The following is a 113039-nucleotide window of genomic DNA, read 5'->3' as shown; positions in this document are numbered from 1 at the left end:
AGAGCTGCGACAATGATGGGAGACAAGAAAAGAGGGAGATTGGGGCTGGGCAGGTGGGGGTGCTGTCTTTTCAGACTGTTAAAAAAAAGGCCAGATATTGTTTAAGTAAGCTTGAGGAGCAGTGCCACAACAAAGGGGGTCCCAACTTGATCTGAAAAAAGGAGCCTTGATACAATCACAGAATGGTTTGGGTTGGAAGGGACGTTAGAGATCAGATAGTTCCAACCCCCCGCCACGGGCAGGGACACCGTCCACTAGACCACGTTGCAACAGAGAAAACGAGCAGACATTTATTAACTGAATAAATCCTTTCCAGTTATAAAGGTAGGGAGCAACTGCTCGATCATGCATTCGGTTTAGCTTTTCTGTGGTGGGAGGGGGTTTATTATTCCAGCCTCTGCCCTTAAAGCTAACCTGTAAGTAGAAACATACCTACCACAAACCAGTGCCAAAAACCAAAAATGCAGATGGGCTGTGAAAGCCACCTTGGATACAGACTCAGAAACACAGAGTCCTAAGCCTGGAAAGGCCTTTTTGCATTTTTTAACTTTATGACTGCAGATGAAAGCTTGATCCCTTTAACTCTGCTGCCCTGCAGCAAAGGCACATGCCAAGCAAACAAGCTGTAATAAGGCCAGTGGAGTGGAGTTCCCTTTTTTTGCCCACCTCTACAGGCAGGTGCTAATTGCAAGGACCAGTGTTGTTCCCTGCAGTCTCTGGGCCCCGGAGACAGGCAGAAATGTCCACACACATGTGCCTGTGACAGCCTTGGGAGCCATTGGTCAGGCTGCCTGCGCTCCTGAGCCTGCATCCAGGCTTGCAAAATAGTTGTGAGGGCAGGCAAAGGCGAGTTCACTTGTCTGAAGGGGGAATTTAAGAGAGATTTGCTTTGACTTACCTTCTCAGCTCCCCAAATTTAGTCATAGCAGAGTCTCAGGATTGACTTTCCCCTTGCATCATAAAAAATTATCTGTTTAAAAAGTATGTGGTGTAAAGAAAACCTTACCCAGCTGATTGGGAACTGGGACCCCACCTGATGGACAGGGGTCATGCATCCCAGGGTATCCAAGTCCAGTGAGATGGGCCAGAGCAATCCAAAGCAGCCAGTGAACATACAAAGATGAGAAAATGCCATGGAAAAAAGTATTTTAGTTCTGGGAATACTTTTTTCAGATTGCCTCCAATCTGTTTTCGAATTGCTAATTACACAGAACAGCATTAAAAATATTTCCTATGCTTTGCAGGAAAAAAACACTGATAATGCTGAATATTCCTATGCCTGCTTTAAGCCTATCAAATAAGTTTAATTTTTAAACTCCAAGTCTACATAATCCACACAAGATGATACTGCACTTCCTTTTAAAACAGTGCAATCACTGCAAAACTCTTATTCAGAACAGCAAATGTCAACACTCATCCATGCACTCACACCAACACATGTTCCCATGTGATCTGGGATTTCCATCTTCCAACGCTGATGTGAAGGTACCTCCCATGCATTCACCTGGCAGAGCATTGCCCACCGCCTTCCTCCACTGGCAAGCCCCTTGTGCTGCGGCACTGGGGAGGCTGCCAGCGCCAGTGACCAGGACAGGATTGGCTGCCAGCAGGACAGGGGGCTGCTGGCCCATGGGGCTGTCAGCATTCATCACCTCTTAGTGCTTCCAGTATAAATCAGCTTATACCAGGTGGGAAAAAATCACCTCTGGTCACTGACCCTAAACATTGCTATTTTTATCAAACATCTACACCCCAACGTCTTCTGAGTTGTTTTCTGTTATACAGAAGCACTATAGCCAGGCTTGACACTTTTTAAACAGGTGTGGAGGCTGGTAAAGCAGGAAAGAGACAACGAAGAGGAGGGCTGTGGTTTCATGCCATGACAATGTGGTCATAGTGCTTTACCCTGCTGGTGGAGAGGTTCCACTAGCAGGGAAATAAAATAGTTGGAGAAAAAGAGCAAACTAACAACTTGGTTTGTGTCTTCACATGCAGTTGCTGCACAACACTGTAACTGCTAACTGGAACTAAAATAGGTGTACATACTTTAAATGAGGACTAGGGGGGGAGAAAGTGGGTGCTGTGGCATCTGGAATTTGCCACCAGTCTCAAAATAAGTTTTACTTTGGGTGCCACAACACTACTGTCAAGAAGTCTCTCCTGCCACTTTCTAAGATTTATGAAAAACACAAACTCTCTTTCTACAGCTTCCATCAATAAGGGCAATTCTAAACCTCTGGGGGTGAGTGGTGACAGCAACTGGATTCCTATTCTTGGACACCTCCAAAGGGGGTTGGTCAAATTATGGTATCATCATTCTATCAGCTTGATGTCATGCATGACCAGCAAGAATTTCTTAATAAAAGGGTGTCCAGGCAGCAAGCTGAGATCAGCACTGCCTGCCTGTGAGTTTCCTGGTAGGCTTTGGGAGGTTGGCACAGACCTATGAATTTAATGAATAATGATACAGCCCATAGTATCACACAAAGTAATTTCCTAAAATAAACAACAGCTCAGTGGGGCTGAGGCCTAAGGCAGGGATTTACCTCTGGAGTAGCTCATACAAAAACTACAGAAAAAGTTTATTATGCTTATGCCCCACAAGTCACAGTAACTCACAACAGTGCACAGCACTGCCCAGGGCGCAACTTACTCATCCATAGCCCCATTTAAAAATCTCAGCTTGGTTGTCTTGGAGTGCTGTGAGGGTGAATTTCAGTGAGCAGTGGCTGAGATGCTCTGATGTCCAGCTCCACTGGCAGAACTGTACATTAGCAAAACTTCATGGCTTAAAATATAGAAATACATGTAGTTCAACTTTAAGCTGGAGCAACTGTGTTACTAAATAGAAATATGACCTTATTAAAAAATAAAACTGAAATTTGAAACCTTCTTTGCAACAGTAAGAAATGCAAAAGGTTTGGTCAATATAAAAATTTTGCAGCCAAGGCACTTCGGAGTGCATTTGTTAGCATCAAGTCTATCCTCAAGTGCTATGGTCTCCCTGTAGGGTCATGAAATATCCCCAATACCCATCCTAGCAGCTTACCTCTGTGAGCAGAGTGTGCCAGAGGAGGCACAAGCAGGTAGCATCTCTACTGCAGCCTGGGGCAGAATTCAGCAGATCAATAAATCTGTATGTACATTTCTAAGAAAGATACTAAGTAGATATTGTGTTCACAGTCTAGAGCTGCTGAGAAATGAATCTATGTCCAAAGCAAACAAGAGCATGTAGTGAGAAGAGGGAATGGCTTCAAACTGAGAGTAGGTTTAGATTGGGTATCAGAAAGAAATTCTTCCCTGTGAGAGCAGTGAGACTCTGGATCAGGCTGCCCAGAGAAGTTGTGGCTGCCCCATCCCTGGCAGTGTTCAAGGACAGATTCGATGGAGCTTTGAGCAACCTGGTCTAGTGGAAAGCATCCCTGTTCGTGGCAGGGGGGTTGGAACAAGATATGATGATCTTTAAGGGTCCTTCCAACCCAAGCTGTTCTATGATTCTATGAAATTCAGGAAAGGAAAATCACAGCAAAGACGCAGAAAATGTGTGTCATTTTTCCTTGTGTAGCAATCCTGCCAAAGGTGCAGGGCCCATGTGTGCAAGCACATTTGTATTTTGCATACCATGAACTCCACTGGCACTGTAGGGAACAGGCTGTGTTAGGCTGTAGCTCTAGGTGACATTATAATAAAAGTCACCTTTCTCCTTTCAGTTTGCATATTCTGCCAGACACTTGAGATCAGTGACCTGTGACAGTCTTCAGAGAAGGTACAAGTTCACCCTATGCACGGGGGGGCTTCCCATTGTCTTCCCAGTTCAAGCTGCCCAGTGGGCTGTTGTTTATAAACCAGGGACTGTGGTTTATGGTCTATTCCTGCCCATTCCAACTGAAAAAAGATGCAAGTGTGACCATATCTATTCAGGCTGTTCCTAAGAATAAAACCAGCTGAGATAAAAATACTCCTCTAGAACAGGTTTTTGTTTTCCTGAACCTTTCTTTAGCAATCTCAGGGTTACATATGATTTAATTTGCTTATATACACTGCTTTAGAAAAACAAACACAAAACCACAAACCAAAAACAACCTAGCAACTCACCGAAAACAAAACCCTAAAATACTTCTTACATGGCTCTTACTGAAACCATAAAATCATTGACTTACAGAGTCATAAAAATGGGATTTATTGTACATTTCCTGATCCAGCCAGGGTCTTATTTCAGCTCCCTCAGGTACACAAAACACAAGGGATTATGCCGTATTTTAATAATCTTTCAAGCTTCTCCATGGATGACTGGGAAGTAGCAAGGATGAAGAAAAGGTTCTTTTAATGCAGTCTTTCAGACTGCAATTTTTGAGGCTGTTTTTATTCGACAGCTCATTATTAACTATCCCTTGCCCTTAAGGTCTGCATACTTCCTAAAATAAATTTTTTCATATTAATATTGCTCACATTACCTGTCTTCTGGAAGTCCCAGAAAACCCCCTCTGTATTTGTCCAGTGTTTTGCATCCATGTCATGGGTAAAATTAATAATATGGATAGGAAAATATGCTGCTTTATCTTTAAATATCAAGAAGCATAACTAACATGCATTTCGAAGACAAAATTATGCCAATTGTTTAATATTGTGTATTACAGGCTTTCAGTCTATCCACACAGACACACACACACATACCTCTCCCACAGCAGTCTCATTTTGCAGGCTGATTGTGTTTGCTGCTTGGGATTTTTCCCAGATTTTTGTGGCCATGTCAGCGTTTACAACTTCTTGATACTTAAGTTTGCTACCTGGAATGCTGATTTTCCACCTGGACATTGGAACTTGGATTAGTGTTCCTGCAGATTTATTGAAAGTGGTATGTGCTTCTCAGAGCACTCAGCCATTCTGAAGGGATCTAGAGCAGAAGACAGAAAGCTGAACCTCTTGAACCTCTTTGCAACCTTCCCTGAATCCTTCCAGCTCATTTTCAGTGCAATATATTGTGCAAATCTCAGCCAAGAGATTCCAATGGAAGAGAAGTGCTGCTGTTCCTTGTTTAGCTGGAATTATGATGCCCACAGCTTTTCTGACTCCTTGGTTTGGCATGCATCAAATGTGCAGTCAATTAAAGCAAAGGATGAAACTCCCATCTTTTCCTTTGGGACAGCACATCTTAAATTAGGAGGCAATAAAAGCACAGGTAGCTGGGCAGTTCCCACGCTCATAGACATGGGACTGGGAAAGTATTTATCCATGTGTCAGAGCAAAGTAGCTCCATTTTAACTTAATTCCACTGTTCTTCTCTGTTAATATACCTATTCCCTAGGGCAAAGATAAGAACCATATACAGTCATTTAACTGTACTGACTGAGATGTAATGAAGGCAGTTCCTGCTCAGGTGGGGGGACCTGCTGCTGCATGGGAGACACTGGGGAGGATGCTCAACTGCTTTGCTTTCCAGCATACAGTTTTTGCCTTTTTCTTTGTTTAAGCTCTTGCTCAAGTGTTTTTGACACTTGAGATAGCCTCTCGTTATGTTATGTACAGATGTTCAATTTCCATATGCATTCAATTCATTATTCTAATGTGACAAATTGCTATACCCTATTAGGATGACCATGCAGATAATGAAAAATACATCCTTCCCTCCCACTGTGAGCCATGCTAGAGACACAACAGCATCCACATCCATCTCCAAGTTACAATTGCCTCCAGATTGAGTGTTTAAAACAAAAAAACTCTGAAAAGCTCTATAATACCCTATAGATTATAAAGCATTTCTAATCTGGCCACTGCAGAAATAATGTGAGAGGCTTAAAGGCCATAACCACTCAGAATTTAATTTTGTTAAGCCATAAATTTACTATTTCACATTTACAGCCTCTCCAGTTGCGTGGGCTGAGCCTACCTCTGCTGCTGCTTACCCAGATTTATTAGCAGTGTCCAGCAGTATTAAGTACCAAATCACACCTGTGCCTAAAAATAAGCCCTGCACAAACAGATGAGTTTTGCGGTACCAGCCTAATATTGCCAGGTGCTGAAACTCAGACTCAACACTAATTTCAGTGGGACCTCATTGGGTTTGATGTGTCCTAGGACACCATATTACCTGTAAATAGGCAAACCAGTTTGTGTGTATTTTTGTCATGTTTTTAGCAGTTAACAGCAGAACACAAAGGGCTCTGTATGGAAACCTTTCCAAGTTTAAGAGAAGAAACACTGCCTTTCCTGACAGCTTTTACTAATGCACCTGCAGAGCCATGCAAACAGCAGATGGTCTAGAAAGTTGAAAACTATGAAATTTAACCCTAGAGAAACAATTTCATGTTAAGAAGCCAACCCAGATGCACAGAAGTTTTTAACTCTTCAAGGTTAAGGTTCCCAGTTGCCTCACATGTACACCTTGATCATCCCTCACTCCGTCAGACCCTTCCAGAGGAAATGCTCTTCTCCACAGGAGGAGCTCCTGGGTCCTTACTTTTAACTTCAGAACTCACCTTCTCATCTCATTTCAGATTTGCTGAAAAGATTTAAAATTGGGCAGAGTTGCTCATGCTGCAGTTGCTGCTGTGACTTTCAGGGTGTTCCATGTTTTGCCACTTTATTTTTACTTCTGTGAGAGAGATCAATAAGGGTAGAAAAAATAGGTATAGAAAGATACCCAAAAATTAAGAAAGAGCTGGTGGTCTGTAAATCCACATATTAGTTGTGAACCCATTAGACATTAACATAATTCACAGCCTAAAGTACTCAGTCTCTTAGTAGATCTTGTTCTTTCAGCCCTTTGCAGCAGTACACAGCACTCAGGATGTTCAGTGATTTACAGTCCCTTCAATGTATGCACCAGGCCATGCTATAGCTCTTCCTTCCCCCATAAAAAAGTGATTTGGGGCATATTCTGGGAACATGGGGACTTTCAGATTATAGTTCTTCATCCCACATAGCTTTTTACTTGTGGCAGAACAAAAAACATGCCCAGGAAGTGATTAACATGCTTATCTTTCTCCAATTATATTCTCGTAAGTACTTAACTAAGAACAAATAAAAAAAGAAAGAAAAAAGAACAGGGTGACAGTGTTGAGAACTAAATGTCTCAAAGTTGCTTTCCTTCTCTACTCAACAACCTTCCATAGCTCAACTAATACCAAGTGAAACGGGAAAGAGCTAGTGGCATTTTCCCAGGAAGTATTTATAGCTTTTAAGTGTGGCCATTTTGCTGCCCCTCCCCTAGCATTGCTTTCACAAGATCCATAAAACTTATCTCCCAGCAAGCTTTTCTCAGGTTAGGGCATGTTGTTTGGGTTTTTTTCCCCACGTTTATAGACTGTTCCTACAACAATGCTGCTTTTTTCCCCCTCCCTGAAGCCACAGGCTTGCTTACTAAAATTGGAAACACATCCTTTTTTAGCAATGTAGCTCACAAGCATACACACAAATATTTGCCAGTTTAACTGGGCAGGAATAAACTTGATCAAGGTTTTGCAACTTAGAAAAGCTTGTGTATTTTTCCCTGCTCACCAAGGACTAATGAATACCTGATGAGCCCATCTGCTGTTGCAGGGCTGTCAGTCACCACACTGGAACCATTAGAATAGCAGTTTAGAAAAAGTTATTTTCTAGTACCATGGGATTTTTTTTCACTGGGAGCTTTTCCTAGGGAGAAGGCAGCAAGGGTTTTGCCTGCTTTGTATCTCAGCTCCCAGGCAGTTAAATGCCTCTCTGACATCCATTCCCGTCAGATCTCGGAAGCTAAGCAGGGTCAGCCTCGGATTAGTACTTGGATGGGAGACCTCCTGGGAAATGCCGGGTGCTGTAGGTTCTAGTCCTGAGGACTTCACTGGCACTGTCCAAGCTCGCTCAGCTGTAGCAGATGAACCTCAAGACTTAAACGGTGGGGCCAGTTCTGTGCACGCTGAGCCTCACCTAAAATCCACTGCGCAGGCTGGAAGGGCACACCTTCCCAAATCTTTGCTCGCGAAGCCGAGCCACACACACACATCTCAGCTCCCATGCTTTTGCAAACTACTTGTGCTCTCACAGCCCCATTCCACTTGATTCAAGGTTTTAAAATGGCCCTCAGTGGTTATTACTGCCTGTAATTTCACTCTCCCCTGCACAAGGTCACCGAGTCCTTACCAGCACATACACCCAGAGGCTGGAGTCCAGGTACCTCAGTGTTATACCAGAGGCTGTGTCCTTACTTGCAGTTCTCTGTCCACATCTCCTACCTGCAAAATTACAATACTGACACAAAACTTCTCTTTTTTACTGCTTGAAATTTGGAGAAGCTGTGATGTTGGTTTAAAATGCTCTAGGATCCTCCTTGGGAGGCATCTGATACCTATGGCAACTGTGCTAAGTGTCAGCTCTGCCAACAAAATCCACTTCTACCAGCTGAAGAGACATTTAAAGCAAAGGAACTTTTACTCCACACACCCCTTAGCAAAGGGCTGTGACCACTTTCAACCAGTGGCTGTGGCACCATGGATTAGCCAGCAAACAATTATATGATAAAATTTAAATGCATTTTAACTGTCTTGTTGCTCGTTTCCCTCTGAACTTTAAGTAGATAAAAGTTTGAGTATTTTCTTAGCACTCAAACAAACATTGGTATGGAAATAGTGGTGCAATTAATCCCTTAATAAAATTATCTCTGAAGCAAGTACCACAGGCTCTGCCAAAAATTTTCTCAACCCTTTGAAGTGATTTGTTATCCAAAATAAGAAACTGCTGAGATGAACACTTTCACCAAACTGATCTCACTGTAACACTCACCATCATTCCTGACATCTTCCACTTTGGACATACATGGAACTAAATCTAAACATCACACACCATCTTTAGTGTTTCACTGTAACAGCCCTGAGAGAGTTGGTCTTATCCAGTTCTGTTGACTCCGTCTTGGCAAACATGCTCATAGTGAGATGCCTCCAAGTTTTACAGTTGCAAGGATCCTTTATTTACAAATCATCCTAAAGCTGGATAAGTTTGCTTCACATACAGCCTGGAATAAGGAGAATACTTCAGCTGAAATTTTTAAATGCAATTCTAAAGTCTGTGAGAGACAATTCACAGATCCAATTTAATCCACAAAGCGTCAAATAACTTTAGAGTCACTTCAGAGCAATGTCTTTCCCATATTCTCTGAGCACTCTGTGATGAGCACTTTCCTCCCTTTCCTCTTAGTCCTCTTCTGTATCACCATAATTAGCATAATTTACAGTGCATTTGTTGCTTTCCTTTGTGTGACTATGCAAGGAGTGACTTCATTGCTGCTGAGTTTGTGTCTTTGCTATTGTTAAAAACATAACTGAATTTGTATTAAGAAATAATCCTGCTCTTGCCAAACACAAGGCTTCTGTTCTTTGCACTGGCTGCCCATTGAGGTTCCCTCAAATTTAGCCAGACTTAAAGGCTATTGACAAGAGCAGGGAGCACAAGAAGAGTTTGCAGGTAACCTGCATAAAGCCTTTCCCATGTTCCAGTTGCAGACAGAAATGAGTCCTGACAAAATATGTGGACAATGAACTGGATTTACAAGCATCAGGGTTTAAAACACTCAGCTGTAATAGCTTTGCAGCTCACATCTGCACTCACACAGATGCCAGTATAATTTTTTATTATTTACCTTCATTTTTGTGAAAGGCATTTTGTAAGATTACTATGATCATGAACAGGGCAACAGCCTGAAAGCCTACACAAGACGCGATTCAAATACTGTTACTTCACATGAAGTTCAACATACGCTTTTCATTCTGCAGTTTCTCTTCCTGAATTGTGTAAGACACACTGACACTATATCCAGTGAACAGGTCATTTTGACCCAGTAGTGCTAGAAAAAGCATGACTAATAGCAAATGAGTATGTTTTTGGATACAGGTCAGGGGGACATTCTGATTTTGTTATGAGTTAGTACAAATAACATTTGTGACATGACAAATAGCAAAAGTACACAAGGAGTGGTCAATTGAAGTAAAAAATGTTTTGTTATTTCAGAGGAAGATTTACCTTTACATAAAGATGACTCAAAAATTCTACTTAGAGAAAAATATAGGAAGAACTTTACTATCTTTGAAAACTGGTTATTTGACAACACTGAAAAGAGTGGTTCTCATCCATGAAATCCAATCAAATGTCTGTAGCTGCCATTTAAATTACCTTACTTAGCACTGCCAGCCATGTCTACGTTTCAGGATTGAAACAGCCACAAGGATTGAAATGGCAGCAGTTTTCCTGTATTCTTTCAGTCCTTAATTTATTGGCCCAATTTAGTAGTGAATACAACTGCAATAAAGTACTTCCATAGTATTCAAAATGCATTACAGCATTAAAAGATGCTTGCATTAGATTATGAGAACAATTTAAAGCCTATGTCTAAAAAAGCCTTTTAGTGATTCAACAGGATTATTTGCTACACCTAAAAACCTACTTTTGAGTTTGATTCAGCTTGAGGAAGCAAGTCACCAATAAAAAGTTACAGCATTAGTTCAGACATACCTGAATTTGTAGAATTTCTAAGTTACTGGTAAGTAACAAAAGGTTCCCTCTTCAGTATGAATCAAAATGCTGAATCCCAGGACCAGGGAAACTTGTGGCAAAAATACAGTTTGGAGACAAGGCTTATAGTCCAGAATACTTGAATCTGGAATGAATAAGCTTTGAAGTCACACAAGGACATGATAGAGAAGGTTCATATATTTCCTCAAATCACCAGTCTTGTTTCAGAATTTTCTGGGGAGAAAGAATGCCATTTTCCAGTGCATCAAAATTAGTATAGTTCAAGTGTCAAGTTTGGTTATGAATTCCTTTTCCTATATAGAAAACAAATTGCTAGAGGAAAAAAAGGTTTTAAAGTGACCCTTATTTTCAATAGCAATCTTTTGTCCTGACAGACATGTCGTTTTAAACTACAAAAATAGTTTTCTAGGCAGCAACAGGACCTTCTTCTTCCACACTCTCACATGAAGCAGAGCCCTCCCCCACGGATTAGACATTTGATCCAAACTGACTCCATATGGGACTAGCTCAGCCCAGCTGTCTGTGCTTCATGCTCCAGGAATTACAAACACATCTGGAAATGCACAAAAAGGCCACCTGAGATGGCATACAGTGACATACAATAGCAACAGTTGAACTTACTAAACTGTGGACATGGTGTTGCAGGATGCAGTGGAATTCCTTCTTTGCCTTCTTCCCCAACAAACTTGGTTCACCAGGCTTCTGACAGTTTGTGCAGTGCATGGATGCAGGTTGCCTTGAGAAGTGTTGCTTGATGTGCTCTGCCTTTCACAAGCAGGCTGAACCCTAAATAGCACTGCACCACCTCAGCTGAAACCAGAAACAACAGAAATACAAGACCAAAGCAAGGACACCCTCCCCTCTGCACCCAAACTCAACCAATACATGGATGAGTCCACATGATTCTCCTCCAGCTTCCCCATTCTTTGTTTTGGTTCTGAGCTTGCCCATGCTCTTGCAGGAAGAGTAGTTAAAAAGGCATCACCTCAGAGATTTGTGTGCCAGACACCACATGATGTAAAGGCTCCCACATAAACTACCAAGTGTAAAAGGTTCATGACTAAATCTAATCCAAAACAGCTGGAGAGCAGCCAGGCAGAAAAGGACCTTGGAGTACTAATTGACAGGAAGCTCAACATGAGTCATCAGTGTGCCCAGGTGGCCAAGAAGGCCAATGGGATCCTGTCCTGTATCAAAAATAGCGTGGCCAGCAGGACCAGGGAAGTGATCCTTCCCCTGTACTCTGCATTGGTGAGGCCACACCTTGAGTACTGTGTTCAGTTCTGGGCCCCTCAGTTCAGAAAGGATATTGAGATGCTGGAGCGGGTCCAGAGAAGAGCAACAAGGCTGGTGAAGGGACTGGAGCACAAGTCCTATGGGGAGAGGCTGAGGGAGCTGGGGTTGTTTAGCCTGGAGAAGAGGAGGCTCAGAGGTGACCTCATCACTGTCTATAACTACCTGAAGGGAAGTTATAGCCAGGTGGGGGCTGGTCTCTTCTCCCAGGCACTCAGCAATAGAACAAGGGGGCATGGGCTTAAGCTCTGCCAGGGGAAATTTAAGTTGGATATCAGAAAAAAATTTTTTACAGAGAGAGTAATCAGGCATTGGAATGGGCTGCCCGGAGAGGTGGTGGATTCACCATCCCTAGAGATCTTTAAATGCAGATTGGACGTGGCGCTGGGTGCCATGATCTAGTAAATGAGCTAGAGTTGGACCAAGGGTTGGACTCGAAGATCTTGGAGGTCTTTTCCAACCCAATCGATTCTATGATTCTATGATTCTTGCAGAGTTACTGTACTCGCTGCCTATTTGTCAGTAATTACCTAACTGCAAGTCTTGGTTTAGTAACACCTCAGACAGTGGAAAGCCAGCAGGGATCTGAGGTAAATGGACACATACAATCACTTTGTACTTAACAAGATTAAAGATACAAAATAGGTTATTTCTTAAACTTGAGTTTTTCAAGAATCCATCCTGAAAAACAAGCATTGTTTTTCCAAAAAAGGCTACATTACAACCAAAATCTTAATTGAAATCAGGAAATTTGAATATATTAGATCATAAATATTACAGAATTCCTAAGTCTTGCATTCAACCTAATTTCTTTATCAACAAGCTTATTCATTATGGTGCTAAATTATCAATTTAAAAACAGTTCTATGGTTATAACATAAAATGCATAATTAGGAAAAATATAGATGTACTGTCTTACTTCCTCAGGACAATTTTATTCCAGTGCTTTTTTCCTCTGGACAGAGGAAGCTATTGTATCTGAGCACACAACAGCTCTTTCATAATAGAAAAAGTTACCAGCATGCACAGAAGTTGCACCAAGAACAGGGGCTCTATACAATGTCCAGAGCCTGTTGAGGAACACACAGCTTTTATATGCTGGGGATTACAGAGCACAACCATCTGGTCAGCTTTCAGGCTAAATGAGCCCATGCTATCCTGGAGGCCAATTTGCACGACTGATAAAAAAAGGGCTATTATACATCTGTCTCAGTCATGCCTGATGTTACGGTTTTAGCAACACTCGCCTCTTCTAGGATTATTTCAAGTTTTATACTTTAACAATACACTTACTTCTATGGGTACAACTGGCATTGCTATGTACTATATAAATGCTTCTCTTGCTTCATTATGTAAAAGTAAGATTTAAAGGATAATGGCACTAAACTGACACTTTTTACATTGTTTTTAATTCCTTCTTCCAATTTTTTACAAGATTCATTATCACAGAAGTCAAAAGGTGAAGGATTAAAAGAAGTCTTCACATAAAAGCACTAAGGATTGATATTTAATGAACTGTGAGATGTAAATCAATGCACAACAGCACAGTTTAAGCTTGAAATACTAGGATAACATTTATATTAAAAATAATTCACCTACAGATAATACAGTCTAGTGTTTATTGTATGTTATGGAAGGTACACTTGAATTTCAAAAATTTAAAACATATAAAAAGTGGTTAAGGGCTAACATGTTATCGACATGTGATAAATGTGTAAGAATGTTTAATATACAGCAGGGTACAATGGTAGTGTTAATGCCAACAGGGCACCACAGAAGTTAGTTTAAAAAAAATTTCCACTATGCTTTATACAAACACCACCACTTGCTGTTGTTTAAAAGTATCTGGAGAGGGATCGCTGTCTGTAGGATAAGCAGTCCTGTAACATTTTCAATGTTAGATAGTGTCAGAGGACGTAGATCGGTGAACATTTCAAAATAAAACTAGAAATGCTGTAATTACTTCACAGAAATGCACATCCAATATTTGTTTTTCAATAAGAACAATAGGTACAAGATTATAACTCTCCCTATATGAAATAATTTACACACAGATGAAAGCTACACTATCTAAAATAATCACTAAATACATTTTTCTTCTGGGAAATAAACAAGCGATTTTTGTTTTGCATGATCAATATCAAAAAACATATAGCATAAGTAGTATTTTTAAAACATAACTGATGCTCTACAGTTAAAAAAAAAAAGAAAAAAATGGAAGAAATGAGAAAAAAGATTTTCCATGAATGTGCAACCTAAAATCAACCAAGCTTATATTGTAGTACAACCATATTAAGAAACCACTGATCAGGAATACAACTTTATGGAAAAAGTTTATAATTCACAAAACTGTTCATCAGGCCATAAAGTAAAATAGCTCCACAGTTTACAGATAAAACTGAGGCCACATAGATGCGTGCTATGTCTTATCTCCAGTAAGTAGATACTCAGGCAGAGGATGTGACACTTTGTTTGTAGACAGCATGGTATGCGTTTCTCAGCAAGACGTAAGGGAAACAAGACTCCAAGAGATCCATTGTCAGGAATGGAGACTCCTGCACAATCTGAAAAATACCAAAACCACAAGATTTTGCAGAACACCTTCTACTGCCTGCTGCTGATAACCTATTTTGAAGTAGATACTTCTGGCCTGCCCTACACCATCCACATATTTCAAGGCAAAAATAAATAGCACAAAGTTTAAACGTAGGGGAGAAACACTGCTATAAACTCACTGCTTGTCAAAGCATGTATTTTCCTTTCCTATACATGCAGTCTTCTTCCAAAAGATACAGAATACTGAAATGTCTGAGCAGAGAGGATTTTCTCCCACATACTCTGAACACTGCTTCTTTAATGTGAAATTTAATTTGGTATATATTAAGTGAACAATGAAAATGATCTGAACAACATGATAAAATGTTCTGGGCAACAAAGGACAATGCAAAAATGTGTGCATGTGTTTGGAGGAATGAAATAAAAATAAATCCTGAACATTGAAAAGCCAGGAAGAAGGACATTCAAAGTTATTTCCACTGGTTTGTGAGCTGCAACACCCAAGGTGACACCCGAAATCCCCTGGCTGAATGAAGCAACATGAAGCCTCTTCCTAAAGTTAGTAGCACAAGCAAAACACACAAATGCTCTCACCATGTCTAGAAGTAGATAAACAGATTCTCTGTTTCTTGTAGTAGTTTTGTCTGTCTCCTGGCCAATCTTCAGCAGACTGGATGATGCAAGCTATGTAAAACAAGTATTTCAGAGTAATAAATAAAACAATTCATTGATGGGCCTCTGCTATCTTGTTACACACAGCCAAGGCCCTCTAAGTTATACTAATACAAAAAAGTAGCATTATTAAAGTAATCCTGAGCACCTGAACCAGTGGGCTTTAGTCTCAGTGAGCCCTATTTGTTTATTCCTAGTTGTGTTTAATAAGTGATATGTGCTATTTCAATACAAAAAGGAAATAAATTTATTGCAGAGAAATTTTAATTGTAATCACTGGCTGACAATTATAAAGTCTACTGAAATAAATGACAGAACTCCTATGGGATCAAGACCTCACCTCTCTGTCCTTTTCAATACACTTATCAAATTACTTCATTTTTCTAAGATTTCAAGTGATTGAAGCTTTTATTGCTTGAAATTATACTCACTTTGCAATAGAAGGAAATGTTACATTTTACTGCCTAAGCATTAAAGAAATGTAATCCTAACTGCTAATGAATAGTATTTCATCAAACCACAAGCAACCTATTTTCATGGTTTTAGAAGATATCCTAGAAACTTCTAACATGCACTTAGGTATTTACAAGCTCAGGATCACAGACAACAGTAAAATACTTAATTTACAGATGCCTTGATACTCCATGTTTTCATGTCTTACAGATATTTGAGAAAAACCCCTTCCAACTTTCAGATATACAATCATCATTTATGGTCACACCAAGCACTGGCAATGTGCCTAAACCACATGTTTACCAGAAATGGATTTTAAATTAAAACACCAAGTTCAAAAATCTAAACCAATATTCCTCTTGAACAAACTCTGTCATTAATCAATTTGTAATATGAAGTCATATACACACTTCAAAAGATTCTTAGTGCATACTCATCGGCATTAAATAACCTCCTAAGTTTCTTCCATATTTAATTAACTTGGATAGGAAAGCAGATCACCTTCAGAAATACATTTTTTCTCAAGAGAAATGTTTTTCTTTCAGACTAACAGTAAGTGATACGTACAAGGTGCTAGAGAAGAAAGGTTACCAAAATATCCAACCTTCAAGTCTGTGCAGCAAAAGCTGTGGTCTGAAAGCAGCCCATGAACACTGAAAAAATGCAAACCTCATACCAAAAGTGGTTTTATCACATGAAACTATACTGGTTTCCTTCACTTGTCAAATGTATGCAACTTGATACAACCATTTCTCTTTCATCTTTTTCAGTTAGTAGTTGCATTAGACAAGGTCAATGGCCATCGGGTTTTTTTCCTGTTTTACAAAATGCAATAAATTTCCAGAAGTGAAAGAGTCTTTTAAGGAAAAAAAAAGTTTCTATGAACTTCTACTTACAGAGCTATCTCAAATAAGGAGGGAAGGGATATTTTTTTCCTATTTCAGTGCCAAACAAAAAAATCAAGAACCACTCAAAACCAGTAGCAATTTAAAAAAAATAATGTGAAGCTGCTGTTTTAGCCTCTAGTTTCCTTCAAGCACTGGCTAATTAAGAGCCACTTTAAAAATTCTATTTCTACTCAAGCAACACATCAAAATATATTTAAAACACATCACCATCACCTAAAGGCTTTTGATTTTTTTCTGCGTATCACTAAGGATTTCAGCAGCTTTGATCTTCAACCTACACTGAAGCATAAAAATGTCCTTTTCCCAGCTAGCTCTGTAACGTGCTGCTGCCCAGCAGTTCACGTTTAGGAAGGGCAGGCACGTCAAGAGGTACAGTACAAGAGTCATTCTGGAGTTCATTTTACTTTTTCAAAGAAGGTAACTGAAGTGTTCAACTTTATGGGGAAAAGTCTGCTAGACAGAATCTTGATTTTATGTGCATTGCACATTTCTTTTTCCAGTCATGGCCCACACAATGTGAGATGGTACGTGCTAAAATACTAAAGACTGTACTGAAAAAAAAATTATGACACTTGTACTGATTTGCTCCTGTTGTTTTCCAGCATCACACAAAGCTGACTGTAAAGAACTACTGCTACATTTAATCTGTGTATAGACATGTACTAACAATATACTTCTCTCTCGTGCACTGAAAGTACATTTTAACAATTAGAAATAAAGTTATACATACAGCCAAAAACTCCTTAAGCCGATCTTCAATGCTTCCCTTGTGGATGGTAAACAAAGCTGCAGCAATCTGGTTGATAGCTTTTGCCAAGCAATGAATGTTGTTGCAATGCCCTAAACAAAAACATAAACAAACCGTATTTGAAAATGACAGTATTCTTCAGAAAACATCATCAAAGACTAAAGAGACTTGTCACAATGAAAGAACTTTTAGCGTCTTGCACAATGGGAGCAAAGCACTCTTGCACATTTGCTATCAGGAAAGCCACCAGAAGTACTGATCTCCCTTCCAAATCCTATAATGGTGACAACAACCAGACAAAGGTACCCCGGGCTTTTAGAAATAAGGCAAAGGAATATATTGTAAGTTTATTTGGTTTGTACAAAACTTACCAGTATTAACACTTGACTAGGCTAAAAGACAGGTGCAGGAAGGACTTTTTCAAGCTCATTGACCATTTCTTTCCCCCTCTGTGTAAATCAAGAAGTCCTCATGCCCAGACAGCAAGACCAAGAGACCCAAAGGCACTCAAGAACGTTACTGTTGAATTGCTAATTGCCATACATAACATCTTGCCTAAAGTCTGCCCAGGCCTCAGAGCCCCGTTTCCAAAGAGAGCAGATGAACTGCTCCTCAGTAAGCCTGGAATCTCTTCTAGGCAAATTAAGTCAAGTCTACCACTTTACAACAAAATTAACACACACTTAAGCAAGTATAGTGGGGAAATACTAGCATGTGAAAAGGAGTGGTCTTCGAAGGGGTTAACAAGCTCTCAAGCATGCTGACTCTTACCAATTCTTTTTGACCACTGTTGAGCACTGGGCTAATTTTTTCATTCAGTCATTTATCTTAACTCCAATTTTCATGATTGAATAGCGAGGTCAGCTGGACTCCATCACTCCACATGAGAAAAATCTGTTTTTCCCCATGCATGTCACTATTGTTACTTCAAATTAATTATATCTGTCATTTCATTGCCCAATTTACTCAGTATCACAATATGTCTCTGCAGCTTTTCACTCCTTTAATATCTTCAGTAACTTTACATGATATGAAATTTTCTCATCTCACTCTTCAGGCTATATCTAAGTGCTATATGAATATGCCGACCAGTGAAGATCCTTGTGGGTCTCCACCAGTAGGCCACAAGAATTGATACTCCTACTCTGTCTCTTATTTTTATGTGACTATCAGTCAACAACATCTGCTCTGCTTAATTCAGATTTAAATTTGTATTTGTTTTTGAAGAGACTTGTTTGTTGCTTGTGTTTTTTGTGGTTTTTTTTTAAGTCACTTCATTTTTATGTCTCTGGCTGTAGAAGAAGCATCAGCCAGGGAATTCAGCAGAGGAACTGTTGTTTCCAACCTGCAAAGTTTTAAGTATTTAGAAAAGGCTAGTGTTCTACTCCAGCCTCCAGCTGACAAATTAGCTCTCTAGCCTGGTATTTGACTAGCAGTTCAGATTCCTGACTGTGAACAAAAGTAAAGATCTGTTAGTGTTTGAGCCCAGAACTAGTGGAAAAAGCAGACTTGATCTTGAAGAAGGCAGAGGGAATGCAGACAGTGCTACAGCTGTCCATGCACTGCCTGTATTTGGCAGATATTTCTTGCCAGATTAGAAAGCTGAAACTCCTTCAAATCTGTGAGTTGTTCATGGATAAATTCAGGATTTGTCCTGGGAATTTACTTCATCAAAAGCAGCATTTATTAATTTCACATTCTGGAAATAGCATTTATATTGTTTCAAGCCAGATGTTCTACAATAGGGTAGAACACAAGAAAAAGTAGTATTATGCAAGGAAGGCAGGAATGACAAGGTCTATTCTGTTTGTTCAGTTATTTTTGTAGAGTGAACATTCTTTATATATTCCTTTTGCCAGACTGTTTTGCTCTCAATAAAAGAACCCACTCAGTAAAGAATTATGCAACACAGAGGCCACGTCTCACAAAATCAGTACCAACTCCTAATACAGTTTTATTTGAGTTCTAGATGTAACTTCTCTCCAGTCACAGTTTCATGCCACCTTATTAACTGCACTTACTTTAAGAACTCACTTTGAAACAAGGCTTTGTCAGACTTCATCTTAAGAGTTATTTAATGTAAATAAGATCACAAACTGGAATATTTAAGCTACATGATACAAAACAAGCAGAAGATAAGAACTGTCCGTTGTTTCAGCCTGCTAAGAACCTGAGGACTAAAAGGGCCTTGGGAAGAGAAGGAGGCTGAAGAAGGCAAACCTGCATGAACTCTACCCTGCTGGAGAACCTGTAGGTAGCCTGACTCATGTTCTTAGAAATAAATTTGCAGAAGGGTAAATGTGAAAACATAATCACCAGTAAAACCTTTTAAGTCACCAGTAAAATTGCCCCCCTGACAAGCCATACAGACTCTACATTAGGTAAGAAACTGGTAGCACGAAGTCCTTCCAGAGAATTTCTTTCACAAAACTATAACCAATGAATATATAAGAGATGTGGTCTTACACACACATAAGCAAGTTCATTTTGACTGAGTAGAGACAGCCAATCTGATTGTCCTTCAATGAGCAAGATTCTTTCCATGCCCTCCACCAATTACATTAAATATTCCCTGCTCTTGACTATATTATGAGATTTCCACTCAGGCATTGTGGCTTGGAAAAAGCTTGCAAAGATCAGTAGAAACAGTATGAGTGCAGATAACATGAAACAACTTTGCAGGTTACAGATTGTTCTCCCCATTCCTCAGGAAAAGCTGTTAACTTGAAAATTTGTAACATTTCAAATCAATTTTCGAGAATTACTCATTGCATCAGATTTATCCAGTTTTTCACAACTGGAAAAGGCTACACAGTCTTTATAAAATGAAACTAGAGTTAACAGATCCCTAATCTCTCAAAAGTGAACAAAAGGCTGATTAACTCCAATTAAAATAACAACCTTGGGTCTCTCAAAAAAATGTGATTTGCATATCACACTGACACAGAAAGCTTTCAGAATTTTGGTATTTTCCTGGTACTTTACATTTTCAGAAGTCAGTCTACACTTTGTGAGTTACAATTTTGAGTGAATTAAAAATAGTGCAACTTGAAAAAATAACTGGAGAAAACATGCTGTACCCAGTAAATGGATGCAGAATAAACATGGTCTTTTGTGTGAGTCATGCTACACATCACAAAGGAAATAGCTTGGACAGCTGAAAGGTGACTTTTATATGTGTTGGAACAGTTTGTCAGTGTTTTTTAAACTTAATTTTGTCAGAAAGAGAACTTTTTTTGTGAATTATATGCAAGGAATTTCCTTGAGGCAAAGATTATTTTTTTCAATAAGAAAGTGGAACTGCTGTGTAGGAAATAATTCTGTTCACAGCTTGCACCCTCCAGATTCTGTTTTCAAAACTTTATGCTTGGTCATATGAACAGCATATTAAATATAGAAAAGATACATCATATGACTGACCCAAAGCCAATGTAAAGATGACTAAAACATTATGCCTATTAGACTACAGAGACTACATTATTACATAATAAGTCTCACCCTAATTAATGCAGAATGTGTGCACCAGCAATTCCACACGTTAAGACAAGATTGCCCCCTACAGTATCTGAACTGTTCTGAAAATTTCAAGCACAAAATTGCTTTTTCATGGAAGTTATCTTGAAAAACAGTCAAGTAAATGCTTTTAAAGTACTTTCAGAAGAATCTGCCTGGATTAGGGCTAAGTGATCCTTACATTTTGCTTACTATAAAATGTGATTACATATTTAAAGCAAATGTATTCAAGGTACTCCCAGGGCTATTGTGAAGACAGAAGCATTCACAGCAAATATTAGATGACTCTACATTACCTTCGATGGCAGGGCTATACTGAGACATCACATTACTAGCCAAAGTCGGCAGGGAGACAGCCACGAAGACCATGAGAAGGCAAGCAATTTTATATTCTTCCTCTGGACTAATGTTTTCTAAAAACAAAAACAGTTAAGTTCTTTCATTAAAGAAGTTATCTTAAAATGTTTGCTTTCAACTGCAGGTAGATTAGAATGTAAAATGTTTACCAAAACTGAAATTTAAACCCCAAACCAAAAAAGTCAATGTTTGTATTGTGAAAGGATGAATATTATGTCAGTCTTGCCAAAAGGCACAGGGTGGAGCTGCAAAATGTCCAGTCTGATATCTACCAGAACAAAGGGAAGCTGATGCCACCCTCTCACTTTTAACCATTCAGTTACCAAGACTTTATTATGCTGAGCAGAATAGTAATCTTTTCATGCTGGTGTAAATCCAGTTACTGCTCTGAGGTGAGGCAAATGAGCAGAGGGTGATGGTTAACTTACCTCAATTCTCACAAAACTTTGTGCTTTCAAAAACAGCATCATCATCACACATTACAGAAGATTAATTTTAAAAAGTCAATTGGTGACATACAGAACTTATTTCAATGAAAGCTGCATTACTAAAAGCAAAGTATTTCAAAATGTAAAAGATGCTTATCAAAATATGAGATAACAGTTATGAGAATATACAGAAATTCTCTCTCTTATTCACCCAGCTTAAACATTTCATAGCTGTACCACAATGGAAATAATCCATTTAAAATGCCATTTTAGATAGTAGGTATCTTACAAAGACATACTTCTGTATATGCATTATATATTGTCCATATACATATAACAACACTTTGGGTTGGTTTTTTTTTTTAGGTGCACAAAGAAATTATGCTTCACACTTCAGTTCAAATATTGAAATGCCCCTTGGAATGACCTTTATTTTCCCCTCCTGAAAGAACTACTGTTAAAGCAAGAAAAAACAACTTCACATTTAAAATATTTATGATTGGGGTTAAAACAGTAATTACCCACGACACACACAGGAAAAAAAGGAATTAAATACTCAGTAAGGAAGAAAGAGAAAAAAGCTGAAGACTGTCAAAAAAGCATTTAGGAGTCTTAATTCGTGTCTTTGAACCTGCCAGAGTAAACAAAACTGAAAATCTTGGACAGCAGTGTCTTAAAGCAAATAAGAGGAAGCACTATACATGTTAGAGCATTAATATGTGTATTTTACCATGTTTTCCCTTGCAAGCTCCATGTTACCATTTGTATAACACACCGGTAAGTGTTGTGAAATTCATGACTTGTATTCAGCTGACATTTCAGCTCCTAACATTTACTTAGGTGACAGATTTGTTACAGATTTATGCAACAGAACTGATCAGGTCAGCAGTTGTTCACAAGAGAGTCCTGATGTCATTGTCCTTAAATTACAGGAGTTTTCACCATTAAATTCCTTCAACACCTACCTGTTATTTTCTTCTAGAGCAACAAGTCAATTCATGTGTATTTGAAAAGATTCTCAAGCTAACAATCAGCGGGCACAAATAATTCATGCTCTTATGCCATTTATGAAGCTCATTGAAGGAATACAAAGGACTCGAGATATACAAGTTTCCTTCTGGCACTTTAAACACTTCTATGCCTGGGTACATTTCCTTTTTTTGCTCCTCCTAGTTGTTGGGGTTTTTTAACATTTGTATTCTTTAAATTGGACCTTCTTACCTGATTTTTGGGAAGACAGTGCTACAACCAAGGCAGGATCAATCTCACAAGGCAATCCAGCAGCTGATGACAGTTCATATACATTCATTGCCACCTGAGAACCAGAACAAAGACAGCACTGAATGCTTTTGTGTAAAGATGATGAAGCACAGTGTTGCTGCCATGTTTAAAATGTTCATATTGAAATTTGAGGCACTAAGGAATTTCAGAGATTTGGCAAAAATAAGATAGAGACTCTGGATTTGGTTTGTTTCTAACCTGCACTAAGCCAGCTAGGTCAGTACTTTGTGAACCAGATTGTAATTTCTGCATGTCAAGCCAAACAAAGTTCATATACTTTCCTACATTACCTCAAAAGCAAACACCCTGACTTCCAATTAGCTATTTCGCTATCTTTCTGTATTGTTCAAAAGAAAGTAACACATTTTCTTAACTAGATCTACAGTATCAGCTAACATTTACAAATACACCATTTTTAAACAAAAGCCCAAAGTCACAACTTGGTGAAACAGAGTAAGGCAGAAATCATACAACATTCAAATTTCATATAGATTCACTGTTCAGAGATTTCAAACACCATGATTTAGACTCCAAGCACCCCTAACATTTGGAGGAACTAAGAACATCTTGAAATGTATTGCATTTTCCAGCCCATCCCACGATGTATCTTTTGTTATTGCTAACAAGCAATTGTTTCTCTCTCCATTTACTATTTTGACAAAGTCTTTGAAACCAGAGTTCAGATGAATCTCTGCAAAAACAAGTTTACATCCAATAAAAAGAACTACGTGAAGCACTAGGAATGAATATTACTGCGTTGGTGAGGCCACACCTTGAGTACTGTGTTCAGTTCTGGGCCCCTCAGTTCAGAAAGGATATTGAGGTGCTGGAGCGAGTCCAGAGAAGAGCAACAAGGCTGGTGAAGGGACTGGAGCACAAGCCCTATGGGGAGAGGCTGAGGGAGCTGGAGTTGTTTAGCCTGGAGAAGAGGAGGCTCAGAGGTGACCTCATCACTGTCTATAACTACCTGAAGGGAAGTTCTAGCCAGGTGGGGACTGGTCTCTTCTCCCAGGCACTCAGCAATAGGACAAGGGGGCACGGGCTTAAGCTCTGACAGGGGAAATTTAAGTTGGATATCAGAAAAAAATTCTTTACAGAGAGAGTAATCAGGCATTGGAATGGGCTGCCCAGAGAGGGGGTGGATTCCCCATCCCTGGAGATTTTTAAACGCAGATTGGCCGTGGCGCTGAGTGCCATGATCTGGTAAATGGACTAGAGTTGGACCAAGAGTTGGACTCGATGATCTCGGAGGGCCTTTCCAACCCAATCAATTCTATGATTCTAATATCTGAGAAGTTTTACACTTTGCCCATAAATTCTCATGTATAGTTGAGCAGCTGCAGGTAGCAAACGTTGTGCAGACTATCCTTACTAGTCTGCTCCAGCCTGGCATCTGGACAAGGGCTGGTTCACAGCCAACAGGTTAAAAAGAATCAGAGAATTGCTGGAAGGACTTTAAAGATAACCTTGTTCCAAACTCCTGTAATGGGCAGGGACACCTTCCACTAGATCAAGTTGCTCCAAGTCCTGTCCAACCTCGCCTTGAACACTTCCAGGGATGGGGCAGCCACAGCTCCCCTGGGCAACATGGTGCCTCAACACCCTTAGGAATTTTTTCCTAATATCCAATCTAAACCTACTCTCTTTCCATTTGAAGCAATGCCCTCTTATCCTGAATAAACAGCCCAACAATTTAACATTAAAAATATTCAAGTAAAAGGAGAAGAGAATTTTGACAGTCATCCCAAATAGTAAATTTCAGGGACAGAAAAATAAAAATAACATTTCATAACAAGTATTCATTTCTTCAATAGCTTTAAAACTATTTAAGTTTTGCTTGGTAAATTCAGTACATAGGAAATTACTATGTTATTATGTTCTAAAAAAGGCCCAGTTGGGCAATTGTCTCAATCCACTGTATGATGCCTTGTTAATATCTGTCTGTTGACATGCCCTCATTTAAGGAAAAAAAAAGTTTGCCTTATTGTCCCAAAAGAAGGTTTTGTTGCCTGCAGTTGCACTGTTGTATGTGACAAGGCCAAGAGAAGCTCAGAGCTGGTGATTGTCCACAGGACTTAATTGTTAGCAGGCTCTCAGCACAGTCCTGGCCCTTCCAACAAGCTGTTTTCAAGACAAAGCTCTGGCAGAGTTCCAGGCGAGTACATGTCAGAGTTCCCAGTATTCCTGACAAGCACTATGGAAAAGATTACACTGGTTTGGCTCCTTCCCTAAGCAGAGTCCTCCAGCATTATCCAGGCAAGCTAATTGCTCTCCAACAAGCCCACACGGCATCGCACCGCACCACAGGACGTGGCATCATGCGAACACCAGCATGGTGCAGTGTTCCACAGCACTTGGAATTTATTTCAGACACTTCTAACTAGAAGAAAACCCACACCAACACACAAAATAGGTGTATTTGAGAATCAGAGAAGAGCTACAGCAGAGAAAACCAACAGCCAAATATTATGTGAAGCAGAAGCAAGTAGGTAGTGCTACATGGCAAGACCCAGACAGCAGCGCTCAGCAGAGCTTTATTTAACAGTGGAAAGCTTTATTTTTTTGCCATCCAGTGATGGATTTTTTTTGCCCATCCAATCATTCCAGTGACTGTAAATTATTCCACTGACTTCCAGAAAAGCAGCAGCAAGTACTGTGCTTTCTCGTATCTGCTGACACAAACAAGTTCAGCAACATTTTTGGAGATCCAGTGAAATGTTTAAAGTGATCCATTACCATCAGCTTAAAAATATCAGTTGCAAAATACTCTCTTCCATGATTACTGTTGCAGCCTTTATCCCACCCTATTTTCCAGCACTCCTTTGACACCAAGAGCGTGTAAGATGCTTTCTGAAAAGATCAACGTAAGCAGTGAACTTTCCTTCTCATCTCCTCCAGATGCTGATTATTCAAGTTTAATAATGGAACATCATGCTTCGGTGATCAGTAATTTTATCCGTAACACAGGTGGGAATTGTAGCACGGCTTTTACTGAGAAGTGCAAAAGCAACTTGCATCATTTTTATATTTATTAAGAACCTGTATACTTTAAGTTAATTTTACATGGCATTTCCACAGAATTCCTCTATCATGGTATGAATTTGCAATTTTTTCTTCAACATCAAATATTCATGCCTGGTTTATCACCATCAAAAGTTTCAAAGATTATTTTGGAATGAAATAGCACATGTGAAATTTCAGTAACTTGGTCCGAAAATGACTCTGAATATAACTGCTAAACTGTATCTCCTGAATCATGAGGCCCATGATAATGGACTCTGAACTTTTAAAAGGAGAAGGATGTTTCTCGTTTAGTGAATCTTCATTCATAAAGAACTTAGTTTCTTTCCTCAAGAGTTAACAGAGAAATGTAAATTTGAAGTTCAGGAATAACAACATATTCTGGCCTTCAAAATGGTGCTTTGCTAAAGAGCAGATTTCTAAAAGTTGTATCTGTACAAGTTAGAGAATTGTGCAATATATATCCTGCTACACATTTTCTGCAAATCAAACTGCTGAAACACCATTAAGCAGGAATCCTTCACAGACTCCAAGCTGCAATAAGAGATTAAAAACCAGCTAGGCTGCAGCTACTGTGCATAGATGTCCAAAGCCACATGGTGTGCCAACAAGGAGTTTTGGATGGGACCATAGTATCATTCAGAAGCAAAGTACCTTATTTAAGCGGCTGACTTCTTTTTTTTTTTTTTCAGACAGTGGCTTCACAAGAATTTTCACTTTAGGTCAAAGTCAGACTTACAGGTTTTATATGCAGAGCTCCAACCACATATACAGGGTCTCTGAAAGACTCAGTTTTACCAGTTATATTGCTCACACTACGAAGCAGCTCTGCATTCTTCCCTTTATTGCTTAGTCATGTTTTAACACTTGATAAATTTTGCTCTTCATTCTTTCTACGAAAATTCTCAAATGTGATCACAAGCAGATAGACTTGTGCCTATCCTTGCAGTTGGCTGGGATTTTTTTCTCCAGAACATTAGGAGGCTGCAGATCCACAACTACTAAGCTTGTTGGAAAAAAAAGGTGTTCTTTGTGGTTGGATTTTTGACACTAAGCATGACAGTCTTGCCCCTCAGGTATTTTCAGTAAGCTCCAAAATTACCCCATCACCCAGTCAGCCAAACATTTTACCTTCATGTCAGTCTCTCTTGGAATGTGATCTTTGAAGTCCTCAATGGAACTTACAAGGAAAGGAATGTGGTAGGATAAGACCTAAGAGACACAAACACAAAACAAGAACGATGACTTCCCATGTTAATGATCAGTTAGACACTGCCATTATTTTACTGGACCTGCTTTCTTTTTTGATGAGTTTTTATTTTATGCATTTGAATTTGTTTGTAGATGTAAGACATTAAAGCCTAATAAATGCAAAATCAAGCTGTTTGCAAACAAAGTGAAACAACAGCTTTCTAAACTTATTAAACACAGAGAACATTGAGAGGCAATGTTCTAAACTAAAACCTGTATGCTTTAATGTAACATTTCTCTGAACAATACTCAACTTGCAATTCAAAGTTATGGCTGAGTATTGCCATTTCACCTACATGCCAACCTTTTAAGAGATAGCAGCATTCCTAAACAGCGAAGCTTCAAATCTCCTATTATTCCATTAAATTGAATAGAATGAAAACAATTAGGAATATATTGTGCTGTTTCTTACATCTCTAAGTGCTTCCTGTGCCAATGACCGGAAAGACAAGATAACACCAATAATTGTCATTCTCTTCAAAACACTGTCGACAGCTGAAAAGAGATCAATCAAGTGTTGATGTTTAGAAACTCAGTTCTCCAAATAAAAGAAAGAAAATATTTAACAAAATACAGAAAACAGCAAGATACTGAAAAAATGGCATTCCTTAAAAGAGCCAAAATAAACAGTGCTAAAGAAGGCTTCTATAGCTGAATCCACAATGGGATTTTAAGGAGAAGACTATCATGTTAACCACATCATGGAATGAAACCTGGTACACACAGGTGTCAGTGCCAGATGCTAACACTGGCTCAGAGCTTTCTTGAGGCCAAAAATGTCTCTATAATAATCTTTTTTTTTTGCTATAGCTATGTGTTATTATCCCTGAAAAGATGCTCAAACCTCATCACTGCTATAATGTCCATACACTAACACTAAAATTTCACTTTTGTCTGTACGTGGGAACACTACAACAGTTTGAAGAGATCCATCAGTTTACATGAGCTCATGTACATTTTGCTGCTTCTGTATACTTAATACAGGTAAACTAATTTCTCTATTTTCTTTATAAAGACAAATATAAAACCCAACCCTGTATGTTTAGGAGGACACCACTACCTACATGATAATCTTTTAAAGAGCGCTGCCATCTGGTCTGGCTTGTCGAAGCTGGTCCTCATTTGTGTTAGAACTTCAACGTTCTCCACCACAAGTTTCTATAAAGAACCAAGGATTCAGGTCAGCTGTACATTTCAACATGATAAATGCCTGATTCAGAATATTTTGGTCTGGCAAAAAGGCAACTAACCCCATGTGATATAGATGTACTACTGTGTTCATAATGGGACTAAATTATCAGTATTATCATCAGGCAATACTCTACACAAAAGACAGCTCTGCATCAAAAAGGAGATGATTAGATACCCCTTGAACGTGATTTATACTGAGCAATGCGTACCACCTCTTAAACCAAAGGAACGAAACTCAGTAAAACCACAAAATAGCTCTTTTAATAAGAAAAGTATACATGTGTCAATAAAAATGCAAATTCACAAACTAATCCATTCTTTTGGGTTGCTCCTTTCACTAGTTATGCTGAAATTTAATGCTGGTAAAATTGAAAATGGGAATCAAGGATGTAAGAGTCAAATTGTTCAATCTTGGTGCAGTTTACTTGAAATTTTCTTCCATTATAATATAAAATAAAAACATTCATGCCAGTTCTAACATAGCCTGGAACAGTTAAACTCAAGTGCAGTAGTATTCATGTCAGTTTGACCAAATGAAAGGAATACACATGTCTGTTTCTAATTTCTAGTAGCTCTCATACATGCAACTTGTAGCATTAGGGTAAATGTAATAACTTTTCTGAAATAATTTTCCAAACATGTATGGATTTAATTTTAAATTACAGAGATTGTATAATCACATCTATAAAATGTCAGATCCAAAAAGGTTTCTTGCTAACAGAGGAACTTCTGTTGAGCCAAGCAGGATTTTGAAACCCTCTTCAAGCAAGAAATAGGTAGTTTATTCTTAAAAAAATATTTTGCAGTCTGAATGCATAGTACCCTACTTCAGAAATGGAAATATTATTATCTCTCCTTAGAAAGAGGACAGACAATCAATGGCTATGAAAATTTACATCTTTTGTGTGCTTCTCAACATTGAAGAAAGTGTTTTCTTTTGTTTTAAGATTTGAATTAGTGCTTTGTATAGTAAGTAATATCAAAGTGAAAAAGAACTGAAAGATGGAGAGAGAAACCAGGATAAGCTGGATTGGGGGTGGTCTTGCAAAGTGATTATTAATAGTTTTATTTTTCAAGTGGATGCATTCCAATCCATCAACTACCAGAGGAGGCAGCAGGAAAAATTAACATTCATTAAACATGTAGACCTATAAGCTATTCCCATAAACTCAAGGATATCCATAATCCATCCAGTGTCCCTACTTTCTTTCTTCCTATCTTTAGTGAGAAGCAAGGAAAGAAATAAGCTACACAAAATGCAGCAAACTAACCAACTACAAGAATCTTTAAGGTCCCTTCCAACCCAAACCATTTGATGCTGATGAACGTGTCCATATGTGCACACAAAAGACACAGGGGATGGACTTCTATGCTGAAAGCCAAAGTAAAACTGGTTTGCACTGAAATCAAGATGGGCAGTTTTAAACCATGTGATGTATCAGAACTTTGCAGATGTGTGGCATTTTAATTTAAATCCCTCAAAACTTGCCAGAATGTAATACTGAGGGCAATAGTCCATGCACAGTATTGCTGAGTCAAGCTTTCAGCTTCACAAAGAATAACCACTACATTAGTTTAAGATTTAAAAGGAACAGGCTAGAATATAGTTCAAATAGTCACTTAAATGCAGCAATCTTCCCCTCCTTGCTACAGGCTTAAATGTCAGATATAAAACCAACACCTGGTCCCCCAGCAGGAAGCAAAGCACGAATGTTGAACTCTACTCTTAATCAGGTCCCCATTCTATTCTCTTCTTGGTTTCTCCCTCCAAACAGAGATGCTTCTTAGCACTCTCTTGCTAAGCCAAAGAGATGAACATTTGATTACTTTATTTTTTCTTCCAAATATGTGGTCACGTGCATGTGGATCTACATTATGCTCTGCTTACCCTCAGCAGCATCAGAAAACAACAGATTTCAAACACAATTTAAAGTTGCTTTTAAAAAATACACAGCTCCAATATAAATAGTGTTGATTTTGAGGAAGCATAACTCCTCAGCAAGTGCACAATTAGAGCAGCAACAAACACCTGCCCAAGCGCTTTGTGCTTTACTTGAAATGTGGCACCCTGGAAAGCGTGAGCAACCCCTCTCCTTAAGCTTAAGTGAATAAAAGGCTTAAAACTTTTTGGGGCATCACACATTCCAGCCACTCAGCAGCACTGCAATTCACGTTTTAACAGTGCAAAAGAGATCTCTGAAACTGTAACATGTATTAAAAACACTTTTAAAGGCCTGGTCTGCTAATAATAATAAATTATGGAGGGAAAAAATGAAAATTCCTTAGATCTCTGAAGTATTCATATGCATTTTCAGAAACACAGCATGCAGGAATAGTTACAAAAAACTCCTTATTGTAATTAGGGTTAAATATACTGAAAATTAAGGTAATAACAACTTAGAACTAAATCTGGAAATTATACTAAAAGAACAAGTCATATGAATAGTAAATCTATGCCAATTAGTGACATTTTAATAGTCACTAATTGGCATAGATTTACTTTTCCCTCATTGGAGTTTTTTGTTTTTAATACATGTTATTGAATTTATTAAAACCTCTTTTCAGGAAGAGTTAATTACACAGGCACCACCAAGTGGGTCCCCATCACTGTCTGCTGTTTTGAATATACAAGAAATTAACTTCCTTGATATGCCCATATTTCCAATTTAATTGGAAAATAATAACTTTATTATTTGCTTGTGTTGCTGTAGATATGAGGTTTATTTATCAGAAAACAAACATTTGTAATAAATAGTTACTGTTGAGGCAAAGGGAAAGATACACCTGAAAATGAGGAAAGCTAATAAAGAAAAAAGGACCTGAAGTCTCCTAAACTAAACAATAGATGCCAACCCACAATGTAAAAAAATAAGTCCTTATAGGTAACTAAGATAGATTTGAGGTTTTCATGCTAAGTTTGGAGAGTCAACAGTCTTGGGCAAGTGTTTCACAAGCACCTGGAGATCTTAAAAAACATTTATCTTTTCACAGACAATAAAAAGAGACTTGACTCCTAACTTATGGTATCTAACACAGAAATCTAACATCACCTGCATTAAGTTGTGCCCATTCAGCTGTTGAAGAATGTGGGATATACAGGTACTACATGTGCAAACAAAGTACAAAAAAATGGGTAAAATTCACAGCTTTATCAGTTTGTTTGATGCAGTCATTTAAAAAATATGGCATGCAGAAGCATAGCTAAAAAAAACTACCTGCCTTTCCACCCACCAGTTTCCCAAGGTTACCTTAAGCTCAGCAACCTGTGAAGAGATGTGCCACATCAGACTTTCACTTAGGAACTTCATACCATATGGTCCCAGGAGTTCAGAAAGGGCTCTCATTTCTGAGAAATAAAAGAAACTTTTCTACTTCAAACATTCTTTCTTATTTGCAGCCCATCATGTATCTAGCAATGCTGCTTTAAATGCAAAAATCTTTTACCCTGAAGTAGAATTTTAGATACAAGAACTTGTATGGTAATAGAACTAAAGCAGTAGTCACCAATCCATCATACACCCATCTGTGCAGCTTACATGCAGTATGAATAAAAAGTACTTCAAATACTACTGAAAGTTAACAAATGTTAACTCTACGTCTTAACTGTTATTCCAGTAATAGTTGCTCTAAGAGTGGCTGTTATTCCAATTACTCGAGCAAAACAACAACTATCCCTCACAAACATTCAGTAGAAACATCAAAGTTTACCTGATATATCAGAGTACTCCTCAGCATTAAATGTCAACTCATTTTCCGTAGGCAAATTTACAAATGCCTTCATGGCTGGGAAATAGGCGATGTGACCATTGCTGACTTGCCGTAGCAAAGTTTCCAAATACCTTATCAAAAAGGGAACAGTTTTAGATAAAAAGACACATGTTCATGGCTACCCTATGCAGATAAAGCATAGTTGTGTGACAAGGGTCTAAGACTAAAGTTTTATTTTCCTAGTTCAAGTGATACCGATGCCTTAGGAAATTGACCTGTCAAGGTTTACCACAGAGTATAATCAAAGAGACCACCAGTTAATTGAATCCTTTAAGGCTAAAGTCAAAAAAAGGGAGATGGGCTGTTACACCCACAGGACAGATTGTAGTTCTGCCCCTAGTTCTTCGAGAGTTAGCACTGCAAGAGCATGAAGCTACTCGTTGGGGAATTAAAAATCTTTTGAAACATCCAAAGAAAATAGTAGTAGAGATAAAAATAACTGAAATTGTGCAGTCTGGAGCAAGCAAATGTGAAATCTGTTGCTGTAACAACCCAGATACAAGCAAGAGAATAGTGCTGGGGGTAGGTAAAACTGGAAACCTTCCTGGAGATTATTGGCAAATAGATTTTGCTGAGCTACCATGTGAAGAAGGATACAGGTACGTATTAGTATGAGTTGATACCTTCAGTAGATGGCCTGAAGCTTCCCCCTGTTGCACTAACACAGCAAAAGAAGTGGTAAAAATCTTGCTCAATCATATAATTCCAAGATTTGGAGTTCCTTTAGAAATGTCATCAAACAGATGACCACACTTTGTTGCAACAGTAGTAGGGAAGATTAGTTATATTCTGAAAAGTGTTTGGTATCTGCATACTCCCTACAGACCTCAGGAGAGCAGCGAAGTTGAACATATGAATAATACTCGCAAAACACAGATAAGCAAAATCTGTCAAGAGGCATCTATGTTGTAAGTTCAGGCCTTGCCTATAGCATTACTGAGAATCCACATACAACCAAGGCAGAGAAATAACATAAGTCCCTATAAAATACTATACGGCAGGTTGTATCAGATCCCTCATCTTCCAAAAGACATTCACATGAGAGATAATTGAGAGAATTGATTTACAGAAATATTTAATGTCTCCAAGTTATACTTTGCAGAAACTCCGGAAATTCATTGTGTTATCCAGACCTATACGATTACACACTTCCACTTATTGATTAAGTCTGTATTAAGCCTGGAGATTAAGTCTGTATTAAATGGTGGGACAGTGATCCTCTAAAAGCCAGACAGAAGGGATTGTTCCAGGTTCTGCTAACTACCCTCACTGCAGTTAAAGTTACAGGCAAGGAACCCTGGATTCACTATTCCAGAGCTCAGAAAGCCTCTGATCCTGGGAACAATTGCAAAAACAAACTGATACAGACAAAAATGACATAGTTTAGACTGTTCTTCATGTGTTTATTCCCTACACGGTTGGTAACCATGATTCAAGTTTGGAACCAAAATTTGCATGTAGCTCTAGTCCAAAATGTGTCCAATAGTCTTTGCAAAAACCACTGCTGGGTTTGTACTCAAATGCCAACAATTGATGAGGATAACAACTGGCCTCTAACTGGTGTCTTAATGAACGAGACAAACATTAGCAAAGCCCCAAGAGGCAATAACAGATGAAGTGGTTTAGAATCTGAAACTTGGACACAAGTCACAAAAACCTACTTGCCTATAGCTCTAGGCAGCCTAATTCCAAACCAAGAAAATTATGCAGTACCCTGCACAATTGTTTATGCCATTGGAAAGATCATTCTCCCTCTGTATGGTAATAAATTTGGCACATACACCCTGGAAAATTATTCGCCCGCAGGGTTCAAGATAGTATTGAATATGTAAAAATGAAGCATAGAAAATTTTGCTCCTTGATAAAGACTGGTCTTGTGCTCTTGTGGCTGTAATCCCAAACATAATGATATTTGATCAAATTAAAGAACAAAGTGGGTAGATAAGAACTTATGTGAAGAAGAAGTTCAAAAAAATCCAGCAACCCTCTCATGAAATATCCTTTGATTTTTCACAATATGGTTAAGGCTCTTATTCCTGCTTTAGGAGTAATTGAATTGGAAAAAGCAATCATTAATATTTCATCTGTTGTTGAACATATTAAAAATCATACTTTAGATGCAATTATAGCCTTGCAAGAAAAAGTTCATGGTTTGTTACGTGTGGTTTTAAAAAACAGAATGGCTCTTGATTTTCTGTTAGCCTCATAAAGGGGGCGTGTGTACCATTATGAACTCCAGTTGTTCTTATGTAGATCAGAGCAGAAGAATTTCAACTGATTTGGCTGAAATTTAAAAACAAACTCTACATCAAGTAACTCTTGGAGATGTCTCATTGGGCTTTGAAGATATCTACAATAAAATTAATTACATCATGGTTACCAAACTGGACCTGGATAAAAACCCTGTTTATATTACTCATATTTGTCATCAGTGTCTGCTTAATAGCTCGCTGTATGATTCCATGCTGTAGTTACTGCTTATCTTTATACTCTAACGTCAAGAAACTAAGCAAAAGTCTATCTTTTGTCAAGTCTCTAAAGGGGGAATGATGCCTTAGGACTTTATATATTTGTATATATATGTATATATTTTTATATATTTGTATATTTGCAGATTTTTTATATAGATGCGTAAGTTTCTTACATTTGATGTAGCAAATAGGAGTTTTTCCCTCTGTGCTGCACAGAAATTCCTGAATTTCTGTGTTAAGGGCAAGATAATGGCCAGAACACTTTGCTTGGGACTCAAGACTAGAATAATAAGATACTGTTTTAGTCCAAATGAGATAGGTGACCCAGGGACCTTGGAGAAGCTCCAATGAGGGATTATGACATGAAGATGATGATGGTAAAGAGGTAAAGGGTCGTGAGACCTGCGACTCAGTTCCAAAGAGCCATGCCAAGAAGCAGGTTCTGGGGGTGACAACAAGGTGGCACAAGAGTGGACGGTTTCGGGGCTGGATGTAACCTTTAATTATGATAATTCAGTAGTGTTATAAATTAGAAATCATCCCTATACTGGTGCACGTGTCTATAAACTCTGTAAACCTGAGAGGCTTTTCAGTAAAGAGCTATTCTCTACCTCACCCAGATAATATTGCCTCAAAAAGTTTTTTCTTGAATTTTAGGCAACAATACCTGTATCTTACACTACATCCTTTCCCTAAGGAAAGTGAATTTCACAGCAGGTATTGAGAGAAGGAAACTTGAGATGTTGGAAACTTAAGAAAATTTAAATAACTACACTTCTCCAATTCCAGATTTTTCATTCATGAAAACAACACCTCTAAAAATCTTCTAACAGCATTGATGTAATTACTTACCAATTTGTGTACAGACTGGTAATGGTTGGCTCACCATGACTATCTAAATGCTGGGTTTGCTGAAGCAGAACGTTGTTAAACACTCGTGTAATGTCGATCTGTACATAATTTTCTATTGACTGGAGGACTGTCATATAGGCTCTTACACTGGTCAACAGCTCTGAAGGCTTTGCAATCTCTTGTGTTGCTTGATTATACATAGTCATTCCAACAATTGACCTTTTAGGAAAAAAGAATCAGAAACAAATAAAATCATTTATTAGTAAAATTCAACAAGAATGCAACTACAAAGATGATTTTGTGTCCACAGCTTTCAATAGAAACCCCCCAAAAAAGCATCAGTGGATTACTACCTTTATCAGAGGTGAATATTCTGGAGGAGAACATCAGATTATTTAAAGTAACACCTTTGTTGATGTTTGAATATATGTAAATAAGTACTTTCAATAGTTTGCTTCTGAGGCAGTCTCTTATTTCAAAATAAATTCAAAATTGGTATAATAACAAGATTAAGTGGCATAATAATAAGCTCCAGTTCAATCATACATGAAACACAGCAGGTTAAAAGAGTAAACAAATCCTAACAGTGAAACACTACCCCTACGTTTAAAGGGAAATGATAAGCCTCTGAAATAAATACCACTTGAAGATCTGAAAAATAATCATAAATGGAACATTTATTTTGTTTGCCTAACAAGTCTTATTTCTTTCAGGAGGCAAGTAAAAGGAAAGCAGTTTCCAAAAGTCATCTCCCAGCCACGTCACTCCCAACGCACAAGTCAAACCTTCCCAAAATTAAATTAATAAGCACAAGTGACCGTGCTGGTTTAAGTTCATAAATCTGAAGATTTGAGCTGACTTTTATGAAATTATCTTTGCTTTTATGCCACCTGGTCTTATCTGAAAGACTGGAATGCTCCAGTGAACTAATACCATGTTAAAACTTAACTTTTATACCCTGCTTTAAATACGTAACTAGTTATCTTTAGCACAAAATACATCTAGGATAGAAGGGTGGTTTAAAACTCAGTCCTCTCCAGAAGTTGCCATTTGCCTATTTCTGTACAAAATGATGCAAAGAACAAAGTAAGAACAGACAGGAATACCAACTGCCAATACTTTTTATTTTAAAAAAAGTAATTAAAATATGTTCTTAGTTGGCTTTGTCAGGTCTTGAGTTCTGACTTTTAGATTTCCTTTCAGCAAGGCAGCAAAAGTGAACTCAAACACTTGAAACAATCCAGCACTGTGCAAAAGAATGAAAACAGGTGTCACCAACTCCCACAAAATATTAAAGATTAGGAATGCAGGATCTGTCTGTTAAATAGATGATTCGCATTTTAACATTTTAAGACAGGAACTGACAATTGTCTACACCTGCACATACAACTTAATAATCACTTAGTTGGAATTTTACGCATGGTTTTCTCAATCCACTTTTAAACACTAATTTAATATAAGTATACAGTATTTCCAACATAAATCAGCAAAGGCTTATCTTGTGTATCAATGCTTCTAACTCCACAATATTTCTTACTTGGTAAAGCGGATTTCCAGATGAGACGTTAAATATTCTCTTGGGGTAAACGTGTGCTCCCAAACCACCATGTTTGGTACATAATTGATTGAGAAGCAGAGCTCAGAAAGTGCAGTGTGCAGTTTGTCCAGGCTTAAAGAACAGACAAGGAGAAATTAAGGAAAATACTTCATGTAACATAAGCATTTATTATCATAAAAGCACACACTGAATAGATTACATCTCAATATCAGGTACAGGTCTAACTCTTCATTATCATCTTCTGCTTTGAGACACTTCTCTAGCATGTCTAAACAGTATTTCGCCTAAGAAAACATCCTACAATTGCATATTGATCTGCACCAAAGAGTGATATGAGATTAATTTTTTCAATATATATACACACACATACGTGTCTTTCCCCCCCTTCAAAAGAACAGACTGTTAAGGTGTTTTATCCCTAACTGAACTGAACAAGTAATATTTGCTATGAGCCAGTAGTAAAAACCAAAACATATTGGGGGAGAGAATCTTAAGCTACAAGTAAGCTCTTTCTCTCAACTTCTCTAATCTTTACAGTTCTCTGATATTTGGTTGTACCAACTGTAGCAAAATCACTTCCCCTTCAGCTGTGTGTGTGTGTTTAGGCACTCCCAGTCACAACACTAAACATTTATAGTTTCCTTTTTTTAGCTTCTTTCCTCTTCACGCTTCTATCCTGTCCCCTGAGCAACCCTAACACCTATCTTATACCCATTCCTACCCTCTCATCTCTTACACCCCAAACTGTATTTATTAACCTTTCCTCTTTTATCTTTCAGGTGAGTTTTTTGGTTTCGCTATTGATTTGCTGTTATTCTCAATTTTTCTACAGCCACTAAAGCCACAACTCCAATTCAGGAGCCAAAGGCAGCCAACGGCCTTAGGGCAGCAACAACTTCCTGCCCAGCCTGCACTTGACAGTGCTAAACCAGGGCAGAATAGAAGGTGCCATCCACACCTTGGGCTCACATTCCCAGAGCACATGGCTACCACAACAGCACAGGGATCCTTTCTGGTCAGGAAAGAAAACAGTCAAGGGGATAAATTCAAGAGATACACATTCCTATTGCTCCATGTAACAGAACTCAGTCTCTATACAAGTAACAGGAGCATCATACACTCACAAACTACAACAAAGCTGTTGTATTTACAGTCAATAAAACTTAAAAAAATTAAGCAAAAAGCAATCAATATGTAAAACACATGTTTTGACTTGGGACGCAAGGAACAGAAGAGGTGGCTTACTTTGTCACAACCAATCTGTTTTTCCTCATGCTTTCTACTCCTGGTTTCTCCCTTTCAGGTTCCCCTTTCTTTCCAGTCTGTTTCTTTGACTTCTTGTTCACTGCTTGACTGATAGTTTTGGCACAATGCTTTGGCAGCAACTAGTAAACAAAAAGAAATAGGCACTCCAAATTAAAATCCAATTTTTTAGCAGACTTCATCACAGAAGTAACACTTTCTTCCTTTGATTATGAACTACACAATTCTAGTATGAAAAATTCTTCTTCAACCTACCTTCAATTGTATAAACAGGAAACTCTCCAAAACAGAGAGAAAAAAGTGAACAGGAAGTAGAACCATAAAAATTCAGAAAGTTGAATGGAGAAAAATCCCAAAGGAGACACAACCACACTCACCTGGTCACTCAATGTACATTGTTCTGTGCAAATGTCTGTGATAAGATTTCGAGCTTGCTTAGCCATTTCGTCCAAGAACATGTTACACAAGGACAGACTACGGTCTCCAATATGATGGCGCTGCCAAAAGGGAAAAATGGAGCAGGATATTCAATTTCCCATTAGTCCTACAATATTCACAAAAGACACACTGTACAGAAGAGAACAGTGCACTAAATCATATAATCAGGATATGAGGAATAATAAACTAGTCCTCAATAATGCTGACACCAAGACATTATTTCTTTTTGGAAGCAATTTGAAACATGAAATTTTCAAAGTGACTGACATACTATAATTAAAAATATTTTCTGTAAAAAAAAGGCAAAAAAATATTTTTAACAAGTAGGTTTTCATATTTAATTTTGGATCAATTCTACTTTTACCTGCCCAATTATCAAGGTCTCATCATGGCAAAAAGAGCATGCAACTCAAGCTATAAGAGAAAGCAGTGCCCTTCAGACCACTGGAAAAAAGTCAATAATGAAGCTTTGCTGCATTAATTTCTGGATTCAGTTCCTTGTCACTGGATCTGCACAAGCATAGCTTCTGTCTCACAGAAATCCTCCTTTCACCACTAATGTTTTCTTTACAGACACACTACCACACATTGTACACAACACAGCCAAGATTATTTTTCAAAAATGATAATTGCTAAGTCATACAACTCAGACATTGAATTCCAAGTTCTGCTGGCTGTGACAAAATGTGCTTGCTGCAGCTGAATGCACAGCAACTGGTGTCCCATGGACTTTGGCTACTGATTCCTTGCTGTTACTATAATTGTTCTCAAAGACGTCTCTTGTCCTGAAGGGAAGCCTTCCTGGAAACTTTTTAGTGGCTGTCCACTATAAATAATGTTTGCCACTGTTTAAAGCATACAAGGGAAATAATTGTATAGACATATTATTGCATGAAGTTTAGCAGAAGAGAATTTAATGTTTAAATAATATATTACAATATTACAATAAATCTTATTCAATTAATTGTTTCAGATGAGCACTTTAAGACTGAAAGCACAGTTTCATGAGCAGTTTCATGGCCAAGTTAACCCTGGAGTAATTTCAAAGTCAATGCACGTACAGGAAATGTACAAAACGATCTATTTCATTACAACAGAAAGAATTTCCTCATAATCAAACTGCTTCTTTAAACAAAGGCTTCATATCTTCAAGCAACACTGTATCTTTTTATTTCTAACTCTAACTACTCCAACAACAAGAGCGTGCATTACCCAGTTCTTACCAAAGCAAATGCTTGCATTATACAGTGTATCACTTAGGATCACTTTGTTCTTACTGAAGAAATACTATTTATAACAGGCCATACAGAGTCCCCAACCTCCTATTTCCTTTTCCTAACTTTGAGTTTATACAGCATTTGAAAGGAGAACTGTTGCTTCTAAGTTTTAACAGGCATATGTGATTTATTAGCATCTAAGCCTGAATGATCTCGAAAAAGTCATCTAACATTTGTACCTCAGCTAACCTCTCTTTAAAGCAAAGATGATAATACTTTCTCACCTCACAAAATGATTTTGAGATCTCTAGGTGAAGAATAGCCTAACAATGTATTTGTTTTACTTCCATTTTTATCATTCTCCTCCCTCAAATTTTACACAGCCATAACAAACACCTTCTTGCAGTGTTCAGCTCTAGTTCACTCTACTTTGAATCAGAGATGAAAGTAACAAGACAATGTATTTAAAATTACCTCTTCAGGGCATAGTTCATGGGTACAGCTCATAAAGTGAGTACAAAGCAGTGGGAATGCAATTGAGTATCTTGACTGAGAGGGAAGCTCCAAACACTGCTGAAACATCTTCTCAAAAGCACGACTATAAAAGCTGATCAGAAATAACCAGTTATTAATCAGACACTTAAATGTAACACATAAACAATTTTACTGTAAATTTACTTCACAGAAATCAAACATGCTGTTAGCATCAGATTTGGAGTTACAGGAAAAATTGCCCTATGCTTTAATAATTTTCTCTGACATTTGTTTTCTGCATTCACTTCTTATGCATTTTATTTGTGCATCTTTATTATTATTATAATCATCATATTTTTATTCTGATATTTGCCACATAAGGACTGCAAAAACTTGCACTTTTTGCAGAAAAGTATTAAGGAAGAGTCTGCAAATGATCCCACATGAATTATGTTACTGCTTGAAGAATCTCTCTAACAGATGCTCAGAAATACCTTTTTCAAACTACTTCTGCTGGAAACCAGAAATCCCCATTTATTATCCCATTGGCCTATCTTCCTATGAAGTTTGCCATTTAAAAGTTATACTTGCAAGGACAAACCAGACAATAAGTATTAAAAAAACCTAGACAGTCAGTTTAGTAACATACCAAAATATAGAAAGATCTGAGGTTTCAACCAACATCTCCACCAAAGAATCCACCATCTTTGTGTGGAAAATGATTGTGTTCATCATTTTTCCTAGTTCTCTATGGTCTGCAAGACCAAGCGAAGCTTTAGAAACACTGGTGTAGGCCTGGAAAGACACAATGAAAATTTTATGTTATATATACAGTTGCTTTTCTGCAAATTCCATTGCTATTGCCCAGTACTGTTTGTGCTATGCACAAGACACCTGTATACTTACAGACCATGCATGGATTCTTTTATGTTTCCATTAAAGCTCCAAAAAAGCAAAGTGCCTTTCAAAGAAGCCTCCACACATCATTTGAATATGACAGCAATTCACAGATAAACTGGAGAACAAATGTATTGACAAAACACAAATGTGCACTTGTTGTAAGCCTTCCCTTAACAGTGTGGGCAGACTGAATCACACCCCACACAGCCGCCAAACTGCTCAGCCCCAACACATTCTATTTCTGAACTGTTATAAACTCCACAAAGGATGATTTGCAAAAATTATGCAAAGCAAAGTTTTATCAAAATGCAGAAAATAATCTGTTTAGATATTTGTTTGATTTTAAGAGGTTATTTTTAGTCAGCCTGTCACCCACTTGCAGTCTGAGAGTAATCTAGAAGAGGAGTAATTTATGAAACATTTTGATTTTAAGTTAGTCATGTGTCATGCATATTTACCCAATCTTACCTGCAATCTAAACCAATCTAATCTCATTCCTCTGAAGTCAAATACCTCTCCATCTTCAACTGCATCAGAGAACAATACAGAACAGAAAACCTTTAGGAAAACAACTACAAATTCAGATATACTCTATCCGATCTTCTCAAACCCCCCAAAGTACTAAAGAATTATTTGGGTAATGAAACTTGTGCTTTTACCCAAAAATTTCCATTCAGCACAATCATACTAATTGTAATTAAAATATTTACACGGAAAGATGTGTAATATGTTTGCTATATTAAAATATATAGAAATTACATTAAAATACACAAAATATTAAAATATATTACTACCCAATAGCATTCTTCAAAAACTCTATCTGTATGGAACTGCCCTTGAAAAGGGACAGACCACAAGAAGCAGATACAGGAACAAAAGAGAAACAAGGGAACAAATGCAGTTTACACAAATTATCTGCTTCTGCTTATTGCATGAAACAGAAAGTGATAAAACTTTCCAGAGGCTCTGCCAGTCTATTATCATTTCCCCAAGTTCATTTAAACTTACCTTGTTTCACACTTAGTGAAGTCATTGTGTTTACAAAAGAGGACATGATGATTGATTCATCCTCTGGGCACACTGAAAGATTCTAAAATAAATGTTTTTGGTATTATTATGTCGTTTACGAAACAATGTCAGCACCCATTCCCCATTTATCAGCTATGCTCTGACAAAAGTCTACACAGAGTAACTTAATCAATAGAATATTTCAAATACTGCTACTCAAGAGCTTTCACTTTTTAATTCATTAGTTGATGACAAATACCTAGGGAAGTTTTCTTTCAAAACAACATCTGCTGAAAACAGGAAAATCTGTCAGTAAACATAGCCATGCATTTTGTGTCCTATCTAAAAGAAAATCTGGCCAGAGTAGGATATAATGGAGCCCAGGTCAGCATCACTTTGCTTCCAAAAATACCCTCTCTCAAACACTTTTTTACTAATATTGACTTTGCCTGAAAGATGGGCTATCAGGTTTTCAAATTTTACAAGACACAACATAAACCTTTTCAGTTTCAGCAACTAACAGGATTGTATATCTATTAAATAATACAATACAGAAGTTTCTCTTAATTCCAGCAATGACTGACATTTTAACCTAAAGCTGAAAAAAGCCAAATTAGCAGTCAATCACTTGTGTAGTCTTGTGCCTGATACCTGTTATGAATTAATGACAACTAAAATACAAAGTAATTTTTCGTCCTTGTTTCAGTGTGGGCTCCATCTAGTGGGGTCACTAGGGAATGAAATCAAAGCAATTCAGAAAGTTTATCTTTTCTTGGTTGGGCTAAATATGAAAAAGTTTCTACAACCCTCTTTCAGTGACAGTACTTGTTTCACTGTTTCCAAACATAATCATGCTTGAAAATACTAAAGTATTGAACTATGAATACTTAAATATATAAATTCACATCATTCATAATGGTATGAAGCTGTGTCAGGGGAGGCTTAGGCTGGGTATTAGGAAAAGGTTTTTCACCCAGAGGGTGGTTGGGCACTGAACAGCATCCCCAGGGAAGTGGTCACAGCCCCAAGCCTGACAGAGTTCAAGAAGTCCTCTCGGGCACACAGTGTGACTCTTGGGGATGGTCCTGTGCAGGGCCAGGAGTTGGACTTTGATGATCCTTGTGGGTCCCTTCCAACTCAGAATATTCTATGATTCTATGTAGAAATTAAAAGTACAACTCTATATCCTAGAATTAAACAGTAATGTAATTTACTTTATTCCATAGTGTTCATCAAAGTCCACAAACCAGGACGTGCTTCATGAAGTCACTTTGGACAAAAACCGTTTTCAAAATTTGCATTTGAGAACCCAGAACCACAGTGTCATCATACCTGCACAAGTTCATTTAAGACCACAGCATCAAAGCCAGAGAGATACTGTACATAGTATCTCTGCATCACTGGTCCGTATTTCCGCACATGTGCTCTGAGCTCCTCCATGTAGAATATTAGCTCAGCTATGTGCCTAGACAAGAAGACAAAGGAAACCTTACAAATACCAAACACTCAACATACTAAAACCAATTTCTACCAGTATTTCCTCCTATACCTTGTTTTTACAACAATCATCAATGGGTAATTTCTGTACGAAAAGCATTTGATCGCATTGTAAAAGGAGCTCACTCAGGTCATTTTCTTGGTGAGGTAAATCCACTCAACAGGAGATAAGTCAGCACAATACCACCACAGTAATCCTCAAAGGTTTGCATAACTATTCATCACTTTTTCGATTAAGATGCCCTTCTATAATGCTCAATTTGAAGAAAATATTTTTCTCAAAAAGTGGTTAGACCTGAAAAATGCAACTGTAATAACTGCTTTTCTGTATTTTTTTTTGCCAAGCCATGATGTTGATCAGTACTTGCACAGGTTGTTTCAGAGAGGTTCTGGAACCTTCATCCTTCCTTAGCACCTGAATCTAGTGAAGCTATAAATAGCCTTGTCATTGTCACTCATTTAAAATCCTTAAGTCCTACAATTCAACATTGTATTCAGTAATCTTGAGAATAAAGTTTCCTGCCTATCCACATCTGTAAGATCTTGTAATCACTTTCCTCATTTTTACCATGTTTATGGTGACACTGATGCAGTCATAAATAAATTACATAAAACTTAGCTCATTTGAAAGACATTTTGCTACAAGAGTTGTTCTGCAAATCCACAAATTAAGCTTTTTGACAGTTTTATTGCCTCCTCCACTGATTCGATCAATGCAAAAATCAGCAACACTGAAGACACATGATAAAGCTTTATTTTGCTTATCCAAAGTAAACAAAAAAGGCGTAAAAATTTTATAAGATACTTTTATTTTATAAATTAATTTTTACTGATGTGCTCAAGTTCTAAAGTCAGCACTTGTAGTTTTCTATTTTGATGGGAAGCTTAATACTCCCAGGTAAAAATTTTCTGAAGTTTCAACTCTTCCATATAGTCATCTCCTTTGCTGAGATTCCCTTGCCTTCAAATGTATTTTGTCTGGGAAATTCTAATATTTAAGGTATAACACTAAAACTGTACATACTTATCTATGAAATCATCTGCACTCTTCTTTGGCATATTATCTGCATGACGAAGCAGCCAAATAATTTCATCACGAGCAAAGGATAATGCCATAAATACAAAAAGTGCCTGAAAAAAAAATTGTTCCCAAGTTTATAGATATACACAACAGTTGGACAGTTTGTGCACACTAAGAGGCAACTAGTCTCTAAAAACAAAGTAGGTTTTTTCAGAGTGAAGAGTGGAATTTTTTTACCCCCAAACAAACCAAATGTGGTATTGCCACTGAGAAACACACTGTAGGACTGTACAAATGCAAGGGGTAAGAGGCATCATTACCTTGGGACCCAACAGGCCTGGCTGATCAGACAGGACAGTGGCCAGCTCTTTGAGTGCAGAACGTAAAAACTTGCGTCTCTCTCTATGCATTGAGCCGCTGCATCAAGAGAACAATCCGAGACATCATCCACTGTGCAGCCACAGAACATCTGATTTTCCAAAACATTTAAACCCCAGCACAGGCACATTACATTCTACCAACTTCAAAAGTTGAGTTTTGAAGAATGTGGATCAACTTAAACTGGCATCCCCACCACCAACACTGTATATTCCCTAAGTACCATTAAATCTGAAACCCAAGCTCTTTGCTCCTCCTCAGTGATATGCATTTGACTCCATTAAAACATTTCCATTTAATTTGCATTCTCATTTTAAGTAATCAGACAAAAAGAAACTAAAGAATAAACTAAATGCTTCCACCCAGATAATTTGAAAAAGTAATCTAAAATTTGAAAATTTGAATTGATAATGGTATTAAGCAAATCCAGATTTAAAAGAACAATCGGTACCCGATCACATTTGAAAATGCATGAGTAATTCAACAAATCCCTTTTATACGTTCTTTATAACTTTGTTTTAAGAAAATCAGCATTAAAATCTTTCAGAAAAACTTTGTAAGACACTTACGCATGTGAAACAGCAGCTTCTTTGCACTCCCTGATGTCATTAATACGCTTGTTGTAGCTGCAAATGAAAAACAATCCAAGAAGGTAATAAGAACCAGTAGCACAGTTTAGCAAGACCTGAGGTGGGACTTGAGAGGAGTCCCACTCAATGTTGTTGCAAGCAGTACGTAGCAAAAAGCTCATGAGAATTATTCCCCTGATCAGAGCTAAATGCCAAAACTGGATAGCCTAACAAAAGAAGCTCTCTACTGAAGTCCACTTAGGTGTTCGCTGCTAGAACTCACAACTTTGTTTGAGTGATGTGATATACCACAGAAACAGTGGCAGCTTGATGCAATTTTTGAAGCAGACTCTATTAGTAACATCATTACCCTTTACTAGATAAAGAATCACAGAATGGTTTGGGTTGGAAAAGACCTTAAAGATCATCTAGTTCCAACCTCTCTGCCATGGGCAGGGACACCAATTTTTCCACAAGATTTGTGGATGAGATCATTAATTTTAATTTTGTCATTTAAGAGACTGATTCACAGGACTTTTTGAGAACTGAGATAAAAAAAGTTGCGGTTATGAAATCAGGCCCCTAAAAATTATGCATTAAAAAACAGTCAGGATATGAAGCAAAAATGTTTGCAAACTTAAGGAAATTTATGTGAAGCAGAAGTAACATTTTTGAAACAGTTCTTCAAGAAATATGTTTTTAACATTTCTGAAAGAAACAAAGGAGAATAAAAACTTACCCTCTTATGTTTACAAACAAGTCTTCTGCAGCTTTGTGAATATGAAATACTTCGTCTCGGAACAGAGCCAAGCAAGAGCTGCTTTGAAGTGCAAGTTTCCAAAGGTTCAAAGCTGTAGCATCACTATTTAGGATTCCATGGCACAAAATAAATCCAACTTCGTAAGTTCACATTGGTGTATGTCAGAAACCAGATGCACAAAGAAAGTAAAAGAACAGTGAGATGATTATGCCTTGTCTCTTAACAGTTCACACAGATAATTAATAAACTCATGAATGGATAACGTTGTCTTATATACAAAGAATAGCTCCCTACGCTTCTAGAAGGTATTTCTGTCATATGTTTGTAACATGAATGACTTCACGCTGAAACCACTTGGCTATTTTTATCACAGTTACTAAAGCCTTCACTTTCAGTCAAAGTCTGGAATAAACTGATAACAAACTGCATTCTAGCAGCATATGCTGAATTCTCACTTCACTGCATGCAGAAGTATGATACACATAAATTAGATTTAATCAAGTTCTCCAGAATCTTACTTGAATACAACGGCTTTTTCACAGTACAGAAAAGCAAATAAGTCTTTTAAATGTTAACTATTGTTTTTTAATACAACCATGAGCTGTTTCAAAATAGTTTACTCACAAATGATCCATTTCTCCATTGCATCGAGAGAGAGGTATTCACATGGCATCTGTTAAAAAAACAGTAATTTGTAGTACACCAAGCATATAAAAGACAATACATTTAATGAGAAGTAATTTTTAGCAAAAAGGGACATACAAAGCCTTAAATGCTGATGATCACTAACAGGGCACTTCAGAAATAGTGTTTGAACATTAAATGAACTTCCATACCCCTTCAGTATCTCAAATTTTGACAAATCTTTAATTTCAACAAACAGTGTATTTAAAAAGGCTTTTGATGTATACTAATCACTACTTGACATCTGTTAATGCTGCAATTTGTGTCAGAACAACAACCATTCATGTCAGAACTGAGATAGTAGCAAGTGTAAACTCAAATTGTAAAGGAAGCACCAGTTGTAATCTCCAGTCTCTTGGCTCACAAACATCTGAGACAGTACACAGGATTCCCTTCCTCTACACTGCAGAAGTTAACATTGATTCCCTTCATCTTCTCATTATCAAACACTAGAAATGAAGACACAAGCTAATGTAACAGGAGCTTTACTTAATGCAAGAAAACTTTTTCCTAGCACTATGTTATTCAGTTCTCCTAATGACCCTATTTACTTCTCTGATTAAAAGACACATAAGAGATAAGCAAAGAGAAAACTATTTTACAGAAAACCTTGCTTAACTGAATCATCTAATGCAAATTAAAAGGCCATACTGTGTCAGACTGTGCAGGATTAAGCATTGTACTGGGGGCACTGATGAGGCTCAGTAGTTGTGCGTTTCTCCACTGGTCAGCTGAGAGATTTCGTCGAGGATAGACCATCTGGAGTGAAATCAGAGCATCTGAAAGGGACTAAAAAAAGGCTAATGGTTAGTTTGAATGGTTAATACTATTTTATCAACACTGCTGTTTTCTCAGCATTATTACTAACAATCATAAAAACATTCTCCTGAACTAGTTCTGAAATTAAACTTGAGGTTAAAACCTATGGCATTTTGTTTAACATACAAAAGACTACATTAGGCTAAAGAAAGAAGCAGAGAAGTAACACTGTTTGACTTCTATTATTTTTAATTAGAGTTGCAAGATACTGAGTTCAGAATTACAGGACAAGGGAAAAAAAATCAATAGGACACAATGTCACATACAACTGCAAGTTGTTTGTTATGTATTCAAGCATCCCAATTATTGTGTTATTCTCTTCTTTATCACATCATTCAGTATGTTCTTCCCCCTTTGTTAGCAAATTGTAATTATTTGAGCAGGTAATATCTACAGGAGCACACTCGTAACAAATTAAGCTTATCTGGGGAAGTGTGTCCTACGTCTTTTCCATGACTTTTGTACCAACAGTGGTGCTTGTATGAATCCTCAGGGAGCCAGGTCTGAGTACTGTGACAGCAGAGAAGGTCACTCAAGCCAAAAAAAACCAAAGTCATCTGCTGAAACTAATGTAAAGGACTAAACAACTGTCAGGTTTGCTGCAAAGCAGCAAGATGATAAAAGGATAACCTAAGTGTGCAATTCCATGAGAGTGCAAACCAAGAATGTGTTTCTACAGCACAGTGCCTGAAGGGATCCCTGACCCCAATTTATACCTCTAGCACAGAATAAGCACAAGAGCAAAAATCAGACTGAAAGGCAGCTTTGCAAAACATTTCAAGGGAAAGGATTCATCCACTGTTAAATACAAGAGATAACACTGAAAAGTGAAGCATCTTTGCTAAAATGTGCACCAGAAAAGATCCTTAGTGAAATAAGAGTTCTTACCAAGACATGAATTATGCAAACAGAAGTGTAACAAAAATAACATTAGACAATTAGAAATATTTAGACAAATTAGAAATATTCATAACTATTTCACTCCAGAGGATTTAGGGAAATAGAACCACAGAATCAACTAGGTTGGAAAAGACCTCTGAGATCAAGTCCAACCTTTGACCCAACATCTAGTGCCTACTAGACCATGGCACTGAGTGCCACATCCAGTCTCTTCTTAAATACCTCCAAGGGATGGTGACTCCAGAACCTCCATGGGCAGCCCATTCCAATGCCCAATCACTCTCTCTGCAAAGAACTTCTTCCTAATGTCTAACCTAAACCTCTCCTGGTGCAGCTTAAGACTGCACCCTCTTGTCCTACTGCTGGTTGCCTTGGAGAAGAGGTCGATCCCCACCTTGCTACACTTTCCTTTCAGGTAGTTGTAGAGAATGAGGTTTCCCCCAAGCCTCCTTTTCTCCAGGCTAAGCAACCCCAGCTCCCTCAGCCTCTACTCATAGGCCTTGTGCTCCAGTCCCTTCACCAGCCTTGCTGCTCTTCTCTGGACCCGCTCCAGCACCTCAAGATCTTTCCTGAACTGAGGGGCCCAGAACTGAACACAATACTTAAGCTGTGGCCTCACCAGTGTCGAGTACAGGAGCAGAATCACTTCCCTGGTACTTCTGGTCACATTATTTCTGACACACAACAGGATGCCACTGGCCTTCTTGGCCACCTGGGCACACTGCTGGCTCATGTTCAGCCTCCTGTCAACCAGTAACCCCAGGTCCCTTTCTGCCTGAATGCTCTCCAGCCACTCTGTTCACAGCCTGTAGCGCTGCATGGGGTTGTTGTGGCCAAAGTGCAGGATCTGGCACTTGGCCTTACTGAACCTCATACCATTGGAATCAGCCCATCTCCCCAGCCTATTCCAGGTCCTCTGCAGAGCCCTCCTGTCCTCCAGCAGATGGACACTCCCCCCCGCTTTGGTGACATATGCAAATTTGCTATTGGTAGACTCAATACCTCCATCCAGATTATCAATAAAGAGATTCAACAGGACTGGGCCCAACACTGACCCCTGGGGGACACCACTAGTGACTGGGCATCAGCTGGATGCAGCTCCGTTCACCAGCACTCTCTGGGCCTGGCCATCCAGCCAGCTCTCAGCACAGCAGAAAGTGCTGTGGACTGCAGTTTTTCCAAAAGTATGCTATGGGAGACAGTGTCAAAGGCTATGCTGAAGTCCAGGCAGACACATCCACATCCACAGCCTTCCCCTCATCCACCAGGGGGGTCACCAGGTCATAGAAGGAGATCAGGTTGGTCAGGCAGGACCTGCCCCTCCTAAATCTGCGCTGGCTGGGTCTGATTCCCTGGCATTCCTGCATGTCCATGTGATCACACTCAAGATGGTATGTTCCATAACTTTGCCAGGCACTGAGGTCAGGCTGACTAGCCTGTAGTTTCTCAGATCCATCTTCCAGCCCTTCTTATGGATGGGAGTCACACTGGCCAACTTCCAGTCATCCAGGACCTCCCTGGTGAGCCAAGACTGATGATAAATGATGGAGAGTGGCTTGGTGAGCCTACCTCATCACTCTAAGATGGATCCCACCTGGTTCCACAGGCTTGTGAGGATCCAAGTGGCTCAGCAGGTCACTAACTGCTTCCTCCTGGATTACAGGGGGGCTATTCGGCTTCCTGTCTACCAGCTCAGGAGTCCAGTTGTCCTGAGAACAACCTGTTTTACTGTTGACAACTGAGGCAAATAAGGTATAAGTACCTCAGCCTTTTCCTCATCTTCGGTAACTATATCCCCCATCGTGTCCAGTAAAGATTGGAGGTTTTCCTTGCCCCTCCTTTTGCTATTAATGTATTTATAAACACACTTCTTATTATCCTTTACTAAAGTGACTGGATTAAGTGCAACTTGTGCTTTCACCTCTCTAATTTTATTTCTGCATGAACTAACAGCATCCTTAATCACCTCACAAGTGGCCTGCCTTTTTCCCCCAAAGGTGATAAACCCCTCTTTTTTTTCCTAAAACTCCCTGAACTTCCAGTGGCAATCCTAAAAAGTTTAAAGGAAATTGAGAAAAATCTCAAGGGGATTAGAGAAGGAGCACACGAACAGTACCTAGACATCAAAACAGAAAAAAAAAACCAAAAAACAAACCTTGAAAAGTTTAGGCAATAACTTATTATTTAACTTCAGCTCCTGTCAAAGATTCCAAAACAAGTTGCTAGGCAATTCATTTGCAAGCACAGAAAATAACACCTGAATAACTAACATTTGGTCAGCCATGTTCAGACAAATCTAGTTCCTCTGACAGAACAGCAAGCCTAGTGGACAAATGGGAAATGAGAAACAGGATGTACATTGACACTGGCAGAGCTTCTGTCACTTTCCCAAAGTGTTCTTATATGAAAATACCACCCAGATAAAACATCACAAAACTGCAACACATCCAGCTGTGCGAGAACGCAAACTTCAAAACATTTGTATTGAAAAGTGTGAAGGAATTGGGTTCATTTAATTCAGTGAAGGCAACTGAGCAGGGTACACAATGTCAGTTTTTGAGTACAGGAGTTATTGTTGAACAGACAGTGGTGATCCCCAGATTCCCACTTTAAGCACAACGAAAGCAAAAACCCTCAGGTTACAAAATAAAAAATGACATTCATCTAGAATGGTAAACCAAGAAAACAACCAACTTAATAGAAACACTGTGAATCTCCTGAATTTCAAGCTACAAACCTGCACAAAACACAGATGTAGCTATTCTCAGATGATCCGCAACTGATTTTTAATTAATTTCTAATCCTTACTGCATAAAATGGCACCTTACTAGTGGGTCTTACCATTTCTGTATTTCTATAGGTTCTGCTTTTTAAAATGTTATTAATCATCAGACTGAGACATCCATTAAAAATAAAATCTGATATACAATTTACACCAAATAGCCTTTGACAAAACAAACTTGTATATTTACTTTTCAATCTGTTTCTCCCAATTAATGGAGTACATGCCTGTAAAAAAGTAGTTACATACTTTACTGTGAGGTACAAATTCCTCCATCATTTTCTTTAAAGGATTTTCATAATCCACAATCATCTGGCCAAGGCGTGGATAGTCTCTGTCACTAAAAGCAACAACAAACAATTCACTCAGGTGTAGCTGTTACTATTATTATCATTATAGAAATTTCTTATACAGCAGATTTTTTACCTTGCTCCATGTGTCATTTCATGGGCATAGTTATACAATCCAATGATAGCCTTCCTTTCCTCAATTCGGGACAGCAGTATCATTAGAGTCGTGTAGGTTATAATCAGATCTAGGTAGTTCTTTGTTAAATCAAAGTTTACAGTCTAGAAATAAAAAAATCCCTGTAAATTACCATTCTAAAATTTTTACAAACAAGCATAAAAAATTTTACTTACCTTTCCATCATTTTTCAGCATTTTTTAAATACAATGGACTCTTTTTTGAACAAACTTCTTGTTCTGGTTGTATATGACTTTGTATAATCTTAGTTTATTCACTCAAATTCCCAGAACTGTTTGCACTCATGAAAGCAAGCAAGCAAATAAATCTTTACAGGCTAAAAAGTCACAGGTTACCTGATACACAGGAAAATTTTCCTTGGCTGTTAACTAAGGAGTCAGCCTCGCATACGAAATGCATTTTAGTAAGAGTCTAACATAAAAAGCTATCACATATCCCAGTGACCAGGTAACATCATTCCATAGGATATACCTGCTCCTTTTTTATATTATGAAACTCAGTCAGCCAAATTTAGAATAATGACTAAATCTAGCAAGGTGACATTATGAACAACAACAAAGTTGAAACAAAGAAGAAAAGGTATTCAAGGTTTTCCTTTGGGGTTTTCCAGAGTTTGGTTGTGGAGTTTTCAGGTTAAGGGTTTGTGGCTTTTTTGTTTGCTTTTTTGTGGGTTGGTTTGTTTGGTTTTGTGGGTTTATTTTCCTGGGGTCTTATTTTGCCTATTGGATTGGAGGATTTTTTGGTTTGTTGGATTTTGTTTGTTTGGTTAGTTGTGACTTTTCTTTTTGTTTTTTTTTTTAATATAACACTTCTAGATGTTTTTTTACTTGCTTTAGTCAACCCCAGAAATGACCTCCTCAAATAGGTTATGTGAACACCAGTAATATTCCTGTCCTGTGAGTCTCATAAGGCTTAAGCATACAGGTAACAGCAAAACCTAAAAATTAATTTGTAGATGCCATAAAGCAAAACTTACAAAGATTTGTATGTGTGGTAACAGACAATGCTGTAACTACTGCTAAGAAGCCCAGTGAAAATAGTCTATCTCTGATTTCAAACTATTATAGAAGTTAAAGATTCTGAAGATTAGTGTTTTTATTTCTCTTACATTTATAATTAGAGATGTCATATCTCTTGGGCTAACCTAAGTGAGTCTTTCTCCTCACAGGACCCTGATAAGAAACATTCTTGGAAGTTTAAACCCAGAAACTTACAATATCAAAGAAGACTTGGCAAACATCAATAGTGTTCAGCAGCTCACAGACATGGTCCTTGAAAAACAAAGGAATAACTTAAGTTTAAAAAGATCTAATTAAATCATTTTACAATGATTAGTGATGGAGTTTGAATATTCTTTTATTTGAAGACTAGAGCTACAAGTTCAGCTACTTCATTATGTAGTTTTATTTCACAAATAAAATTACAAAAACCTGATGTAACAGGACAGCTGACATATTTGTAATACCTTACCTTGAATTCCATAACATCAACAAATGTGAAGTAGTATAATGCCAGGTTCTTCAGAATCTCTGACTTTTCTTTCTGGAGCTGAGCAAGCTGTTGCTAAAAGAGAAACATAAACACGCACACCGTTCTTAGAAGATCTTGAGAAAGCTGCTGAAAAGTAATACCTGTGAAGTGCAGAGTAACCACCAGGCTATGCAAAGAAGCTGTAACATGGTTTTCTAAGACTGAGGTTCTGTGTGTCTCAGGTATACACAGAGTTTCTCAGCACAAATCATTTTAACAGCTGCCAACTATACTTTGAAGATAAAAGTCACATTAGTACACATTAGTACCAGTCGTACTGTTTAGCTCAGCTAGAGATGAAAATGGGTAGTTAGGAAAGCAGTGTTATCATATGTATAATTAGCAAAAGCAGAACAGTACATGAGCTTAAATCAGTATGCCAAAAAAATAATGACGTTACTTGAGGTGAGAGAAAAGAAGGCGGCAGGTTACAAACTTTACTACAGAAAAACATTATGCTTTTAAATTCTGAACTTACCAAAAAGAATATCCAGGCAAAGCCACGTTAAGCATGCAAAATAAAATGTAGATACAAACATAAAATACAGTAACGGTTCTTTGACCATTTCCATATAAACACAATAATACATTTAAACAAAAGCAACAAAATAAAACAAAAAAAAAGAAGCAAAACACTAGCGTTAGACACTGGTGGATAAAATGGAACAGGCAAATGTGAATACAAAAGCATAAAATAGTTCACATGTGGGTTTTTCTAAACAGACAATGAAATATTTATTTTTCAAAATTTTCTAGAGGAACCACACCCCTGGTAATTGAGAAGATAAAACCTCCAGCTGCTACTGAACAGCTATTCTATTTATCTATGCATTATAGTCTCACAACACTGCAAGGATTCAGCTATTTAACTTGCAATACCCAGCCACGAATTAAGTCTCCTTCCTGATACATAAATTGAGCTAAAGCAGTTGCAACACTTGACAGGAAAAAGTGCCCTCCAAGTTTAAATTAAATACTTATCTAGTTAAATAGGATTTTCCTCTCAAAAAGAGCAGTCAATTATAAGAAAGAATTAATAAATTGTTAGCTTATTTTCATATGAGATTAGAACTTAATATGGTACTTCAGCTCCCTCTCTTTATGAAGTTGTGCTCTGTGTTGCCAGCTTTATGTAAAGCATTAAAATTCCTCTAAATTCATACAACAGATTGCCTGCATTACTACTACGTAGCCCTTGTAAATTAATTTTTGCTTCTCTCCTCTGAATTTTTAGAGGTAATGATAACTTTCAGAAGCCTTGAGCCATAAGACTTCCACTATAGCCAAGGAAGACAGGAATACACAGTTATGAGCAAACTGGAATGGCTACTCTGTAAAATACTCCTGCCTACTCTGACCCCACTGCCAAGGATGCGACTTTGATGCCTCCCCTATGTACTATTTGTCTCTCACGTCGTCATCAGCTGGGATGTACATGAAAAAGAGTTGAAAGTACCTCTGTTTATTTTGTAACTTGCCCTGATAAATCTCATATGCTACAGGAAATAGGTAATTTCCATTTAATCTATTTTTGGCATAGCAAATAGAAATTGAGTGTCCACTCCTTCAGGACACCACAATTGCAAAGGCACAATACATGAAGTGGAGAGATACAGCAAAAAGAGAGATGGTGCTGGGAGCTACAATTGCAAAAGAAACAATAATCTTTCATAAATTGTGTGGAGCTGCACAGAGCATACGGAGGTACACACTAAACCAAGAATTATGGGACCACTGCTGTGCATTCTTAACTAGTTACCTGTATTCCCAGAAATATTTATACTTAAAGGATATTAATACTTTTCTACAGAGTTAAGATGATCATTCGCAGAATTCTGAGTGTTGGAGGGGTCAGAAAAAAGTTGTTTAAGAGAGTAGTATCAAAGTAAAACAATGTATCAGCTGTGACCACTCTCAGATCAGTACAGGGCAAACAGTTCCATTCACAGAGCGCATCCCGATGGGTCATGTTTAGAAGAACAGCTCACAACATGTAGCATATTGGATGTTTATTTGCATTTTTATCACTCAGGAATGTGGGTGTAGCTCTTTCCACACCCACTGCATCAAAACTTTCCATTACTAAATTCCCAACAGCTGTTTAGAAATTGCTGGTCCTATATTGTGTTGTATTTAGTTTAAGACTTTTTTCCTTTGCCTGCAATTTATTATCAAACAGTTTTCAATATCCAACAAAAGTTTTAAAATAGGATAAGCTGGAGAAATGAGCCTTAAAAACATCACTAGCATTAAAAGATTATTTTCATGATAGCTAACCATGCCTTGCTGACTGGTTAGATCTAAGTAGTTTACTTATTCTCTACGAATTTAAAATATAAATTATACCAACAGTGTTTTTGCTTAATGAGGTAAATTAGATTTAAGACCTATGAAAACCTGTAGAAATTTCAGCATAATATAGCAAGATTAAAAAAACCTGATATAATTAATCTGAAATTTTCTTTTGTCTATTAGCAAAATACCCCATCTTCAATCAGATTTGAATATTGTTTCTACATTAGGATTTTAAATACCACAGAGTGAAGCTAACACTTTGTGAAGTATATTATCCACAAGATATTCATATAAATCCCAAAAATCTCAACACAGTTGATTATGTATGCAGAGAAAGCACATTAAAAGACGAAAAAACAAATCAGAAAGTGCAGGAGAGCCTCACTTAAAGCCTTCCTGAGCAATGGATCAGAGACAAGAGTAACAATGCAGCCACTGGCATATTAACCACGGGAATAAATACCAGTTTAATATCAAGGCTCAGGAGAAATACAAGGCAACTAGAAAAGGTTGTTCAGAGAGTATTATATGTGAAAAACCAGAGGACAACTGTAGCCCTGCAATTTTTTAATCATATTTATATGACTGGTAGCAGTAGTATGTGAATAAATTACTTATTTCATGATCCAGGAATAGACACTAGGGCAATTTTCTGCTTCTTACACCAGTACGATATTTTTCCTGCAAGTATGAACATTAAACACTTGTATTTGTATTCTACAATCTGACCTCAGAGATGTTACAATCTCCTCAGAGAAAACACCATCAACTAAATCTTACTAGCTGGAATATAAGCCCCCAAAAGCAGTATTATAAATTTTGACTTAAAATTCTTGGGATGGGGGTAAATCATCACTGTCAGTATTGTTACTGTCATTTCTTACAGTCACTTTTCTTGCCACCTGTAGAGTCTTCAGATGAAGACTTGAAAAACTGGATTTATTTGAACAAAGTTCCATGTCTACAAAATCCACAGGAGAACAGCAGAGAGAGGCAGAAGGATCTAATCAAATGAAGAAAATTAGTTTTAAATTCTGTAAACTAACTGTAGATTGACAGATGTGTCCTTGGTTTTCTTATTTTCTCTTAAAAGCCCTCTCTGAAGTGCAATGCTCCATATAAAAAGATGTAATAGAATGCTTAGCATGTTGACTGACTAATGTATGTCTGCTGCAAAATCTATCTTTGGTTTGTTTTCAAGTTCATAACACCAAGTTAACTCTTTTACAAAGAAAATGGCCACCCATGACCCTCTGCAACTGCAATTGCCTCCAGGGTTGACCATACTATTAATAATGACAACTGGAGCAGGGAGGGTCCTCTTTATAAACAGATCATACAATTTTTGGAATGTCATCTCAGTAACACTGCTTAACTAAAATACTCTTTAGGTATTGATGCCAAAGGGGTTTTTGTTCTGATTTTCACATTTTGTAGATTTTAGGAACACAGTAGTTGTAGATTTTTAGAAGGTTAATATTTCTAACAGTTTAAGTTTAATGCCTTTCTATCACTACCCCTGTCCCAGAACAGGGAGTTCAAATTCCTTTAGTTAATTAATCTTGTTTAGACTCCTTTCCAAGGTAGAGCTGAAGGATATCAGAAGGCCTACAGAATGAAACATAAACATAGGTCAGAGTGACCCAGAAGTCAAAACTGGATGAACTCCAAGAGACCTTTGTGTGCCTGAAGAAGAAGAGCTAATGAAGACAGAGGGTCTTGACGACCCCAGACTCAATTCCAAGGGGTTGGACAGGGGTGGGACTGGGGCTGGACTGAGAAATGTGTAAAGCAATGATTGGAGAGATCTTATTATAAAAGCCATGGAAACAAGAACTGGGGTACATGCATGTCATCATGTATTCCTGTGGGCTGTAGGCCCTGTGTTATTAAAGGACCTTTACTTTTTATCTTACCCTACACTAATGTGGCTCGGAGTTCTGCTTGGGGGGCGGGGTCACTCACGGCATCAGTATTAATAAGGGAGGGTTGTTTCTAAGCTTTTTAAAGGCTGAGTTCTTCAGTTGTCAATAGTGAAATCAAAAGTTTTAATAGATGAAGCAAACAAGGCAAGTATTACATGTACTTACTCCTCTGCAGGTATTGCACACACTGATGCAACAAGAGCAAGCACGTGACTAGTTTGATTTGCCTTGGCAAGTGACTCGTATGGACACTTACAGCAGTGTGCTACCGTGGTTTATCACAAATAATGATAAAAATTTAAACTATACTTGGATGCTACTCCATCTCAAATTCATGCCCAGTCAAAGGTTAAACCAAGAATATAAACAGCACTGCTGACAGTGCTGACAATTTTGAAAAAATCTAAGTTGCATTATGAGAATGGTGAAATTTGGTGAAATATTTGGTGAAATATTTTAAAGGGATTTCAGGATTTTACACTAGTTTTTGGAATTGCTAAGAAAAAATTCTCACTTACAAATGACTGTTAGACTGGAAGATTTTACATACTCCTGATTACATTATGGGATGAGTCATTTTAAGTCAGTCTTATGCAGGTAACAACTGAAGACTTCAGACATACTGCAGCATACACAGCCAGAACACCAGGTATTCAATTCAATTCAGAATGCTTTTTAAGAAAAAGTGTAGACAACATTTTATTTCCTGTACACAGTTTATTTCAGAAGAAACTGCAAAACATCCTATCATTAGTTTATCCTATCCTCAAGCAAAAGAAATCTTAACTGTTTGTAGAAAGCTGAATATATCTGGCTTGCCCCATGCATGGGGTACTCCCATAAACTGAACTGCTGCCTCAGCAGGTTCTGGAAAATCCATCTCAGTTGTGGTCCCATCAGCACCTCAAACTCCTTGAGCAGGAGCAGAGCTGAACAGGCAGTTGTGCATGGCATCCCTTACCTGGAAAGGGGTTTGGTCTTCATGCTCAGGAGGCCAGTTACTTACATGATGGAGTGCAGGGAGCTGGGGTTTTATTGCTTAAGAAAGCCAGAAGTCATTTGAAAAATCAAGTCTCCCATACAAGATATCTATCATCCCAGGAAGCTCTTAAGAAAACAGCTGTCATAGCTGGAATGACCATATAATTTCCTCAAAAATAAATCACTGCTTCCCAACAAAAAAGGATTACCACTACATGAGGCAGCACAGCTGAGATCCCAAAGTTGTTTCCATGGAAGAAAGTTTCGACATTATCTTCATTAGTGCTGTGCAAATTACAATATTAAAAGCTTCAGTAGAAACAAGCAAATAAATGACATTTTCCTTTGTACCCCTTGCAGGGGCTGAAAGAAAAATTTTGGAAAACAAATGATTATTTATATTAAGTGTTTAGAAAAAGACTAATTACTGGAAGCACATATTGCAAATTTAAAATCAAGGCTGGTTATAAAGCATGTATTTCCTTTTTTTTTAATAGAAGAAAGCATTTAGTAAAAGCATGCATTAGTGACTTCTAATAAGCTTTAGCCAAGGAGGTCCAGCCACTCTGTGCCCACAACACCCCTCCCACACCCAGCTAATTTGCTACACAGCACACAGTTAAGTGAAACTGTGAAAGACACAGTAAGCAGATCAAGCACATACAGTGGGATCTAAGAGGAAAAAGGCAACACAGTCATAAGGAAAAATTAAATAAAATGGCAAGTGAACTCATTAAAACCTAAATATCCTAACACAGGTAGGCTGGAAATGGTCACACTGTTTGTACTTTGCTCCTGTGTGATCTTATTTCCAGTCATCACTGCCACAACAGAAAATTAGCACAGTTAAATCAGGTAAATGAACCCCCAAAATACTCTCTCCTAAAAAATTCAATGTGTAGTCAATACAAAACACAAATGGAATTGATAGGAACAGAATTGATAGGAACAATACTGAGAACTTAGCTACCAGATGATGAAGATCAGCAGTATCTGGAAAACAGACATTTCTCCCACTAACCATTCCCTTAGAAACTTCCAAGTGATGTTTCACTGGTCTGCTTACGGCTAAGCGATGAATGAGCCTCAACTTTGACAGGAGACATTTAAAAATACAGGAAGTTTTTGTACAAGGAAATTGGTGAGGAGCAATCTGAGTAAAAGAAAAACATATGCTGAAGGAAGAAGGCAGATATTCTCACTACTTGCCTTATGTGGTGTTTGGTAAAGCAGAAGGGAGGCTACAGCTTCATCAAAGGCAGAACTTTACCTGCACAGGCAGCACATTTATCAGACCCTACCCATCATCTACAAAAAAATGTATGTCTCTTCTCCCTGCATCTCCAGTTCCCCATTGTGAAGTACTTGATTCTGGTTTTAAAAGGCATTAAATATTAGCATTGTCTGAGAACAAACTGACTTTCAGGTTCTAAGACACTTTTTGTGAGTACAGTATGTTCTCTTTCAATTTCTCTGTGGCAAGAACCTTGTAAGAGGAAGAACAGTTTCTAAGAGGAAGAGGTCTAAAATCCTTCAGAAAAATCATGCTGCTTCTGCATCCTTTACTTTGGAACTTTTCTGCTGACGCTAGCTCAGGAAATAAATGCTACTCTGAGTCAATAGTAGCACAATTGGATCACTGACCTGACCAAAAACGATGGTGCTATAAAGCTTTTTGGAAGGCATCTGCAGCTTAGAAGGCTTTTTGAAAACAAAGATTCAGTCAATCTCAAATAAATATTATGGTTTACCCAAAATCAGAAGATACCTTCATTTTCAACCAGGACTTCAAAATGTTTATCACTTTCCCAATCCTTCAAGTTTTTGCTAACATACATTCCTTCCTTGCAGGTATTTCATGCACTGTGCAGCAATACAACATTGCTGGCCAACTTCCTTAACAGTTGATTTAAAAGCCAGGTCTTCAAACTGCATTTTTTCAAGGTTATGTGGTTCACAATGACTATTGGAAAAGAAAGGGCAAGTGTAAGAGATCACAGGGACTGCCCTCAGACAACAGGATAGAGAGCTACAAATCAATGAGGTGCAGAGTAATCCACAATCGATCCTTTGAAATATGAATTAACTCCATTTCCCAGTCTGGTCAGCAAGGATTCATCAGGCACTTCACTGTTCGAACAGTCCACAAATTTTCACTCTTGGCAATTGTCAGACATTGCTCTAGTCTGACTCAGCATGTCAAACTGAAGGAGGAACAAAAGCAGGAGCTGTATTTTTCATGGATAAAGATGTAAAAGCTATCAGTAACAAATTTACAGAATCAATGGTTTCAATACAATGAAAATTTAGGCTTTTCAAGCTCATCTGATTACAGCAGACACTGCTCATATTCTGCAATGTGTTGCTCATTTCAGAGACACAAAACACTGCAGATGATGGTACCTGAGAGAAAACAAATAAACATCTAAAAATAGGGCAAAAAAAAATCAAAAAAGCTGGCACTACCTGTTCTCTAACTGAATGCATGTTTGTTTGGCAACATGACCTACTGACATGTCACAAGATACTACTAACAGCAGAGGTGCACAGTGCTAAGCAGTGTTTGTTGAACACACAAAATCCAAACCCCTTTCCTGAGAGGCTGTTTTACAATTTCCACGGCAAGGAGGAAACTCAGCTTATGATTTATGATTTCTCAACTATTTTCACTGCAGTAATCCTTTGTGATATTTCTTTAACTGATGTGTTCCTGTTCCAGTAACTTTCTTGCCCTTTTAAACTGCTGCTGACCCATTTCCCTCCTGAAGGAGCTCCGTGGTGTGCCCTTCTAATACACAGAGAGGAGGTTGTTGGCCAGCAGCAAGAGAGAGACAAAGGATGAACAAGGAGGGCAAACATCTTTCTCCCCAGAAGCCTGACACTTACACCTTTTGGCAGGTTTATGAACAAAAATGACCTCAAACTGGAACATTCTCTGCACATGACATGACTTTTGTTTCATGAGCTATCTGTTATGGCTAAAGGTTTCTTTTCTGGGAGATACAACACTCTACAGGAAACATCTTTAAATAACTCAGACAAGCAAACTGCCATCAGCTCTGACCACAGGAGAGAAACCTCAGCTGCCTATTGCTAGAGCTCAAAATCCCACTTTAAACTGTGCTCATACATAAGGAGGGTAGGCTTTCATCAACTCTGCTTAATAAACACAGGCCTGGCTGCCTCATGGTAAACAAACACAAGGCAATGACAAAACATTATGAGCGTGTCCTATTTTAGAAACTATGATTGTCAAAATACAGAAAGTTAGCTTTGATCTCTTCCCACAACCTCTACCTCTACCTTCCATATCTATCATTAGTTAAGCTCCAAACTCACAGTCAACAACTGCAAGACATTTAGAGCATACATGTAACAGCATTAAACAAATTCTATATACAGAACTTTTTAATAGTAGATCTGCCATTTAAATTTAGAGAATACAGAAGCATTTATCAAACATGGTTAAAAGGGTTTATTATTTTTACATAAATTTGATAAAGAATTTCCGTATTTGTTACTCACACAATCAAATTCAATATAAAGGTGAGTAATATTAAAGAGTATACTAAGTATGTACAGGTTTTAAAGTGAGAAAGCACGAGGTTATTGAAATTGTTTCCTCCATAAGGGAAAGGTTTTATCTACTTATTTTTTCCCCACTGGTATTACTGGAGAGATTACATGTAATTCTGAGATGGCAATGTAAACCAAACTGATTATTCCCATTGCTGTTACCACCACTATTCTGCAGAAAGCTGAATGCTTAAAGCAGGTCTAACCCACCCAAGCACACATGCAGGTTGTTGCATGCAGGGAACATGCAAACCAAACACCTACCTCTACTTTCCACCTTTGGAAAGAAATGTAAGTAGGTAAAAAAAAAGAACAACCCATCCTTTCCCTTGTCTTTCAAATTGAAACAGGGAAGCAAGTGCACACCTCCTGCCAAAATGCCTACCTGTAATCCAATAATGTTAATTATCTCTAAAAGGCTACAAATTCAGCAATTCTGGATCACTCTAAGGTGAAATATAATTTACTACTGGAACAGAACTCACTATATCAAGAGGAAACAAATTTCCCTGGTTTTGTACTTCATGAGGTTTCTCCTTACTCTACTAAATAATTCTTTATTCCCACAGGGAGTGACCCCATAGGCAAGAGCACCTGTATAAAAGCACAAACACTTTTTCCCACTTTGCAGCCAGGTGTCTTGTACTGATCTGCTGTCAGGGCACATCACAGATAAAGTCATGCAACTTCCATCTTCTGCAATCAGACTGGTCACCAGGAATTTCTCCTATTAAAGCAAAGCATGATTTTTTCCATGGATTCCTTTTCATTGACAGTTCTTTGAAATGGAAGAGAAGAAAGCAGGCAAAAAGAAAAGCAGAAAGTGTCCTGCCCTAACAAAACCCACAGTATAATATTCTTTCCTTAGAGAAAGTTCCTTCTCAATTATTCTGCCAGACATTTGAATTAAGAATTATATTCCAACCACAACTGTCAGCATCAGATGCTTTATAAGAACCCATAAAACCTCTCAGATTTGAGCAACAAGTGGTGAAAGGGTATTGAGAAAAAGACTTATATAGCCGTTTGGTTACTTACATTGTTGTTGCGTGTTTCTACTGCTGGAAACTTCCTGACTATGAATTTGACAGCAGATTCCAGGTTTTTGTCAATAAGATAGGATGGTTTGGCTTTGGGGTCACCACATGCCTATGAAAAAATACAATAAGAAATGAAGTAGAAACACAATCATCCCTCTAAAGTTAAGTGATAGTTGAAAATCGGAAGACAAATTAGAAAGATTTCTTTTGTTTGTTGGTTTGGTTTTTTTGTGGTTTTTTATTTTTTTTTTAGTGAGCAGGTGATAAAATGAAAGGCAAAGTGCAGGGACTGTCACAGCTGAAATATGCAATGGGAAACAGTACAGAGATGCTCTTCTACTGAAAAAGATGCATGGAAGTATCAAAGCAGTTAGTGCAGAACAGCAGTGAGGGAAAAACTCAATCCTAAAAGGAGAAAAAAATGGTTTCCTTTTAATGCTATTCCTGGTTTGAGGTAGTGTTGTATTCCTCTGGAGTTAACAAACTGTTAGAAAATTCAGTTATGTCATCATCTGTGGAGGACAGTGCTGGGCACATTAAATGATTCAACTATCCTTTGTGAAACAAAACTAAACACCCCCCACCACCAATCTGCATTGAAGTTTTATTGCAACTGCTGACTGCAAGACAATTTTCCATCCCACAATCAAACCACCAGTACTTGCTTGAAGTAGCCTATTTCCTTAGATTAAGAACTGAAGTTTTGCTCGTGTTCTTTACTCCTATAGCAGCATAGGCTGTGCTTTAAAAGCAGCAATCAAGAAATTTCATTAAATTTTGATGTGAAGTCACATCTAAGTGTTAGGTCTCTCAAACAGCTCACATAGACAGATCAGAGCAGCTTCTGTGGACGAAGGACTGAGGAAGCATCTACTGTTGCCAGCTACAGTGCATGCTGTCACACACACTGCTACTTCTCTACTACTCTGACTAGCAAGCCATGCCATATCATGTAGTTTGGAGTAACATACTAAAAGCAGCATTACTTACATGACAAAATTTGTGCTCAAATTGTATTTCTCTCCAATACTCACTTAGTTTTATTTTCCTCATAGGGATTTGCAAAGGAGTTTCGTGTCTCATGCAAAACTAAATTACATGCTAAGCGTTTCTACAAACAGTGAACTCAAATGACAGCTTGTTTAAAAACTTTCCCACATTGATTTCTATGACCGAGTTGAGGACTGTAGAGACAGAAGTCATGGAGTATGAGACTGATTCTGAAAGCGGGCAAGCGGGCAAAGGGAAGGTGAAAAGCTTTGCAAACCTTCCAAACTTGTCCTTGCTGGGAAAGCAGTGTAATAAAAAGAGAGAAAAATTACATATAATCAAATTACTCTTAAATTCTAAAGTATTACATTTAAGTGAACTAATACACTATTACCTACAACCAAGAGAACATTACGACCATCTGTTACTCTACGCAGCACACTTTCTACTGGGTGGTGATTATTCTAGTACTCACAAACAACTTTACATGTTTATTAGAATTCTACTATTGTGCAAAGCACTGCAAATACACTGAGACATGTAACTACTTATAGTATTTCCAAACTAAGTTCAGGTAGGGAGAGAAAACAGGAGTTAACAGACATCACATGCAACTACAGGGGAAAAAAGGAGAGAAACTCAGTGAAGTTTTACATACCTGAAAAAGAAACGGTAGCCAAGAAAAAAAACAAAAGAGTCATTATTGTAAGTCTCTAAAATGCCTACCAGCAGTACATGACCATCATGAGGTATGCTAACATACTACTCTACTATAAAAACTCTCATATTTGCTAATAATCCCAAAGATATTATATTTTTATAAAATTTAGTATCTACAATACAAGAGGAATTTATAATGAAAATAAATTCAGCAACATTCACAGCATCAGTTAGATATTAAAGTTGCTTTGATATCCACAGGGTGGCAAACAACATGTGCCACAAGAGATCTACTCTGCACACACTTTAAAGTCCTTACACAATTTCAAAAGTCAAAACTAAGCTGTAAACAGACATTAAAAATTAGACCATGGGCTTCACATTTATGAAGTTTTAATTAACTCAGCATTATGGATTTATCAGAACATTTGTCAGATTATTTCAATTTGTTCTTCTTGCCATACATCATGTAAAAGAATACATCATTCTCTAGTAAAAGAAGGATTACTACAACAACTTAACAGACAAGTATCTGTGTCCTGTTAAATTCCAGTATGATTGCTGTTACACAGGAGACAACAAATCTGCCACTGTTGACTTCATAAATTTTTCAGTCTGAATTAAAACACTCCTTCCACATACATTCCTTATTTTTCCTAGCAACAGATGTTTTTCTTCCTATAAATCAGCTCTCTGAAACATTTACTAAAACTTATCTTCTCCCCAAGCCCTTACACACAGATCATTGACACGGAAACAGAGATCTGAAAACACTAACATGCACATCCTCCTGTGGCTTTAGGAATTCAGCTCCCAGAGATGAACATTACCCTCAGCTTAACTGGCATTCTTCTCAAGATGTGTAATATGCTCCCTCTTTATTCCTTCCTACCGTTTCTTAGCTGACATCACACTTGATGCAACTGCAATTCTTTGTACTAATAAACTACACTAGACTGATGGACAGATAAGAAAATTCCTGCAAGATGTTAAAGGTACACTTCACACATCAGAATTCCAGGTTCTCGAAAGCTGTACAAGCTCTACATGGACTGAAGAGAAAGAGCAAAGGAGACATCACCAAGACATCAGTGCTTTTTTCTTCACTCTTCCATATTCCACAGCAGCTCAGCTTTCTAAGAACTGGTATTAACTCAATAGCTTTGTTGTGTCGATAAACTTTTTGTCCATACTATTGCCTGCATTCAGCATCAGATACAGTCTGTGCTAACCCTCTCCTTAAAGGGTGAGCAGAGCTATGTAGCTCACACTCTCCATAGTTTACTCTAGAAAGCATAAAAGAATGAACATATAAACCCCAGTCCTAGCACTTTTACACAAGTGTGAAAGTGTGGTAAGGCTCATAACCACAACTCTGCTCTGTAGAAAGAACAAAAATATTGAGGGCAGCAGTCTTGGAATGTAGATAAGAAATGCAGCCTTTGGTTTCAGTAGCTGAATTAGTCAATACAAAATCCCTTGTCAGTGATGTGATGGGCAGGAACATTGTGGTAGAACATACAAAGATCACTTGACCATGTACAGCTCTCTGGCATTCACAAGAATTCAGAGCATTAACCAAAAGCAGTAGCCCTTTCTCAATCAGCCTCAGATAACAGTTTTTCCCGCAAGTGGGATGCAGTAACATTCCTTCATTCTTATTTAAAAAAAAACAAACAAAAATACCAAACAAAAAATCCAACCAAAGAAAATAACCACCAAACCAACCCAGAATGGCTGCATTTTTTGAGCATAAAGAATAAATTCACAAATTAAGTGTTCTTAGTGCAGCATTCCTGGAATATCGCTCTGAAGCTATGGGATTCCAGCTGCTTCAGCCCTGAAATATTGCACTGAAAGAATCTCCCAGCAGTCAACTCTGACTTCTTTTGTATATTACTAAGCAGATGTGAAGCAGTTATGCTCAAGATGATGATGCCAAGCTATAGATAGAGACTAATCTAAGTAATTAGAAAAAAATTTCAATGGACTCAGGCACTGCAGCATTTCTTTCCACTGCACTTAAGAATGACACCCTGCTATGATAAAGTCTCAACTTAGTTAATTCTGATTCTGTGCATCCAACCCCTAACAAGCACAATATGATTTCTATAGCTGATGGCTTCATTATTCAGAATACTCATTTGGTATCATTGTTGGCACAGTCATCAACCTTCAGAGAGATCAGACTACATGCACTGTTTAGAGGTGCTTTATTACGTTTTGAGTTAAACCAGCATTTTCCTACCTGCCCTAATGAGGTAGAAAACTATGTTATTATTATTATTATTATTATTAAACAAATTCAGACTTTCTTCCTCACTCGATGCAATTAGGTTCTTCTATACTAATTTCACTCTGACAATGAAGAATACTACAAATCTTTACTTTCTAGGCTATATTCACTCAGAAGTGGCCATGAAGAACATATTCAGCAATAAAAACCTGCTTAAAGCCTACATTTAAGTAGCCTTTAAAGAGGAAAACAGAATCCAGTTCAAGTGCCTTTGGCCCACAATACACTGACATTATGATACAACAACACTGTTCCAGCTATCACTGCAAAATGTAAGCTCAACGTTTTACCTTCTAGTTGAGGGTAGAGGATGTTGGTGGAGAACACAGAAACATCCATCGACAAAAGTGCCACATATATCCAGCTGAAGTGACATGAATCAAGGGAAGTTTATGCTGAGCTACAATTACTGTAAGTAGTCAATGTCCCTAAACTAAACTTCACTCATACACCTCTCACGTGCCTTTGGATAAGAACATTGGGAATCCCTGTCTGAGTTACATGGTGTAGGATGGTAAAAAAGCCTCAGCATTTACTGCATTATTAGCAGGGCTATCTCCCAATAAAAGAGAAACAGAGCCATTTGAATCAATGATTTCCTATTTTTGTCCCCCAAACCTCCTACATCAGCAGATTATCACAAATCATGCTTTGCTGCAATTTAACATGGGTTTATTACTTCAAGAGCTCTTGATTTACTGTTACTGCAGATTTGAGATAAAACACTGCTGGGCACAGTTCCACTGGACTGTGACAACATATACTGAAATAATCATAACAACAAATCAGCTCCCCTTCAAATTTCATTTACAAATGAATCTGATCCAAGAAAACTGTGTCAATTTAAGCAGGAAATTGATGGAATTTCAATGATAGCAAAAACTATGCCATTCTCCAAGTTAGTAACTTGCATTAGTAAATGGAAACACTCCTAAGATGTCTTGTATTAAAAAATGGGAAAACCTCCTGTGTGTCCCATTTACAGTTCACTACAACACAAGCTTCTGACATGCCTTAAAGGCAGGCACAGCCAAATTGTTCTTCTTCCCTTGCAAGAGCTGCTGGCATTGAAGACTTCACCCTAAAATGTATCTAAATTTGCATGTCTGCTTTGCAGCTATGCATCTTCTAAATGACACTAAAAATAAATGGCAAAGAAACATTTAAAGAGACATTTTCACCATTAACTCCTTAAATTAATACATATCTATTATATATTCTTTATTTCTGCCACGCATTTAAAGCTGAGATTATTGACTGGCAATCTCTAGTTTTGAAAAAGCAAAACTACTGAGAAGGAGAGAGAGGTGAATAATCAATAAAGAGCTGCTTTGAATAGTGGACCACAATACACTTGCTTTAAAACCTCTGATAAAGCCTTCCACAACTGCTTGGCTGTATTTTAGGTTTGTGGAAGCCCAAGTTCAGTATTACACAGGCTGGTCCCAGTAAGCTTTGTGAATAAAGCCTTGTCCCTCTTAAACTCTATGCAAGAAGATGCAAGAACTAATTGGTCACATTAGAGTGTAGTTTAAAACTTTTGATTGTTGAAATTTTACTGTCCTAAAACAGCATTGCTTGGGTAATCTCGTATTAAGTAAACTACATTACTGATTCTTGTACAAACAGTAAACCTGTATCTTGATACAAATTATGCTCAGTTTCTACTACATTCTGGAAGCAGGAGAAATAATGTAATTTTTGAGCAGTCTCCAAAGGCCTTGGACGTAACTCAAAATATGGCTCAAAATTTTAAGAAATTTACCGGCTACTGCACTTTTCATTCACTGAGGTTCAAAAGTTTGAAAGATAATGTACTTTCATATTAATTTAAAATTACGATTAAAGGTGTTAAATTCAGTCCAGTGTTTCCTAGAGCTAAGCAAGACATCCTCCCTGCTACTACTCATTATTTGGTGTGTGTTCAATCCCAAAGCATATACTTTAATTCCTAGGATACCTCTACTCAGAGTTTCAACCCATTAAAACGTAAAATCATGTGAAATCAGAAGAAAAGGCTATAAAGGACCTCAAGAAACCACATACCTCATCTCCTGTTCCAAAGCAGGATAAAGTGTATCTCTTGCTGCTGGGAGATGTCTACCAAATCTTTACTTACAGGTCTCCAACAGGCTACATTCAAAAACACTCTCAGTCTTTTCCAATATTTAATTTAATTTTTTAATATTTGATTTAATGTAATTCATTACTTCTTGATGTCTGGTCATACTGAACTGACAAAGTGTTCTCCTTCTCTCTATAGCAGTCCTAAATGCCTAAAGATTTGCATCACTTATTAACTTACTTTAAAAAACAAACAAACAAAAAAAATCCCATTTTCTTAATGGGTGAAATTTTCTGCACCACCTATCCTTCTCATTATTCTGCTCTGGACTTTCCCCATTTTGTCCACACTTTTTCTTGAAAAGTGTGTTCAATCAGGTATGTTTTGGATGAATCTCAATATATGCCATGTAGAACAAAATGATTACTTACTCTTTCTTCATATTATCTTGCTCACACGTTTATAAACCCTCAGGTCATCGCTGATTTTTTCCAGCAAAACTGAGTTGGCTCATTGGCTCACGTTTGCTCTGCCATGTCCCTAACTTTTCCCAGCTATTTTCTGCAGACTTGCTATCTCATTACTTCTCATTTTAAATTTCACTAAGCACATAATAGCTTGCAATCACACTTGCTCAGCCACCTCCAGATTTATTAGACCATACCTAGAATTTATTAAGCTCCAACTGAATTTCAGTTCGGTTCTGCAGCTTCTTCCAGTTTCCTATCTATAAATTGATTAAGTACAGTGTAGTTGTCCAGGGTGTTAATGGCAGAGTGACTGGAACCAGAGGTAAGACATGCCCCAGCAGGGCCCTGCTGATCCACAGTCTGACAATGAGATCTTCACAGCTGTTCCCTAACATGGATATCCATCTGCTTTCATCATTTCAACTTCATCCAGATTTGTACTTCCTTAGATTGTTCATGAGAACAATCAAATGAGGTCACATCAGCAGCCTTGCTAAGGTCAATATGAAACGCATCTTCTAAGCTGTCTGTGCTGGAGTGACCTGTGGCCTCAGCGATGAAAGAAATACGCTGGGTTTGACACAGAACTCACATTGTCCACTCAGGTTTGTGGCACCTGTTTAAGCACTGCTAAGCACTTGCTTCTGTTAATCAAACAGGGCAGGTAACATGCAAAGGATAAACAACTAAGAGAAGTTTCACTACCACAAAACTTATCCTAAATGTAATTTATAAAATAACATCTTAAGAAATCAAAGAAAGGCAATGGGAATGCCTTGTCTATTCTGAATCTAAAATGAGAACTGTTACAACTTTTTAAGTCTCTCTGCACACAACCTTAAAAATCTCCTGCAGCTAAAAATGGATTTGTTTTTGTGTCAGCACCTGACAAGACAAATGAACAGTGATGGAGACAGATAACTTGCAATTGTAAGCCAAAAAACAAGGCAAGATAATTATGGGCATCTACTCTTGATGCACAACAATAAATCCCACTGGTGTTCTCTTTGTGTATTTTAGAAGGTATCATGGTTATTTTTATGTGTTATTTAGAAAGTCTTATTTCTTTATAAATCCAGTTGCTTTTCTGAGTGAAAAAATATAATGTGATATAATATCCTCACTTCGTATTTGCTTCCTGAGCAAAGATTTTTTTTTAAACTGCCAGCACTGTGGGCTTGTTTGGGCCTTCCTCCTGTGCCTACCAGTGGGACAGTATTCCAAGCCATTCCTCCAAGATCACAGATACAAACATACACTGTCATCTTAACCTTCAAAGAACTGCTGACATCTGTGGACCCAATCCTGCCCCACCCCAAGACACTTCCCAGTGATCTGAAGACACGACTTCTCCATTCCAGCACCAACCTCACTATTCAAACGTAGATTAGTGGTGAGCTTTTCCTTTCATCTGAGAGCTCTGTACTCCAGCACAAAGCTCAGTGTCCAAAGGGTGATCTAACGCTAAATCCTTCCAAACTTCAGAGATCTGCAGATTGGAAACTTCTCCTTGGTCTTCCAGCCCCCTAAAATCTCTCCTACTTTTTCCTGAAGAACCACTCTAGTGCCTGAGCAAAACAATACACTTTATCAACTGGTTCTATAAATGAAACAATCAACTGGCTTTTCTAACTTTTAAGTAGTAACATCTCAATATGGGTAAATAATCCCATATTGCCACTGTTACATCTTTAAAGAACTGACTGGCAATTAATCATCTGCTAAATTATTTTAAATCTGGCTTCACACCAAACTATGTGTTGCTCACATAGGACCGGGACCACATTTTTAGTTTGGAATGGTAAATATGAAGTCAGCTAAAACCTCTGCAAATATTTACTAAGTGCCTTATCTATGACTTCAGTTGTGCAGTTCACATCTAAGAATTCTTTTAAGATTCTGATTTTTCAGATACTATGCAATCATCAGAGTTGGGAAAGTCAAAAGAATTTATTTTCTTAAAGACATTTAAAAAAAAATCTTGAAAACAAACGTAAAGCCTATATTATAAAGAACAACAGAACACTGGTAGCAAAGCAATTCGTGCTAAATAAGAGACTCATCAAGTTTGATTAACAAATACTCTAAATAATTCAAAACTTTAACTTTCATCCCTAGCATGTCTGGCTGCTGAGACGTTCTTCAAAATCACACTCCCTTGATTTGCTCCAGCTAAATCTGTGCTACAGGTATTTCAAGATGAAATCTCTTTTTGGAAACACATCTCGGTATCCAAGGGCTTCATAAACAAACAAAAGACAGGCCCAGAAAACACAAGTATTTCTCTGCTGCCACCAATCTCCAACAATACACTTGGCTGACGGTACCGGCAGCACCACCCAGAGCTGACCAACACAAGTCTTGGTCTGCTCTAATAGGTAACCATGAAATCCAAGCTTCACCTGAGACACGAAAAACCCCTGCTGTCTTTGATCTATAGATGTGTAGTTGTAGGGAAGTAATGACAAAAGAATTACAGGGTAAACAATAATACAATTGCTAGCCTGGATAATTGAGGAGAAATTCTTAAAAAGCAGAAGGAACAAACCAGAAGAGAAACATAAATGGCAAGAATTTCAAGTTCAGGACTAATATTGAACACAATGCAAAAACCAGCTGAAAACAGCAAGCAAAGGGTCCTGACTCAAAATAACAACACCAACAAAAAAATCACCTCCATACAGACCTAATGTGAGAATTGCCTCAACATCCACTATTACCTTAGTAACTCCACTTTTTGTATTTTCCATGTCACTCTCAGAGGTAAGAAAAACATACACTCAGATATTCTGTCTTAAAAACAAATTTTTAACTGTTTCAAAAGACAAGAGCAGCACTGAAGGTCAGTAAACAGGAAACTATGAACAAATAACAGCTAAAAGCACGACGACTTCAAAACTGCAATTTGAACAGGAGGAGGAAGTATAAAGTATGTAAGTTTCTAACTGCTTTTAGCAAGTTCTGTGATTACTTGGGAAGTAAAATTTTCCTGCTTTGTTTCTAACAGTCAAGAAAATTCTTAATCCTTGAAAATCTCCACTCACTAGACAGCATCTACAATCCGTAAGGCAGCTACGAATACTTCAACCTCTCACTTCCTCTTATTAAAAATAAGTCTTAACCATTTCCTTTAACCGCAAAACCACATATTGTGTGGTTATCTCTAGTAACTTGAGTTTCGACATCTTCAACAGAGGAACCTATGAGAGAATCTTAAACAGCAGCTTTGGAACTGACTGCTTTCAAACACGGAAAAAACCCCCAACCAACCAGTGCTCCAAGCAGGGAGCTATGCTGCAGATGGGCTGAAGAGAGACCCACAATAAAATACAGCAGTCAATCCTGAGACTTCTGGGCTCACCATCAGAGCTACCCAGTTCCTCCTGTCAAGCAGTCCTGACTGCAGCTGAAGAAAACAACTATTTTTTAAATCACAAATAACTACATGAATACACAGAGTTGTGCCTGCGACATCTCCAGATTTGCAAAAATACACGTCACAAAACAGTCAGGACACTTGGTTACACCTCCTCTCAATCTGTATGCAAGACCTACACAATTCTGGACTCTGTTCTTGGCATTTGCAGAAAAAAATGGGGTCACCTCCAGTGATGATGCTCCCCTATGGAGAGCCTGTCTACCTGCATCACTTCACTGACATGAGTAACAGCAGAATTTGCCACCATATGGGCCAGCGTGCTCACGATGCTGCCATCCAAACGTGCCAAGCAGAAATGTGACTATGCATGGATCACTTAACAGGAATAAGTGTCCCTACATCACAACACTGAGAATGAAAACAGAGCCTGGACTCACAATGGCTAAAGTACTGCTGTATATAAAGATGAGGTTTAATTTTTCCTGCCCCCCAAACCAGGGCCACGCTCAGGCAAAATTTACTTTGCCTGTTTTTCCCTTGGTATATTTCTCTCAAAGTGTAACAAGCACACATAAACTATTTCCCCATTTTGAAGTTTTTCTCCATAAATAGGGTATTTCTGTTGTTAAAAGTGTAATTATATTGTTACCATTATTAAGCTTAAATGATTTTCCAATGTACAAAACTGCATATTAAAAGGAACCTTTTGCAGAAATAGAAACTTGCAACAATTTAGTCAGAATGCTTTATGTCAGTGAAGTCTTGCAGAAGACACTTAAGTGCACATCGAACAGTGAAATGGCTTTGGATGAACACTGACTTCTGAATATTTCAATCACTTAGTTTTGAGTTTTTTGCTGGAAAAATACCTTACTTAAAATCAGCAATGCACTTCGTAGTCCTTATATTTCTGGTGTACAGGTCTCCCAAACGAACAAAGCTCAGACAAAACACATCCTTGAGCTCGGATCGGTCAGGCACAGTCACTCCTGACAGAAGCCTGGGTCCAAAAGTCGGAGCGATCAAATAAGCACCTAAAACTCCCAAACTTCCTCTGCTATTGCAGCTGAGCCCAGCACAGGACTTAGCGCTGACATTTTAACGTGCTAAACCCGGAAAGGTGTGTGCTTGCTTCTCGAAGGTAATAGCTAAGATTAAGAAGCAAAGCACTAAAATCCTAACTAGTACTCATTACTGGAAGTGGATTGAGAGGCCGTACACTTGAAGATGATGTTATCACGTCAGGAAAATGAAGCCAGAAAGGAAACATGAAGCACCCGGCACAGAGGTTGGCCATGAACTACGTTCTTTCCTATAGGAAAACACAACGATTACTTCCAGAGGAGAAATGAACCGAGCATGGAGGCGTGACCCCTCTCTCAGCCCGGAGACCTGCAGCTTCCTGCACGGCCGAGCCACCTCACCCAGGCCAGCACAAATCGACTTCCTTCGGGAGCAGCTCCAGCACCCACGGCCGCTCCAAACACCCGCTCCATCTCACGCCGGGAGCTGCTAAGCAACCGCGCGCCTCGAACTTATCGAAATTAAACTTACTAATTTTACCCCAAAACCCTTTTTTCCCTTTGGCAGCGACAGGTTTCGGCGTGGGAAAAGCCCGGGCGGCGCTGCCCACCCGCGCTGCGGGGTGAGTCACGCATGGCAGCGGGGCGGGAGCGGCTCCGCCGGGACCAGGCCCCGCTCCTGCGGTCGCCGCGAGCCCCGGCCCGGCCTCCTCCATGCCCCGCTCCCGTCCCTCCCTCCACCCCTCCCGGGAGCGACGCGGCGGCCCCAAGGGAAGCCCCGGCCCCCCCAGCCCGGGCCGGGCGTCGGCGGCGCTGCTCCCGCACGGCCTCCCGGGCCCCGCCGCTAGGCCGCAGCGCGGCCGGCACCGCCGCGGGCCCCGCCGAGCGCCGGCCCGAGCGCCGGCGGGCATCGCGCCGGGGCGGCTCCCCGTCCACCCCCTCCCCACCGGGGCCCCCCGCACCTTCTTGATGTTGTAGAGCCGGGTGAGCATGCCGACGCCGCGGTCGTTCAGGATGGTGAGCTTCTCCGCCAGCTTCTGCTGGCTCGGCTGCAGCACGGACCGCGACATCGTGGCGCTCCGCGGCCGCCCCCGCCGCTCGCAGCCCCGCGGCGGCCGCCCCGGCCCGGCCCGGCGCTGCTCCCTCCGCCCCTCCCGCCCGGCGCCGGAGCCTCCGCGGGGCGTGGGCTCGAGTCACGTGGGGCGGCGCGAGCGCCCCCTGCGGGCGGGCGGCGGGAGCGCGGCGGGGCCGGGAGCGCGGCGGGAGCGCCGGCCTTGTGCGAAGCTTGTGGCCAATTCTGCTGGGGACGCCCCATCTCAGGAGGTGATGGGATCGCAGAATATCGTCATAGAATGGCTTGTGTTGGAAGGGACATTGAAGCTCATGCAGTTCCACCCCCCTGCCGCGGGCAGGGACACCTGTCATTAGACCAAATTTGCTCCAAGCCCTGTCCATCCTGGCCTTGAACACTTGCGGGGATGGGGCAGCTACAGCTTCTATGGGCAACCTATGCCAGGGCCTGTCCACCCTCACTGTAAGGACTTGTTTCCTAGTATATAATCTAAACCTAATTTCTTTCAATTTTAACCTATTCCCCCTTCCTCCTGTCATGACATGCCCTTGTAAATAGCCTTGCCCCACTTTTTCTGTAAGTTCCCTTCAGGTACTGCAAAGGTGTTCCAGGCCAGGCTGGAAGGAGCTCTGAGCAACTTGGTCTAGTAGGAGGTGTCCCTCTGCCCATGGCAGGGGACTGGAACAAGATGATCTTTAAGGTCCCTTCCAAACCAAACTATTCTGGGATTCTATGAAAGCCCCATTTTTAACTTAATGAACTCTGTTTTTTCATTTAATCAACTCAATTTTTTTAACTTAAACAAGGTGTAAGTCCTACACTTCAGCCACAACAACACCCTGCAGTGCTACAGGCTGGGGGCAGAGTGGCCGGAAAGCTGCCCAGAAGAAAAGCACCTAGAAGTGCTGGTCACAGGGACTGAACATGAGCCAGCAGTGTGCCCAGGTGGGCTAGAAAGCCAATGGCATCCAGGCCTGTATCAGAAACAGTGTAGCCACTGGGACCAGGGAAGTGATTCTTCCCTTGTATTTGGGACTGGTGAGGCTGCACCTCAAGTGCTTTGTTCCATTTTGGGCCTCTCACTTTGAAAAGGAAATTGAGGTGCTGGAGAGTGTCCAGAGAAGGGCAATGAAGCTGGGGAAGGATCTGGAGCACAAGTCCTATGAGGAGCAGCTGAGAGAACTGGGTTTAGATTTGAGGAGGCTCAGGGGGGTCTTATCACTCTCTACAACTACCTGAAAGGAGTTTGTGGTGAGGGAGGTTATGGTTTCTTCTGCTATGCCTTCAGTGAGAGGACTAGAGGAAATGGCCTTAAGATGAGACAGGGGAGATTCAGATTAGATATTACAAAAAAAAAAATGTTTCACTGTTGAGGTGGTCAGGCATTGGAATAAATTCCCCAGGGAATTCCCCAGTCATCACCCCTGGAGCTGTTTAAGAGGCGTCTGGGTCTGACACTAGGTGATATGGTTAGTGGTTTGAGTGGTGGTCCTGGGTTGGCAGCTGAACTAAATCATCTTAAAGTTGTCTTTCAACTTCCACAATTCTATTATTTTTTTATTTAACCAACTGAAAACAAGAATGAAGCCCAGCAGACTGTTGCACAGAATATACTGACACACTGTTGCCACTGGTGACCCTCATTTTCTGAGCGTACTTCCATCCCTACCAGAGCAGCATGCCTGTCCTGGGAAGCAAGGAAGAACCTGGGGACACCCATGGAGCTGCTGCCTGCCATTCACGAGGCTCTCACCATCCCCCTGAGTCAAATGTTAAATTCAGAGAAATACCATTTTGCCAATTAGATGAGTCACATTGCTGCTATTTTTTTCTCTTGAAGCCACAGGAAGTAAAAGCATACACTTTTAAGAAGTGGCAAGCTCTCCTTGCCATGAATGTCAGTTAGAAGCTTCCAGGAGAGCCATGACTTACTGCAACCTGTTAGTGAGGTGGTTGCAGCACTGAGCACCCAGAACAACCAGCTGGGATGCTGGGATCCTGGGAATGAGAGACAGCCTTAAGAATTAACCTTCTAGTCTCTTTTTTATTTTTTTTAAATAATGGAACCACCATCTGTGCCTTTTTTGCATATTAAGGCTTCTACTTAATTTTCAATTTGCATTAGAAATTAGAATCAGACTGTCTCAATCTTTCAGATACTTTAAACTAATAGATTTCAGAAAACAAGAGAAATGAATGTGAGAAATCTAAATGTAATTAAATTGTTACTGACCTCCCTCTTCACTTTAGCAGTTACAAGATAATTTATGATTCAGAAGGAAACCAGGAAGCAAGTACTTAGGGTTCCAGTCTGAAGTCTGCTATTGACTCATTCTTTGGCCTTTATCTGTCTCAGCTTTTTGTCCAAGAGTCAGGAATACATAGCAACAATGTTGTAATGATTAATTAGGTTAGACCTGACCTTTTACTACTGGAGTCTATGGAAAACATCAGAAACATTCAAATCAGTATTTAAATTTATAAAGCATAAAATGCTATGTGATTTCAAAGTATTTAATGAATAATATCTACAGTAGTATATTTTACACAAAGTATCTTCCTCCTATTATAAATTATTTTCAAAACATAATATTTCTAGTTGAAATAAAGATGTTTCTCATGTAGTTGCACTGCAAAGTAGAATCACAGAATGGTTTGGATTGGAAGGGACCTTAAAGATCATCTTGTTCCAACCCTCTACCACAGGCAGGGACACCTTCCACTAGACCAAGCTGCTCAGAGCTCCTTCCAACCTGGACTTGAACACTGCCAGGGATGAAGCATCCACAACTTCTCTGGACAGCCTGTTACAGTGCCTTGCCACCCTCACAGTAAAGAATTTCTTCCTGATATCTAATTTAAATTTACCCTCCTCCAGCCTAAAGCCATTTAAGAAAAAATTTTTTTTTTCTGAAGGCAGTTTTTTTGTTCCTCACCTACAGCTAACACAACAGCAGTCGATTTTCCATTCCATTTTCAATTTTTTTCAGCCCTACTGGGTGTTCTGGAAGGTTCAAACTAACAATCAAAGAATTTATAGTTTATATATAGCCAAGCAAGTGGAATGATATCAACATTGTGGCAATTTGTTGGGAGGTTTTTGTGCATCACAGTGAAACATCTGTGAGCCAATATCCTAATCTTTCTTCATCTGAAAGTAAGAAAAACTACAGCTTACACTGAGTTAAAGCTATTTGGTTTGGTAAGACTTGTTCTTATGGAGCTCACTGGTGAACTCTCAAACTCTCTGTAAATACCAATGTAGCTTTCACCATAAAAGCTCTGCACACCACACAGATAACAGGCTGAGTGGAGCACAGAAGGGCAAAAGGACTGACTCTCTCCTTTGTAGTAGCATCCTATTTTTAAACTCCCTCACTATTCATCAGCTTGTTTACAAGATCCTATTATAAGGAGCACTTCTGGCTGCTATAATTTTTTTAAATACAAATAATGCCAGGTTAGCTGCATTTCTTGAAAATATATTGAGTATTGGAATAGGGGAAGGATAAATATCAGTAAACAAGAATTTCTGTCACAAGGAATTTTTACTACCATGCACCTATACAGACCTAACACTGAACAGATTATCTGAATTATCACTGCAGTGTGGCTACACACAGACTTAACAATATTCTTGGTCAATGTGAATGTGTGTATTTAAGCAGTCAACAGTTTTGTCATGACTTTTAATGGCAGCAGGGTAAAGCCCATGTTGTCCTACTGCTTTTGCTGCAACTTCATGTAGAAACTTCAGGAATACGTGTACATTTTCCAGCGGGAAGATTTACTGCATATTAGATTATAGAAATTTCTGTACTGTACAATCTGGGTTCACCAGTCTAGCAGCAAGCATAACAATGAAGTGGAAATACCAGCTTTGTCAGTAACAGCATAACTCTTACAGGCGTGGCAAAATTAAATGAAGGGCAGAGTAAGGCTAACAATTATTTTAAAAACACACAAATACTAGTTGCTTGATGATTTATTAATTATTAACATTTAAACATTTCATTTCTATATTTATTCCAAAAGTATGAGTTTAGGGCAAGTTTCAAACAGCAATTCAGGTTTGGCTCGAGCTCAACTCTGGTCCTTTTAAAGTTAATTTTTGTTCAGTTCAGGGTTTAATTGTGCTATTCACTATGGGGCTTTTGCACAATAATGAAAATCACAGTGTCATAGAATGGCCTGGATTGGAACAGACCTTAAAGGTCATCTCATTTCAACCTCCCTGCCATGCAGGGGAACAGCACCCACTAGACCACGTTGCTCAGACTGCCACCCAGCCTGACCTTGAACACTGCCAGGGATGAGGCATCCACAACTTTTCTGGTCAACCTGTTAACTTGTTCCAGTGTCTCACCACCCTCAAAGAATTTCTTCCATACATTTAACCTAAATTTCCACTGTTGCCTTTTCCCTTGGTTTATCTTCTGATTTAGGAGCCATTGAAGACTCCATGGCCAAGATTTTCAGTGAAATAACAGACATCAGTTGCCCTCTCTGTGAGCCATCTAGCACAATCTACTGCATGAGCTCTGCCCCTTTGACCGATGAAAGTAAAGAAGCAATTTTTACATTTTGTTCAATATTTCCCCTTCAAGTGGAAATAATTCAAAACAGGAAGAGAAACCATTATTTGACCAGACCAGAATTTTAAAATGGTCCTCATAATCCCAATTATTTGGATCATGCTACAGTGTTTATTTGTTAATAACACATAGGTATTTATTACATTGTTGAACTTGCATGCATGTAAAGGCACAAGCTGAAAAATTTACTACATGAAGGCTATAATGCTGTTGAGAGACCCTAAAAACATAATAAATAACATGGAACAAACAGTTGCCTTTATCTGACAGACTTTTAATCTTAACTAATGGAACAACAGGTTCAAAAGACCTATCATGCTCACTAAACCAAGCTGACAGATTAATTGTATTTCAGTCTATATCATTCTTGATGAACTGAAACCATTTTCCTTATTTAATCTATCATAAACCTAATATGTCTGCAAGTTCACATGTTCCCCTTTTTCTTCTCATTAAAGGTATCTGGGCATTATTTTAATCTATTTTCCCACTAACATGCAAGCTCATATGTGTGCCAGCTCCTGTTCAAATCTGGGCATGTCTTGGAGTCCTTCTAGCCGAGGTTGTTTAGGATACACAGCACTTGTTCAGAGATACCAGGCCTTTGAATGTAAAAGAACGTGAACATTGGAGAGGGAGGACATGAAAGAAGTGTGTAAAGCCAGTTTCAAACAGATGATAAATACCATACTCATGAAGTGCAGAAACCTACCAGTTTGAGAATGCATGAGCACTCTGCTCATACTGGAGGGACAAGTATGACAAGCCTGCTTCAGGACTTCTAGCCCAAGACTATGTGAATAAGGCTTAATCAGTAGAGAAGCTGTTCTTACCAGCATTTGAGAGCCAGCTCTCTTGGTGCGTCCCAGGTCCGTGACTAACCAATGATGTTTAACTGGCAAATCAAATGTCAGCCTGCTGGCTATGAAAGTTTGGAAGCAAGAAGAAATTTGTTTATGTATGAGTTATCAGCATGGCTAAACAGAATGAGCTTAGAGAGCATATTTGGGCTAAGATTTGGCTTGTTTCAGCCAGAGGCACTGCTTACTTTTAGAGGAAGAATCAAGATGGTAGGTTAGATCCAATTGTTTAGTTTCAGAGCTAGGATTACAGTTAACTCCTGCAGAAACCATTGAACAAATGGATGAGAATTTTCTCATTGCCTATGAAACAAAACTTAGAAGGGATGCCAGAATGGGTCACCCAACTGAATTAAGTTCTTGAACTGATACAAGTGTAGACCTCAAGTTACATTTCTAGGCAGGGATTACATCACCAGCTTTAAAAAACCAGGTAAATACTGAAACCAGAAATAGCACTGAATTAGGAGTCCACCTAGAATAGAAAAGGCATTTTATCTGTGGTTTCCTTACAAGCTGAAAACTCAAAAAGAAGCAACAATGATCTTCAAGATGTCTGTGAGGCCACTAAAAAGAGCCAGATTGCTTATTAGCCTTCAAATCTTTATCACAAGATGAGTTAGCCTATGCTAACTGCCCACTGAGCAGAATAAAACATGACTAATCAGTTTGCAAAGAACAGCCTCTGACCTTTTTTAAACTAGGATGTGGTCAGAGAGTTGTGCATTGATGCTGGCATACAGATGCCAGCTAGTAACTGAGCCCCATCACAGTGGTCCTGCACACAGGAAAACTCAGTGGCTTCTATGGACCCACATTTTTCAGTACCTTCATTTACCTACAGAGCCTTTTTTGCCAGGGATATACAAGCTTATGTGCTCTGACCTACTTTCTTCAGACTCTGTTACACTTCTGTCCTAGATAAATGGGGTAGCACCAGTGGCTACAGTTATAAATGTACAAAAATACCCTATTAGAGGTTACTTTATTTCCTCCTTTCCTCTCCCTTTCTCTCATGAGAACTCAGTGGAAGGGCATGTACCTCTTTAAATACAGTAACTTTTACCATCCATCCAGCAAAGACTAGGAAAGAAAACCTCTGCCTTAAACTTATCCTACATCTAAAGGAGGAAAGTTTTAGTCAAGGAACACCCAAAGAGCGAAGAGTTTCCCCCAACTCTGTCTAGGAATCATGGTTTCCAGTCAGTCGAGTTCTTGAATAATGATTGTAGTAGAAATCCAGATAAAAAGTTCCCTTTAAAAGTTAGAGGTTTACAGATGGCAGAGCAGTGCAATTGCAGGTTTTTGTAGATACAATGTGTGTTGAAAGGAGAAGAGTATTGCGAGCACTACCCAAATTGTCAAATCTAAGATCAAACTGGGGAAAAAAGTTGAAAAAACACTAGTTATTTTTTACCTTTCCATCTGAAGCGTTTTCTCCATTTAACAAAGATATCTGAATACTCTGAGGTATAAAAAAACCCAGTTGTTTCACACAGCACAGAAATATACAACTTAAACTAGAAACAGAATGTGTTATGACAAAAGTCTGTCCCAAAATGCAGTGTGAAGCCCTGTGCATGGAGAAGGACAGTATAAGACTGTGAACACTGAGGAGCACTCATACTTGCAATAGTTATAGCTAAGAACTAAAGTTCAGTGGTTATGAAGGTTGCTACAATAAAAATTATATGAAGTCATCACTTCAAACTTTCATCACTTGATTAAAAACAGATGAGATGACTCTGCATCTTAACTTCAGCTGTTTAAATAGCCTAGTTTGGGGTCTTCTCTGAAATAGGATGCAGAAGATTTTCTTATGGGAAAACCAGGTACAGTAATTTTACTATGGGCAGCTTGACTACCTTGAAACTACTTATTTCCTAATGATCTGCTCTCTAGGAAAACACTGCATGACTTCCTTCATTGAAGTAGAGTACTAGATATCAAATAATTTGCTTGTATCAATGACTCGAACAACTCATATTTTGTGTAATTTAATTTTCAATTTAAGTAATACTTTTAAGAGTTATGAAGCAGAATGTGAAACAACAAAACACAATTTTAAGAATGTCTAAAAGGTGGTACAATCATTAATTAGAAGACCTATACCAATTATTGCTAGTGGATCTCCTGACATAGATTAGATCTACTGCATTTGGAGCTTTTTCTATACATTTCTTTAGTGATAAAATTTTCAGGTTTGTTGTTGTTGTTGTTGTGTTTCTGGTTTCTTGATTTTTGTTTTGCTTAAAGGATATTAATACCCTAACTACCTTTTAACATGATTGAAAAAGGTTTGGCTTATAGGTATAACTCAATATATATATTCCAAGGTTATATTTTGGTTTTCTTCTCCCTGCAGTATTTTTGATGTTGATAATGAAACAGTTAATAATCTAGTTTGTGTTACTCACAAAAAATAAACCCACCTAACCCAGAAAAATCTTTTTCCTTCATAGTGTTCATGTTAAAAATAGTCTCTTGTTTAACTTGCTGAATTATGTTCCAGTAACAAGGAATGCCATTAGCAACGTAGCATCAGGGGGTTCATCTGCTTCAATTAATGAAGCTCATTGTTTAGAGTTGGACAGAAAACAGCTATTCCATCCTATGAAAATTTGTGCAGTTTTAAAATTAAAGTGAAGCCAAGAACTCTCAGTGCTGCTCACAAAGAGTCATTGACTGGTATTCAAAATACTGAACATCCCTTTTGGTAGGATATTTGTCCTGTCAGTCAAACTTGAATGGAAATCTTTCACATTCAAGGACTGTTAGTCAGCTTTTGGTGATTTTGAAAGTATTGTTTAAAAACATGGAGGGAAAATGAAGAAAGGGAAATACTGGTCATGGCTTGTTTTGATAAGATAGTCCCAAAGATAAGGAGTCTTCCTAATTAAGATGTTATCAATGTAGTAAATTAATTACAAAGTAGCAAATTAATTACATCAAGTGTATGTTACTCTAGTTTTATACCATTAGACTAAGTTTAAATGATTTATATGTTTCTTCTAAAGCAAATCAGAAACTTTGTTTGTGGTCTACAAGTAAAACTGAATTCTATATAAAAATAATCAAATAAGGAAGCAATTATTTTAATAAGCAATCAGAATCAAAGCTTTGAGCTACTTTTAAAAGTAAATAAATAAGATAAAATTAGGAGTAACTTTTGAGTTGAAGCAAAATGTTTCTGTACTTTCTTTACTGAAATGCTCAAAGAGAAGAAATAGTTAAAAAAAATTTTGAACTTTCAGTCTGTCTTGTTGTTAAAGGAAAAAAATGAGAAGCATTAAGCACTAAGAGACAGTTTAGGTCAATCTGGATCATACTTTGATTCTGCAGTATACCAAAAAATTACTATGTTTTTTCTAGTGTGCTTACATGCATTAACTAGAATGTCACCTTTTTTCCAGAAATGTCTTCCCTTTAAGTTAACAGTTTTCTTCTTGTTTTTGAAGCCCCAGTTTCCAGATACCATCACCTATCCCCAAAATATTGACGGATGCATCTATCTCAGTCCTCACAGCAGGAATAAATCCCCCCTTTGCCGACATTACATTACAAACTTGGTTACTATGGCAGCTTTCACCCCATCAACACTAATGACTAGCAAGGCATAGCCTCTGGAGTCAGAGATTTATAAAATATTTGGTGACTTAATGGAATTTTTAAACTTTATAATGCTAAGCTTACTGATTTTTATTATTCATTTGTCCAGAGGGAAAATAAAAACATAAGAACCTGGGCAGATCAAAAGCCCATTTAAGTTCAGTAACTTGTCTCCAGCCTATGACCAAAGAACAGAGCACTGAAGAAGAGCATGAAGACAAGCACATACTATCACCTCTGAAAAGTGTCCTTCTAAACTCCAAGAGGTTGTGGCTCAGGGACCTTGTGAGTCAGAGAGACACTGTCTTGCATTTAATACCAGTTGATCTACTTTTCTTTTTTGAATATGACAATCACCTTCTGAACCCATGAAACTTCTAGGATACTGTAGCAAAGGCTCACTTAGCATAACTGTGTCTTTTATATAGGAATTGGAAGACATAACAGCTCCTGCCTGAATATATTGAGAGCGAAAGGAAAATTAGATCTCTCCTTGTTAATGGGACTGAAGTGGAATGGAAGCTCTGGGCTGGCTGGATCAAGCTATAGACACAGAATGAGGCAGGGCTCAGATAGCTTAATTTTCCTTCCTTGCCTGCAGGGAACTGCTTCCCACACACAAGCATCATGCACAATGCAATACTAGCTATATGCTAAGCAAGAAAATGGCATGGAGGGGAACAGTATTCTCCAGTGTTTTTTCTCAGGATGTGAGATGCTGTGCTTATGCATGGTCCACTTCACCTTAACCCAGCTTACCTCATGGTAACCAGTAAGAGTGGGTACTACTTACATGTTTGACTACACTAATCTACAAAATAATTCTCCTACTGCATTTATGATTTTTACATTTTATGATCCTGGCTTGAAGCTGTAATGGTCTCCTTCTTGAATCCTGTGAAACTAGAAAAACTTGCTATGCTTCCTGGTAGAAGTTGTAATAATGTTTTATTATGCCTGTGGAAACTACACATTAACAAAATCTACATATAAGATGCTACAAGAACTCTGAAATAAACTTTGATTTTTACTTTCTTTAATTTTAACTTTTCAGGCTGAAAGCTTGGTGTTTGTGGCAAGAGAAACTTTTGTGGGCTTTTGTTCTGAAGTAGCTCTCCTATCTTTGAACGACCACTGAAACAAACCTTTAGAGAAACAGGATGGTTGGGAGACAGATTAGTTGCATTTTTGCAGAAGTTGGCTGCTGGAAGCTGAGGTAGAGTGGAAAATGTTCTTTTGAGTATTCTGACAAAAAACAAACCATGAGTAGTCATAATGGTCACCCACTGAAAAATCATAATTTTACCTTTTGCTTCACTTCTGCCCACTAAAATGGAGAAAGAAATCCATGTTTCAGGTTTCAAAGGACTTGAAAGCATTACAGAAACTCACTTATGTTAATATTATTTCTTTTGAAGAGTTCAGATTTTCTCATTTGATTTTGAAGGTCTTGACTCTTACATGTTCTTTTCAGGCCTTATTTCAAGATTAAATTCTCTTAGGTCAGTTTTTCTGAAGTGAAGGTATTCTTAAAATTAAATAACACACAAATGGTTGAGAACAATCGCCTCAGTGACCGATGGTCTGTGCTAAGGGCACAATTAGCCATCACTCCTTTGCAGCGCAGCCAGCCTGCATGGAAGGTATTCATATAAGTTCATTTTTTTTGTTAAAATGGATCACATTTTTGTGGTCTCTTGATTTTGTTCCTTCCCCTGATTGATTTTGCCTATATTTCTACTACTGAGCTGCCATACCCAGTTTTACATCAAGCTTCATGAACACATGAACAATTTATATATGTGTGTTTGCATATACATATGTCTTCACTCACACATGACTGCATTGAAGCAAGTTCAAGCATCCTGGAGAAGAGAAAGCTGACCATGAACAGGAGTGGAGTTCAGATCCTACTTATGTAACACAGGCATGTGTAATGCCAGATCTTCCTCACACCCACACGTCCCCAGGAACACTCCTGTTGCCTATTAAACATTTAATCTTTGCATTCTACCCTGTTCCTCAGTCCTTATAATTCAGCATAATCCCTGAGACACTATAAAAACATACATCTTTAGATCAGTGTATCAGCCTGCTCATTTGCATGGATTGCTCACAAAGCACGGTAAGAACAGAGAGGAGTGCCCTGATAAGTGTTTGTAGACTTTGTTTATGGGCATGATTTTTCTTCTGAGGAAATTTCCCTTCAGCAATATGAGGAAATATGCCAGTGGAAACACCACTGGCTCATGATGGCTTTATAGAAACCAGCAAACAATGCTGCTTGAAATAAATAAATAAAACAAAGAGAAGCAGCCTACCATTTAGGCCAGGGATAAAAGGTAGCATTTGGAGGAGGTTCACAGATTTACTATTACAGGAGCAGGCACTGGGCCTCTGTCACAGTCTCTTGCAGCATGGACTGGGCTTTTCACCAACTCAGTCTCCTGGGCTGAAGACTCAAATTGTTGAGAAACTGGCTCTATTTCTGGACTTGACGGAGACACATCCTCTGCTTTCACCTGAAAACACGCTACATGGGTAAAACTGGTCAAGAATGATGCAGCACAGCTTTAATGGATGCTTTGATTTGTATGTTAAAGGGATATGGGAAGAGATCATGTAGATACGTGCTTAGGATATATAGTAACCCCTGCAATGGGAAACCCTCTGTGGCAGTAAATGAGCACCACGATTATGTAGAAACAAAGCATAAAAAAACGTAAAGATGACTCCCACCACTATTCACACACACAAGTAACTGCATTTTGTTTAGCCAATAGGGTCTAGTACTTAGAATGTGTTACAAACTGGCAAAGCCAGAAATCCAGAACAAACTAACACCTTACAATGCAGCTTGGCTCACTAACAACCAGGTCACAGAATGTGTAACTACAGCACTATGTGCAGGGATGCTGTGTTAACTTTCTCTTTTGATAATTTTCTGTACACAGCCTACAGCATGGTCCTACTTCCCATAATATTTCAATTTGGACCAACTAAGCAACACATTTAAACTGCCATATAATTAATCTGGCCCTGCCTTCACCTCTTCTTCCTGCCATCTTAGGAAAACCCCCCAGAACCTACAATAACTGGCAAACTTACAGTTTCTTGGGCCTTTACAGCTCACCTCAGCAATGTGGTGATTTCACTACAAAACTGAGAATCATTGCAGACTTTTTACTCTATTCAGTTCCAAAACAGCCTTTGCTACAAATTCTTTCTTCCTCATAAAATGACATTTCAAGATTTTGTCTACGCTTCTCTAGTGTTTTAAGGTTCTATGTTTCACTTCCCAGTCAAGATCCCACTTACAATAGATTTTTCAGGCATGTTATTGCATACCAGGATAAAGGAGTTAATATCTGCATCTTCACTCAGGATATGTGGCAAAGGTACACGTCCAGGCTGGAAAGGAGGACAAGTCACTCTCCACCAATGTTTCTAAGACTCTAGTTTTCTTCCAGAATATTCTTTCCATGCCTACCAGACACAGGTGAGTCTAAAGGATGAAAAATAAATGGATGAGAACAAATGAGAGTTGCCTCTGAGGGGAAAAGGCATAGAGCACAGACATGTGCCACTGCAGGGAAACGGGAGCATGCCATGCTTCAGCCATCCTCCCATGTCCCATCTTGCCCTGTTGCTCAGGGTCTGAATGACCCTTAGCTTGTGTCTCCCAACTGCTTTAGAAACAGAAAAGCCAGCAGGAGTAAGTGTCATGTCTTGACAACTTTGCAAAGCTGAAACCGAGACTCTGCACCAGGTAAGGGCCTCCAGGCTGTGTGGGACACGCCATCCTGGAGTGTATGAGGCAGGCAAGTTACTGCTGGAAGTGCTTAATGTGTGTGTTGGCACAAAAGGTGAAATAGTTTCTGTGCCAGGGGCTACTCCCTCCCAAGTCAGCATGGACAGGAGCTGCCTGTCCCAAGTGGTTGAAGTACCACACAGTGCTTTGATGAGAATCTAATATATGCAGTGAAATTTAAGCTTTAAGCTATTCCTTGCACTTGTTTCAAGTATGAGATCATCTTTCCTGAATACAGTCATCCTCAAATAGCGCAACACACTTCCAAAAGGCCTATTGGAACTTTATAAAATGGCATTATTATTTCCCTCTCTCTATTTTAAATAACTCCTCATGCATTCCACAGTCACATTTGCCTTTCTCATCACCACACTACATTTATGATTCATAGTCATCCTGTGACCAACTGGTGCACACAGTTATTTTCAACTAAGAAACATGAAGTCTGCAGCAGAGCTAGATATTACTGACACTATTTTGATTTACTCTCCCATTTCTCTTACTCCTTAAAATCATCTGGTTATTGCAGTTTGAAATGTGATATAATTAGTGTACTAATTAAGGTTTGATAGTCAACTTACCAACATAAGAATCACGTGTCAATTCTGCATGCATTTTGTAATCAAGTTCAACCCTTTAACATGTATTTTTCAGAGTGCAAGGCTGGTTTTCAAAGTCAGCTCTCTGAAACTTCTGGTTATCATTTCTCTGATAGAAGTCAGCCCTTTTGCATTGATAAGTACAGGCAGTACCTAGACCAAAATGAATAGTGGAAGGAAATGAATAGAACAGAGAGATGATGTACTGTCATATGAGCTTTCTGAATATGTACACGCTGCTTTCTGTAATAATTAGTGACTACAGTACACTTAGTTTATACCTACTAGAACAGGTTCTGCTGAATTTCCTGACAGACAAAACAGAAGAACCATGAACTTAAAAATTACTTAAACCTACTGCATTTGCATTGGTAGGTATCTTATTCAAAACCTGAAGATCCAGCAACACCATAAATACATTCAGCCAAGGAAGCAGAGAAAGCATCCAGCTCCTGCCACATCTTTAGGTAAGTCTCCTGCTCTCAGCAAAGCACGGGTTCATCTGTGAGCTGAGATCCCAGTTTTAAACTCTAATTCACAATTATTTTCTCTTCTATCTGGTAATGAAGAGTATTAAAAACTTGACAGCAGCATGGAAGTGCCTGCATCACAACCAGTAGTGTCTATAAATATTCAGGCTAAATTTAATGCTTATGATATGGACACACTAATTAAATAATAAGACACTAATTCTGCATCTAAACATCTTCAGTGTTTGGGTTTCAGAGATGTAAGAGTAGCATAGATTTTATGGTCAGGAAGGACCCCTGGTGTTTAAGGCAATCATAACAAGGATCAACATTTGTAGCAGAAAATTAACCCATTACTTGGGAATCATCTGCCTTTTTGTGTCCACACCTACTGCAGATTCCTCTAGAGATTAAGGAACAACATGTAGTTGTATTATTAAGTTTCATTATAATTGTCTTATGGGTATGCCTTAGTCTTTCAAACGTTTACATGGGAAGCCCTACACCCTTATGGGCCAAAGTTGGTTACAAAGCACATTTCACAGCCTGGGCAGGCTGCTGGGGCTGGGCAGTAAGAAAATTTTGCTCAGGCCTTGCCAATGTCCTGACACATGGGGCTCTCTGCATTCTTGCAGGATACCTTAATGTTCTCATCTTTCACAGGGACATCTGTTACAAGTCAATATAGCTTGAAAAAGCCATGTGCTGTGTAATTGCTGGTTTAACCCACAGACCTAATGCTCTCCATTTCTTCATTCTGACCAACTTCATCAAAATTATTGATAAGGCCTTAACAAAAACTGAATTAATCAACTTCTACATCATAATTGTTTTAAATTAACTGCTATGATCCACAGTTCACTTTCAGAGCTGCCTCACATCTTCAATGCAGAATGTTACAAAACTTCCTATTTATACTTAAAATTTAGTTTTTTGTTGCAAAAAGTGATTGCTGAGAATCATGTTTTGTCCTGGAGTCTTCTGTTTGGCACATTTGTCACCCTGATCCAGCGCAGATCTCTGTTCTGTTCCTCTCCCTACCCTAAGCATCCTCCTTGATTTCATCTCTTGGTTTATACTCTTGGTTCTGCAGACCATGTGTGGGGTACTCTGCCTTTTTCAGGGGAAGTTAATTTTATGTCCACTCCTGTTAGAAGATTTGCTTCTGTCATTCTTAGAAATAACTCATGCTCTTGCAGTTCCTAACTGTAAGCTCTTCTTCTTGAAATGACAAGGCATTTGTAGACCTCTTTACATGGAACTAAGTTGCTTTGTTCTGTACATCATTCTAGGGAAGTATCAGGATGATCTCTCGGGTGTGATGGACATTGCAAACATTTCTCTATTGCTCTAAGATATAGTCGATGAGGTGCCAGTGCTTGGATCGAGGATGCATCCAGGTTGTCTTCAGGCTGTCTTTCTGCTGAAAGAGTGTTGGTGATGGTGAGCTGCTGTTCTGCACAAAACCCTATCAGGAGACGTCCGTTGTCACTGCAGTTTCCAACGCCATGCTTGCCCAGGACTCCTTTCCAGGCTTCAGAGTTCTTACCTACTCTTGCATTGAAGTCACCAAGGATTATGATCTTGTCATCTGCAGGAACATTTTGGGTGAGGCGGCAGAGATCGATGTAGAATTTATCTTTTTCTTCTGGGTCAGCTTGGGGCATATACGCTAGAAAGAACAATATGTTGCTTGTTGTCTAGTGGGAGGGGTGTAAGGAGATAATGCAATCGGAATGACCTGTTGGCAAATTTTCAAGTTTGGAGGTGACGGAGTTTTTAATCATGAAGCCAACTCATGAAAGGTGACTTTAGGTTTTGGGTTTGCCTGACCAGTAGAGTGTGTAGCTGGCACCATGTTCTTTAAGGCTGCCTTCCTCATGAAGATGAACTTCATTGAGAGCAGCAATGTTGATGCTGAGTTGGGACAGTTTGTGAGCAATTAGAGCAGAACAACACTCAGGACGTCCACTATCCGCAGTATCAAGTATGGTTCTGATATTCCAACATGCAGGTGTCAATTTGAACCCACCTTTGGAGGCGGGTGTATGCCTTTGTCTCTTGGTCTTTGTTTGGCCACATCAGAAGATGCCCATTGGCTCTGGTTATCCAACCGGGTGTGGAGATGAGCTTTGTTTAGGCCACCTTTTCTAGGCCCCTCTCTGTGTGGAGCAAGCAGTGCTGTCCTTAGAAAAGGCTCCTTGGTCATTCAGGATGCTATCCCATGAAACTGTCATCTCTCAGGTCAGTCTTGAATGACCCATATCCTGACCCGCCTGCATGCAGGGTTGGGGATGCGGCTTCCAGCTACTTCCTATCACCTGCCGTTTTGACCCTCAGCTGTTGCTACAGGGCTTTGCAATGTGGGTGAACCCTTTGAGCCTCCACAATGGATTTTTTAGGTGAGGCACAGTGTGTGTGGAACTGGCCCCACCCTTTACTCCTAAGGCTGAGCGAGCTTGGACAGTGACAGTGAGTACCTCAGGACACAGGTTTGGTTAGAGTATCCTTCTCGTAGATGGATGGCCTTACAGGGCTAAGCAAGCTCCATCTGCCCGGGTTTGGGGTTAGAGTTGTCCTTCTCCTAGGATGGTTGCCAGAGGGCTAGCGAGCCCATCCTGCCCGTGGACACACTTTGCCTGACCCTTCAGCTGAGACCTGTTTGTCGTGGGAGACCCTAGCGGAGGCATAAACCACCTCCAGCATAGCTCTCAACCTCATGAGGGCACACAGGCTTCTCCCCCACGACAAGGGAGTGCCCGCAGAGACAAATATGCTCTAGAGAATACATGAAAACATGGGCATTAGGTGGTTTGGGGATGAGAGAAAACAGTTTTACCTTGCCTCCCTTTTCTTCCCATTTTGTCTCTTTGATAAACATAAGAAACTGATTTTGTTTAGCCCTTTGTCACTACTCTAACGACTCCAGAGAAAAAATGTCCAATGTGTTTAATTCTAATATTTTCTATTTAGCTACTTAAAACGTTTTTCCCCCTGCTTCCCAAGAAGCAGGTCCCCATTAGAGGCAGATAGGCATTGCTCCATGGCCTGCTGTGCAAACCAGCAGGACACTGAAGGCAGGCATTTTCGGTTTACAGGCTGCTTTAATTATGACAGGACGGGCCGGAGCGGGGGGGCCACTGCGCGCCGAGGCACCGCCCCGGGAAGGAGCGTCAGCGGCGGCGGCGGCGCGGGCGGTCGGTGCGGAGCGGTGCCCGCAGCCGCGCCATGCACTCCCTCACCCAGGAGATCCGCAGCTTTTCCAGAGCCAACCTGCGGAAGCAGCGCACCCGCGTGACGACGCTGACCGGCCGCAGGATCATCGAGACGTGGCGCGGCGCCTGTCTGCAGGTGGAGGAGGAGGCGGAGGCGGCGCCGGGCGGCGGATTCGTGCAGGACCTCAGCGCTGACCTCCAGGTCGGCGTGGTGAAGCCCTGGCTGCTGCTGGGTGAGTGGGGCTGGGGGCGGCGGGCCCGGAGCCGCCGGCCGGGCAGGGGCTCAGCGCATCAATCTGCGGCGTCTCTTCTCTCCGCAGGATCGCAGGATGTTGCTCACGACCTGGAGACGATGAGGAAGCATAAGGTAACTTTAAACGGACTTACAAGCACATCTGGCGTCATGTGTGCAGTGGGTGTCTCTTTTAAGTTAAAAATTCTAAAATACTCTCTACCAACTCTGAGAAAAACTATATTGCATTCGCATTTTCAAGAGGCTGCTCCATTTGCAGATGGATGGGTGTGTATGAGCTTCACGAGAAGTTGAAATGCTTTCACAGAATCTCAGAGTTTTGCAAGGGACCTCTGTAGATCATTCAGTCCAACCCTCCTGCCAAGGCAGGATCACCTAGAGCAGGTGACACAAGAGCGCATCCAGGTGGGTTTGGAGTGTCTCCAGAAAGGGACACTCACCGCCCTCCCTGGGCAGCTTGTTCTGCCACCCACAATATAAAGAAGTTCTTCGTTATGTTGAGGTGAAACTTCTTGTGTTTTAGTTTTTGGCCATTGCTCCTCGTCCTTGCTGGGCACCACTGAAAAGATCTTGCTTTGCTGCAAGAGTGATGATTGTTTAAAGCTGTTTAATGGAACAGATTCCTGCACTACCGTGTTTGCATTTCAGACACTAAGCAGCACCATCCCTCCTTGCCTTATGGAGATTGGTGAAAATAGAAAAACAAAGCTGCAGGTGAAGTCTGTCCCAAACTTTGGTCTTTTTACTCTTCTCTCTTCCAGTAATGGGGTGATAAGGCCTTCAGTCAGTAGTGCTCCTGCAGGACAGGGAGTGCACCAGGCTGGCTTCTGGTGCCTTCTAAATGTCACTTCACTGTAAATTAAAATAACCCACAACCTGGCTGTAGCCTGGACAAAGCAGAGATGGCAGGAGGCCAGAGGTGGTCTCACCTGCCAAGGGCAGGTATAATTTACTCTGAAACCCTTCTGCTCCAGTAAGTGGTTCTAGTAATTCACCAGAAGGAATGTTAAACTGATGGGTTAGGGCAGGCTTGAAATTTGCGGTATTGTTGTGTAGTCTGTGCTCTTGTTCCTATCGCTTTCTCTTTTATTTTCCATCTACATGCTGACAACTTCCTTTTCTGTTGAAAATCTGTATTTTAGTTTGTGTTTGCCTGAGCATTGATTTTTCACTTCCTCTCAGAAAACCCCTGAAATTCATCACAATATGTTTTAGCACACATTGAAATTTTGTTTGGAGAAAAGGATACCATTGACACATGTATGTAAAACTGAACATTGCAGCTGTGTAAGGTACAGTCTGTGTAAGCCTAAAGAATAATTAACCTTTGCTACTTCTCATTTTGCTTGCTGTCTTCAGAAAATGCCTTTTTCTTTTTCTTTTTTTTTTTTTGACTTAGGTCACTCACATTCTAAATGTGGCATACGGAGTCCAAAATGCATTCCTTGATGATTTCATATACAAGACTATTTCTATTCTGGACCTCCCAGAGACTGATATTACCACCTATTTCCCTGAATGTTTTGAGTTTATTGAGAAAGCCAAGATCCAGGTACAGTATATCAATAATTAATGTTAGTAGTTATCCTGTTTAGATTATTTATTACACTATTTAAGAACTAAAGAAGCTTCATGTGTCAAAACAAAATATGGTACCAAGTTTTGCCATTGCTTTTTTAAATTTTAAATAGAGAATCCAAGCAGTTTCTAAGCATTCCTAGAAACATGGCACTGCTGTTAATCTCCATTCCCTCCAGCAACGTTTTTCAGAATGACTGTCTTGAGTTTTAAAGAAATGCTTTTTTAATACGGTTGGACCAGTGGCTGACTTTAGATAAAGAAATCTTATCCGAAGCCCAAATCACTACCCCTGACAAAAGGAAAAGGAGAAGACTTATCCATGAGGGCTTTTACAGATCTATGTGGTTTTTCATCAGCTGTTCACCATCCTTGAACTTTTCATCATAGAGTCATAGAATGGTTTGGGTTGGAAGTGACCTTAAAGATCATGTAATTTCAACCTTTTGCCATAGGCAGTGACACCTCCCACTAGACCAGGTCTCAAAGAAGATGCTGCACATTGAGCTATGAATCTACATATGCACCAAGGATGTCAGAGAATGTGTTATTAGTCTTGGAGCCAACAAGTGATTTAACTGCTCCCAAAATCCTGAAAAAGATGTGATGTGGGACATAGAATCATAGAATTTCTGGGGTTGGAAAAGACCTTCAAGGTCATCAAGTCCAACCCTTGGTCTAATCCTGTCCGTTTACTAGATCATGGCACTCAGTGCCACGTCCAATCTCAGTTTAAAAACATCCAGAGAAGGTGAATCCACCACCTCTCTGGACAGGCCATTCCAATGCCTGATTACTCTCTCTGGAAAGAATTTTTCTCTGATATCCAACTTAAATTTCCCCTGGCAGAGCTTGAGCCCGTGCCCTCTTGTCCTATTGCTGACTGCCTGGGAAAAGAGACCAACCCCCACCTGGGGTTATAACTCCCCTTCAGGTAGTTATAGAGAGTGTGAAGTCACCTCTGAGCTTCCTCTTCTGCAGGCTAAACACCCCCAGCTCCCTCAGCCTCTCCCCACAGGACTTGTGCTCCAGTCACTTCACCAGCCTTATTGCTCTTCTCTGGACCCGCTCCAGCATCTCAATATCTTTCTTGAACTGAGGGGCCCAGAACTGAACACAATACTCAAGGTGTGGCCTCAGCAACGCTGAGTACAGGGGAAGGGTTACTGCCATCGTCCTTCTAGCCACGCTATTTTTGATACAGGACAGGATCCCATTGGCCTTCTTGGCCACCTGGGCACAATGTTGGCTCATGTTGAGCTTCCTGTCAATTAGTACCCCCAGGTCCCTTTCCGCCTGAATGCTCTCCAGCCACTCTGTCCCCAGCCTGTAGCGCTGCAGGGGGTTGTTGTGGCCAAAGTGCAGGACCCGGCACTTGGCCTTATTGAACTTCATCCCACTGGAATCAGCCCATCTCTCAAGTCTATCCAGATCCCTCTGCAGAGCCCTCCTGCCTTCCAGCAGGTCGACACTCCCTCCCAACTTGGTGTCATCAGCAAATTTGCTGATGATGGACTCAATCCCCACATCTAAATCATCAATAAAGATGTTAAACAGGACTGGACCCTACACTGACCCCTGGGGAACACCACTGGTGACCGGCCGCTAGCTGGATGCAGCTCCGTTCACCAGCACTCTGGGCCTGGCCCTCCAGCCAGCTCCTAATCCAGGAGAGGGTACACTTGTCCAGGCCATGGGCTACCAGCTTTTCCAGGAGTATATTATGGGAGACACTGTCAAAGGCTGAAGCGCCTCCTTGTGCGATTGGTTGGCAGAGATGTCTGTAACCAGGAGCATCCCTGACTGTTAATTTCAGGCTTATTGTGTAAATTACAACTACCATTGCTTTGGTATGAAAACTGTGACTTGACAACAAAACCTTATTGTATGTTATTCCACCATATCTAACAAATTAATTATTCATGTAGATTGGGATAAAAGGAGATAATCTTGTCTTTCCTTCTCTCATACATCATTTACGAGCTATGTGATACGCATTGTCACTTAATGACCTTTTCAAGGTATCTAGTTACAGTTTCCACTTCATTTCTAAATGAAAGTTTACATTCATAACTGCATAGTTTTTGCTCTCTGCCCCTGGTGTTTATGTCCTAGTTACTATTTTGTAAGCTAAGAAGTTTTCAGGAAAATTTTGCAGCAATAGTAACAGTTTTCTAATGGGAGAGGTAAGTGAAAGAGCAGGTAATTGATGGAACAGTTGTTCTCCAGGATCAGTTCACAAAGCATGTGATAGTGGTATTTGGAAACAGATCAGTGAGTGGCTTGAATCACTTTATGTGCTTTGTCAAAATAGTGTTAAAATAGCTTATGTGTTGTGAAGTGCTTTTCTGTTCAAGCAATCACAGAGATACTAATGTTTCATCTTCTAACAGGAGGGAGAGATGTTCACTGGTGAGAGAGTGTGATATATGAGAAATTGTTACTGGAATGTGGTTAACTCAATGAAAGAGTATGAGAGCACTTGAATTTGAGGATGCAAGTGAAGCCTGCACTGTTCCTTAAGTCACTGCCAGCTGGTACTTGTAACAGGATCAACTTCTCTAAAGCTGTAATGGCTCAAGTCTGTCAACAGCATGGTACAAATTCTGATACTGATCAGAGCTCACCTTTTCTTCTAAGCTCCAAACTGACAGGCAGGTTTTCCATAACATATTAGGTGACACATGTCAGGTCATACTGCTATGAATGAGGGATACTCTTTTATATTTCTGTTTAATATCTAATAATAAAACCTCTACAGTCTTGTTTTACCAAGGTGGAAATCTTTGTGTATTCATGAACATCTCTCCTTATTGCTCCTTCTGTCATCCCTAATGAAAAAGTCTTGGTTCCACTGCAAAGTAGAATAGACCCATAAGGAACTACATTAGTTTAAAGCCTTATGCTTCTTTTTAATTTTTTTCCTTGGTGAGACTTTTGCCCACTCTGCATAACCATTGCATAATCACTTTTTCTGTTGGTGGAAGGTGATTTTGTTTCCTTCTCTATAAAAAAATTTAAAAAACCCAGCTCGATCTTGAATCTTGAAAGATGTCCTTGCAAGACCACAGACCATTTCTCAGTAGGCAAAGGTTATGTTATCAGGGTCAGCACAAGGAATTGCTTGTAAATAGAGATGAATTTCCTATCTGCAATCTGCTTCTCACTTCATTCTGTATTCATAGCTAATACAAAACTAGTTAAGAATGACATGCTGAATTCATCTTTGTATGAATTGTAAACAATGGGGTTTAGCAAGGAAAGATAAATAATCTCAGTGTTAAATTTGGTTTAATGTTATTGCCCATGTTCGTTCATGTTCAGTGATTTTCAGGATCCATGGATATCCTCAATAATTTTTGACAATGTAAAACAGAACAGTTATTAAAAAACCCAAACCAAACTTACATGTGAAAGAGGAAAACAAAGCATGAACTGTACAAAGGGAAGAAAAAACCCCAAGGGTCACTCCCAATGTGTTTTATTTGCTCTTAGTGCCACTGCTAGATACTGATCTCGATTGTGGTACATTATGTCTGAAATAACTCCCATCAAATCAGTAAAAACTGCTCCACATTTACAGTAGATAAGCTTCAGCAATTGCTTCATTAGCAGTGGCATAGTTTTAATGTCATTATTGGGGATTTACAGGTCACTGCTGGCATGTCCTCAGGGAGTTGAAATGCATGTACAGATATGCTTCCTGCTCTGCCATAGTCTATGTGATGAGGAATCATGACTCTATGACTGTGAGAAAGGGAATGAAGAGGGCAATTTACAGCAGGCAGTGCACAGGGAATATGATTTCCATTGCAATAAGGAATGATATTGTGATTCATTGTGCTGGGATGCAGGAGCTTAGACTCAGTTTCTAGCTCTGCACTTGTTGTGCAAGTCATTCTTCTAGTCTCAGCTTGGCATTTCTCCAACATGAATAATAATACTCCATTTTCTACTTTGTCTTGTTACTTAAACTGGAAGGCTTTTAGAGTGGGAATAATTTTCTACTCTTGTGTGTTTATTAATATACCAGATAATTGCAGCTCCCAAATCTGTAACATAAGCCATCGAGTTCCTGAAAAGGAACCCTTATGCTTATAAGGTCTTTTTGGCCCTGGGTAAAATGCCCATTAAATAATCTGTGCCTCTAAGGGCAGGCAGAGCAGACTGTTAATGTCTAGAATAGATTGGCTTAGTCTCAAGTATCTGAGCAAATCATGTCGTGTTTCGGTATCTTCATTCAGAATACGGAGGTGCTGTGGGTTTGGTAGCTTGTTTTTGTGTCACAGTGGCATTTGGCAGACAGTTTGGAGCTTTTTCCAGGGCATAGTCTGATGTACAAACATGACTATGTTATGAAGCCTGGGCCTGGCAAATGTTGCCTAAGCCACAGTAGGTTGTCTAGTTGTCTTTATGTTAATTTGTGCTCATTACTTCTTAACAAAACTTGCAGTGTCTTTTTAAAGAGCCATTCATGTGTCTCAAAGGTTTTATGGGAAATGTTTAAGTAGGATAAAAACCATTAATTTCATACATAGTTCAGGATAAGTCTGAATTCAAACCTCAGGAGAAGCATTTGTGAATTTATAGGAGGCTCAGTAGTTTTGGATTTTGCACCTTAGCCCCCAGTAAGGGACCTTATTTCCTCCAGCTGTACCAGCCTCTGCAGTTGTACCAGCAGTGTGATGGGGAGGGAGATCTGTTGCAAATCACACAGTATCTTTTCTGATATCTTTGTTCCTATGCATGATCCTGCTTGCCCAGAATCTTCCCTGAAGAACTCCAGAGAACACAAGAAGCACGTGACTGGAACTACAAGATGTTCTAGACTCTGCCCCTGTGCCCAGTTGTTTTTTACCTTGCTGTGTTCATAACCTTTAACAAGATACAGTCAAGTTCCTTTCCATATTGCAAGTAAAATCCATTTTAAAATTGGCATCCCATTAGATCAGATATCCGAGTACCCCAGCTATCTGTGATTTGGTTTTTACAAGAAGGGGCTGCTGTAAGGACTCAGGGAAAAGGACAGAGGAATATTTTTTTGGTTTTACAGTATAAATTAAATTTGAAGTATTTGGTAATTATAAAGTAGCTTTGGTTAGAAAAATACTTAATTTTGGGCTTATATATCTGTGTTTGAACTTACTTGTATGTATAAATACTTGCTTTGAGCTCAGCAAGGAGTTTGCATTAAGTCTTAATTTTTTCTTATAGTTGTTGTTACCTGCCCAATGAATATGCCAACCTATGTTTCAATTCTTTTTTGAAGGATGGTGTGGTACTGGTCCACTGTAATGCAGGAGTCTCCCGTGCAGCAGCTGTAGTCATTGGTTTTCTAATGAATTCAGAAAGACTGAGCTTTGCCAGAGCCTTTTCCCTGGTGAAAAATGCAAGGCCTGCAGCTTGTCCAAATCCTGGCTTCATGGAGCAGCTTCACAAATACCAAGAACAGATTGTAAAAGCAAATGGAAGCATAAATGATCATGACTGATCAAAAGGGAGAAGGGAAACAATCTGTTTTGACTATACAGGAACAGATGTTGGGTGTCCTTTAATCTGTCATTTTGCAATCCCCTTTTCACATGTGCATTTTTGAGTTATTACATATTTTTTCTTACCTTTCTCTGACCCTGTTTCTTTCAGCATGTCATCTGTAGGCCAAATGATATTCCACTGACTTCAGAGAAGTTTTGCCCAAGAAGAAGCTAGTCCTAGAGTGCTGATAAAAAGATAAAGTTCAATTTTCCTCGAAATATTAGAAAACAAGAGAATGATGGCTTTTTAAATTGAAATATCAGAAAATGCAGGCAATAAAGCAAATAACTGAGATAAGTTGCCCTGTTTACTTTCCAAACATATGCATTCTAGTAATTTGTAAAATCTAGATAATAAAATATTCATATAATGAAGTACCTTGATACTGGATTTTAAATTTATATTGCAGCCAAAGAGGATTTTATTGAGTTTTGTGGGCTAACAAGCCATTAAATTTTTTTAAATTAAAACAGATGGTCTTGTGAGGATGCTTAGATGTGTAGGATGCTTTCATGTCTCTCTACTGTTTCTAATCAAGTAGTGATTTGAAGTGCACTAACAGGATGTTTCCAAAGTGGCTGAACCAGCAGAGGGGTTTTTTGTAAATCATTTTGGTGGAGATATGAAAAATGTGAATAAGGACTTATCTGCTCACTGCTACCGCCTTTTCTTCACATTCAGTCCTCATTTGCTGTCCCCTCACTCCATTCCACATTGTGTGTAAAGAATGGACGTTATAGAATAGGTAACTTTAGCTCTCCTGAGAGATCTTAGGCTGAAATTTCTATCTTAAGATGGCATGTTTAAAAAAAAAAAGAAATCTGTGAAAGTTTTTAATAGTATTTTTGTGGGCTTCACGACAATTCTTAATGGTTTGATATATTATTATGAAGTAAAATAAAAAGAATACTGTGTTTCGATAAATTGTGTGCTAAAGTGATTTGAAAGGTTTCGTTTCAAGACCGGTGTTCTTGGTCCCACTAGTTTGAACTGTTGCATGTCATTGTACTTGAAACACACTGTGTCTTGTTCTCAATATTATATTAATTGCTCATGCTCAAGAGCATGTTGTGATAGGACAAGACAGAATGGATCTAAACTGCTAGAGAGGTTTATATATTAGGAAGGAATTCATCACTGTGAGGGTGGTGTTGCCTTAAAAGTCTGTAAAAAAGACTCCAAGCCAATTTGTAGTAGGAGATAAGATAAAGGGTAGTTCCTTGAATGAGCACGCTGGCTCATCCAGGAATTCATAGACGCGCGTTTGCAAGCTTTGATTTCCATAGCTTTTATAATATAATCCATCCAATCACCACTTTACACATGTCCAGTTCTACCTCTGTCCCCTCCCACTCGCAACCCCCTGTGGAACTGGGGTTGGGGGTGATGAGATCCCCTTCTTCATCCGCCTCCTCTTCTTCAGCGTTCAAAGGGCTTTTGGACACTTTCCAGTGTTCCGGGTCACTCTGCGCTGTGCTTCTGTTTTCTGCTGATACTCTCCAATCTTCTACCTTGAAAAAGAGACTGAACAGCTAGAGAATCTTGCTGCCTGTTCAGGGGCAGGAGTAGAGATAGAAGAACCTTATGCTTAAGTTGCTAAATATTAACCCACTAAAATCTACTTTGCTACATCTACTTGTGTTCCTAAAATCTACAAAATATGAAAATTAAAAAATCAAAATTCCTTCCTGCATCAGTGGTGAGGCGCTGCAAGAAGTTGCCCAGAGAAGCTGTGCATGTCTCATCCCTGGAAGTGTTCAAGGCCAGCTTGGATGGGGCTTGGAGCAACTTGGGATAGTGAGAGGTGTCCCTGCCCGTGGCAGGTGCGCGGAATATAATCTTCAAGGTCCCTTCCAACCCATTCCATGATTCTGTGCGAAATGCTAATACGTGGTTTAGGCAACCCCCGTGCATCTGATGGCGGTGCCTCGGTCACCGCTCCCGTGGTCAGCGCGGCACCCGCAGGTGGCTGTGGCGGCCCGGGCGGTGCCCGCAGCCCCTTCTCTAGGCCTCAGGATGGCCGCTCTGAGTTCGCAGCGCGTGGAAGCAACGCAGGCCAAGCTCCCGTGGCGTTAACTGCGATCCTATCAACGCTTTTCATGACCTGGCCCTCCGCGGTCGGGAGGGCGTTGCCGCGGAGCCGTGCAGGGAGAGTCCCCCCCGGGCAGTGTCCGGGCCGCTGCCGCTTCGGCGCCGCGAGTGAGCGGCCCCCGCTCCGCCCCGCCCCGCCCCGCCCCGCCCCGCCCCGCTCCGCTCCGCCCCGCCCCGCCCCGCCCCGCCCCGCCCCGCCCCGCTCCGCTCCTCCCCACCCCGCCCCGCTCCTCCCCGTCCCGCCCCGCTCCTCCCCGCCCCGCCCCGCCCCGCTCCTCCCCGCCCCGCCCCGCCCCGCCCCGCTCCTCCCCGCTCCTCCCCGCCCCGCCCCGCCCCGCTCCTCCCCGCCCCGTCCCGCCCCGCCCCTCTCCTCCCCGCCCCGCTCCTCCTCCCGCCCCGCCCCGCTCCTCCCCGCCCCGCTCCTCCCCACGGTGGCGGGGGCCGGGTCGGAAGTGACGGCGGGAGGAAGCTCCGTTCCGTTTGAAAGCGCCCGGCGGAGCCGCCGCCTGTTTCCCGCCCCGGCTCGCGATGGCCGCCTTCGCCATGGAGCCGCCGCCCGCAGGTGAGCCGGGCCCTGGGCGCCGCCTCAGAGACTGCCCCGCGGGTCCTGTGTCACGGCGAGGGGAGCCGGGGCCGGGGCTGAGCCCCTGCGCCAGGCCGGGAGGGGTCTGAATGCCGCTGGGCTGGAGTGGGCGCTGGGAGACGGCGCCGGGACGGGGCGGTTCCCGGTGGGGCGAAGCGGAACAGGCTTGAGGGTAAACCGAGCGGCCTCCGCTCGTAAGTTGGGGAAAATTCAAGGTTGGGATAAACTTGGCTTGCTTGTAAAATGAATTATCAGAACCGTCCTTGATATCATTTAGCATGTAAATATCTCAAAGGCAGGTGTCAGGAGGATGGTGCCTGGCTCTTTTCAGTGGTACTGAGAACAGCAGGAGGGGCAATGGGCAATAACTAAACCACAAGAAGTTCCACCTTAGCATGAACAAGAACCTCTTTCGCTTTGAGGGTGGCAGAGCACTTGAACAGGCTGTCCCGGGAGGTCGTGGAGTCTCCCTCTCTGGAGACATTCCCAACCCACCTGGACGTGTTCCTGTGTCAGCTGCTCCAGGTGACCCTGCCTTGGCAGGGGGATGCGACGAGATGATATCCAGAGGTCCCTTCCAACCCTAACGATTCTGTGATTTTAAGCACTTACTGTATTTTGCATTACATGTCTTCAATGAAACTACAGTCTTGTCTTTTCCATGTTTTTACATTTCGTTTTCAGGAGCTGAGCCAATGACTCTTGGCTCCCCAACGTCTCCCAAACAAGGAGCTAGTGCTCAGTTTCTCCCTGGGTTTTTGATGGGTGACTTACCTGCACCAGTGACGCCGCAGCCACGTGCCTTGTGCGGCCCTTCAGTTGGCGTCATGGAAACCAGGTCTCCACTACTTGGAGGTCAGAATTTTAGCTGAAAAACTGTCCTGAAAGTAAAAAATTGCCGTGTCTTGTTCTGCTTGACTGTTGCAGACTGGAATCCTTACAGCTTTATAACTTGCTATAAACAAATTCCACTAGTTGAACAAGCAGTGAACTCAAGTGTATTCAATGGAGTTTGGCTAAAATTTTCAAACTAGTCTTAAGTTTAATAGATGTTTTAAAAATGGCAGTTTTAGTACCAGGAAATACTTGTTTTATAGGGAAGGTAATATAAACCTCTCCTAAACCAGAATCAATTTATACAGCTTTTTACAAGTCATTTGCACATATGGCCATTAGTGTTTTTCTTTGTTTATAACAGATGTCTGGTGGCAAACTAAATGCAACACGTGCAAACTGCTGATTTCTTTGGAGTGAATTCTAACAAGTCACTTAGGGATTGTCAGACTTGTGATAACTGGGAGGAGAGAAGCTAAAAAAAGTACTTCTTAATTATTATCTAGTGGTTGTAGTAACAGTCTTGATGTCTGCTGTAATTGCCCTAAAGTAGTGACTTTCCCTGGCTGTAAAGCTCATTTCTTTTCAGTGACCTAATTGATTAGACTAGGAAAGGTCCTTCCCCGTGGTTTTAAGATAGTATTATTATATGTCTGTTTTCTTTTCTGAGAAGTATGAGTGAGTAGTTAACACATCATGGGTGATCTTGCCTTTTGTACTAAATCAATTGGCATAATTTAATATGGCATTAATGCGATAGTCATCTTGAAGGAGAAATTGAATTTTCAAGTACTGTAGAATTATTTTAGATATTCTCTTCTTTGAATGTCAGGCAGGATTGGATTCAGTGATCCTTCTGGGTCCCTTCCAACTTAGTGTTCTGTGATTGGTGGTCTGTTGGTCTCCTACTTCTTGCTCTTGTCTGCCTTTCCTGTCCTCATCAAGTACAAACTTCTTCAGTAAATATTTATGAAATTGAAAATAATCATGTGAATTTCACCTAATTGTTTTTAAAAGGATTCATTACAGTCTCAAACCGTCAATTTTAGGAAAGGAAGAACCAGTAAGGTACTAACACAGGGTTACCAAAATAAGTTATTAAATACATCACTAAAACTGAAAAACCTTGATGGGAGAGTGCTTTATATAATATAATATACAGTTATTGCATGTAACAGTAGCAGTTCAGAGTGGAGTCTTGAAGCTCAGAATTTTAGGATTGAAAACTACTTTGGAAAAGCTTAGTTTCCAAATGTTTAGCAAATGAAAACTGTTAATGTTTTTTTTTTTTTTTGCTTGGGCTAAACCCTCACTTTTGTTTAGAGACCTCAGGTTCTTTCAATCAGTTTAATTCTCTGTTACATTGGAAGTCCCAAAGTTTACAAAATGAGAGAGCAGCTGGCTTAGCCTCATCCTCTCTAAAGCAAGCTAGTCCCAGCTATCAAGAGGTTACATTTTTTTTTAATATGAAATTAGCTGGGAAGCCAAGGAATTTGGATAGTGAGAATGTGACATCCATGTGCAACAGGTCTGTGTGCATTTTGGTATGGTTCTTTAGCATGTAGAATGTCTCAAGTCTTAAAAATCTTGCTTCTGCATCTCTACTGCAGGCAAGTTAGTGTCTGAAACAATTAAAATACACTGTTAACCTGCCTTAAAATAGGGGCATGTAGCTATTGTATGCTCATTGTAGGTAGATGTATGCTCAGAACTTCAGAAAAAGAACAAGTGCATATTAACAGTGAATATAATGGCTTAATAAGAGGTCTAGAAGTTTTAAATGTTACTTCTGTAAGGATACAGTATGACATACATGTGATACTGTTAAGTAGACCATTCAAACCTGAACAGATGGTCTTGCAAACCCCTAATGAAATATTTAACATTTTTTTTCATGGTTGAATTTACTAATGAAGTTTCAAAAACAAGTAGCAGTGCAGTAAAATGACAATTTTTCTCATGTTCTTCCTTCGTTCCTCTGAATTCCAGGAGGATCTCCCCCACAACCAGTAGTCCCTACGCATAAAGATAAAGGCGGTGCTCCACCAGTTAGGAGCATTTATGATGAGTTATCTAGTCCTGGGCTTGGATCAACACCTCTAACCTCAGGAAGACCAGTAAGTGTCTTTGGCACTGGCCTGTTCCTAGCAGAAGATCTGAGGCACTTTGCTGCCTCAGTGAGTTCTTGAGCCTGGTTGTATAAACAGCTCTAGCAAAATGATTGGTGAGCCTTCAGATCGTGCTGTTGCTTAGGCTGGGTGTTTGGTGTGCTTGCTCCTGTGTAAACTAAATGAGAGCTGCTGTCATGAGTGAACTCCTGTCATTACAGTAGAGAGTGAGAAACACAAATCATGCCTCAGTTATGCCTTGTACCTACAAGTTCAGACTTGTTGCAGATTTTCACTTTTCTTGTCAATTTATGGAGCTGCTGATTGCCATAAAGGCCCTTTCACTACCTAAAAGGAGGTCTTAGACAGGTGGGAGTCAGTCTCTTCTTCCAGGTAGAACAAGTGACAGGACAAGAGGAAATGGCCTCAAGTTGCACCAGAAGATGTTTAGATTGGATAGTGGAAATACTTCTTCACAGAAAGGGCTGTGGAATTGGAAGAGACTGCCCAGGGAGGTATTGGAATCAGCATCCCAGAAAGTGTTAAAAAAATATGTCGATGTGGTATTTGTGAGTGGGGTTTAGTGGTGAAGACAACAGTGCTGGGTTAATGGTTGGACTCAATGATCTTGGAGGTCTTTTCCAACCTAAAAATTCTGTTTTTCTATGATTGTCTCTTAGTGGGTAATAGAGCCACTTCCTGAAATAGAAGGATTTTTTTTTCTGAGTAAAGTATCCAATGAAAATTTGTGTAGGAAGGTGGGGTTAATTTTGAAAGAGGAACAGTAAAATTTCTACAAGGTAATTTTTATAATAAGCACCACAACTTATGTCATCAGAGTAGTCAAGCATTATTAGGTTCTTTTTCATTGAACATGATCCTTCTGATGCGAGGCAACTGCTTTTCACTGAATGAACAGTCTTTCTATTGAATATTCCCTTCTGTAAAGTTTATTCTGAAAGCTGAGGTTCTCTGTGAAAGACAGAATCTAATAGTGTCTTAAAAGAGTGGATTTTAAGTTAAAAAAAAGTATTGAGCAGCTGTCAGAACTCATGTTGCTATGTGTACAGGCAGTCCAGCTTCTTTGGTCTTGTATCTAAGAAATGCCATGATTCAGGTTAAAAATACACTAAAATTGTTTTGGTTGTTGAAATCCCATGTTAAGAAGAAAATAAGTACTAACAACTAAAATTTGAAGTATTCTTTCCTGCAGTGCAGTTAAAAGTTGAGCAGGAATGTAAGTCTAGTAAGGTGGAATACAAATGGAGGTTGTGATCCCATGACTTTGGAACCCTGTAGGAATGGAAAATTAAATGCTGATATCTTAGGATACTGACATCCTTCCCATCAGGGTACACATGAATGTGTGAATTACTCTACTGCAGTAATAACTGAGATGCCTATTTTGAAAAGGTTGAATTATAAGGTTTCTGAGTACTGATACTTAAAGCTACCTTGTTTCACAAAGCATATGTCAAGTACATTGCCAAATACTTTTTCATTAGTAACTCATAATAATCTTGTATTAAACATACATGTAAATATGTGTTCTTACTTTTAAAATTTGGAATTAACTTAAGGCAACTGTTAATATTTTTGCCTGATGCTTAAATTACCTGAAAATGATCTCTCTTGATCTGAGCAATGTACCCCTAAGAATGATTTGTTACTTTATGTATTTTAATGCAGGCCAACCTTTCTTTAACACAGAGCCCATCAGTTGGAGTTCTGCCATCAACTCCTGGAACAGGTAGATGTCCTGTTAAAAGACATAATCAACTTTCTTATTGCTTTCCTTAAGTCATCACTGTTCAAGCTACATCAACTCCTTACTAGTTTGCAAAGGAGTTGTGTCTTTATTAACTTTCCAGAAGATATATGGGTATGAGTAGAAAATAATTATCCATTCTGAGACTGACTGAATTTCAATCAACATTACTTACTCATTATTCAAAACGTGTTGTTGAACTGAGCACGGAGGTGGTTGTGCTTGAGTGAAGTGGCTGAGATTGGTGAGTTGCCTTCCATCTTCATATGGTTTCCAATCTTGTGTATAAACCCATGGCTTCTTGCTAAGCATAATTCTGCTGACCTGTTCCTATTTGGCATCTGTAAGCTGCTCATGTTTAGAGGTCAGGGAGAAAGCAAGGTTGTTAGTCATGAAACTTAGTAGCATGTTTGTGGATGTGAAATTTGGATTGACTTACTCTTTGTGAGTAAATCTCCATCAAACCCCTCCATGTGCAAAAATGATTGATACTGAATTTATGGTTTTACTATAGACCTTTAAGCTTATCTGTTTTGCAAAAGAAATCTCTTCAACAGTGCCATTTTAATTTAACAGCTGCAAGCGTGTTCAGTCCTGCAAGTATTGGGCAGCCTAGGAAAATTACTCTGTCTCCTGCTCAGCTAGATCCTTTTTATACTCAAGGTGATTCCCTTACATCAGAAGATCAACTTGATGACACATGGGTAACTGTATTTGGGTAAGTTGATTTCCAAACTATTAAAAAAACCTGGGTGAAGTCTTTACAACCCATGAAGGGAAATACTTGGGCATTGCTGTTGTCTGGCATTCATAGGTGTGCAGGAAATACGACTGTGGTTAAAGCAAGCAAACATATATTTTGGTGAGTCACCTTAACTTAAGCTAGATGTTTTTTTTAAATCAGAAAGGCACCATTGTGCCATGGAGGTGTGTGGTGAAGTAGAAGTGCTTAGAAGGTAGTATTCCTCAAGTGACTGCTTCTAAATGGCTTCACACTGCTCTTTTCTGGGTTTCTATAAACCCTTCATAAGTTTGTATTTTGGCAACTGAATTCTTAAACTACTATTTGACTATTTTTTTCTGTCTTTCAGATTTCCTCAAGCATCAGCTTCCTATATTCTTCTACAGTTTGCTCAGTATGGAAACATATTAAAGCATGTGGTATGTTTTAGTTTGACACTTATTTCTGAAAACATTGGGACTCATGTTTCAAAAGCTGCTTCTTACAGTTTTCACCTAATCTCATACAGATGTCCAACACAGGAAACTGGATGCACATTCGATATCAGTCCAAGCTTCAAGCCCGGAAAGCCTTAAGCAAAGATGGAAGAATTTTTGGTGAATCCATCATGATTGGTGTCAAGCCCTGTATAGATAAAGTAAGTTAAGGGCTGCTTTTAGTTCGATGTAAGGCACTCTTTTTTTGGTCTTCGTGTTTATTTTCCATGACCTCTTTAATTTTTTTAACTTCTGAAATTGCAGAGCATGTATTGCTATATAGGTATAGAATGTTACATGAGTTTTTTAGTAAGTGTTTGTCAGCATTTCCTGCTGATTGTGGGCAATCTCTGCTCCTTGGAAGTTAGAATGCACAGAATTAATCTGTTGAAGATAATTAAATGAAACCATAATGTAAGAGACAATTGAGATAAGTTTCCCAATGGGAATTTATGGCATTGAGAGGCTGCAATAGATCAGTGATGGCAGATTAAGACTGTTGCTCCTCCTAATTGTCCTCCTTTTTTAATGTGACTATTTATGTGTTTCTGGCTTTTGAGTTTATCTTAGTACATTGGACTGAAACTTTGACTCCTCAGCTAGCTGTTAGTTCCTGTCATGTGTTCTCTGGGTTATTGTGAAACTCATGGTACCCATCAAGTCAGTTGATGCCTCTTCCATTTTCCATGCATTCCTTTCTAGACATAAGCTTACAAAATGGAGCCTTCTGACTCCTTTTCTAGCATTTGCTAAAGGGACTGAATGAAGCTCCTTGGCAAGCTGAGTCTGAGCAAAAAGCTGCAAGTTGGTAAATCTTGGAGAATCTTTAGAAGTATTTAGAAAGGGGATGTTATGCTACGGGTTCAACTGAGCCTGAAATAAGTTACTACATTAAATTTGTTACAAATAGTACAGTATATTTTCTCTACACTGTTTCAAACTTGGTTGATGTTTAGTACAGACAGAACAGATTCCAAGCTTCCACTACTTTGCAATGGCATAATCCAATATGTAAGTGATTGCAGTGAGGACAATGCTTGGTGGTGGTCTGTACCTGTGTGGTCTTTACTGACAGGCCATTTACCTTTAGGATGTGAATAGATTTTATAGATTTTAGATAGCAGGAAATTGGAGATAATAAAGGTTGTAATACTGCATTTTAGTATTTGTTTACATTATATTAACCCTCTTTTTAAGAGTGTGATGGAAAACTTTGAAAGAAGCTCTGCAACCTCAATGTCTTCGGTTTTTACTCCACCTACAAAATCTGCTGGCACACCAGTACAACCTTCAAATAATACTACAAGGATTTCTACAATGAGACCTCTTGCAACAGCATATAAAGCTTCCACTAGTGACTATCAGGTATTTTAAGGGAAACGAGCATCTTTTTGTGCAATCTCTCCTTGGTTGTATGAGGCTGTACAGACATTAACTTCTTTGTGACCTTAGCTTTTTTCTTTTGCTGTAATTTCTTTAAAGATGTGGTTCAGTCTGTTTGGTCTGTAAAATAATAATAAAAATACTAAATTAATTTCAATTATTTCAAACATATTTTGTCAAAATGTGGTAGTACTCAGGAAAAGAAGAAAAAACAGGTTAGTGTAAAAAGGATTAGCTGTATGTTGACTGATTCTCTTTATTTTCGTTTTTCTTCCTGCCTTGTAGGTGGTTTCTGACAGACAGACTCCTAGGAAAGATGAAAGTATTGTATCCAAAGCAATGGAATACGTGTTTGGCTGGTAATACACAAGAGGAAGTAACACATCAGCTGGTCAGGCTTTGAACTGTGCTACTGGCATCTGTGGTTAGTTGTATAACTACTGGTGGTGGTATTTTATCTCACATAGCACCTGTTACGCCTTCAGTTAATTCAGCAGACATGTAGCTTGCACTTTAAATGATGGCAATGTACATGTGGTTTTACAAACTAAGTGTAAATAAAAGTGCTTTATTCCCATTTGTGCTCTGATTGCATGATTGTAAAAGAAATGTCAGTGCTGACTTCTCTGTAATTGTTTTCTGTGAGTTACTTCCCAGCAAGTTGGAAATGCTTAAAATGGCAGCTACATTTACTAATGCCTTTAATTTTTTGGTTTTTTTTTTTCCCCCTCTGTGAAGATGATGGGCTACTTGTAGGAAGAACACAATGCACTGCTGGCTCCCAGGGTTAGGACTGGTTCTTAATATGTGGGATTTTAATATTTTCTACTAGGATTCATTGCTGTTGTATAATTATCTCTGGCATACTGTTCTAAATGTCATAGCAGCCTTTTAACTTTCTTTATTAATAAAGATCAAGTTAAGTTTTTTCCTTAGATTGTTTGTTAAACAAGTATGAGTTTTCTTAGGAAAAACTATCTGCAATAGGCTTAACTGTTAAGCATGATGCTGCCTGATGTTTTTGAAGTGTTTTCAGCAGAGGAGGTGCTGCTGATTTTTACCAAAGTAGTACCAACTGGGGTTCAAATTAGCTAATGGTAAAATGTTGTCTCTGCAGGTGTTTTATGGCAGTGTGTGCTTAACAGGTAACAAACCGAAGCATTCTAAGCTATAAACTGTTCAGTCGAAATAACTAAATAGAAAAATGCAATGTATCAGTGACCAGAGCTGCTTTCATTTCGATACTTTTCTAAGAAATTTTCTTTTTAAGGTATTGGCTGAATGATTTTTATTAATTCAGCTTCCACCCTAGAAGTTTTGGAGGTGAACATCTCAAGTAATCATCTGTATCATTTAGGCCCATAGTCTCGTTTATCTGGGAAGATGAATAATACTTGGGGAACTATTATTTTGTTTTTGACTTTGTGGCTATGTTAGTGTGGTTAACATCAGCCTTTGAGTTTGGCTCAGTGGTGTGTTGGTCAGGTGAATATCTGGTCATACCCATTTCCATGCTTTGCTTCATACTGCTGTGTGGTCTCAAAGTTCTTCGGCTGCACGCCTCTGATAAAATTAGATTGCAAGATTAGTCCAGCAGCATGCCTTATGTCCCTCAGGTGCATCCAATTTACAGCATTAAGCTAGAGACAGTCCTGACTAAAACCTCCAAAGCACTTAGTGAGAAGTCAGGTTTCTCTGCATCAGGGATCTTTGTACTTCACTGAATGCTTTAGAAGTAATCAACATGTAGGTGGATTCAGGCATTTTTGAGACGCATTTTACTGATTTGCTGGCTTATGATTTTAGAATATTTTTTGCTACTTTGCCATTTGCGTTTGATCAAAGGGAGCTGCTCAGACTTAACTGAATGTGTGTTCTCAAAATACATCCATTTTTCTTGGTAAAAATTATTTGCCATGTGTATGACTTGAGGGTCAAAAAAAGGTGGCTAAATTCTTGTTTTGTAGTTGCTTTGCAGAATACATTTCTGGTGTGCTGCAGAGTTGTGATGAGTACTGGATTTGGTGCAGTGAAGTGATAAGATTGAACTTGGATCAAGTAAGTCTGAAGCTAAATTCATAAGGAAAGAGTTGTTATTAGTTTGGCTGATCTATTTTACCAATAAGTAACAGATTTAAAACCGTACTGAGCTGTTTGCTTTCTCAGTTGTTTACTTTAGTCTCTTTCTCCTAGCTTTAGGAATGACTGTAGTAACCAGTCATTGCATGTTCCTGTAGTGAATGTTGTTTACTTTATTCTGGAGGTGGTAAATAGACAATAAGAAAGCTCAGGACATGTAAATCTGTGTACTTCTGGACAGGATCATTAAGAAATTATCATATGGCTTCTGCTGGTGAAGACTGCTGGTAGGACTTAATTTTTGTTCTGTTGTGTTGAGTGCTAGTTAAGCCCTGGTGTCAGTGATTTGGGCTTACCAGGTCTGAGAACATGACAGTCCCACACTGCAGAGACCACTGTGCAGCTGTCTTGCAACATGTTCTTGATAATATCATTGTTATATAAGTGAAAGTGCAGAAGCTATTGAAGTACATCTGTAAAAAAAATCACTGAAACACTTGGAAGGGTCTTCAAGTCAGCCTTGTCAAGGCTAGCTGCTGTTGCTAGGTAGCTTTGCATTGAAAAATCCAATTCTCCCCCTTTGTTAATGATGTACTGCTGCTTTGCAACAAGGAAGGATTCTCTTCTGCCTGTAGCTACATGTGATTTACTTTAAAACCAAAGTTATGAATTCCTGCTAGTGATGAGAATATACTCATGAATTGGAATTCTGATTTATTTGTATGGGTTTTCTTGTAAGACTACACATGACATTTTTTTGTAGGATTATGGCTTAATTTAAAATAAAACTTGGGAATACCCATTTTCTGTTGTCTGCCTGGATCACAAGCATGTTACTCAGGGATCTAATTCTCTTAGTATATACATCTGCACAGGTTTTACATTCTAGAAGGTTTTGTTGTATTGTTTCAATGGTAATTACCCTACAGTTCAAACTTTTTTTGATGAAGACTTTTATAATTTGGAGATGGTGTTTGTTTTTCCTTCTTTTTCCCTTGAGCCCTCCTTAGTTTAGCTTTCTAGTAACTTTCAAAGCAAGTGATGTTTATTCGGGTAATTCATTTACACTAACAAAAATAATAATAGTCCATCATGTCTGCTTCTCATTTCACATTGTAGGAATCTGTCTCCGCCG

General features: G+C 39.3%; 3 protein-coding genes across 7 annotated transcripts; 2 read left to right on the top strand and 1 right to left on the bottom strand.

Moving 5' to 3' along the window:
• Nucleotides 1-13275: 13275 nt before the first annotated feature.
• NCKAP1 (NCK associated protein 1) lies at nucleotides 13276-75418 on the bottom strand. Of its 4 annotated transcripts, none has more exons than XM_071561609.1 (32): nucleotides 75206-75418; nucleotides 64629-64646; nucleotides 63360-63470; nucleotides 53485-53577; nucleotides 53229-53285; nucleotides 51955-52097; nucleotides 51778-51868; nucleotides 47679-47816; nucleotides 46968-47016; nucleotides 46323-46479; nucleotides 45584-45640; nucleotides 44957-45053; nucleotides 44640-44746; nucleotides 43451-43583; nucleotides 42119-42200; nucleotides 41579-41637; nucleotides 40860-41005; nucleotides 40211-40343; nucleotides 38459-38578; nucleotides 38064-38203; nucleotides 36798-36929; nucleotides 35261-35479; nucleotides 31878-32008; nucleotides 31418-31515; nucleotides 28043-28136; nucleotides 27391-27473; nucleotides 26859-26939; nucleotides 22647-22740; nucleotides 20937-21053; nucleotides 17110-17219; nucleotides 14941-15030; nucleotides 13276-14354 (listed from the first exon to the last, which is right to left on the bottom strand). In XM_071561609.1, the coding sequence occupies exons 1-32, from the start codon at nucleotides 75311-75313 to the stop codon at nucleotides 14238-14240; spliced, it is 3405 nt and encodes a 1134-aa protein (XP_071417710.1). In that variant the 5' UTR covers nucleotides 75314-75418; the 3' UTR covers nucleotides 13276-14237. The 4 variants fall into 4 exon arrangements, with proteins under 4 accessions (XP_071417710.1, XP_071417711.1, XP_071417713.1 ...); XM_071561610.1 differs by having other exon boundaries at nucleotides 53485-53571; XM_071561612.1 differs by lacking the exon at nucleotides 64629-64646 and having other exon boundaries at nucleotides 75206-75417.
• A 16987-nt stretch (nucleotides 75419-92405) lies between these two features.
• On the top strand, nucleotides 92406-100758 carry DUSP19 (dual specificity phosphatase 19). Its single transcript, XM_071562737.1, has 4 exons — nucleotides 92406-92707; nucleotides 92795-92841; nucleotides 94127-94279; nucleotides 99575-100758. Exons 1-4 carry the CDS (start codon nucleotides 92488-92490, stop codon nucleotides 99794-99796), a joined length of 642 nt encoding a protein of 213 aa, XP_071418838.1. The 5' UTR covers nucleotides 92406-92487; the 3' UTR covers nucleotides 99797-100758.
• Nucleotides 100759-102375: 1617 nt separating this feature from the next.
• Nucleotides 102376-112706, top strand: NUP35 (nucleoporin 35). Of its 2 annotated transcripts, none has more exons than XM_071562628.1 (9): nucleotides 102376-102493; nucleotides 103199-103369; nucleotides 105338-105465; nucleotides 107167-107206; nucleotides 107801-107942; nucleotides 108316-108385; nucleotides 108475-108603; nucleotides 109640-109807; nucleotides 110111-112706. In XM_071562628.1, exons 1-9 carry the CDS (start codon nucleotides 102460-102462, stop codon nucleotides 110186-110188), a joined length of 960 nt encoding a protein of 319 aa, XP_071418729.1. In that variant the 5' UTR covers nucleotides 102376-102459; the 3' UTR covers nucleotides 110189-112706. The 2 variants fall into 2 exon arrangements, with proteins under 2 accessions (XP_071418729.1, XP_071418728.1); XM_071562627.1 differs by having other exon boundaries at nucleotides 107146-107206.
• The last annotated feature ends 333 nt before the right edge of the window (nucleotides 112707-113039 follow it).

Source organism: Pithys albifrons, chromosome 8 (genome assembly GCF_047495875.1).
Source record: "Pithys albifrons albifrons isolate INPA30051 chromosome 8, PitAlb_v1, whole genome shotgun sequence".
NCBI classification, from domain to species: Eukaryota; Metazoa; Chordata; class Aves; order Passeriformes; family Thamnophilidae; genus Pithys; species Pithys albifrons.
This window is presented reverse-complemented; position numbering and strand designations above follow the sequence as displayed.

Excerpts from the sequence above, each read along its gene's own strand:
- NCKAP1 (XM_071561609.1), bottom strand. The coding sequence starts at position 75,313 with ATGTCGCGGTCCGTGCTGCAGCCGAGCCAGCAGAAGCTGGCGGAGAAG. Across the intron at positions 26,940-27,390 it reads CACAGGAAGCACTTAGAGAT|GTCTTATCCTACCACATTCC; the intron begins GTAAGAAACAGC and ends TGTGTCTCTTAG. Across the intron at positions 15,031-17,109 it reads GGCTTAAGGAGTTTTTGGCT|CTTGCATCATCCAGTCTGCT; the intron begins GTATGTATAACT and ends TGTTTTACATAG.
- DUSP19 (XM_071562737.1), top strand. The coding sequence starts at position 92,488 with ATGCACTCCCTCACCCAGGAGATCCGCAGCTTTTCCAGAGCCAACCTG. Across the intron at positions 92,708-92,794 it reads GAAGCCCTGGCTGCTGCTGG|GATCGCAGGATGTTGCTCAC; the intron begins GTGAGTGGGGCT and ends TTCTCTCCGCAG. Across the intron at positions 94,280-99,574 it reads TTGAGAAAGCCAAGATCCAG|GATGGTGTGGTACTGGTCCA; the intron begins GTACAGTATATC and ends TCTTTTTTGAAG.
- NUP35 (XM_071562627.1), top strand. The coding sequence starts at position 102,460 with ATGGCCGCCTTCGCCATGGAGCCGCCGCCCGCAG. Across the intron at positions 102,494-103,198 it reads CATGGAGCCGCCGCCCGCAG|GAGCTGAGCCAATGACTCTT; the intron begins GTGAGCCGGGCC and ends TTTCGTTTTCAG. Across the intron at positions 108,386-108,474 it reads GAAACATATTAAAGCATGTG|ATGTCCAACACAGGAAACTG; the intron begins GTATGTTTTAGT and ends AATCTCATACAG.